Below are 144,179 nucleotides of genomic sequence, written 5' to 3' on the forward strand. Positions count from 1 at the left end.
CCCCCGCCCACTTATCCTCAACTAAAAAGTTCAAAATTGGAGCTAAAGGAGATAAACATTTAGAAGTCAATATTTCCAAGTTCTTATAAATTTATTTATTTCTAAACTTGCCAATAGCGAAGCAATGATGCGCCGTTGATTTGATTGTCCGGATAAAATTTCGTTAATGGGATAAACTTTCGCGAGGATTTAATTTCACGATTGGGCCTACCCGCGAAATTTAAAAATTTTGCAGGGACTTACTTTCGCGGGTGGCAATATTTTCACGATTTTGTGACTTAACTGTCAAATCGTGCATTTTTGTTGTTGAAATACACATTATTAGCACTTCTTTGATGCCAGTAAACATTCAAAAAGTATTTGTTTGACAAATTTTGAGTTTTGTTTAGAAATATTTCGCGGATGAGGCCTTTCCAAATTTCCATTGAGACTTAATTTCGCGGATGACACCCAAATCCACGAAATCAGCAAAATTTAATCCCCGCAAAAGTTTATTCCATTAAGCCACGGGTTTTTAGCTAAGCATTATTTTTTCTGCTGGGATAATACTTGGAGAAGAGTAGGATAAACCAAATAAAATGGTTCAATAGTGTGTATGTAATAAATATTGTTATATTTGGAAAAAATCTGTTTCGCGTTTGAAAAAAGTTCAAAAGGAACGGTCGCCCCAGCCAATGAAATTACGACAAAGTCCAAAAAATATTATTTTCAGTTATAACACTGTGAAAATTTCTCCGATCTTGTTCAAATTTACGCAGGAATTGTGATTTAGTATCCTTTACTGAATTCTCATAGTGATATGTTTGTAAAAAATCTGTGTCGGGTTTGAAAAATCAAAAGGAATGGTCGCCAGCCGCGACGAAATTACGACAAAGTCCAAAACGATCATTTTCAGCCATAATACTGTGAAAATTTCTCCGATCTTGTTCAAATTTACACAGGAATTGTGTTTTAGTATCCTTTACTGAATTCTCATAGTGATAAGTTTGTAAAAAATCTGTGTCGGGTTTGAAAAATCAAAAGGAATGGTCGCCAACCGCGACGAAATTACGACAAAGTCCAAAACGATCATTTTCAGCCATAATACTGTGAAAATTTCTCCGATCTTGTTCAAATTTACACAGGAATTGTGTTTTAGTATCCTTTACTGAATTCTCATAGTGATATGTTTGTAAAAAATCTGTGTCGGGTTTGAAAAATCAAAAGGAACGGTCGCTAGCCGCGACGAAATTACGACAAGGTCCAAAAACGATCATTTTCAGCCATAATTACTGTGAAAATTTCTCCAATCTTGTTTAAATTTACACAGGAATTGTGTTTTAGTATCCTTTACTGAATTCTCATAGTGGTATGTTTGTAAAAAATCTGTGTCGGGTTTGAAAAATCAAAAGGAATGGTCGCCAGCCGCGACGAAATTACGACAAAGTCCAAAACGATCATTTTCAGCCATAATACTGTGAAAATTTCTCCGATCTTGTTCAAATTTACACAGGAATTGTGTTTTAGTATCCTTTACTGAATTCTCATAGTGATATGTTTGTAAAAAATCTGTGTCGGGTTTGAAAAATCAAAAGGAATGGTCGCCAAAAATGATTATTTTCAGCCATAACACTGTCTGACTGTGAAAATTTCTCCAATCTTGTTAAAATTTACACAGGAACTGTGTTTCAGCATAGTTTGCAGAAGGGTATGAACCCCCCTAGGTTTATTTCATCCCCCCCTATATACCCATCCCCCCCTTTTGTAATGAAATCTTATCCCCCCCCTTTTTTTTACAGAAAATCCGTTTCGAAGGAAACTCACTTTCCCACCTACCAGCAAAATTATCAACAAGAAAGAGTATGAAGTATTATAGTCACAAGCCAACAATGACAGAATATAACTAGCGTTTTTCATTAATCTTGATCATTTTAAAATCTAATCTAAAATGTGTGTGTTCTGTTGAAAGTTTTTCAGGTCCCCCCCTTTTTTATTTGATCCCCCCCTACATTCCCATCCCCCCTAGTTTTTTCGGCAGATCTCGGTACCCCCCCCTACAAAGGCCCTCCAGAAAGTTGGCATCCCCCCCTATTAAAAAGGGGGGGTGCAAACTATGTTCAGTATCCTATATTGAATTCTCATAGTGATATGTTTGTAAAAAATCTGTGTCGGGTTTGAAAAGTGAAAAGGAACGGTCGCCAGCAGATGATGAATACGACAATAACAAAGTCCAAAACAGGATCAATTTCAGCCATCATAACACCACAAAAAATACTGTGTATCAATTGTCAATGGCTGTGTGTTTGAAAGTTTCATTGTCAAGTTTGAAAATCCAAAAGGGACAACCACCAATTATATTATATCATCATGAAAAATGACCAAAAGTCCAAAATAGATCATTTTTACAGCATAAAATCATGAGTCGATAAGAAAATAACTACTACTACTACTACCTGACTACGATTTGGTTGATACTTTCAGCTTTTGGCTATCGTTTAGTAGCAAAAGAGATCTTTTTGGCTTTCGTTTAGCAAAGGAGATATTTCACGTGGTAACCTGATTGACTTTTAGATTTTTCAAGCATATGTACAACAAAATTCCCACATCTCGCATGCGCAGATCTAGAGAAAGGATGCTCCACTCGCTTCGCGCGCTTCGCGCGCTCAACGCTCGTTCCGCAAAAATCCGAGAAATGATCAATCAAATCACTCCTGAAACAGAGCTAATCATATCAAATGTGATTACTCGCGATGATAAACAAGGAATTCAATCTGAAGTAAATGGTATTAATTGTGTTCTTCATGATTTTTGTGAAAAATATAATCTGTATCTTGTTAACCATGACAACATCACTCGGAAAATGTTGTCCAAAAAGAAATTGCACCTAAATGGCACTGGAGTTTCACGTTTTGCTCAAAATTTGAAAGAATTTATATTGGATAGTTATTGTTGAGATGAAATTGATGACCAGAATGATGATGTTCTTGAACCTGACTTGGACGACCTTAGGAATGGTAATTTGAATGGTTGGAAATCTTTGCAAAATTTGAAATTTAAAAACTCATCTAATTTTATTTTCTCCTATCTTAATATTAACTCAATTCGAAATAAGTTCTCTGATCTTCAGGTTCTTGTGGAAAAAACTTTTGATGTAATTACCATAGCAGAATCAAAACTCGATGAGTCTTTTCCTAGTTCTGACTTTAATCTACAGGGCTACCAATTTCCCCCTTTTCGTATAGACTGTACATCAAACAGTGGAGGCCTCTTAACATTTGTGAAAAGTGGCATTCCTACACGTCACTTGACCAATTTTAAGCTAGACCCTGCTCTACATATTCTTCCTTTAGAAATAAGACTTAGGAAAGACAAATTATTGGTATTTAATATTTATAGGCCAGATAGAATTAACATAGATTTATTTTTTAATACTTTATCCAATGCTATACACTTTTATGAAGTAGACTATCACAATAGTCGAACGTGCGCAACGCACTGGGCTCAACTTCAGTGGCTTCAAATTATTCATAGGCCCAATTGTAGACCCCCAGATATTTACCCAATGAACAAATGTGCCAAATTTCAACCAAATCCGACCATTTTGGAGACCTGTAGGCTGCTTCAAAGCTTTAGCCTCGTTTTGGCAAAAAACTCGTCCCCAGGCCCCAAAAATCTAAATTTTTGAAAAATGCAAAAAGCACCCCCAGATATTCACCCAAGGAACAAGTGTGCAAAATTTTAGCCAAATCGAACAATTTTTGAAGTCTCCAAGCTGCCCCAAAGTTTTAGCCTCGTTTTGGCGAAAAACTCGTCCCCAGGCCCCAAAAATCATAATTTTCAAAAAATGAAAAAATCACCACCAGATATTCACCCGAGGAACAAGTGTGCCAAATTTCAGTCAAATCCGACCTTTTTTGAAGTGTCCAGGCTGCCCCAAAGTTTTAGCCTCGTTTTGGCGAAAAACTCGTCCCCAGGCCCCAAAAATCAAAATTTTCAAAAAATGAAAAAAACACCCCCAGATATTCACCCAAGGAACAAGTGTGCCAAATTTCAGCCAAATCCGACCTTTTTGAAGTGTCCAGGCTGCCCCAAAGTTTTAGCCTCGTTTTGGCGAAAAACTCGTCCCCAGGCCCCAAAAATCAAAATTTTCAAAAAATGAAAAAAACACCCCCAGATATTCACCCAAGGAACAAGTGTGCCAAATTTCAGCCAAATCCGACCTTTTTTGAAGTGTCCAGGCTGCCCCAAAGTTTTAGCCTCGTTTTGGCGAAAAACTCGTCCCCAGGCCCCAAAAATCAAAATTTTCAAAAAATGAAAAAAACACCCCCAGATATTCACCCAAGGAACAAGTGTGCCAAATTTCAGCCAAATCCGACCTTTTTTGAAGTGTCCAGCCTGCCCTAAAGTTTTCGGACGGACATACATACATACATACAGACATACATACATACACCATAGCACACGAAAAGTCCATAGTGAGGACCTCATTCGCAACCCGTTAAAGTGAGGACCTACACAAAAAAGTCTATATCTTTAAATTAATGCAACCCACGGTAATAAAATTTTAGGTGGGGTTAGAGTAGACACTAATACGTAAAACAGCCCTAATAACACACCCCTATCTTTTAATTCAAAAATCCGTTATACCAAGGACCTGTGTCTATTTTTTCGTTTATAAGTACCCGTTAAAGTGAGGACTTCCCGGATTTCAGAAAATTCGTGTGTACAAACATGCAATCTGAGGACTTGAGTAAATGTTAATTATTAGTGACAGTCTGATTTGGTGTATAATGGAGGGTTGAGCACGAGTTTGTTGCGATGTAGTCAGAAGTAATTTTTAGAGATTTTAAATCAAACTTCTTAAAGGATATTTGTGGGGTTTTTCCACTAGTCAGGAAGCATTTTCATCCTCAGGGCATAAGTCACTGTCTGGTAAAGAATAAACATCAATCTTTAGAGATTTCTCTTTCATAATACGGCAGGGACATTATGCTTCAATAAACTTAAAAAAAAATCTTTTGTGCGAATTAATCAGACATTAATCTGAAATTGCACCGCTAAGGCTCGATGAGAGAGGAGGTGCTCTGCAAGGGTCTAAAATTTAAGGAAATACGAAATTTATGGTAAACTTCAAAAAGTTTGTCCTTAACAAGGCAAATATTATCGAAAAATTACACCAGGCGAGCCATAATGATAGATTTTTAGACAATTCTTTCCTGGGTCGGTTTTTAAAGACCTTAATTTTGGCCGCACACGGTCGTTTCTAGCAAAAAGCAAATTCAGGTTTTTAAAAAAAAAATTTTTGGACGTCAAAAATGACATTTTTTGTTACGTTTTATTTTTGAGCCGTCTGTAAGTGATCTGGAAAAAATGGACGTGTAAATACAGACTTAAGGCGCTATCGGATTGAGGCTTTAAATCATTTAACAATTTGTAGTTGATTGAGTCAATGAATTTGTCGTACTTTGTTATAAAATTCGTAAATCACACCTCACAACTCTCATAGGAGCTAAATTTTCTCGTCTCAATAACTTTACTTATTGGTCAGCCAAGGGGACCCTTCAAATCCCTTCCGCGATTTTTTTCCCTCTGGTGGTCGTCGTCGTTAAGACTACTAAGTTTAAATCCTATTTCGGATTATTTTCGGAAAACAAGTTATCGGGAAAACTTTCATTAATAGAAATTAAAAATTAGAATAGAATAGAATTAAAACATCATTAATAGATCTGATACTAACAAATGAAGAACACCAAGTCAATGACATCCAATACCTAGCTCCTCTAGACAAGAGTGACCACAGTGTGCTTTCTTTTTTATGTGAATGCTTTTTCGACCCGAAAGTCTTAACCGAGAGGTTTAATTATAATAAAGCAGATTTTACAGATTTTACAGATTTTATTTAAAGTCGGCAAAAATCGGCCAAAAGTACCCAAAAAGGCGATTTCGGGCTATCGAGTTCACCCCGAACGCGTGAATTCTGAGCCAACTAGAAATGGTATAAACTCCAAATTTGGCAGGGAACTTTCCCTCGTCACCCTGAAGACTCCCTCAAAATTTGAGCTCGATTGGCACGCGTTCGGGATGAACCCGATAGCCCGAAATCACCTTTTTGGGTATTTTTGGCCGACTTTTAAGACGAAATGAAAGGTTGCCACGGGTCAGGGCACACTTTGGGAAGGCCCAGGAACAATTTAGAACCCAGTGGAGTGGATGCAGCGTTCGGGCGGGCCCAAAGTCCGGGGTCTGGTAAAGTCAGTTTGACGACTTACAGGTGCTTCTGGGTAATTTTTTCCTCGTCTGAACAGAAAAACATTTTATGGAAAAAAGAGGAAAAATTGCAATAAATCAGCAAGTCCAAAAGGCTATCAGAGATCAACGGTACGGTACGAACAGAGAAGAAATATGTAGAACCGAGTATGTCAATGCACGTAATCAGACCAACAGAAAGATAACACAAGTCAAAAAAAATCTCGAAAAACGAACATAAGGACATGTTGACTTAAAAACTATTACAACTTTAACCAACCACAAGCTTTCTTGATCATTCAAAATTAATGGTATTTTACTAAAATTTAGATAAAATTCTTGGGTTTCAAACATTACAGAACCTCAGGTGAAAATTCAATATTTTCAGTTCCTCAATTTGTAGTGTGTCAAAGTTACAATGCAAAATCAAGGAAATTTTCAATCTGAATTTCGATCAAAACTGAGGTCCTCACTTTGCAAAAAATCTGTATTTAATCTTTTATGGCTACTTTCATTTAGATTCGCGTTGCCATCATCTTTTCTAAGATGATTTTATCATGCTAGGAACATCTTACATGTTGACTTAAAAACAATTACAACTTTAACCAACCATAAATCATCTTGATCATTCAAAATTCATGGTATTTTACTAAAATTTTGGTAAAGTTCTTGTGTTTCAAATATTACAGAAGCTCTAAAAATCGTAAATATATTCTGGATGTAATTATTGACATTTTAATCATCATTACTTATTCCTGTTTGAAAGATGTAGGTAAAAATACAAAATGACTTCAGGTCCTCACTTTGTAGTGTGTCAAAGTTACAATGCAAAATCAAGGAAATTTTCAATTTGAATTTCGATCAAAAGTGAGGTCCTCACTTTGCAAAAAAGGTGTGTTTTAATCTTTTAAAGCATAACTTTCAGTTAGATTGGCAATGCCATTGTCATTCTAATATAATTTTATCACGCTAGGAACATCTTAAATGTTGACTTAAAAACAATTACAACTTTAACCAACCACAAGCCATCTTGATAATTTAAGATTAATAGTATTTCACTAAAATTTAGATAGAATTCTTGCGTTTCAAACATTACAGCAGCTCTGAAAGTCAGAAATTTATTCACCATGTATACCTTAAGTAAAAATGCAAAATAATTTCAGGTCCTCACTTTGTAGTGTGTCAAAAAAACAATGCAAAGTCAATGAAATTTTCGATCTGAATTTTGATCAAAATTAAGGTCCTTTGCAAAAAATGTGTGTTTAATCTTTTATGGCTACTTTCATTTAGATTCGCGTTCCCATTGTCTTTTCTAAGATAATTTTATCATGCTAGGAACATCTTACATGTTGACTTAAAAACAATTACAAATTTAACCAACCATAAATCATCTTGATCATTCAAAATTCATGGTAATTTACTAAAATTTTGGTAAAGTTCTTGTGTTTCAAATATTACAGAAGCTCTAAAAATCGTAAATATATTCTGGATGTAAGTATTGACATTTTAATCATTATTAATTATTCCTGTTTGAAAGATGTAGGTAAAAAGACAAAATGACTTCAGGTCCTCACTTTGTAGTGTGTCAAAATTACAATGCAAAATCAAGGATATTTTCAATCTGAATTTCGATCAAATCTGAGGTCCCCACTTTGCAAAAAATGTGTGTTTAATCGTTTATAGATACTTTCATTTAGATTCGCTTTGCCATTGTCTTTTCTAAGATAATTTTATCATGCTAGGAACATCTTACACGTTGACTTAAAAACAATTACAAATTTAACCAACCATAAATCATCTTGATCATTTAAAATTCATGGTATTTTACTAAAATTTAGGTAAAGTTCTTGTGTTTCAAATATTACAGAAGCTCTAAAAATCGTAAATATATTCTGGATGTAATTATTGACATTTTAATCATCATTACTTATTCCTGTTTGAAAGATGTCGGTAAAAATACAAAATGACTTCAGGTCCTCACTTTGCAGTGTGTCAAAGTTACAATGCAAAATCAAGGAAATTTTCAATTTGAATTTCGATCAAAACTGAGGTCCTCACTTTGCAAAAAATGTGTGTTTAATCTTTTAAAGCTACTTTCATTTAGATTAGCAATGCTTCAAAAGTGTTTTCGTTAAGCTGAAAAAGCTTAAAATCGATTCTAAATACCACTTGAATGCTTCATGTGTTTTCCTTCAGCAGGAAAAGCTTCAAATCGATTCCAAATTCCATCTGAAGGATTGAAAACTGTCTTCATTCAGCAGAAAAAGCTTTAAAATGTCATCCCAAGTCTTCTAAAGTGCTTTCATTCGGCAAAACAAGCTTAAAATTGATTCTAAAAACCACCCGACTGCTTCAAAAGTGTTTTCATTCTGCAGAAAACGCTTAAAATTCATTTCAAATTAGAACGAAAAGCATTCGTCGTGGACACACGAACGGTCAGTCATTCGTCACGAACGGTCTATCCGTTCGTCACGAATGCTTTTCGAGCGACTTTCTTTTAAAGCGTTCGTCACTAACGCTTTCTAGATTTCGACTCATTCGTGACGAACGCTTTAATAGGGAGGCGTTTGTCACGAATGCTTTATGATTTATGACGAATGCCTAAGCGTTCACGACGAATGCCTAAGCGTTCACGACGCACGCTTTGCTTTTAAACGAATGTCTAAGCGTTCATGACGAATGCTTGTGCATTTTTCACGAACGCTTTTCAAATAGGGTCAAATCCAAACCGTTCGTGACGAATGGTTTGGTTCAAAGGCGTTCGTGGCGAATGACAAAAAGAGGTAGACTATGTTTAAAGCGTTCGTCACAGTTGCTTTGTTGTTTGTTACAAATTATATAATCAGGAGCTCCAGCACAAAGTCATTTGCCTGGAAGCGAAATAAATATTTCATAATTTGTTTTATCACACGAGCCTTTCACTAGTTAGATCTCGATAAAGCGAACAGGGAATATAATTTTGTTGGAATTAAACATCCCTTTATCACAGAAACGAAGAAACAAAAATTTACTTGAATTTCAAACTACAATCATCCACTAAATATTTGAGACAAAGGGGAGTTCCCGGTGTAATTTTGAACACCACAATTGATCTTTAATACAGTTGGAAAGTAGAGTTTTAACACGAGACTTAGGACTTAGGACCTTAGGATCTCAGGATTTAAAAGCTCAAATTTGCTCGAATGAGGCTTGGAATATAGCCTAGAAGCCATCAAACCCCTCTAAAATCGAGATATTCAATGGAAGAAAGTCGAAGTGCTAAAATAGCAATTCTCGCCCGAACTTTAAATTCTGAAAAACGTTAAAATACACTAAAATCTCATATTTCGAGGGTGATTGTAGGGACAATAGAATTTCAAACCTCACTTGTATAAACCAGGAAGTTCTCTTTTAGACTCATCGCGTCCAGCACCTCAATTTATCCCTACTGATAGTCAACTTTTGACTTGTCACTGAAACAGGAGTGTACTGAATGTAATTTGTAATTAAAGGGAGTTTTGAATTGAAAAGGGTTAAAGTATCTAGCGGTGAATCAAATCCAAACCATTCTTTGCATAACTCTGAATTTTAATACACTCAAAAAATATAATCTTAATTCTTATTACTTGGACAAATGTTTCTTGATTTTTATTACTGTATGATGGCAATTCGTTACGAAAAAAAATGCCCTCGGGAGTTTGGAGTGATTAGGGCTTCTGTTCCTTACCTACATTACACCCCCTTCTCACCGACCCTCTGAGACCCCTTGGCCGAAATATCGTTCCCAGTGGAAAATTAGACTCTAATTTTTGTCCCCGTTGAAAATAATCAAATAAAAAAATCCTTGCTTAAACTTGTGTGCTATTTTTCTCTATCCCCACTGAATTTTCTGACAAATATATATTTTCTGGGAATGTTGAAAATGTCTGTAAGGGCAAAATATTCATTAAAGATGTGTTTTTTCTTGACAGATTATAAGTCGTAACAACACTCAATGAAAACAAGGAACATTGGCTCTATATAGACTTCTACTTTCTGAAATATGTACATGTTAGTATCATCCCCATCAAGTTTTTGTCCGTTATTTTTACCCCCTTCCCACCCCAGGCTGAAAAATTCTACCAGATCTGTGAGAAGGGGTGTTACATTTGCTTGATTCCAGATTCTTTTTAGGTGTGATCAAAGTTTCAGCCTGATTTGTAATTGGATGAAAATTTGCGTGACTCATTTTATGTTTTTTATATTTAAAAAATATTACAATGAACAAATTTAGGCGATTTTCTTGATCGTAACGAGAACATGGTATGATGTATATGGGGGGATAAGAGAGGGCTGCCGATCGGGGACTAATTTGTTTAGTCTCTTTTTTCAGCATGATATACAATATTTAGATTTAAAAAATTTGAGACAGTGCTTGTAAGTACAAATTACTGGTTTGAGAAAAAAAAACATTGGTATGGTTAGAAGTTTTATATCGTGTTAAGTTATCAAGGTGAAGTACTACATTGTAGGATTCATTATCTCCCAGTTTGAATATTTCGATATTTCGGTTAGCGTCTCTTCGACTTTTAAGTTGCCGTGTCGAGCTTTTATTTAGGTCAAAGGAGGTTGTTGTTGTTCTTGAGGGGGTATTACAAAAAGTGATGATTCTTAACTTCATCTCTAAAAGGTTAAAAGGTCTTCTTAATCGACTTTCTACAACCGAAAAGTATAAAATATCAATTCTATCATGCGTCGATCTGACATGAAAAGCGAGATTAAAATCATGCATCTTGTGATGTTTTTCTTAAACGAGCCGATCTATCAATTTGTACGTATTTTTCCGTCCGACATTAAGTGTCGTAACAAACTATACACTCTTATCTTTTTCCTTAGAAAGACAAATCGTTGAAGCACCAAGGCAAGAAGCATAGTCATGAGTCAATCGTTCTCGTTTGAAGATAGAGTAAAGAGTATAAAGAGATTTTTTTTAAAGACAAGCCGAAGATACGTTTCAGCAAGATGAGATACGAGCACTGCAAAAAATTTGTCTCGCAAATGAACTGAATACAGACTTGAGCAGTATTTCGGCTGTTATTTTCTTAGTATGATTGAACCCCCGGTGGGGGGGGGTACTTCGGCAAAAATATGGGCGCTGGGTATGACACGTGCCTTAAGGGCTGGGTCACCCTCCCAAAGTCTCTCTAAGGTTTACCAAGATCACGGCTTTGGGGGATCTCTTTTTTGTGACACTGTAATGTCTTCTTTCGAGAGTAGAAAATGTTGCAAGAGCTTGTCAATCAATTAATTTCGAGCAACTTCGAAACTTATAAAATTAGTTTTGTTGATATTTTTACCTAGCTGTTTCCTTTTACCCCTCTGTTTAATAAATATGTATTTTAAAAACGTTCTCTTTAATAAAGCCCTCTTTATTCCAGTTTATATTTGGGCTGAAACTTTGAAGAAACTAGTGTAAGTCGGGTGTAAGTTAAGTTAACTATATACATATAAAGGCTTTAAAAAAAACTGAAAAAAGAAAGTTTTAAAAAATTTGCAAGCGATACATACATCTCTTGATTGACTCCCTCCCTCACGTATGCTTTTTGAAGAACCCTTTTTGTTACGTATGGAAGTAAGTAATTAGGAGATTCCAACCCGTTCTTACTTCTACCGACGAAGCTTTCCGCGATATTTTTATCCCCAACCAAAACTTGCATTTCATTCCATTTTTAACCTCCCACGACCTTTTTGCACTTTTATATAATTTCATCAAAATGAGGTGAAATGAGTGGTTCTCCCTCTGGGTAGAAACACTTATTTCCAAAACTACTAAAGTAATAAATTTTTGAATGTTCTAAGGTGAGCCAATTTTTCCCGTCGAAGCTTTAGCCTAGGCTTCTATTATTCTCAAACGCAAAAAGCTTCTTACAGGAAGTATATCTATAGGGTCTGTGAATCAGCTATTGTTTTTCCTCCACTAAATTAAACCCTAAGATTTTTCACCCGAAAAGTAAGGGACTTGCGAAAAGGTACTATGTAGAATTTTTCTTATTTAATACAAACTGTTATTTATTTGCAAACTTTCTGTTTTATAAGCTTTTTTGATTGTTTTAAGACAACCAAATACTACTTTAGGCGTACAGACTCGCAGACTTTCACTGGCAGAAACTTTCGCGATTTTCACAAATTCTTGAAAATTCTTGACAAAATAAAAAAATCTGTAAAACGTCTAACTTAAAATAAAATGTAAGATTTATGGCACTTTTTAGCCTGTTAAAGTCTCATAAGTCAAAAGACATAAGTTTCAATCCAGTTCTAGAAGTATATGCTCGCGAAAGTAAATGTTGTAAATTTCGTGATTCTTCGAAAACTTTGCACGCCTCAACAAGTACGCAAGTACTCAATTGCAATCCTTCATTTTCCACAATAAAACTGAAAATCAGAGAAAGATAGTGAAGCACGTTTCTAAGAGCGTGGGAAATTTATATCACGTAATAAACATTGGAATGTCTTCTTTTTCTTTTGAATGTTGCAAAAAAGGAGAAAAAAATGTTGCTCAGTGGCGGCTTATTTGATCTTCATAAATGACACTGCATTGTCTTCTTTTTCTTTGCAAAGAGCAGAACTGGGAGTGAGCGCAATGAAATACGCTACAAAGTGTACTTCGATAAATGATGAGCTTGACATGGGTAAATGTATCAAATTCAAATAAAAAATGATAATCAAGCATCATCTGATTATGGTCATTTCTCCCCAACATGTTGCTAAATAGAGAAACCAAGAGAAAAGGAGTGAGCCTATAAAAGTCATTTTCCACTAAATAAAGACAAAGTACTGAGACATGTAAAAAAGGGAAACATTTCTTTCTTTAAAACTTTATTTATAAGTAGATACCTGTATTTGACTCGCCCGTGGTGATGACGATCTTTAATATGTTCGAGACGGGAGTTATTAAAGTCAGCGCTTATTTATGAAAATCAAATTTAAGAAATCTTTCGGCCTTTTTATCGATTATCTTTCCAAGATTCGAACTCGTATGTCGCATACTCCATTTTGTTTTTGAGATACTGCCCATAATGGTTAAGCTTAAATACTGCTGTGGTGAAGTGTCTATCTTGATTTGAAAATTGTCACTCGATTTGTCTTTTGAAATTCACTAACCATGTCAAACGAAAACGGCGTAAATTAACCCACATTTAAGGTAATTTTGAACAATATTTTTGAGCTGCCGTAACTAATTAACGATTTAGACCTTTACAAAATGTAATTAACAAATTCAATTGCCCATTCTATAGTATAGTATAGTAAGTATAGATTAATAAAATATCGAAATATGCGTAGTGGGAACTGATAATTTCTACAATCTTTCAGTACTTACTTTAAAATCTATACTTTCGATAGACCTAACAAGTTCTTTTTGATACCAAAAATTTGTACTCGTAATGACTGCCTTGAATTTAGAAAGTTCTTTTATTTATTTCATAAATCTTCACTGAAAAAGAAAGCAAATGCATATTATAAAAAGCCTCTTCTGATCAGGATGGTATCGGGGGAGGTATACTCGCTTCCCTTTTTACACCTTCCAACCAAGGGCCAGATCTAAAGTAAAGAGTGGTTAAATTTAAAGACTTATGGATTGAACTGAGATTGAACTATACAAGTAAACTTTAGTAAGTAATAATGTTGGAAAGCATCCACCGAGAGGGCCCTTTTTCAATTATCTACAGTTGTTGCTCACTTTTCGATACGCTCCATTACTTGAGTAAAATCCAACACACCCCTGTGTCACAGACCCGGTGGGAAAATATCCTCGAATTTCAGCCCCACTGGGAGAATGACTTTGATTTCCCCAACTCGAAATTCAATATTTAAAAGTTGCACTCCAAAACCATCCCCACGGACTTTTTACCTTGGAACAACAGAATTCGGGCGCTTTTTTCAAGTGTCAGCCGGAAGGCATCAAGGCATCAAAAGCGTTTTCGTTGAGCAGAAAAAGTTTAAAATCGATTCAAAATGCGATTACAAGGCTTCAAAAATGTTTTCCTTCAGTAGAAAACACTTAAAATGAATTTTAAAGCTTCAAAAGTGTTTTCATTCAGCAGAAAATACTTAAAATCGATTCTAAATACCACCTGAATGCTTAAGATGTGTTTTGCTTCAGCAGGAAAAGCTTCAAATCGATTCCAAATTCCATCTGAAGGATTGAAAACTGTCATCATTCAGCAGAAAAAGCTTTAAAATGTCATCCCAAGTCTTCTAAAAGTGCTTTCATTCGGCAAAACAAGCTTAAAATTGATTCTAAATACCATTCGCCTGCTTCAAAAGTGTTTTCATTCAGCAGAAAACGCTTAAAATTGATTTCAAATACCATCTGAAGGCTTCAAAAGCGTTTTCGTTGAGCAGAAAAAGTTTAAAATCGATTCAAAATGCGATTACAAGGCTTCAAAAATCTTTTCCTTCAGTAGAAAACACTTAAAATGAATTTTAAAGCTTCAAAAGTGTTTTCTTTCAGCAGAAAATACTTAAAATCGATTCTAAATACCACCTGAATGCTTAAGATGTGTTTTCCTTCAGCAGGAAAAGCTTTAAATCGATTCCAAATTCCATCTAAAAGATTGAAAACTGTCTTCATTCAGAAGAAAAAGCTTTAAAATGACATCCCGATTCTTCAAAAGTGTTTTCGGTCAGCAAAAATAGCTTAAAATTGATTCTAAGTACCACCCCACTGTTTCAAAAGTGTTTTCATTCTGCAGAAAACGCTTAAAATTCATTTCAAATACCACCTGAAGGCTTCAAAAGTGTTTTCGCTCAGCAGAAAAAGTTTAAGATCTATTCTAAATGCGATCTTATGGCTTCAAAAGCGTTTTCGTTGAGCAGAAAAAGTTTAAAATCGATTCAAAATGCTATCATAAGGCTTGAAAAATGTTTTCATTCAGCAACAAACCTTAAAATTGATTCTAAATACCATCTGAATGCTTTAAGATGTGTTTTCCTTCAGCAGGAATAGCTTTAAATCGATCCAAATTCCATCTAAAGGAATGAAAACTGTCTTCATTCAGCAGAAAAAGCTTAAAATTGATTCTAAATACCACCCGACTGCTTCAAAAGTGTTTTCATTCTGCAGAAGACGCTTAAAATTCATTTCAAATACCATCTGAAGGCATCAAAAGCGTTTTGTTCAGCAGAAAAAGCACAAAATCTATTCTAAATGCGATCTTAAAGCTTCAAGAGCGTTTTGGTTGAGCAGAAAAAGGTTAAAATCGATTCAAAATGCGATCATAAGGCTTGAAAAATGTTTTCATTCAGCAAAAAAGCTTAAAATTGATTCTAAATATCACCTGACTGCTTCAAAAGTGTTTTCATTCTGCAGAAAACGCTTAAAATTCATTTCAAATACCATCTGAAGGCATCAAAAGCGTTTTGTTCAGCAGAAAAAGTACAAAATCTATTCTAAATACGAATTTATGGCATCAAAAGCGTTTAGTTGAGCAGAATAAGGTTAAAATCGATTCAGAATGCGATCATAAGGCTTTAGAAATGTTTTCATTCAGCAGAAGAAACTTATAATCAAATCCAAATACCACCCAAAGGCTTCAAAAGTGTTTTCATTTAACAAAAACCGCTTAAAATTGATTTCAAATACCATCGGAAGGCTTCAAAAGCGTTTTCGTTGAGCAGAAAAAGTTTAAAATCGATTCAAAATGCGATCATAAGGCTTGAAAAATGTTTTCCTTCAGTAGAAAACACTTAAAATGAATTTTAAAGCTTCGAAAGTGTTTTCGTTTAGCAAAAAAAGCTTAAAATCGATTCTAAATACCACCTGAATGCTTCAAGATGTGTTTTCCTTCAGCAGGAAAAGCTTCAAATCGATTCCAAATTCCATCTGAAGGATTGAAAACTGTCATCATTCAGCAGAAAAAGCTTTAAAATGTCAACCCAAGTCTTCTAAAAGTGCTTTCATTCGGCAAAACAAGCTTAAAATTGATTCTAAATACCATTCGCCTGCTTCAAAATTGTTTTCATTCAGCAGAAAACCCTTAAGGCTTCAAAAGCGTTTTCGTTCAGCAGAAAAAGCTTAAAATCTATTTTAAAATGTCATCCCGAGTCTTCGAAAGTGGTAGATTTTCATTAAAATCGATAATTCTCAAAAAAAATTTTGTGTCCCTACAATGTTTCTGTGTCACTTTTTGCACCAAGCTCATCAAAGCCCGTATAACTTTAAAGAAATCGATTTCGGGATCGAACAAGTCATAAAAAAGGCCAAATATTTCAATCTTAACATAAAGATCTCAACAAAAAGATGGGATTCCGGATTTCCACAACGTACCGAAAATACCGGAAATGTAGATTTTTTCAAGAAGACGAATTAATACAAAATAGGATTGAAATATCTAAAGAGCTAAACGTAATATCATCAAAGCCTAAAGAAAGCCAAAAATTGATCATGAGGTCTAGAATCAACAAAAGGTATGGACTGATACTATAGACTCAGTATATTATCGTGAAGACGGGATAATCCCGGAATGGCCGGAATATTTCGGAAAGTTCGAAAGACAAAAAAAACCTTTGGATCTCTAGCTCGTAAAAGTTAATAGAAAGCAATTTTGATATAATATTAAAAAAGTCCAACAATGTTTGTGTGTGACTTTTTGAGCCGAGAATGGTTTATTTTCATTAAAATCGAGAATTCTCAACAATTCTCTTGTGTCCCTGCAATGTTTGTGTGTCACCTTTTGCACCAAGCTCATCCAAGCCTGTAGAACTTAAAGAAATCGATTTTGGTATCGAACAAGTGATTCCAAAAGGCTGACAATGTACATTTTTATCTATTTTATCTACCGTTTTTTCAGACCAATTCGTCAACTGTGACCCTGGGAAATATATTGTTTCTACTCAATAAAAAAAGAAAATTATAAACAGCTGTTATCAAGTTAGCATTGCGACTCCGAGGACTTATGACACACCTTTTAACATGAACCTGCATTCCGAGGACTTATGATACACACCTTTGACACAAACCTGCATTCTGAAGACTCGTGACACACTTTTGACTTTAACCTGCATTCAGAGGACCTATGACACACCTTTGACATAAACCTGCATTCCGAGGACTTGATAACACATCGCTTGTTCAAGCCAACAATGTGAGGACGTCCTCACAAAGAAGGACTGGGCAAGCGAAATCATTAATTTTGATATATTATTTACTAAGGATTAATTAGAATTATAGATCAACTATTTTGAGTTAAATATGATTAAAAAGGAGTCTTCTACCTAAAAATTAGCAAAAATAAGAATTGACACAATTTGTGTCCAAACCAGCATACTAAGGACCTAACCTAAAAGTTAAAGTATCAACAAAAATTGTCTTATTTACCCCTAAAATGAGGTTTAAATTCATTTTTAAAAAAGTTACAAAGTGAGGACCTGATCTCAGGTCCTCACTTTGCGGGAGGTCCTCACTTTAACGGTTACAACACACACAGGTCCTTGGTATGTAGGATTCGCTAACACATACATACATACATACATACATACATACATACATACATACATACATACATACATACAGACATTCTCAGATTATAGCTCAACTGAAGTTGAGAATATCATAGTCATTGGTCCAATGCTATACACTTTTATGAAGTAGACTATCACAATATCATAGTCATTGGTGATTTTAACCTTGAGCCTACTGACCCCAAGGTAGCACGTTTCCTCGAATTGAATGACATGTCAAATGTCATGAAATCAAAAACTTGTTTTAAATCCGAAAGAGGTACGTGTATCGACCTTATCTTGACAAACTCAAAAAACAGCATCAAAAATACGGGAACAGTAGAAACGGGGTTAAGTGATTACCATAGACTAATTTATACAATGCTAAAGTTAAAGTATACTAAATTACCACCAACAATTATCAAGTATCGCAAATATAAAAACTTCAACGAGGATCTCTTTCTATATGAGCTAGATTATTGTGTCTCTAGAAATAACATTGAAAATTATGATGAATTTGAAAATATTTTCAACAATATTTTGAATAGGCATGTACCTTTGAAGACCAAATATCTTCGCGCTAATAATAAACCTCATGTTACCAAAGATCTCAGGAAAGCAATCATGAAGCGCTCTCATCTCAAAGAATTAGCAAATAAATCTCAAAATTCTGAGGATGAGGCAAGTTATAAACGCCAGAGAAATTTGGTCGTCAAACTTAACAAGAAAGCAAAGAAAACTTTCTTCAGCAATAACACCGGCAAATCTAAACAAACACTTCTGGGATGCTATTAAAAAACAAAATTTTCAGATAAAAACTGCCAAAGCTGAAGGAGGGATTCAATTGCTTGAAAACAACGCTTTACATACATCAAATGAAAGCGTTGCCGATATTTTCAACTCTTATTTCAATAGGGTTACTGAGACACTCGAAATCCCAACTTGGATAGTCAAAACTCAAATCAGAGTTCCGGTAAAAATTTTATAAAACCATTTGAAAAACATCCAAGTATCAAAGAAATAATTTCTCAAAGGAACACTGACGAGGTTTTTGATTTTTCCAGAGTTGAAGAGACTGACGTTCTCAAAGTTATTTCAAGCCTAAATAAATCTAAATCTGTAAGTGGGACTTATACCAACTCGTGTGCTTAAAATTGCAGCAAACGTCTGTGCTCCATTCTTAACTTCATGTTTTAATAAGTGCCTGGATGGGACATTTCCAGACAGGCTTAAGCTTGCTGATATCACTCCTGTTCTCAAAAAAGGCTCACTTACTGATAAGTCAATTATAGACCAATAAGCTTACTCCCAGTTGTTTCTAAAATCTTTGAGCGTTTAATAGTAAATCAATTAAACGCCCATCTCGAACCACATTTTTCAAAACTCTTGTGTGGTTTTCGAAAAGGTCATAGCACTCAACATGCCATTTTGAACATGTTGAGGAATTGGCAGAGTGCTATAGCAAATGACCAAAAAGTGGGAGCAATCTTATTGACTTATCTAAAGCCTTTGACTGTTTACCTCACAACTTACTTTTGGCAAAACTCTCGGCATACGGGCTCAGTGAGAGTGCCGTCCAATTAATGCACAGCTATTTAAGCAATAGGAAGCACAGAGTTCGTATAGGTTCTCATTTAAGTTCATGGCTCGATATTTTATTAGGAGTACCCCAAGGGTCTATCCTTGGGCCATTACTTTTTAATATATTCATAAACGATCTATTTTATATCATAGATGAAATTTTAAATTTTGCAGATGAAATACTTTATCTTCTTCTGGATCAAACTTAGATGAAGTTAACGCAAACCTTTTACACCAACTAAGCATTGTTCTTGATTGGTTTAAGCATAACTCAATGGTTGCAAATCCCTCCAAGTTTCAACTTATTTACCCCGGTACTTTTAACGCCGATGTTTCTTTTCCTGTTGGTAAAAACAACATTAAGAACGTCGATGTCGTGAAACTTCTGGGTATAAGAATCGATGCAAAATTATCTTTTATTCCTCACGTAACCGAATTATGTAAAAAATCTAACCAAAAACTAAGGGCATTGAGAAGGGTGAGACATTTTTTATCAGAAGATCAAGCAAAACTTCTTATAAACTCCTATATTCTCTCACCATTTAACTATTGCCCATTAGTCTCGATGTTTTGCGGTAAAGGGGGTAGCAGCCTTATTGAGAAATGCCACCACAGAGCACTATGTGCTTTGAAAAACAAAACCATCTCGGAATATGACGACTTATTAACTGACTGTAATGCGGTGAGTATTCATACACGAAACCTAAAACTTCTCCTCATGGAAGTATTTAAATCTACACATGGCCTTGGACCACGTATCATGCATGGCATATTCACGGCATTGCAGTCACGTTATAAGCTTCGTTCTGGTCATACTCTTTCTCTTCCTCTATATAAAAAATACAATAGTGCATTTGGTGTTAACACATTTGACTTTAGAGCAGTTTCAACCTGGAACAAACTACCATCCTCTATTAAGTCGCTTGAAAATTTAGATTCCTTTAAAAATGCTCTAAAAAATGTCTTACCTATCTGCACTTGTAAAAATTGTACATAGTTTTTTTTTCTCAGTTCTTTTTTTTTTTCAATATATATATTTTTAATGTTTTTATGACAGTTGGATTTGATTAGAAACTTACTTGTAATTTTCTAGATACCACCCAACTTAAAATAAAGAATAAATAAAAAAAAATAAAATATAGCCGGGATAGGATAGGTATTATACTTGAAAGTTTAAATGTTTTTTTTATGTATTTACATATTATATATTTTCACTCAATGAGTCTTATAGAATATTTCAGCACTTTATACAAGTACATTATGGTGTGCACAATGGGCCAGCCATTCCATTTCCTGTATGGAAATTTTTTGGAACAGCCCAATATTGTAAATTGAAAGTTTATGTTTGCAAATAGAGTTGTTGTGTTTCGTTAATTATACTTGTCCACTTGATTTTATGAAGATATTTGGATAACGAATCCATGTCCGGAAGCTTGAACTTCTTCTTGAAGTCACGCAAAACGTCTTTTGAACGGTCGATTTGATCATATTCCCTTTCCAGTACTAAAGGATAAAAAATGGAACAAATAAAACGATTGGTACTGGTGACAGGTTTAAGAACCGAAGTTAATGTACTTTGAGTGCGAAGGGAGGGGAGGGTACTTATGCTTTGAGTGCGAAGGGAGGGAGGGGGGTACTTATGCAAATGGAGAATACACCCCTGTGTCACGGACCCACTGGGAACACAGCCCCACTGGAAAATTTGGCAAAAATTTTGTCCTCGTTGGGAAAATACCCTGGAATTTTAGCCCCACTGGGAAATTGACTTTCATTTTATCCCCATTCAAAATTCAACGAGTAAAAATTGCAAAGTCATCCCCACTAGATTTTTAACCTTGAAACAATATAATTTCTATCCCCATTGGGGAGTCTGCTAAATGACGCGCCTTACGCGCCCACGCGCCCTCATTTAACGCGCCTTCGCACCTTACGCGCCCTGGTAATTTGACGCGCCCTTAAAATTTGACGCGCCCTGATAATTTGACGCGCCCTAAAAATTTGACGCGCCTTAAAATATCGACGCGCCCTGATAATTTGACGCGCCCTAAAAATTTGACGCACCCAGATAATTTGACGCGCCCTAAAAATTTCACGCGCCCTAAAATATCGACGCGCCCTAAAAAATCGACGCGCCCTGATAATTTGACACTACCTAAGTAACTGACAGTAATGAGAAGAATTACTTCGACTTTATTGATTTATCCTCCATATTCAAACGTCTTGCTTACGATCGAGGATACGATGGAGGATACAAACCTTTTTCCCGAGTATTTTATTACCAAGCCATACTGTAATTCGTGTTTTCAGTACATGATTTTTTTCTACGTCACTGCAGTAATCAAATTATTATTTCAAATCACTCTTTTCCAAATTGAGATGTACATTTAACAAAGACAGCGACAATGGAAAACGTTTCGAAAATTCCCAAGTCAAAGATGATTACAAAAAGTTGGGTTTTCTGTGAAGGGACAAATTTGTGCATTTCCCCTGTAAATTGAATAGAAATAACGTGTAGCATGCACAAATTCTATGAAATAGACTAATAAAGCGTACATAAAGTGTACAGCCGATAAATGGAACGGGTCGACTTTAGGCTAATCTTAAGAAATGATCATTTTGCTAACGCCGACATTCTTTTATGTACCAACCATGTATAATTAGACCGGTCCCATTATTCCGTCGGTCAAAACCGTCGAAAACTTAAGGCACATCAAAACCCTAGGGCGTGTCGAAATCTTAGGGCGCGTCAAATTTTCAAGGCGCGTCGAAATTCTAGGGCGCGTCGAAATCATAGGGCGCGTCAAATTTTGAAGGCGCGTCGAAATCATAGAGCGCGTCAAATTTTGAAGGCGCGTCGAAATTCTAGGGCGCGTCGAAATAATAGGGCGCGTCAAATTTTCAAGGCGCGAAGGCGCGTTAGAAATATGAGGGCGCGTGGGCGCATAAGGCGCGTCATTTAGCAGACTCCCCCATTGGGCTTTCAATAAAATGTTTTATCCCCACTGAGGGAAAAACTTCCACCGAGGCCGTGAGACAGGGGTGTGAGAATACGGGTATGAACCGCCCTTGAGGTCTTAAGGGTGCCTTTTTGGACCTTCAAAATCCCTTTAAGGGTCGTAAAAATATAATACCCCCTATGGATTAAAAAAGTACCAAATACTACAATATTTATTCCTAATGAGACTAAATTTAAGGAAAAAAGTACCGGTAAGGGTTCCAAAATTCATAAAACTTCGATTTTTGAGCTTAAAATTTGGGTAGTGTAAACCAATTCGTCTTTTGTTTGCCATATCCTTCAGCTAAGGGTTCAATTCTGGCATATTATTTAGAGTTGAAGATGTAATCCAGAGCATTTAAATATTTGAGAAAAATAATTTCAAAAATTGTTAAAAAAATAACCGTAGAATAAACATTTGTAAATTACATGCCTTCAACAGTACGAGTTCCGCAGAAACTATCAAAGGATTTTGATGGGATTGAAAAGAAATTATTAAGTTGGCACTTTTGATACTAAGATTGGAGTCTGGACATTTTCCATACGTTCAAAATTTCACATTTTTTCAATTTTCAAAATTTAGGAAAATAATTGGCACTTTCAATGCTCCCATTAAATTAGAAGTTCACTGTAAAGGCCGGTGCAAATGAATCCAACATTTGATCCAACATTATTGTTGGATCAAATGTTGGGTTCATTTGTGCAAGTCATAAAATTGCAACTTTTTAAGAAAATTGTTGGAAATCATGTTGGATGAAGTTTGATCGCTATCAAACTTTTCATCCAACATTTTTTATGAGATTGACGTCACTTTTATGTTGGTTTCAATGTTGGATGCATTTGCGTAATCATGTCGGATGAAAATGTTTGACGTTTTTGCACAAATGACTTTTCATGCAAATTTTCGAATTTTTCCACGTGACTTTTCGTCCAACATTTTGTCTATCAATGAATTGGAAATGTTGGATTGAATGTTGGATTCATTTGCGCCGGCCTTAATATAAAAAATTGAAAACAAGCTAGGTTGATGGGTTACTGATGGACACTTGAGAATGCAAATAAACAGCTGGCAAATCACTTACCGTCTAGATGTTGGTTCAACTGTTGTACTTGTTCTTCTATCTCATGTTCTATTTTCTCCACTTCAAGTAAAAGTTTGAAACGGCCTACGATCGCCGCTTGATCCAATCCCTCGAATGAGAGTGGTGGTAATTTACCGAACGTAGCCAAAGGTCTATATTCATTGTCGCTATTATTATTTTCAGTTTTCATTTCATTTTCAAGAGTCTGATGCGAGTCTTCGTTCTCGGTTTTGATTTTTAATTCGTCGGTATTACTAACGAGTGTTGCCGATGACTCGTCGCCTTGTTCGTCGGCCGTTTCCGTATCCGCTTCTGATTGGTCGTTCAAATCCGCAGTACACACTGATTGGCTGAGACCAACGGTACTACGATCTGATTGGCTGTTCGTATCGGTACTGTGATTTGATTCGTCCATTTCAATATCTTGAATACGTGTTTGGTCAGAATTCTTCTTAGTTCCAATTTCACTTAAAGTCTCTATGCGTCCACTTTGACCCTTTTCAGACTCGATAGTTTGCAAGGAATCTTCTGATTCTACGATTTTGTTATCTCCACAAGGTAAGACTTCATTTCTATCAGTAGATAATATAGTTAATGTTTCCTTATCTCCTGAATCCAGAGTTGCGGTAACTCCCAAATTCTGAGCCACATTATCTCCTGAAGGTTGAATCGCCTTATCTCCTCCCGCTTCCTGGGATCCACTACGTTGAATCTGAGATGTGCTGACACATGGAGGAGTCTGGTTTTCAACAGTTTTGTATTGTTCATTAGAAGAATCCATTTCTCGGAGAAGTTTCACTAATTGTTCGTTATCCAGATGATTGTATGATTTGTCAGCATCCTCAAAAGCGTTGTTTGAACTGTGAAAAAAGAGAGAATGGGAAATCACTGTAGGTTGTTTAATAGCTAAAAAGTATTTGAAGTTTAGTCATCCTTAAAATGGTGGTTCGGGAGACACGCTTTAAAAGTAAGCAATAACCATTATTATTGCTTATTATATTAGTTTGAGTAAAGAAAACGATTTAAATTTCAAACTCAAAGTTTCATGCCATCCAGGTTGGCAATCTTCAGTGAAAATTGCTTATTGTGATTATACGATTGATCAGAGTCCTCCAGACATGATATGTACGGAAATTTCAAAATCAATTGCCGTATAGGTAGAACTACGCTTACGTTATTTGTTTGTACCCAGTATCAAAATTCATTGCCGTAGAAGGTCTGTTGTCATTTGAGATTTTTCAAACCGACCGCTGCGACGAAGTGCGGATGTGATAGGGGAGACGACGAGAGTTGTGTTGTTATTTATAAATCATACTTCATCGCAGAGGTCTCCGTACGGGAATGCGCACAGAGTGTACTACGCTTACATTAAACGTGAGATACCCTCTGGTAGAACAGAGACGGAGGAAGAGGTAACCAGAGAATCACAAGTAGAGAGGGATGGAAACAAAATGTCTTTTACAATGAAGAGTAAGCAAGAAGAAGGGCTTTTAAATCAAAGACAGAGGTAAGGACTTTAAAGAAAATTTGCTGTATAAATTTGTAACAAATCTTGCGGAAGGTAATCTAAGAAGAAAGTCCTAGGCAGTCTGAGGAAAGGTTTTTGCTGAGAAGTTTGTTTTGAGTCAACTTTTTGCAAGGATTTCAAGCATAGTGTACCTGTATTTCCTATTTCCAGGGGTTAAAATAAAAAGGTTCTCTTATCTTCCAAAGGGGCTGATTTCTCCAGGGGTTATTTGCTTATTTTAAAGTAATTTTTTTACTTGAAAAGGTTAGTCCACCCCTCGCCTGTATGAATATTAAAGGAACAGCCTCTTAATGATCTAGCTATCCAATAAACAGCAAACAAACTTCCGAAGGTCTCAGCGAAAATTGCCGTATACTAGCATAAAAACGATCTCAGATGTTTTTCATAATTCTATTTAAGGTTTAAAGGCAGGGTTTCACCTAAAATTTTGAAACTCCAGAAATCAATAAATAGTGAGAGTACATCTTCTTCATAAAAGCATCTTCTTCTTGATTGACTTGTCCTTATTTACAATGCCTTACAAAAAAATGAAAATATTAATATAATATTAAATCACATACTACGAAAATCTGCTAAAATGGCTAAACATTATCTACATTAAAGGAAGAATTTTTGGCGGGAATTTAATTTGGTGGACTATGAGTTTCAAGGTTCAAAATCAGTGTGAAAATGTTGACCTAATTAGTAGTGAAAAATCGAACAAAATATAAGAAAACTTAAATTTGGCGGGAACTTAATTTGGCGGATGGTGGAAAATATAAATTTTGGCGGGAACTTAATTTCGGCAAAATCCGCCAAATTTTCTTCACACCAAAATTTCTTACTTTAAGATATTAAAAATCGCTACTTTAAAAATGCTTCATAAAAGGAGGGAAAATGCTCCTTTTTTTAGATATTTAAAAGTAATATTTAAACAATAAACAAACTTAAACATACTATCTTCAATTTTCGATGTGCCCGGAGAAGGTTAACTGGCTTTCCTAATGACAATAACAAGGTGTACAGAATTAGAGTCTGAAAAAATAAGAGCACGTTGCAATATCCCATATCGATTCTTAAGGATTACTTAGCCTCAACCAAAGCTGATCTTTATGAAAGTAATTTATCTTCTTGTATTAGTAAAATTACCTTATCGAGGAAAACTTCGTCGAGGAAAATTTTCGTCGGGGAAAAATGTTGCTGGTAGTTGGTAAACGCATTAAGGCAAAATCATCCATTCTGCGCATACAACGCTCTTCTCTAAAAGGATATGGCGAATGTGACGATCTGACCTATTTGTTCAACAAATTCAATCAAAAACGCGTTGCGTTTTGCTTTAAAATGAAAGTGAAAGTGACCGCGTTCTTATTATTATGTTTTTAATAGGCACTTTATTTTGGTGCGATTGTTTCAATTTTGCAAATCACCGCACTTCAAATCTCATTTAATATTCATCCCAAATATGGATGAAAAAGATAAAAGCGATGCCCCAACCTCTTACGGAGCAATGACCTTTAGAGCATAAATACGTGTCATGCGCAAAGTATCAGAATCTACTCGGAAATTACTTTGATGTACTCGTGCGTTCAAACAAACATGAAAAAGTTCTCTGGCACCCAAATGAAGAAATTTTCATCCGACACGCTAAAGCTCTCATGGGCATTTTAAACATCTGGTAGGTTTAGATTACCGAATTTCGCAAGACCGCGTCAAGGATTTTGCAGCGGGAGCCCTGGTAACCCAGTCCTCGCTTTTAGCATTTGGTAGGTTCAACCGGAATACTTTAGGTTTGCGCGCAAAGGTAGTTGAACCCGACGGGGGATGCGGCACTTGAAAGGCCAACTATCATCTCTCTCCAATAGGAAATTGGACCGCTCTTTTAGAGCTTAAGCGTGGGCGGCCGCCAACCACCATCGGAATTACCAGATAAATTGTAAAGGTTCCGTGAATTAAGGAATCTTTTTGAGCTACTTCAAGACTGCACAAAAGTTGAACGAAAAAAAAAAGAAATCTAGATCTCAAAATATTTCTTGAGCTACTTCAAGACTGCAGAGAAGTTGAACGAGAAAAATATGAAATCCAATCTTTGAAATTTTTCCTGAGCAACTTCAAGACTGTACCAAAGTTAAAGTGAAATTAAAATCAGTCCTCTGCATGATGGAACATCATAATACTGGCATCAAACTTCTCAAGAACCCTGTTCGGTAAGAATCTTTGAGGAACACGCGCGTTTGGAAACAACCAATATTCACCAAGACACGCATCAGGGTGTTTCCCTCTCCATCCAGCGTACCCTTCACCATTGAACCCCAACTTTGAACATTCGACATCTGCAGGATCACGATCAATAGTAATAAATTCTCTTTGCTCGTTTAAGTGGAGACTAAGCCACCCTGCAATGGAATCTTGCGGTTTTGCAGGGTCACTGATCACGGCTTCGTAGTTGTATTTGTCACCTTTCGTCTTGAATTTTTCATACTTCTCACCTGAAAGAAATGAAAAAGATATACTGTTGCCACTCCCTAATTCGATCTTCGAATTAAAGAGCGTTTTTATACCACTTTCCAACTAAGGGGACCAATGTTTTAGTTCGAATTATAGAAAGATTCGAATTACAGCGGGTTCGAATTAGGGAGAGATTACTATAAACCTTATCCGACCTTTTATATACAAGCCTTTACACAATATTTTTGGGGGTCAAAAGTCAAAATATAGAAATCATTAAAAAATGACATATCTCCTCGTACGGATGGTTTTTGTTATAATCAACCAGATTAATTTCAATCACCCTTATTTAAAAGTTGGATATGGCATTGGTTAATTTTGAAACATATTCAATTGACATCGGTTGAAAGAAAACGAAAAACGAAAAATAAATGAAAATACTGCAGGTTGGTCTTTAGTTCTGAAGTTTTTCCAAGCTTCAAATCAAATTAAAAACCTTTTCATGAGTGATGTTTTGTTGTTATAAAAATTACAATGGCAAGTCTATTCCTTAATGTTTATAACGTCAACAGCGTTAACCATGAAAAGTTTAAAAAATTGAATTTCGCTTTCTCAACTTTTAACTAACATTTTGATGTGTCATTTATAGAATTTGTGTTATGCTTCGATGAACCTGGATGAACAAACAAGTTTCTTTCAGAGAGTGCACATAAACGACCTCATAGGAATCGATAAAATCTAATGTTAAATTGTTTTAATATAAGCGTTATGGACATGTTTTTTTTTGCCTGTACCAAAATCAGGTTTTCGAAAATCGTGAAAATCACTTTATTTTAATTATTTCGTCATTCGCATGATGAATTTTCCCAAAATTTTGATATGTATTGAAATTTGCGAAGGGCTTTAAAATGAGCTATTTGAAATTTAAAAATTCGGAGTATTTCAGGATTAATTAATCATGGAGTGTTTTGGATCATATCTCACTCAATGACTCATTATTCGGTCCTGAGGAGCTTTCTATGCATTCCTGAGGTAGCCTAAAATCATAAAATAGCCTGAGGAGTAATTTTTTCAAAGGTCGGAGTGAGTTATGATCAAAACAAACAAAGGACTTTTTTAATCATTTTTCACTCATTTTAACAATTCCCGTTTTCTTTAGTTCGTTCCTTTCTTATCAACTAAACAAAAATCTCAAATCACTTCCCCGATAGATAGACTTGTCAGGAAAATATATACGATTAGAATTAGCACTTAGATTTCAAAAATGATCAATTTGATCCCATTTTCCTCCGGTTTTTTTCCAAAAAAAAGAGGTCGATGTGAAAATTCAATCCTTTAGCTACACCCTGATATAAGTTTCGTATATAAATTGGACAAGACAAAGGCCAAATATAGAGCCGACTTTATAAATCCGAAATAGACTATGATTTTTTTCATCCTGAAATACTCCAGATTCAACAAGCGATATCTTAAGTTCCATAAAAGCTATTAATATTGGACAAAAAGTATCGGACAGAGCTACTAATCTATTTTCTTACTTTTGAATAACGATAAAAAAGGGTTCAGCTGTCTCTGTTAGTGCCGATTTGAACCGGGTTGGTTGAAAATCGGCATTTTGGTACAGTAAAAAAAAACATGTCCTTATACGTTTTTGTGGTGCACCCGGTATATAATAGAAAAGCTTGTAAAACTTCCTACCCGACCATTCTGTTCCTTTACGAACCAAAACCATCAGCCTGTTGACTTTCCCTCCTCCCAACATGTTGCTCATCCATCGGTTACCGAGATAGAAATCTCCAACACTGTCAGAAAACCCTAAACGCAATCAAAATATTACTCTCTTATGATAATGTTATACAGTTGACGCTCTCTAATTCAACGTTCTACTATTCGATATGCTCCCTTATTCGATAATATTTAAAGTCCCCGTCAACAAGAAACTCTCATAAACGACGCTCTACAATCCGATACGCTCCCTTATTCGATAATATTTAAAGTCCCCGTCAACAAGAAACTCTCATAAACGACGCTCAACTATTCGATATGCTCCCTTATTCGATAAATTTTAAAGTCCCCGTCAACAAGAAACTCTCATAAACGACGTTCTACTATTCGATAGGCTCCCTTATTCGATAATATTTAAAGTCCCCGTCAACAAGAAACTCTCATAAACGACGCTCTACTATTCGATATGCTCCCTTATTCGATAATATTTAAAGTCCCCGTCAACAAGAAACTCTCATAAACGACGCTCTACAATCCGATACGCTCCCTTATTCGATAATATTTAAAGTCCCCGTCAACAAGAAACTCTCATAAACGACGCTCAACTATTCGATATGCTCCCTTATTCGATAAATTTTAAAGTCCCCGTCAACAAGAAACTCTCATAAACGACGTTCTACTATTCGATAGGCTCCCTTATTCGATAATATTTAAAGTCCCCGTCAACAAGAAACTCTCATAAACGACGCTCTACTATTCGATATGCTCCCTTATTCGATAATATTTAAAGTCCCCGTCAACAAGAAACTCTCATAAACGACGCTCTACTATTCGATATGCTCCCTTATTCGATAAAATTTAAAGTCCCCGTCAACAAGAAACTCTCATAAACGACGCACCCTTATTCGATAAGCTCCTTTATTCGATGAAAATCCAATTCCTCTTGAAAACCGAATTACTCTCGGGTACCTAATAGCCGTCCCCCCCGCTAATTAATTTTTCGAAAATTTTCCACCCAGGACATTCTTATTCCAACCCCCCCGCTTATTAATTTTTGGGAAAATGTTTTTGAAAGATCCCTTTTTTGTCTTAATTCTGCTGTATTAGCCTCCTTTTCAAACATTTTCCACCCAGGACATTTTTATTCCAACCCCCCCGCTTATTAAATTTTGAGATTTTTTCCAACCCCCCTGCTTATTCCAACCCCCCCGGCTATTAGGTACCCGAGAGTAGAGAGCGTCAACCGCAGTTTGAACGCAAATAAATTGAATTTACACGGAATTCAAGTTATAGAAAATTTATTAACTTAGGGAGTCTTCAACTTTGAATACGTTTTGGAAGTAGTACGATAGATGAGATACAGTACGCAGTAGTTTCGTTATGCAAACGTCATGATTATCACTTCTCTCATTTGACCGAAAATCAATCCCACAATCCTTTTCGTCTTAATTCAGAAGATTCGAAAGTCGTGAAAGTTATTACTTTTTCTTTGTAATTGAGTGTTATTCGCGTGCAAGCATAATTAACGCAAAGGTTGATGGGATTGGATTTCAGTCAAAAAGAAAAATCGATGTCTATTTTCAGATTCGCCACGGTATGCTATTAAAGAGAAAATAACTTAGGAAATCTTGTTTGGATACACCTAATAACCCTAAACGGCAAGATCGATTTTTGTGTTTTCGATACCGTCATCAAAAGAATTTTCCTTGTAAATTCATTGCTATTCTCGAAAGCTGACCGCAACGCTATGGGTTGGTAAGTGTATCAGCATATTAGATTCATATAACAGACGTTCCGACGACCATAACAGGCTAGATCATAAAATAGGGAAGAAACCAAACGACCTAGTCAATCCTTCCATGAAAGGAAAAACACTTTTGACGTCAGAGGCAAACTTCAATCATATTTGAGCCATTGTAGCAATTTTGGCTCAAAGTTCAAGATTAAAGTGATTAGGAAAATTGCAATCAAAAAGTTTAAAAATGTTTTAAATGTTCTTAAGTTTTGTAAGTTCTACTCGTAACAGACCTCCCAACAAAATCGTTCATTCGTTCCCTTACCTGTTTTAAATTGAGCCCATGTCTTCTTATTGAAAGGGTACTGTTGAGGGTTCATTCGTTTCTGAAAAATTGTCCATGCTTTTCCGAGAATGTTGGCGCAACGTACATTCAATATTTGACCTACGAAAAAATGACTTTGTACAACAAATAAATTAAGAGACTATTTAACGCTTTTTCCTCTCCTCCTTTGTTATTGACACTCGTTAAAAATATTCTTCGTAGTAATAAGTCTTCACGTCCTAGGTGTACAAACTTTCGCGAACAGAAACTTTTTGGAAAAGTTGAAACGTTTGGTTTAATGAAAGAAATGAAAGAAAGGTTTTGCTCGTTTTCGCAAAAAGTCAATATCTTTAAAAATTCTTTTTAGTGCCATTCGCGAACGTTTATGTTCGCGAAAAATTCTTGGCAAAATAGAAAATCTGTTAAACTTCTAATGATGAAAAGGTGTCTTAATCCGCAAAAAAAGTATATGCTCACCAAAAATGTTTTTTTTCCTTGAATTTGCTAGAGTTTATGTTGTAAATTTCACGATTTTTCAGCCTCGCGAAATTTTGTACGCCTAAAGCAGTTCATTTTTGTAAGAATTTAAATCTTCGAGAAAATAGTCCCATTAATATAGTCACATTATTGGCCCAAATTCTGAATGAAGGAGAATGCAACTAACCTCCAGCTTCGTGTAGTCGAATTTGAAAATCACCTTCACCAAGAGACGATCCAAGGTCTTCAGATGTCGTTTTGGGTGACAACAAACCTTGCTTCACAACATCATCACAAGATGTCAACTCGAAACAAAATTGTGTTGTTCCATCACTGGAAATTTTGTAATCACCAACAGATCTTGCGCCGGCCTCCCACCAGCCCTCACAACTTGTGACTTGATACATCTTAGAGTAATATTGCACTCTCGGGATCAACTTCAATTTCTCTCCTTCCGCTTTTAAGACTTGATAATTTTTACTGTAAAAACGGCATTCGTAGATATCACGACTCGGCTGCCATATTTGATCGTACGATTTACACGACTCGTTAGCTCTACACATTTCCTGACAACATGTATCGTAATCCACTTCTAAATGGTATTCGGCCTCCCATGATGTCGGGCGGCCAAGCAATGCGATTATTGAATAATGCGTGGCTTCAAGTATGAACAGATGAAGCGCCAAAGTGAACGAAAATAAGACAATGGTGAACGGGCTCATCTTATTGTGGTCACAAGAAAACAATCCAAATCACGGATATATTATACACCACCATAAACCAAATATTCCAATGTTCAAAAAAATTCTTGAGAAATCAAACTTTAGTAAATAGACCCCGCGCTGTTAATTCACTAAACAACCAGTTTCAGCTTCGTACTCGGAAAGAGGTTACTCTGTTTGTTAAAAATGTCATGATGAATATTTATTGATTGATTCAAATTAAAATTCAGTTTGGAATTTCGAAAATTTCGTTGAATCGAGTATCGACACATATAATCTTGAATTAGAATCCATGTTAACGAATGTATTGTCAAAATTCTAATATTTAAGCATAAATTCCTTAAAATGTCGTAAACATCTGCTTGAGAATTTTAATTATTGAAAAATGTCTGAAATAGGACAAAATGATTCGAAAATCTATTTTAGCATCAGAAAATGTAAGCAACTAAGCAAGTCACGGTTGGGATTGTGAATATTTAGAGACCCAGATATTGAAGATCTACATTAAAAGAACTTTCAAAACACATTCCATGAAGGCCGATAGAAAAAATACCGTGATCCGATTCTCATAAATATTGGTTAACGGGAAAGCTTTTCGCGAAGTTTTTGTATTTGTAATTTCAGCAACCAAAACTTGAGAAATTGAAGTAAAGTGAAAAAAATCATGCAAAAATCGGTTTTCAAATTTTTACAGGAGCGGGATTTTCGCGCAAAATATATAAAACCGCACAAAACAATCGACAAATTAAAAAAACCAATGCACCGAGACCACTTCAACTGAAAAAGTGAGCTGTTTCAATGCAGAAACCTTATTCAGGCGAGCAGGTTTGCAAAAGATAAAAAACTGAAGCATACCTGAAAGTCAAAAACCGTTTCCGTATGTTCTGCATAAGATCTCTGATGTTGTATAAATCTGTAACCATGGCATTAGATGCTACCATTATGCTGCTTAGCAACTCCTCATCTTCTTTATCGACATGGCGGACTGACATTAATGATTCTTTCAAAGCTGAGTCTGCCATCTTAGATTCACCGAACGGGTCATTAACAGGTGGTATTTTACCGAACCGTTGAAAAGTATAATCATTCTATAAAAAAACGTTAACATTAAATATACTTCTAAAAAAGGTCTACAGTATTTAAAAACTAATTTTGCACTTGCAAAAGATAGGTTGAGATGTATTATTTCTGCTTTAAAATCTTTGAAATATTTTCCCTACATATTTTAATTTTAGTAAAATTTTAAAACTTAATTACCTTGTACTTGAAGGCAGGCCGGAGAGCTGAAGAAAAAAACAAGTGAAAAACAATGAGTAAGTAAGCGCATACAATTATAGAAGTAGAACCTTCAATTAACGGAAACTCTAAAAAACAAACACTTTTGATAACAGACAAAAAATCACCGGCCGTTTTCTAGTCACATTCTTGTAAAAAATTTCCAATAAGTGGACACTCCTATAGCGGACAAATTCGAAAACATTATGTCCCAGAGAGCATAGTTCGGACCCCCCTTTCTTAAGGGGGGGGGGGATGACACCTTCCAAAAAAGTGAATAAGGGGGGGGTGTGGTACAGAAATTTTCATTAAAAAAGGGGGACAGCAAGAAGGGGGATCGTTTAAGAAGGGGGGACTTACATTATATTGTAGATTATTTTCCAGCACTGTTATAAAATTTGGTCTGCATGAAAGGAAGTTTTTCTGTTTGAGTAGTCAGAGTCAACAAGAAGCAAAAAAGAAGAAGAAGAAAGGGATTATCGGATCGCACTATACACTATATATGGGGATAGACATTTTAAAGGTTGGGGGAGGGATGCCAAGAAGGGGGGATCATTTAACAAGGGGGGTCAGACCCCTTTCCGCAGTATGGAGAGACAGTAAGTGATGAGCTGAATCAAAGTGCGTTTCTTATTAACAAGGGTATCGAAAGAAATGCTACATGGAGAGACTCCAGTGATGGAAGTGATGCTTTACCTTTAGGGTTTGAACACACGTGACATAAGTAGAACAATGGGACGTTCTTTTGTGTAAGGTACCCAACACACTCGCCATGTTGCCATGTAAAGCATTGTTCACACTACATAAGAAAAAAGATTAGACGATGAATGATTTTTACAGAATCTTATATAAAACATTCACTATAAGTGTGCAATATGTAGAAACCACTCTCGAGGGAATTACTCTAATTCTGTTGACATGGTTTTCACGTGGCAGCAAGAAGACTGCACACTAAAATCGAATGGTCATTTGATAGTGCTACTCTATCACGATGCAAAATAATGCGCCACAAACAATTGACATGACGGGAAACGAGACAGGAGAATGGTTTAATTGATCAAATTGATGGCACCGCACTATGGTCTACTCATTAAAGATTATTTTGCTTCTTTCCCGGACATAATAGCTCTATCTAGTGTGTTATAGGTATACAAAAAGTGTAATATATAGGATCTGTGGTGAATTTGAGTTAAGATATCTAGAAAACTTCAGATTCCAACCTTAGCTCTAGTTAAGACAGCTGACTTTCTGCCCTGAATATTCGAACTGTTCGAGTAGGCATAAAAGTAGACGAAGTAGAAAGTTGGCAGGTTAAAAATCATTGCTTGAAATAGATTGAAAGGACTTTTTGTATCGACGTCAAATAAAGCATCGCGTTGACTTTAGACTGCCGAATTTAATTCAATATTAAAATTGACAGGGTGAGAAGTGGGCACCTGTAGCTCTAACTCAGGGCTTAGTTTAAAAACTCAAAAATAGAGAGAGCATTTTATGGTCCTGAGAGGTACAATTGATTCAGTCATTAGATGTTGTCAATAAATCCCATTTAAGGGTCACGAGTTGAAGTGACTTACTTGTATCATGAATCCAGTGTCACACTCGTCCTGACAGATGCATTTCACACAGTCATCAAATGTTATGAATTCACTTTCACTTTCGCTTTCGTCATCACTTTGATCCGTTATGTCAATATGAGATGACGTACCGCTGATATCCTGGAATAAAAAATCGTAACATATCTCTTACTAAAACATATTCTTTTTTATGATATCGAAAGGCGATGCATCTTCATGCTGACTTATAAGCAGAATCAACAAGAATTTCTTTAAATTTGTGCTCTCGTGGCGTTGAAATGGGAGAAAGTTTTGTGTAAGAAAATGCTGTGGTACGTCAAATGTTGTCCTTTTATGATAATGGAATCTCCAAATAGATGAAGAACAGTTTGCAAGTATTCAATTTCAAATAAAAAATATCCTTAATGCTGCTAGATCAGAATCCCCTTTTCTTGAGAAGGATTTTGAAGCTTCTTCCTCCCTAGCTGAAGTAAAACAATACGCCATCTTTAATAAATAGACTACTTTTCGTTGCCGGCAATTTGATCGCACCATGCAGGTTGTTTGTTTTGATTGAACGAATTGCCGATAACACAACGTGGTCTGCCAGCAAAGATGGCGCATCATTTTGCTTGAAAGTCCATGGCTTGGGAAAAACAGAGTAGCTACATTAGAGTTCTATATTATAAGTCATTTGTTTCTATTTCATGAAGTTTGGGGACACCACCTTTACTTACTTCTTGCTTATGTGTAGAATGTTCGCCACTGGGTGTGGTCGGTAAACTTAAAGATGAATTGTGATGATAATGATGATGATGATGGTTTGAATCCGTTGATGACACCGATACTAGAAAAGTGAAAGAAAAAGAATTCATAATGCTGCTTTTACAAATTTTAGATGAGACTCAGCTTTTCTTGCTTTTTTGGCATTTTGAGCCTTAAATTAGTCTATCCTGTTCTTTTATATAAATAGGGTGAAATTGCGTCCATTATTGGGGTAAGTACTCTTAGGTGCCAAATAAACGGGGGGGGGGGGGTTCGAATAAACGGGGGGGTTGGAAAATTTTCGAAATTTTAATAAACGGGGGGGACCTAATTGCCGGGGGGGTTGGAAATTGTACTTCTGAAAACCCAAAAATAAGGTAAATATAGGCTAAAATCAGGCTTTTTGGAGCAAAATAAGGGGACTTCTTTTTGCCAACTGAAAATATTCTTAAAAATCAATAAACGGGGGGGTCCTAATAAGGTCCGGGGGGGTTGGAAAATTTTCGAAAAATTAACAAGCGGGGGGGCCCGTTTATTTGGCACCTAAGAGTAGAAGCTCCGTTAAACGTTTAGTAAAACGAAGAGGGTACAAACAACTTAAACGAATGAAAACGCCTTGTATGAGTGAAGTCACACCTCAGCGAAAAACAGAACATGCTGGGAGCACTGACCTTTATATACCCTGGACAAAGCTTCTCAATCCCAGCCAAGCAAAATCTTTGATCGGAGAAAATTGGTACCCTAATGTCGGCACTACTCGATAGCGGTGTAAATGCATCGAGAGCGCTAGGTCTACTTTTTCTCAAATTCTTTTGATGATGTAGCGGCGTTAGACGTTAATTTTAACATTGCAATGGCTTCTCCTTGGGTACCAATTCTAAAAAAACTCCAATCAAAGATGGCAGATATTGTTTGGTCCAGGGTTATATAAAGGTCAGTGGCTGGGAGACTTGCAGATCGGTTTGAACGGAATCCACGTCCCATTGTAAAGTGCGCTAATTCAAAGTGGCGCAAAGTTCTGCAGTTTTTGGTGAACATTTACAAAATATCTTCACGAGAAAACAGAACATTAACTGAAAATTGGGGAAGAAAGAATTTGAGAGCTACGTTTCTCTCTTTCGGTCCCAGTTCGGTTTCAAGGAGCCAACGTCAAATAGTGTACATATCTATCAACCCTTAACAATGCGGTCGGTCTTTGAGGGGTCTGGGTAATACATTTACAAGGAAATGACGTCTAAATTCTTTGACTTATGAGAATGTCAATGCAATGAATTCAGACACTTTGACGTCATTCATTCCTGTCAAACTCGAACTCAGTCTTCTCCACTGACCTTTATATACCCTGGACCAAGCTTCTCAATCCAAGCCAAGCAAAATCTTTAGTCAGAGTTTTTTGAAAATTGGTACCCTAATGGCGGGACTACTCGATAGCGGTGTAAATGCATCGAGAGCGCTAGGTCTACTTTTCCTCAAATTCTTTTGATGATGTAGCGGCGTTAGACGTTAATTTTCAACATTGCAATGGCTTCTCCTCGGGTACCAATTCCAAAGAAACTCCAATCAAAGATAGTAGATATTGCTTGGTCTAGGGTTATATAAGGTCAGTGGTCTTCTCGCGCTTTAAGGGTTGATAGAAGTATAATGAACGAAACTTACCAGAAGATCTACTTCGCTTGATTGGAGGTTTGGCGGTGTGGAAGTACTTGAAGTGATATTCCAGCAAGTGTTGTTTACGGAACGATTTATTACAACCCGTCAAATTGCACGTGAACTCAGGTGTGGTTAAGTTGGGATCGCTCTTTCGCGAACGCATCTCTGCAAAGGAAGAAAGAAAAAAATGGCAGTTATAAGTCTTTCCAATTTATGTTATGTTTAATTCCCAAAGGAAAGTCCTCTTTGTCGCTGGGAAACTCATTTAATAATAACAATAATAATAAGACATATTTATAGTGGCCGGCCATGGAATAATTTTCAAACTTTTAGGCAGTTTGAAAATTGTCTCACCCAGGGGCCACTTTTGGGGAAGGGGACAAGAACGGTAAGAGTAACAAGAACAAGAACGAGAAAAAAGAACAGGATAAGAAATATAACAACACCGTTTGATTAGTCGAGGAAGTGCTTTTTAATTGAATTTCTGTGGCTAGAATTTGCCAAAAAAGTGACCCTTATACGATGCAGAATTCCAAAATTTCCTTAATACCCTTCTATTGCACCCTACAAACAGTGGACGATTTCCCAAACCTTTTTGCGTCTTCTTCAGTTTTATCTAAGAATATAAATCATTTCTTACGTTTTTCTGAATCTCTTCGCGTTCTCTGGAGGAAAAGAAAGAAAATCATCATAAATGAAAGCTAAAGACAGATATTTTAAAAAGCACAAAAAATTGAGGCATGGTAATTGACATTAAAAAATGAAGCTGAGAGAAATAAGCCAAATTTTGTATCGGATCGTTTTAGCATAATGAAAGTTACAAAAGTGACAGTTGGAAAGTGTATGATAAATTAAATACTAAATAGGTTGGAAAGCTTTCTTACCCTTGTTTCAATGACTTTAGGGGTTTTTGTTTGGTCCATTGAATTTCTGTTCGTCGTCCTCTTTTCGTTCGAATGTTTTGGTGCTGTTTGAAGAAAGAAGAAATCAGGGCGTCAATCGAAAGAAATCAGGGCGTCAATCAAAAGAAATCAGGGCGTCAATCGAAGGTTTAACTGGAAATAGTCACAACAGGCAAAAAGATTGCGACTACAATATTATAATTTGAAAAAAAACTCGAAATTCAAAATGACACTACAATTTAGCAGCGTTAACCCGTTATGATATTACTGCGAATGATGTCCGAAACATCGACCAATATGAAATCTTCATTAGGCAAATACCACGTAAGATTTCTCATGCTTTATTGCGACGGAGAAATTGGTTCGTTTTATAAGAGTCGAAACGTCAAAAATAAATGAAACGTCAAAAACAACAATGACCCTATATGTGGACGTTTTTTATTCTTAACATTACCAATACCCATTCGTTTGAGTTCCTATCATACCAAAACAACTGTTAAAGAAATCCATTCCGCTTAATCCATGGTTTTCAAAGCAAAAAAGATTGCGAAAACAAAGTGAATGAACTTTTGAACGTACCCCATCTACGAAAAGCTTATGTTACTTACTGATTGAAATTGGGCTTTCTTTCGGTGTTTTGGTTGTTGTGTCCGGTGTCTTCAGTGGAGATGGTAAAAGCGTTGGTTGAATAGTCAGTGGCCTGTGCGTGAAGTCTGATAAACATTGTGTTGGAAGTTTCGAGGATCTCGGTGGATAACTATGCTGCTTGGTCGGGCTTTGTTTTTGTTTAGAATGTATTCGATTTGTTGGACTTGTTTGTTGATGTTTTGATGTTGGTACAACGTGTTGGATGAGAAGGGAAGTTTGCTGCTGTTGTTGTTGGGAATGTTTTGTTGAAGATGGTTTTTGGTGATGTGAGAAATCTGTTGAATGTTGTTGTTGTTGGATTGAGTTGTCGAGGAGGTTGGATGGTGAAGAAGGAAGAGGAGTGGCTAAAGGTGGTGATTGGAGTTGCTCCAAGCTGAAAAGAAGAATGTGTTTAAACAAGATATATCTCCCATAATTAAAGTAAATAAGTATCTGATGACTGTCGGCTGAGAGTGAGGTTCTATTGACGCTAGTCCTTGGAGATCGAATGCTGAGGTGGAGCACCACGCCTCCTCTCAGCTACCAGTACTTTACCGCTTAGCTCAGAGTAACCGTTCTATGCAACTCATTCGCGGTGACCAGAGACGGAACCAATAACCTTTGGATTGTAAGGCGAATATTCTACGGACTGAGCTACCCAGTCAATTGTTACAATACCAGTAACAAGACTCGAAAGGACAAAATCTACTTCAGAAATTCCGAAATCGATTCATAGATATGTCGAAATGACCAATCGCTGACGCAAATCGTTGCTTAGAACAAACAAAGAACAAACTATATCTACAAAAAAAGAAGAAAATTTGATGTCAATCAACTTAGCTAAGAATCTATTTTTGCACTGTTTTGCAGGTACTAATAGTAGTTCAACCACAATTTTCAAGGCAAATTTCTTACTTCAGGAAAAAGAATAGTTGAAAGTCAATACCTTGCTAACAAAGTTGGTGCTCCTTCTATTAGTCTCGGTCGCTTGTTGTCGTGTCCTTGTGATTTCAACATTTCCATTTTCTTCTTATATTTTAACCGGCCTGTTATGAAGTCTAAGCTTTTTCGTTTAGGAGGTGTTTGGTTTGGTTTTGGTGGAGATTTGATTGATTGCAGGGCGATTCCTGTCAAATCTATCTCCTCTTTGCGATGTCTTTCGTACTCGAGCTCCATGTTCTGTTTCTGGATTTGAATAGTTTGCGCTTTCTTTTGTATCTTAGACGCCACTATTTGTGTTAGACTAGGAGCCAGCTTTCCTGCTTGAGAACTGCAGCTGTAAGTTGTTGATTTTGATGATAGTTTGCTTGGAGATTCTTTACGAAAAGATAATTTTGTAGTTAGTTTGCTCGGGGATTCTTTTGTTTCTAGCCTAGATGAAGGTGGTTCAACTGGCGAAATCTTGTTTTGTTTTGTTGAGAGAGAGGTAGAGATTGAGGCTCCCTGGCTGGAAGAGATCTGCTCGGACGGTGAAAGTTCTGTTAAATCGATAGTTGAATCTCGAAATTGATTACGTTTTGGTTTTGCTAGACTAGGAACTTGAGATTCAGGTTCTTTCTTTTTCTGAATGTTAGGTTGATTTGTTGACTGGGTCTGTACTTTAGATGCTGTTTGACATTTCTGGTCTGTATTTTGTACTGCTTCAGCTTCTTTCATGAGTCTTCTTTTCTCTTTCTCAGCTTTCCATTTCTGTTTGAAAAGTTCGTATTTTTGTTCGAAATTTTTAACGCTTCCTTTTTCTGTCGTTGATGATGCAGTAGCGACCAAAGAGCTTTTCTCACTTCGCTTTCTTGTTGTAGATGTTGTTGGAACAGTCACTGAGTCTGCTGCACCAGTTGGTTGCTTTAGTGTGTCTGTGTCAGATGATTTCTGAGAACCACTGGAACGTCTCTTAGATTCACCTTTCCTCTGACTTTCCACACCTCTGATAATCTCTATATCCGCATGTTTATCGTCTATATAAGTGATCTCAACTTTATCTTTCGAATATCGAGATTCTGTACCTTGTGAAAGATGTTCTACCGTTGGATTGGAAATGGTTGTAGATTGCGAAAGCTTAACAATGTCTTCCTTGTCGTCTACTTTAGATGAAAGACTTGCAGTGATCATATCTGAATCGCTCACTCTTGATTGCTCTTGAGGATTCCCTTTACTCTTTTTGAGAACTTCATCGTCAGTTTTGGAAGATGTACGTCTCTCGGAGCGTTTTGGTTCTTCATTGCTTTTGAAGACGTTCACCGACTTTTCTTCAGTCTCTTTCCCGACGGTCGTTGCTTTTTGTTCTTTGTCTTTACGGCTGTTGACTTTTAATTCGAAAGTGATTGTATCATCTCCGAACGACTTCGTAGATCTCTTACGTATCGATCGTCGGACGGCCGGTTCGTCTCTCTTGACGGCAGCCGAACTTGTTGTAGAACTATCTGAAGGTTTTCTCAAAGGAGTAACGACATCTTTTTCTTCACCACTCTCCGGTTGAGAGGCAAGGTTTTCGTTTTTTGGACTCGAAATTTGTTTTAGTGTATTCTCGGAGGTTTGGGGAAGAGTTGAAATCAAGTTATCAGAATCCGGTGAAGTCTCAGTGTCATTTTTCCTAGTCGAATGATTTATTGTTTGTAGAACAGTCTCTTTCTTTTGTAAAGTTTCTCCTTGGGATTTTCCAGACGGTGCAGTAGTTGTGTCTTGGACAAACTGAGATGTCTTATCTCTCGTGGAAGCCCATTGTTTCAATGGAAGGTCTTCATTCATACCCTTCTCTTTAAGAAGGTTTTGATCCAACATTGAGCTACTTTCTGTCAACACTTTTGATGCGAGGACTTCTTCTACTGAAAGTTTCTCAGGGCTTATCAAACCTAACGGATCGGCCGGCACTCCTTCAGGTTGAGAGATTATTGCCCGAGGTAGAGATTCTCTTTCCTCAGACTTCGAATCGAGTGATTGATGAGGAGTCTCTGATGGATTTGCGTTTGATTGTTCGATGTTGTGTTCAGGAAGGAGAATTGGTTCTTCTGATAAAAGTTCTGTAGCTTCATCGACAGTATCAGCGTCCTGTAACCAACAAAAAGAGCAGTAGATGATTTAAAAGAGGAATAGATGAAGTCACAGGATATCATTTCCCTTTACATACTAGTGTGACACATAAAAGAATGTTCAGTTTTGAAGTCAGCCATATTATTTTCTATATTACATTTTTCGAGAACGTTCGAATTTCAAAATATTTGAGCCGCGCTATTGACTAAAGGTCTTGTTAGACGGTAACATTTTTGTGTAACATTTGCTAACATTTCTAAAAATAGAAAATTTCAAAAATGTGCTCAAGAAATGTTAACATATGTTACACGCAAACATTTTGTGTGTAACATTTGATTTTTTTTATTAAAAAAGAGAGAAAAAGAGAGAAAAAGAGAGAAAAATCGGCGAAAAAACACGTGCGCACTTGAAGTATCCTTTTAAATTCCCTTTAAATGGCGGCATCCTTTGATTCAAAATGTTAACCATCGAGAGCAAATCATTTTTTTTTTGATTTGCTATCTGCGCGTAACATTCGTTAACATTTGAATGTTTCTGAATGTTAATCGATGTTACACAGTAACATTTTGTACAACATTTGCTATTTTTAGAAAATGTTACACAAAAATGTTACCGAATGTTATCGTCTAACAAGACCTTAAGAGAATAATATATCAATATAATGATAATAATATGTCACAGATACTGGTGAAGGTGTAATATTCCGATTTCTTAAGAACTTTGAATTCGGTGTTACAGTGTTGTCGGTTTTGGTCAGTTTTTCTTGCTTTGGTGTTGTTTTGACGGATTGTCCCTTGGCATTCCTGATTCTCAAAGATTTCGTTGGCAATGTGGGTGAATCCTTTGGTTGTTCAATTTTTGTCTTTTTGACATCTTTTGGTTCTTTGACGGTTTTGGGTGTATTTGATTTTAAAGTATCCTTTCCATGTCGAGGTGTCTTTACAGCTTTGGACATGTTGTCTGGTGGTCTTGTTATGGAGGATGGCGATGGTTGATTGTTGGATTTTCTGTAAAAAAAAAAGGAAATCGTAAGAATAAAGGTATATACAGTATATGGCCCCCAAAACGGAGACGGCCCCCAAAACGGAGACGGCCCCCAAAACGGAGGTTTTCATTGAAATGAAGATTCTGACTTGTAGATTTATCAGAATTAAACGATTTTTGTTTATTTTGAAAGAATGATGGTTATACTTAAAAATGAGTATGTTTTTGCTGGTTTGAGACAGATTCAAAATAACATATTTGCGTCTAAAGGAAATATTTTAGCACCAAAATTAGATAAAAATTGCATATAACTCACTCTAGCTCCTTGGATATTGAAAATAAGTTATGAAAACGGGGTATAGGTAACTTGCTACACCTAATGCCGTTCAGAAAATGCAAATACATCTGTGACTTTAGAGGCTGGGTAAAAGATATAGCATCTTGAAGGTCAACCAGTATTTTGGAGCCCTAGAATCAGCATTGACAAAACCGAAAATTCTAAATATGAGAAAAAGCAAAAAATCTTGGAATTCTACTCCTACCACCTTGAGTTAATAGTTTATAACAAAAAATTAACATTATATATAAGATTTTTCGTTGAATCAGCAAAAACGGCAAATTCTGTCATTTTTTTGCAAAATATAGGAGAAAAATATCTTTAAAGCTTAATATTTTCAGTTTCAGTTAAGCTTTTTTTCTAAAATTTTCACAGCTTATTCCATACATAAATGGAACTATTTTCAAAAGAGATTTGTTTTCAAAAACTTGATTAAGACGTTGTTAAATCAAAATTGTCATTTTGAAAATTTCTAAATTTTCAGTTTGGACTTTGCAATATCGAAAATCTTGAAATATTTCATAAAAATCATAAATTTTACATCCATCGGGTCGTAAATTTAAGGGAAAACACAAATATGTTCATAGTTTTTCCCCCTATTACCACTGGGCTTAATAATTTGATTTTAACTACACCTCCATTTTGGGGGCCCCAAACCTGCATTTTGACAACCAGGGATATACTGTAAAAATTTTATCAAATAAATTTATGCCCAAAACCCTCTAAATCATATTTCAAAACTATGGCAGTCTGTGCCACTAACCCGATCGGGAAGATTCTTCCGAAATGGGAAGAAACTTCCCGAACAGGAAGAACTTAGGCGAATTTTTTCTTCCTGATTGGGAAGATTCTTCCTCTTTGGGAAGATAAAAAATGACTGAATCTTCGGCGAAACTGTACGATGACCGGCGAAAGTTGAAACATTTTGGAGCTGATAAAGCATCAAATTTTAAGATTTTTCACCGAAAGAAAAATAAACTTTACCGTGGAAATTTGGTTTAATTTTGAAAAAACTGCGTTAACTTCCCAAACGGGAAGTTTCAACCCGATCGAAAAGTCCTAGGTAAGTAAAATAGCGGGAAGATCTTCCCGTTCGGGAGTCAAGTTAATTTCCCGTTCGGGAAGCTTCTTCCCATTTCGGAAGAATCTTCCCATTTTGGAAGAATCTTCCCGATCGAGTTAGTGGCACAGACTGTATGGTCAAAATTTTGTATTCATATCTTAAAGATATCTCGAGAAATCGCTAAAATTTCAAACCTCCGTTTTGGGGGCCATTAGAAAAAAGCTACCTATCTTTAAGCGATTGAAAAATATTGTTGAAATTGAAAATTTTGAAAAAGAACTTCCAGGAAATAAAGTAGAGATGTTAAAGGTTTTCATGCAGCAAAAATTTTTGTAAAATCTCTTTTCCTCTAGATTTGAGAGAAACTTCAAATTTGATCGCCGTTTTGGGGGCCACATACTGCATACTCTTTCTAATTCGATCTTCAAAGGACTTCAATTTTCTTTGAATTATTGAAAAGTTGGCGTTGTGCTGAGAAGAGTCTGTTAAAAGACTTTAAAGTACCTTTCATTGATATCCTTGCTTCTTCTTCTCTTTCCACGAACCTCTGTCACATAATCAGACATTGCTGCAGGAAGTTTTCGTTTCTCCCGCCCACGACCACCACCCGATGAGGAGGGTGTTTCTTTGAGTAATTGCAATGATTGTGTATTCTCACTGGTGCTTTTCTCATCCTTCGATTTTGGAGGCGAAAGGATGAACCTCCTGGCAGCAATACTTTCGAACTGTCGATACATTTTCTGTAGAATGAAACAACAAAAATATAACATACCAAATCAAAATTTCGTCCCCAGTGGTAAAAATACAATTTCAGCCCACTGGGAAATAGACTTGGATTTCATCCCAATTAGAAATTTAGTGAAAAATATTGCTCTTTAGTGTGTGTATATGATAAGACTAGAAGGTCGTAAGTAAGTCTAATCTCGAGAATTTCAATTTAATTCTGGCGCAATTCTTTACGGATAGGGATGATAAAAAGGTCGGAATTACTGATTAAGACTAAACTCCTTTGCTTTACAACCAGAGAACAAAGATTTTTTCTTTAATAAATGATTCTGACCTTTCCATTATTCCTGTCACTAAAGAAGGGTGAGAATTTAGATTTCGGTTGTCGACATTAACCAAACTAACTGCCCTCCACTGCAAAAACGCTCTCACATTGAAAAGGGTTTTAGCGGGAAATTGGCTTTCTTTATTTTAAATACAACTTGAGAATGCTGTGCGTCAAAAAATAATTTTTCATGTAAATTGTGTCTTTCAATTCGAACCTCTTTAGCTTGAACATGTTTTCTAGTCCCTTCAGTTAACAATGCCTTATAGAATATGTCTCCATAACTCGAACAAATTCGCTTTCCCCGTGTGCGTCCGAGTTATGGACACTCCATGCATAAGCAGTTTAATGAAGTAACAATCATGTTTTCCGAGAAACTTTCACCTGTTCACAAGTATACAGAACATAGTGGCCCAATCTCAGATATTGTTTATGTAGCAAGTTTTGTAGTCAACTAGGATGTTCTTTATTCCACGTTGGTATTGGAAACTTGCAATTATATGAAATTCTGAGCTTTTATCCAGAACCCCTTGGAAACATCCGGCAGCCACAACCGACTGTTTGTTTTAGAATTCAACTCCAATGACAAACATCTGATGTTTTCCGGGTGGCTCTGTTACCGCTGATTGGGGGCGATGGCGGAAACATACTTTAGCACCTGTCTCCTATTTGTTGTTTGTCGAAACTTGTTTTCTATCCAACAAGCTGACCTGATAATCAAAACTACATAGAAAGTGAAGTCTTTTGATTGAACAGACCTATACGGTCACTGACTGGTATTATTAAACATCTGTGCATCCTATTACAACACAAAGATTATTGTAAACAAGTACAATATTTCAAGCATAATGTTAGGGTTCAGTTAAGTATCAATATAGTAATTTTCCTGTTTTTGAAGGTAATAGAGAAGATTAAAAGCGAAAAAAAAGAAATTCCTGAGCTTCCCTGAATTTTCCTGAAGAAACTTATACCTTCCATTCCCAGTCTTTTTCTAGAATGGACTAAAATGGAAGTTGCACAATAACGAACAAAAAAGTAAAGTCTACTGTTTTCTAAAATATTTCGTTCTCTTTCAGAACTTCATCAGATTGTTATAAGGAACTTCAGTTCAACAGTCTACATGATGAAGTTCTGAAAGATGACTGAAGCCATATTCACATGCTACTGTTCCGTCTCGCTCCGGTATGATTTTCGTTACGGATCGAATGTGTTCATATTGGTTTCGAAACGTTTTGGAGCAATAAAACGGAGCAGTTCCGTTCCGATGAAAAAAGTAGATCGAAGCCGTTTCGATCTGTTTTGCTTTGTAACGTCTTCTTTTTTAGCGTTTCGAATTTTGATGTTAACACTTGTTTGGGAACCGTTTCGCTTCGTTTCGGAACGGAACCGTGACCTGAGTATGGTCTAAATATCGTAGAATATAGATTTGATTTTTTTTTCTGCTCGTTAGAATGGAATACTGTATGGTCAATTACATACCTCTGTATCTGGTTTCAATGAATTTTTGCTGATCTGCTTCTTGAACCCGTCGAAAAATGTTATCTCAACACTTGCTAAAAGAATAAAGAATAAGGTTGGGTCACATTGAAAATATACCTTTATCAAAGATAAAAAGGTTGGACATAAGAGCCGTAAGACAAAGATTTTCGCTGACTGATTTTTCACCAGTATACAAAACAGATCATGTATTATTTATTAGTATAAATAAATCAGCAGCAAATATTAATAAGCCTTGTAGCCAAATCTGACAGGAAGTCTTTTCAGGTTGTTTTAGTTTTGCAACTTTCTCTACACTACTGAAATACACTGCAAAGGAAGGACAACAAAGCAAGGCTCGAAATAACGATTTCAAGTGGGTCGGACAAAAATGTCCAATCAGAGTTGCTTTGGCTTGAAAATTATCATTTTCAGGTCGGACATGAAGCTATTTGGGTCGGACAATGCTCAATGTCTGACTATTATTTCGAGCCTGCAAAGTAAGAAAGTTCACAAAGGGTGTACAAGACTAAAATACTAACTTTCATTGGTAAGTTTAGAAATGGTAGCAGGATAGATTTTCCCAGCTGGACCCCATTTTGCAATAACACGATCACCTAAACGCCATTCCTATGAAGAAAAAGAGAAATGAGAGAAAATTAATCCAGTACTTAAATATTTTTGTCACTATTGACACGAAGTCTCATCAAGAGAAAGCCTTTCAGCGAAGCCACTTTTACTCTCGGGTACCTAATAGCCGGGGGGATTGTAATGAGTGGGGGGGGGGTTGGAATAAGCAGGCGGGGTTGGAAAAAATCTCAAAACTTAATAAGCGGGGGGTTTAGAATAAAAATGTCCTGGGTGGAAAATTTTTTTAAAAGGAGGCTAATAAAGCTGAATTAGGACAAAGAGGGAACTTTCAAAAACATTTTCCCAAAAATTAATAAGCGGGGGGGGGGAATGTCCTGGGTGGAAAATTTTTGAAAAATTAATTAGCAGGGGGACGGCTATTAGGTACCCAAGAGTACTTACCTTTTTTTAATTAGGAAGAATTTCATAAGATCACACAACTGTTTGGCCAAAATTAAAGTAATTTATCTTGACAAAATGGAGTAAAGTTTTCTTCTCAGAATGATAAATTGCATTGTTATTCTATTTTTGATCAGGGTTGTTTATCACTAAAATAAATTGTTTGTATCTTTTCAGGTTGGTAAACTTTGAAAAACTAAGAAATATGAAACTCAAAGGCCAATTTTACGGACTTGTTTAACTCTAAGAGCAGAGCCTGTAGCTTATAGATCGTTTAAAAAAATTGAGAGACAATTCGATTGCTTTATTTTCAAGAGATAATGTACCTTTTCTTTTTTACTTTTATCAGGTACAGGAACTCGAATGCGAGGACTGCTAGCGGGTAGCCATACATCAAAACGTGATCCCCACCCATCAAAATGGACAAGCAACTCTCTTTGCTTTGCATTTATTTTGACTACTCTCGCACCATACCTAAAAATCACAAGAAAGAACTTATAAGATCAATCAACATAACTAATATACAGTGTTGCAACTAGGTTTTGTGAATATGGACGGAAACCTTTAGATGGTCATTTGAACCAAAAACCCTGGCAAGACGGAAATGATATATTTGTATCTCAACTGGACGGATATCCGTCTACAGACGGAAAAGTTGCAACACTGTATATAAGAGCAGTTTTAAAAGAAGGGACATCGACAACCATTGCAACATTCTGTTGAAGAATAACAATTTTATGCAAAATAAAAAAGAAAACTGTAAAACCAATAGATATCAAGTTTAAATAGCTCAGCATAAAGGAAAACACCACAATCACAAAAATGCAAACACTCAAAATACCCAAAAATATACATCAATGTAATCATATTTACAAAATATCTTGAACTTACCAATCTCCATGTGAATCTTTAGCTTCGAATTTAGACCCGATAGCAAAAGAATGTTTTCCACTTCTTAAACTTGGAGCTAGTTCAGCTGCTTTTGGTTTCTGCTTGCCATTCCCTCCCATGATTTTTAAAATGTATAAATATTAGACCATGGCTTGTATTTTCTTTACCTTTAAAATTTAATATAAAGATTTTATAATACTGTTGGAGATTTGATAGTTCAAAGAAAAGTTATAGCATAAGTAGAAAAAAAGCGACCTAAAAGCGACCTAAAAGGTCGAGCAGCAATTGGTACCTGATTTTTTACTGTGGCTAGGGGGGACTAACCATGTTAGGGGTCACCTAATTTTTCCAGATGGACCTGGGGGCTAGATTCTATGTTTGGTGATTGAATTATAAGCAGCCTACCAGACCATAGGTTGGCACTTTCTTATCTTATATTTTAATCTAAGCAATGCTCAAAAACTGACAATTTGGTATCTAATATATTATCTGCAGTGCCGTAGCAACTGGGGGGGGGGGCTATGCCCCTAATAATTAAAAAAAAATGGTTATTTTGAAAAATGCAAAGTTTTTTTTTTTTAATTTGTCATAATTGTCTTATAAGTGCATGTTTTGAGTGCATTCTCAAGCAATCTAGAGCTCAAATTTTCAAAATTTTCACTAAATTTCAGCCCCCCTAATATGAAAATGCTTCCTACGGCACTGATCTGCAAAAATTCTTTAATCCTGTTGCATTTACTTAGATAAAAAATCTGTCTGGCTAGGGATCTGCACCCTGACTTACAAAACCTTGATAATCTAGTATGAACCTTCAGTAGTTACCTTATCTTGTCACTAAACTTCAGCCCCCCTAATATGAAAATGCTTCCTACGGCACTGATCTGCAAAAATTCTTTAATCCTGTTGCATTTACTTAGATAAAAAATCTGTCTGGCTAGGGATCTGCACCCTGACTTACAAAACCTTGATAATCTAGTATGAACCTTCAGTAGTTACCTTATCTCTTATTTCTTAGGGCATTTATTCTATTTAGCAATAAACTAAACTAACTGTTGTATATATTTGTTTGAATGTTTGAAAAGGATTTTCGAAAAAATTTGACATGTCATTGGCTTAGGGCGCTTAGGGGTCACCTAAAATATTTGGCAACCAGGGGTTACCTAAATCTTAGGGGTCACCTGAATTCTTAGGGGGCACCTAAAACCTGCTGCCAAGCCATGAAAAAAGAAATTTTGGCGGGAAATTATTTTGGCGGATTCTGGCCAAATCTGCCAAATTTTCTCTCCGCTAAAATTCATTCCTTTAAGGTAGATAGCTTTAATAAGTGGGTTAACAGATGTACTGAAACAGAGTAGACTAAAAATGTTGAATAATGTACAAAATGTGAAACATATCTTTTGAGTAAATCGAGATACAAACCTAAAATTTGGGCTGAATGTATTTTACTAAATCCTCTTTCATGTGCTAAAATGGTGCAGAGTTAAATTTAAGGAAAAGCAGTTTTGCACTACAAAATGCCAGTGGTGGGTACCGCAGAATGCCAGTTATTTTGACTGCTTTCTTGAAAAATCTATTGCTTAAAAAGCAATTTTGATTTTTTTTCGCGTTTGCCTGTTTGTCTAAGTTGCTTGTATAGAAAGTATGAAAATTTATTTTAGTCATAGCCCAAACCAAGTCATAGTAAGTTTAAGGTTATTTAAATTTAACTAAGAATTGGGATTAAGTCAAATGTCTGTAAATGTACTTATTATCTTGCACTTCAGTTATGTTTTATTTTTCAGCTAGATAAAAAGCAATAAAGAACAGTTCCAACATTAGTAGAAGAGTATTGACAGCATGAGTTAGTACACCCAATGGCAAATTTGCATTGCGTATAAAACCTAAAACTCCCCCAACGCCAGCTACATTAAAAAGGCGGTTGACAAACCCGAATAATGCAGCAGAGGCACAAGTTGCCCAAAAACGAATGAGAATAAGGGAGGAACAACTAAAAGATGCTGTTAACTGGTGCAAAGAACACAACTACCGTGGATATTCAGCAATTAAATCAAAAATTTTTCCCCTTGTGAAAGACCGTCGTACAATTGACAAAGGGCTAGATGGCAAAATCTTAACGGGGGAAGAGAAAAATTACTGTAGCATATTAATGCCATCAGAGGAAGAAATGCTTGTTGAATATGTGAAGAATAGGAACAGGGCCTATCAAGGAGTTAATAGAGCATCACTAACGGAATTAATCATCGAAATCTTGAAGATCCGAGATCATTTGAACAAAAAAGTCAAGGGTGGAAGAAAATTCAAGGCATTATCAAAACCTGCGAAAGATGCAATTGATAAAGGAAGGTAATATTAAATGGGAATTTCTCAGCCTTCCAACTAAAGAGGATAAATTAATTGGAAAATGGTTCGCAGTATGCTACAAGGGCAAAAACGGTGAAGCTCTATATATTTCCAAAGTTTTGGCTCGTTTCCTTTTCGACAAAGATGGGCAAGTTGATAAAATTAGGATGAGGTCATTAAAGACAAAAATAGGATCTGGTACAATCCTGGAGGGCATACCAGCCCACCTCCCACCTGATGATGAAGATTATGATTTGGAAGACATTATTGCTGGTCCCCTAGCAGTCAATCCACTTAAAGGATCTTAGAAATTTGATGTGCCAAAATATGACCAAGTCAAACGTGTATTTTTAATGGTCAAAAACAAGGACAGAAAAAAAATGTGATTTGACTGTATTTCAATCGATCTTCATGTATATATTATTTTCATTTTTTAAAATATTCTTGTGTTATTGCAATTGATTCAATAAGTCAATAAGAGAGGTTTAGAGTTGTTGAAATTAAATAAAAACTTTTTCTTTGACCAAATATTCTTTGTGTACCGCAAAATGCTAGTCTACAATATCATCTAAAAGTGGTATAATATTTTTTTTACAGCTTCCCTTAAGAAAAAATTAAATGTGCAGCAACTGTGCAGACAATGTGCAAGTGAGCAATCTAGTGTGCAAGTAAATATTTAAGTGTGCAAGTAAATATTTAACTGTGCAAAAAGAATGCACACTTCAGACATTTGTATTTAAGTGTGCAATTTTAGTGTGCAAAAAAAGTTAAATGTGCAACTTTACTGTGCGTAAAGAGTTGAATGTGCAATTTTACTGTGCACAAAATCAGGTGTGCAATTTTACTGTGCACAACATCAGGTGTGCATTTTTAGTGTGCACATAAAAAAATTAATGTGCAATTTCTCTAGTGTGCACAAATTTTTCAAACTGAAGTGTGCATTTTTTATGTGCACAAATAAAGACTTAGAAAATTTTCCAAAAGAGCCACAAATTGTCTCTCTGTATAAGCAAAATTCTGTCCTAAATGTTTTTTTTTTCTAGAAACTCTATTTGGTAGGTCAGTCTGTAGTGCAATAAATAAACCTATCATCATCTTATGGTTGCTTTGTGACACGTTAAAAAACTTTGAAAATGTCAAACTTCAACGTTACCAAAGAGCTCCACAAACAATAACCTTCCAAAACGACCAACCATTTTGTATTCTACTTTGATTTCCGATTTTAGAAGTTATGCGCGCGCAGAAAGTTTTCTGATGGCGTATTGGCGGCCGCCCACAGTGCGCCTTTTTTTATGTCGATGTCTTCAGTCGGGTTCAGCTGCCGTGAAGCGTAAAAATTGAAAAAAATCGAGAAACACTCACTGAAAACCGGGATTTTTCATCTGGTTTCTTGGCGAGTTCCACAAACGAAACCTTTCAAGAGTCCAGAAGCAAATTCGATTTTCCCTACTGCAAGAGCCTCAAACGTTTAAAGTGACGTCAAAGAATCTAATGTTCGGAGCCCATGGCGTTCTAAATCTAAGCCCAAAACCTAAGTTATAAACATTCGAAAAAGTCGCAAAGTGAAATAGACGTTAATTGCAGAAAAAACGCAGGCGACATCTAGCATAGGCTACGAAACAACGTTTACCGCATGAACTAATAGTAACGATTTTAAGCGATTTAAGCATGGTATGTTTGTGCCGTGAGGGACGAAGGGAGTTTTTCGCGAGCTGTTCGGGAAGTTACTGGTTAAATTCTCTTCTAGGAATGGCTCTGCAATAGATGGTGTTTTTTTCCGCAAGAGTTGGAGATTTGGCCCAAACCCGTATAACTTGCCGACTGAATCATGCAGCTAGACCCAACAGTTGCTACACTGTGATTATAATATTAAATACCAACGCATTTAATTAGCTCCTTCCCATGTACTATGCTCTCAAGTCACATAGTGATGTAATTTACAACCTTTCAAAATCAAAATTGGTTCTAATTGAACGTTCGCTACATATTTTTTTATATAGTCATCAAGCTTGCTAAGGCTCGAGCCCTCAAATAATAATTTGTTTTCTTTAAGTTAAAACTTGTTAGATAATCTGACAATAACAAGCCATAACTCTTGACCTAAAGAGCATAAAAATATGGTATACTATCAAGGGCGCCAAAAGAAATTTTTCAGAAAAAGAGCTACATGGCTAAAGCGTCCCCCGGGCTGACTCAAAAATTGGAGTTGATTCTAAAAAAAATTTGTACATGGTATGTAGTACTCTATTGTTGTCTTTAAGAAAAAGTACATTCTCCAATATCTTGGGTTGAAACAGTTTGACACCGTAAATTAAAAAAATAGTTCATGTATACCTTTTAGCCACTTTGCCATCTTGTATACTGTAATATACTTTAACATAACGTAACATAGTATGCCAAATTCAATTTAATCGTTGTTATTTATTATTAATTTTCCTAGAAAGAATATAAAAGTGAATTAAAATTAATCAAACAGTACTTTCTATACAGCGATAATCCAAAGTATATAATTTCAGTCTAAAATGTTCGATCAACAAGACATGATTTGTTTAGAATTAAGAATAGACAACAAATATTTAAACACGTTTCAGGGCACTCGAACTCTCGAGTTTTCGGAAAATAATAAAAAAATGCATAATATTAGAAAACATAGACAATTATTATTTATTCAATTAAATGTATTTATTACTTATTAAAGTTATCATTCAGCGTATATAGCATGCACAATATACATTACAGTACAACTTTTCAAACTATAACAAACTAAAACTATAATTGCTATAATAAATACGATTTCGAAATAATTCGATTTACACTTTTTGTATAGAAAGAAATCATAGAATTTTTGACTTGATCTCCACAAGCAATGGTACTCCGAAATGTAGCAGCAATCTTTCCTCGATTCGAGCATCCGAACTGTAAAATAAAAAAAGACAAATATAATTAAGTAAGTAGATACAAAATACTAAACTAAATACTAGCACTAAAAGCGAGGCTCCCACGAGTGAGTAGAGTGTTTCTATTTAGATCGTAAGACAGTTACATCAATATGCCAAAAACATTTTGTTCAACCACCTTCACTTCAAGATAGGCCCCACCATAGAATGAACTTCCTTTTATAGGATGAACCATATTCATGTGGCTTTCAGCCTTGCACTCCATCTCAGAGATAGATCGTAAGATGAAAATTTAAGTAATAGAGTATAAAATAATTGGATTTAAGGCCACTTACGATTCTTTACATCCATTTGAGTCATTTTGTCATCTAGTAATTGTTTTCCAATAAGGTATCTGTAAAAAATTAAATAATTCATTTATTAGCAAATATTTTATAAGAACAATGGTGCTAAATATTGCCAAAAATTGAGAACAATAAAAGAGCAATCATGAGCCTGGGATGACAGAATTTTAAGCAAATCAAGGGTTGAATTATTAAAAATAGGGTATTAAGCTGACAAAGTTTCTTTATAGAGAAAAAGAGAGTAATGTGTTACGTATCTTTTTGAAATCATCTTTGTGACATCCAAGATAATATACATCATTATTGTATAATCGACTTGAGATAATGAAATTAATTATATATTATTCTGAAAGGTATAAAATGATCGTTTTAAAGAATCGCTTTGGGAAAATACAAAAATAACACCCGTGTCACAGACCCACTAGAAAATTGCACTCCAAAACCATCCCCACTGTATTTTTAAACCTTAGAACAATATAATTTCTATCCCCATCGGGACTTCATTGGGACTTTAATAGGAATTTTTATCCCACTGAAGAAAAAAGTTTTTCTGGGGCTGTGAGACAGGGGTGTAGAATAATAATAACATACATTACAGAAGTCTTGGGGCTTATTGTTGCGAGTGATAGGAAGAGTATCATATATTAACATAAGACGTTAAAAGCTCAGCTGTTAGCTAGGTTAAGGAGTTATGGGGTTAAGTAGTATACAAGTCTAGGATCTAATAAAAACTAACCTGAAAATATATTGAAATTCTGATAGCCTTATCACTAACAGATCAGTTTATTATATACTTAACTTAGGTATTGTATACTTAACGATGAACGGCTGTCTAACCAAACCTGTGTTAACCATGCACAGGAGACTATAAAAAATAATCATACACAATTATAATGAAAAAATCAATTAATTACCTGTGTAAACCATGCACAGGAGACTATATGAAAATTAAATAATATCAAGTGGCCTTGTTTTTATATAAGGAGTTCATATTGATCGTTGCTTTTCTTATCCCCATCCTATCGAAATTCAAATGTAATTCAACATTGATGAGAAAACAAACAGAGTCAAACTTTTTTGAAAACAAAGCCTTTAATCATCCCTATAGGACATTAAGATATAAAGATAGCCATATAGTTTGACCCGAATGTCTAGACACTTCAACTAAACAGTATCGAGGTTCATCCTGATTAAATAATCTACATTCTATCATTTTCAATTTGACAATACTGTAACAAGTGAATACTAAAGATTTTTTAACTGAGAGTGTATGCAGCTGTCATCTTACCTAAATGCTGAGGAACTATTGTAATCTAAGCAAAAATTATGTATCATAATTTGCCAACGGGCACATACACTATATAAAAGTTAAAATAACTATTATCCTTATAGTACGTCAAACAATGCTCAAGATAAACCACTTTTTATTATATGAATAATTTTTAATCTTTCATTACTAAATTGTTCTATTGTTAACCGGTTACTTTTTCAAAGCAGGCTACACGGTATTTTGCGCAATGCAATTGGTTCTTTTCGCATGACGACGGGCCTACACTGCCCAGAGTTACCCGTCATTAGTAGAAAAATTCATTGTGACGTCACTTTTTCAAAGGAAAATGAACAATGCGTTGACATCATTTTTCTCATTTTTTGTTTCTGACGTCAGAAAATAAAACAATTTTTGATCTCTTGTTTTTTTTCGCTTTATTTCGCAATTTTTCCTGGATAAAGCGCTAAAAATCAATCGAAGCTGAAGGAAACGGTTAACAAATACAATAATGATCGGTTTTTTTGGGCTGTACTGAAAATATTTCTCAGTACAGCCCTCACTAACCGGTCATTATTGTATTAATTTAGTACATTAATAACCTGAGAGACAATCAAAATTTCCAAAACAGCAATTTTTCAATCAGACAATCAGATTCAATGGAATTTCGAGCAAAAATAAAGAATTTAAAATGAACAACATAATATGAAGACCAATCTAATCACATTCTAAAATATTGGGGAAATGAGCAATATATGAGCCCATACATACACATTGTTCCATGATTGTATCAATGTCTATGACTTGTAAAATTTTTGATTGCTCAACATGAGTGATTAAGTTCATTGCTAATTCATCAGGCCTTAAACATGTGTTAAACTGTGTTAAACTTGTAGAAGGCAAAATATTATAGAAGTAACCAAAAGCAACATAATATTCATCATCATCAGTATTAAAACAAGCAAATCTTTCAATATTAAAATACTGTTTTGTGGACAAGCATACAGTTGTGCTGTGGCGTTTGATTTCTCTGGTTGATCTTGTTGATCGAATAGTAAACCCATGACACTTAATGGATGAAAACATTGATACAGATTCGATAACTGCAGAAGGATGAAGAGCGATGAATAGGTCAAGCTCTAGGGGTGAAGGAGTGAATTTTCTAAATGATCCAAGACCAGTAATATCACGAGTTATAACAAATTTTGCCCCTTGGTACACATTATGACAACTTTTGATGAATTTTTCTTCTTTAGAGCCTCCTTGAATTGTTTCTTCACACAAAACTGGCAAAAGATTGGCAGCAGAAACAGCACTGGCCAACTGAAAGCAAATGTTCTGAGTACCGTGAATAAGGCTCAGGATATAACCATTTTTGTCTTCGTAGTAAAACAAACTATATACATACAGTGGTCCAAGTTCTTTAACATTTTGTGGAAGGTGTAAAAGAGAGTGAATGTTCATGGTTTGATAACGTAGTGGGTAGATGTCGGAGAATTTGTAAACAAAAATATGTAGATATTTGTTAGCAAGTTTGATGTCTGAATCAGTCATTCCTGAATTGAGTAGCAAGCTGATAGAATGGGCAAATAAATAAAAGTGTTGAAATTGATTGTCCGGGAGCACACCAAGCAAGACAGGATAAAAATAATATAAAACAAATGATCGGAATTCTGAAGCTTTCCAGTACCCAAGATTTTTATGAATTGATCTTGGTGGTCTTGAAATTTGATTTGGTGGTTTCATGGCCAATAACCTTTCTTCAGCTTTGAACAAATTATGAAAAATAGAAAAAGGTTCCTTTTTATGTGTTGGATCAAACCAAAGTGTCATCATTAATCTAGTTACACCAAGGAGACAACCATGCATGTAGTCAATACAGGTACCTTTTATTATATCAAAATAAGGAAGAATCATTAATGATGATGGACCTTTGACACCAGAAACAGGGGTTTTTGATTCAGAGCTAAGCACTTCTTTTGCCTTTTCTAAAGTCCCAGATGATGTTCTAGATGGTCCAGTAGGATTTTCAGTCTGAAAAGGAAAACAACGAACTGTTCCACGTTTTTTACCAGTTTTATCTGTCTGTTCAGACTTCCCCTGTTGAAGACACTTGTGGCAACCAAAAAAGGAGTTAAACTGCTGAAAATTTAACACAGAAGCTTTTGCTGGTAAATCAAATGTTGCTCCAAGGACCATTACACGCATTAAAACAGATTCATTTATTTGGACTCCATTCAATGTCAAGTCATTCAAGCTTTCAAGTTGTGGGGGGAGGAAACTCAACATGTTTGGGTGAGAATTTCCATAAAACAAACCACTAATCAAAATATTTTCCCGCTTTTTTCTGTCAGAAAAAGGAAGTTCATTGATGGAATGTAGAACAGGCCATAACGAGGACTTGGAACTTTTGAATACAGGTATGCCATCTGTGTTAAGAATGAGAGAGATGTTATGAGGATTATCCAAAAAGCCGCCTGCAACAGATTGTTCCTTGTAAAGGGTGCCATCATAAATGTCTCTTGTAGATTTGGCAGTACGGTTAAAACGGTGGTGTAGTTTATCCAACATACCATTCCGATTAAAAATACTTTTGAGTTGTTGTTGAAGATCAAACTGCACAAAATACGCAACTTCCATAGACTCAGAAGTATGTTGGGGGCATTCAAGATTAGGACAGTGCATGCAACCTGTTTCCACTTTCAGCATACAGATTTTACAAAAATGATGAATAACAACTTTTGGTGATATGGATGAGAAAATCTTCTTGAAGTGATAGAGTGAGCGTGGAAAAATATTACCTGGTGGAAGAAGTAAGCTCAACATCTTAATAAGCATAGACAAACAAGAGCCAGAGAGTTTGAATTTCTGACAAAAAACCATTATCATGACTAACGCAGAACCCAAATTAGTTGTTGAACCATTGTATAAGGGCTCCTGGAAATCTTTCATTGGATTATCATCATTTACTTGTGGGTCTGTAGAAGAAATGATCAAATTTCATTGAATGCCAAGTCTGGATGAACTTGTTGGAATATAAACAAATAAAACATTTTACACAACATTCTTTAATGTCGTTATTGTCATTATCTTAAAAATCAAATGAAATTGGTGGTCAATGTCGGGTGTTCCTATTTCAAATGGATTTTGTCTTATGAAACCAAAGATTGATAAATCTTTCCTGGACAGACGTAACATTTACAAAATGTTTTATTTGTTTATATTCCAACAAGTATTTGGATGGATCTGGGCAAAACTTCAAAGTGACAAATTACATAAGGTGAAAATAAAAAAACTACTCTTGGGTACCTAATAGCCAGGGGTTTTGGAGTAAGCAGGGGGCTTGGAAAAAATCCCCCCCGCTATTAGGTACCCGAGAGTAGGTGTTATTCATTTTTAATATTTGTTTGGGGAGAATGCGACATTCTTTTGAATAACTATTACTCCAGCAGAATTTTTTAATTGATAATGTCATATAATTGATTACAAACACAATTTATCCTGTCTGTACTGGCTGGAGTAGTTTGTTATTCAATAAACCGTTGCATTCTCCCAAATGACTAATGAGGCTGAGGTGTGTCCATACAAACAGACAATGTAATTCAGCTTGAAGCAGCAAAGAGTAATTAGCTTACCATTACAATAAAAGTCTTCAAAGATGTCATCATCCTCGTTGTCATCAGCAAAAAAAGATAAAGGATCTTGATACTTGTTGTCTAAAGATTCGGCCAATTCACCATCCTCTGAGGTACCGATAGAAGCAAAATCTAAAAAGTCGATTATATACCGTATAACTTCATGTAATGCCGACACACCTTGTCTAATTCCTGGACTGGTCCCTGCATGGTTGGGCCAGGTTTTTGAAGAGAGAAATCCAGGATTTTGTTTTCTTTTCATCATCAAAGTTTTGGGTAAAAGTGTAATTCTCACTACTTAATGAAAATCACTGTTCGAGCTTGGACCTGACACATGTTTAGGCAAAAAATATGTTTTGCTATTTTAGCCCGAACATCATGACCAAGAAATGTTCAGAAAAGGGTCGTTGACAGAGTACACTGGTACACTTTTGCTAAACCCCAACGTCCACTGCGTGTACGTAAGTACTATAATAGTATGGATGCGCCCCTAAACTTTACATAGCCTTTTGAGTTCAGAAAGGTACACAAGCAAAGTATTAAAGACCAACTCTAATGTAATAAATAATAAAAATATACCCTCTGAGTTCAGATAAAATGTAGCTACCCAAGTAAAAAAATTAAAATATTATAAAATAGTTCCTCCTATTCTCATCTTCTAGTCTTAAAAGTACCCAGGCAAAAGACCCAAAAGATTTTTATACTTTCCTATATACAGTCTTTGGCTTTTCCTGGACATATCCATGATAGATCTCAATCACAATCCGCACATTATTGTTACAGTTAAAAAATGAAATCGTTGAAAGTCAGAAAAACGAAAGTGAAACTTGTGTAAAAGGGTCACGACACGAAAAACCTCTCTCTGATTCAGCCAGCCACTGTGCCGTATAAAATCACACGCTTATTTTATAAGAATAACTTCTTATTAGAATATCAGGGTCAGATTTCGAAGTTAGAATAAACAGGCATATTGTTTAGAACAATAGAAAAAATGAGTATAATGTTCCCCCTAAGCCAAAGTACTCTATACTTATAAAAAAAGCTCGTGTACAACCTTAAATTATGAAAGGCTGAGAAGGAGAGACTAAAAAAAGCACAGAATGAAACTCTTTTTCTTATAAATAAAATATATTGAACTGGATTGCATTACATACCGTGAAGAAGTCTTTCAATAGAAAATTCATCTGTTGGTTCAGGATCATCGTCACTATCAATTTCATTAGTTTGACTGTAATCACTCTCTACTTCAGACAATACCATGTCAGCTTCCTCAACCTTCTCATCTGCGACAGGGGTGTTTTTAGTATTTTGCCCAACTAATTTACACTCACTAAATAAATCACCATCGTCGTCTGAGTCAGTCTCACAAAAGTTCATCGCATCGTAAGGATCTATGGGTTTCAAACTACCATTAGATACAGGAATCGACTCGTAAAGTAAGTCACAGCATGAATCCATTTCCATCATTTCACTTTCTCCTCCATCAGACCAAGACGCCATCTTGAAAGGCCAAGTCAAAAATAAAATCGAACGGGATCTGGGACCTAACAAAACCCCGCCTTTATTTACGTATCCAAGGTTGCGACCAAATATGGCGGCCAACATTGGAACGGCTTCATCTCAAAAAAAATTCGAAAGTAAAAGCCCCGCCACTTTTCTCGGTTTGGTTTTCCTGGTGGCATACGCGTTCTTTTAGATCCAATCAGGCAATTGTTTTTCAAAATGGAAAGAGTTCAGAGGAATCGAAAAGAAAACCCAAAATTCAAACAAAGTGATGAAATCGGTAAGAGTATTATTCAGTGATATACCCATCTAATTTTGTCTCGAAAAATCCTACTATCTCTTGTGATTAGTCTATTCTGAAGGAAGAAGAAGAAGAAATGTGGAAAAAGGAAAAGTAATAGGATCGGGATAATCAATTTTAAGATTTTAATATCTTTTCAAATCCTTTTTTTTTAATTTTTAAAAGAAAAATACACACGCTTTTTTAAAATAAGAATATCTTCTATAAGAATATCAGGGTGAAAATTTCTTCCGGAAAGAGCCCAATTTGATAAGAATACAGTTACAGTCACTTGTATTTGGTCAACTTTGATGCAGAAATAAAAAACGTGTATGCTAACATAAAAAAACATATCAAAAGTTATATACAAAAAATACCAAAATGTAGTATCCAGACAAAAAATTCAGAAATTTTATAGCACACTGAGAATTGTAAATCCCATCTTGAATCTTTCCAGAATTAACCAATTTCATGTTGCAAAAGTCAGCACTTTTAAAATTACCCCCCTGCTGTGAAAGGTCAACTTCACTCTATAATTTTACTCTTTTCAGGTTCTGACGATGGGCCACTCGTAACCATCATTTTTACAGAGCCAGAGGCTGATGGCAACCACCTTACGTTGACTCTTCCGTACAACAAATTCAAGCCTTTGGACGAAAAGGGTCAAAGTATCCCAATGTCAGGGATAAAAGTTGGTCGACGTGGTTTTTTCTGGTATCCACATCACAAGAAATACTACGAAGCTTGCGTGACAGCTGTTGCCAAAAAACGAAAAGGTAATTGTTCAGTCCAATAATTTTGATTGGTATTTGTGACTACCATTATACTTTTGAATCCAAGACGGTGCTAATGGACCAGATAAACTTCCATCTCTTCTTTGTATTTTCATCTTCAATCAAAGCCTCAGCACCTGTCAAGAGATAAATTCGTCATTCGTTTAATTAAAAGTGACATCTTAACTGCTAAGGACTTAACTTTACGCCCAGGTGGTATTTACATTTGGTAAGATTTTCAATCTAGAGGGTCTATTCATGGTGGCCACAGAATTATTTTTTTCAAATTCCAGGACTTTCAAGGACTTTCAAGGACAAATTTCGACTTTTTCCAGGACTTTAGATCATCAAATTCCAGGATATTTCAGGACAAAATAGCATTAAACAGAAAAAATCAAGGATTTTCCAGGATAAAAAAATAAAATATTACTATCTCAGCAAGGAAAATATCAAATGAATGCAACTACATAGTCAAGATTTTTCCAATTTTAGAATGCGAAACGAAAAAGTCGATTGAAAAAAAAATATATTCAAAGAATTTAGAATATCCAGGACATTCCAGGACATTTTGAAAAATTACAAGAAATCCCAGGAGTTTCAAGGACTTTCCAGGAGAAAACATTAATTCCAGGATATTCCAGGAATTTCCAGGAGCGTGGCCACCATGTCTATTGAGAAAGACTAGACTGAAGAATGAAAAATATTTCATCTTTCAGGGGCCCGGGAGTGCCAGGCGGAACAAAAAGAAGATTGTACCTTAGATGGAATTGATAAAGGTATTGATTCTATCATCTTAGAAAACTTTTTATTGTTTGTAGCTCTTTGGCACTAGCTTAACCTTTCAAATTAAAATCTCAATCTTTTATTCCCTTGCTAAGGAGCAATGCACAAATACAATGTAATTCTATAAACTTATTTTCAACTATCTTTTTCTTTTTCAACTCAAGAAAACGTACTTACACAACCGAAGACTAAAAAAGCAAAGAAGAAGAGAGCCTCTACAGAAGAAGGTAATGCCTAGAATGACACAGAAAAACACATCTTGCTTAAAATTGGAATTAAGTTTTGCTTGTTTGTAACGAGTTTAAAAAGTCATATTTCTTTAATTTCTAAATTAGAACTTTTCAGCTTTTAAATTAGTAAAAGCGCTTTCAAATCGAAACAGCCAAGTAAGCAAGAATATCACTTTCAATTCCTAGTAATGAAGACTGACACGAAAATGGAAGTCAAAAAGACTAAAAAGCAAGATCCTGAAATAGGTATACCACACAAAAGTTTAGTTAGTAATATATTGAAATATCAAATTAACAAACCTGTGCATACAGTCCTAAATCTTATAGAGTCTCTGATCCAAAATAATTTCAAACCCCAATTGAAAAATTCAAAGTCTCTCTACCCTATTTATGCTATTTTTTAGTGAAAGCAGACAAGGCAGCAAAAAAGGCAATAAAAAAGACAGATGAAATACTCTCGTCTATTATCATCAACAAAAGTGGCGGTAAGCAGAATGTGTTAAAACAGTGAAGTTTCAAAATATCTTGGGTTTATCTATGTCTGGGTTAGGCTACTACTTGAGCAGTTTAGTTCTTGGTCATGGCTAGAGCTTAAAAATTCAATCTTAAAGCTAAAGAGAATTTAAGATCATCATTTCAGAAATTTGAACAATACTTTACTTTCTATCTAAATCTTAGACAAATCTTTTGAGCTTAACGAGAATATCCTTGACAACTGGGTCCAAAACTTTGATGGTAAGACATTTCTCTTTGAGTTAGAGGCATAAACCAGTAATTATTTATCAGCAACCATGTTGCTGTTGCCCTACCAATTAAATTAAAAATTTCAATGCAAAACTTTCAGGATATATAATATTGTGGTTTTGGTGATTTTTTTTCAAAATATTATTCATAAAAAATGGGCATAAGATAAATGCAGTTGCAATTTTGACATATTGTTTACCTTTAAACTGTTTTTAGAATTAATGGGATCTAAAGGCAATGAGCTAAAAAGCACTGACACGGCAAAAGATACACCTGTAGGTAAGGCACCACCAGGAAACTTAGAATGATTAAATGATGGCGAAACCTTCTTTAAACATAAGCAGTCTTTTAGAAAGATCTTCCTTGACTTTGGATTCAACCTTGACAGAACAGCAAAAATTATGAACTAAGTTTTCTCTACATTTATTTTAAAATAAACAAACAGTTACTCAGAATTTTTCATTTTCAAGATTTTGAGATGGTTACACAGATGGACAAGGTTCACGAGGTATCAAAAATTGGAAAAACCGAAGCCACATTAACAAGCAAACCATGTGAGTATAATTTAAGTAAAAAGAAATTGAACTCAACTGTATTGATATAATGTTCAATTGGTTTTTGTCATTCCCAACAAATACTGAAAGTTATTGACCAAAACTTGTGGAATCAGAATCAAATTTCAAGATTTGGGATATAGGCTATTTCTACCCTCACCTGTTAGCCCTGTTAGCTAATGCATATACCTTGTATCTGATTTTAGGGCAATCATCGATTCACGAAGAATCTAGCAACAACATGGTAGAGGCAATGGGCACCTCCTTTTTAGAAAAAGAGGGTTTAAAATCTTTCACCACATTGATGAAAAAGCCCAGTAAGTAAATTGCAATATACAAACAAAAAATGTTTTAAAAATTGAGCAAGAGATATAAAATTTAGAGTTTAGCTAGAAACCAGAATGTTGCGTATAACAGGGCCCCAACCAAATCATACCGCTATTACTTTTAGGTCAAAAAATAAAACAAGAATACGCCGACAAGAACAGAATTCAACAAAATCTGATGGACTTGCCTACAAAGAAGGACAATTTGAAAACCCTAACAACATTGGATAAGTCAAGTGAGTCTGCTTTTCACATACATTGCTGATTAAAAGTTACAAATTTAGAGATTAGTTTTCAAGAAACCTTTAAAAAGTAATGGTGATCTCTAACCTAGTTCCAAAACTCAATTCAATTAGGTTAAACTTAATAGCTGATGTTTTTAATGATAGTGCTAGTGTATTAAAATGGTGCCTAGTCAATTTATACTTTGAATTAAAATTGAATTTTCAACTTTTTTCTTTCAGCAAAAAGTCCAGTATTCGACCAGCAAAAACGTTAGCTATATTTTAATTTGAATTAATTCCTAACCTACCCGTATGATTTCAGAAGCATAAATTTTTTTTGAAGGGTTTTGTTTGCTTCATGCAAATAAGTACGAGAAAGCAATACAATTGTTGCATATTGCCAACAGAAAATATCTGACATTTTTTCTTTCTCTAAAGCCAAATCTGCATTTTAAAAATTAGGTCCCTGAACATAAAAGCAAAAAAACCATAGTTATAAAAATTGTCCTACCTGTTTCAATTCAGGCTTTCAACCAAGCAGCAAGATGTCTTTGGGTGCTGGAAATAAAGAAGGTGAGATATATTTCTAATTGAGGCTGCGTGAGACTTTTGAGTTAATTTAGTATCATAATAAATAAGTGTTTAACGTTAGCTATATTTTAATTTGAATTAATTCCTAACCTACCCGTATGATTTCAGAAGCTTAAAAATTTTTTGAAGGGTTTTGTTCGCTTCATGCAAATTAGTATGAGAAAGCAATACAATTGTTGCATATTGCCAACAGAAAATATCTGACATTTTTTCTTTCTTCTCTAAAGCCAAATCTGTATTTAAAAATTAGGTCCCTGAACATAAAAGCAAAAAAACCATAGCAATAAAAATTGTCCTACCTGTTTCAATTCAGGCTTTCAACCAAGCAGCAAGATGTCTCTGGGTGCTGGAAATAAAGAAGGTGAGATATATTTCTAATTGAGGCTGCGTGAGACTTTCGAGTTAATTTAGTATCATAATAAATAAGTGCTTAGTCGATTAAGTTGTTGTCTTCCTTTATTTATTTCATTACAATGTTAGAATCAGTGAGTAACACAGAAACCTCTCTTAGGTGGCTCTTGTACAAATTGCAGAAAGATGCAAAGACAGCTTCAATTAGCAAACGAAAAGCTTAAAGAATACGGTGAGATTATAAACTTTCCAATTCTGCTCTAAAACAAAATTGTTTGGAAACCAAAAACTGAGCCTGTGTATGCTCATAACATAACATTTATATAGAAAAAAACATGTAGCCTGTGAATAAATAGGACATGGGGAAATCTGTGACCATTTTACTCTTTAAAGACCCTAGATACCTCCACACAACACCCAGCCTTGTTGTTCACCATAACCTCTTTTCTCTTAGAGTCAACTTTCAGTAATTTGGGCAGGCTAGTTCCTGATTTAGTGACAGTCACGCAACAAATCAGCCATTCCTTCCCAAATGGCAAAAAAACCACAGTAAGTTGAATTTGCCACTATATACTCACATCTTATTAATAACTCAATTAAAATGCACTTGTAAATAATAATTAAAAAAAACACCGTTATCAAATTAGGAAATTCAGCTCATACCCTGTCAAGAAAAAAGCTTTAATGAAAGCAAGTTTTATAAGGACTTGTAAGAATAAGAATATCCTTTTCTCATAGATTATTCCTGAGAGTATGACCCTTGACCAGCATGAGGAAGTGCTTCCTGGAACAGACCAAGTGAGTAGTGTATCTATTAAAGTTGGTTAAGTGATAAATTTAGGAGAGAAATTTTCATAAAGTGAGAATATCTAAAATAAACTTTCTTTACGAAAACAACGAGGCTGAAAAATTCTTAAAGTGGAGCCTGTAATGGCTGAGTTCAAAGTATACTTAGGATTAAATTGGTGGAAAATTAGAGTTTTAACCCTACATACATCTGTTTTTAAAGGGTTAAAAACAGCACCAGCAGCAAGAAAAAATTACTTGAATGTGTATATAAGAAACTGAAAACTTTGTTATTTTCTATATAGATGAACTCAACTCCTGTAATGACAGACAGAAGTATGAACTTTGAGAGTAGTCCAATAACAACCGACAGAAAACAAAAAAAAACATTAGACGTCAGCACCGGTTATCTTAGCAATTCAGATATGCAGGTAGGTACCAGTAAAAGTTCATTTCTCACGAAAATATTAGATCCTCCTTAAGTACCTTGATTTGATTAAAAAATTTTAAAACCTTTGGATTTGTGAAATTCGCAAAATATAATACTTGCGAAAAATTTAAGATCATGATATTTGCCTGAACCCCTACGAAAATGAAAGATATTTGGTCAAAAAGGGGCTGATTTGTGAAATTTTAATTTTTATATCTCTCGCGAAAATAAGTTCCCGCAAAAATTAATCCCCTTAAGGTATCTCAAACACTTACCGGAACCATGCACTCAGTCTAACTACAGTTTTATTTTCATAATTTTACAAACCTTTAGCAAGAAATGATACTCCCAATGACTAACCATGTTAAGTTGACGGTGGCAGAAATAAAGGTGTTGAAAAGGAAGAGCGACAAATATCAAAAATGGACCACCGTTTTCAATACCATCGTCAAGAAATACTTTGACGAGAAAACTTTGAGGAAGTAAGAAAACAATTTCTTCTTTGTAAAAAATAGACTCTTCCAGTTTAACTCTGTTACAAGTCAAACAAGGAAACATTTATTCTTGTTTTTTGTCACATTGGGCCATTCCAGAAAATTTTTGTTACCTGGCTTCAGACGATATGCCTCTATTAATATTTTCTAGCTTCGGAATTAGTAAAACAAAGAAAGCGCTAAATGTTCCACTTAAAACTTTAAGGTCGTCAGCACAAGGCAAGGAAAACAAAAAGACTAGAAAGTCAAAGCCAGCATTGAATGAAAAAATTGTTGCTGATCTTTTAGGTAAGTAGAATAAGACTTCTTTATCTTTCTTCATATTACCATACTTATTTTGGCAAAATTGGAGAGCGAACTCAAAATTTGCCAAATTTAGTTCCCACTGAAATTATTTTTTAGGTCATTTGCCAAATTAAGTTCTTGCCAAAATCAAAAAATTCCTGGTTTGCCAAAATAAGTTCTCGCCAAAAGAGAAAAATTAGAATCGGTCGTTTGTCAAAATTAGTTCTCACCAAAAAAAGTTCCCTGAAGGTTAAAGGGAATAGCGCTATACTTATAGTAGGGGTCAGAGTTGCTGGTACTTCCATGGTATACTCTGAAATACATGCTGATGTCAGCCTGAAAGCTGATTGGCTTAACCGACAGTTTTACGTGGTTTGAGAGTATAGCTAAAACTTTGTTATGTTTTCAACAGTAAACGAAAGTGAATGAAGACAAAATGTAAACAAAAAGATTGCAAAGAAGTTTTCGAATAAATTCACAATAGAATGTCTTCATTTTAAAAATAGAAACACTCGATTTCATTCAAAAGAAAAAGACATTCTTTTTTTCTTTCAGTTTTATGTAAGTCTTTTTGTGTTGTTGTTGAACATTATAGTAAATTATATTCACTTTTTTGAATATATTTTTTGGAATAAAGTCACTTTTGGTTTTTGTTATGATCCAGCACTCCTAAATACTCCTCCGTATGGGTGTTTGTGCCAATGCTAGATCAGCATTTCATAAATATACCATGCGTCGTTCCCTTTAACTTTCTTGATACATTCAGGGAAAAAATTGAATTTGGCGAAATTTGATTTCTGTCGGTATATAGTGGAAAAATTAAAAATATTTAGTCAAGAACTTATATTTGCGGAGACATCATTCAAAAAGTACCAGAAAGTTCTTAACTCTGAGAGAGGATGCTTGGTAACGCATACAGGCATGCATGGGGGAAAAGGGATAATCTACGTACACTTTATAAAGCTGTTTTTCTAATTAATTTATCCACCTTTTTTAATATGAAAGTTTTTGAAGTGTACACTTTATGAGCTTTGAGAAACATACAGCAAAGAACGATTTTTCCTTGCTCTCGCAAACAGTACAAATAGAAATGAAGAAGTTTATAACTAACCTGATTTGGTTTTGATTTTTTAGAATTGGGCAAGAACAAGTATGGATTGGAAGAATCTAAGGTGACTGAACAGTTGAATGCCAAGTGTGGTGGTGCTCGTCGAAGATATAGTAAGTTATTGCTAAAGATCACCAGGATAATTACAGATATTTCAGCATAGTGTAGATTCCCTGTTTCGAAGCCTTCGTGAAAAGTGATCAAAAGAAATATTTCGAAGTCTCGTGGCCGATTTGTTTACCGATTATCACTCTATCATATATGTGAAATAAATAAAGCGGGTACATGGAAGTTCATTTGTCTGTTGTATAAATTCACGCGGGCCGAGCGACCATCTCTTTCACCGATTGTTTTATAAATAAGAATGATTATCGTTGCCGTAAAAATCGTAACACGAGGGCGTGCGAAATGGGCGGCGAAAAGATGGAAGATGGATGAACGGGCGGTAAAGATGTGGTTTTTCACGGCGGTAACTGTTTGAGTTTATATTACTTCTTTTTTATCAGGGTTAAAACGCGAGAAAATGAGAGCCAATGGCGAAGTCCCTCCCCCATCATCGGATGAGAGCGACCATGAAGATGACGAATGAGTGTTTTTTACTTACATTTTTCAACTCTTGTGATAATTCATACTTTTTTATTACTTTCACACTTTCATAGGCATTCTTAGAAATTAGAAAAAGACTTTATGTTCCTATTGGTATTATCCAATTAAATAAAATTATTGATAGTCTCCGTTATTGAGTTTTCTGGCTATTTGTGTAAATTTTCTTCATCATAAACTAAGACATAGGGTAGGAAGCCATGGCCAGCCACTTGAATAAATTACAATAATAAATGAAATTTGGCCAAGATTGTAAGGGTGCAGATCATTGAATATCTGAAATATTTGGCAAAAGTGAAAACAACTGAACAAGTGTGCGAAATAAGTGTGCGAGATAAGTGTGCAAGATAAGTGTGCCAGCCTCAAGTTTAATGTGTCAGGTAGTGTGCAACCTCAGGTTTAATGTGCCAAGTAGTGTGCAAAGTAGTGTGCGGGAAAGTGTGCTACACACTAACTCGCACACTTTTCTGCACATTTGATTTAATGTGCAGCACAGTGCCCAAATGTGCAATTTTAATGTGCAACACAATGTGCAGTAGTGTGCAAGTTAAATGTGCAAGACTGTGCAAGGAAGTGTGCAAAGTAGTGTGCAACATAGTGAGCAAAGTAGTGTGCATTCAAACGATTGCACATTTGTAGTTTTAACTGTGCTGCACACTGTGCAACACATTCAAAAATTTTCTTAAGGGTTATGTAATCAAATTTCTTTTTACTCAAACCTTTTTTTACTCTACTATAGCAACTAGAAAAAAGCTACTTTGCAGACTTATATTCTAAACACAAAGTTCAAGGCTTGAGATTCTTAAAAAATCACACAATTTTGGAAAAGAAAATTTCAAAGAAAAAGCCATTAATTTTTTTATACTCATAATTTTGTACAATATACAGTTTGAATCAAAGCCCTATTCCTATCTTATAGGCATATAAAAACTTCAAAAAATTTGATCTTAAAAGTACCAAGGCAGCCTGTATGCATGAAAGATTAAACATTGGCATTCTGCGGTACCAGGGCATTCTGCGGTACATACACCTGTATATTGTTCAAATATAAAAGTTAATCATCTACCGTAACTTGGTCTAATGTCGACATCCCTCCTCTAATTCCGACACCATTTTTATCAGCTGAAATTGATAGAAAGATTGAAACTGTTTTTTTTTGCTTAGTGGTCAGAGAGGAATAATTCTTTTTCAATCAGTGATTCAAGCTTTCATGTTATTCCTGCTGTCTCTAAAGAAGGGTGTCGGAATTAGACGAGGGAGGTCGATATTAGACCAACTTACGGTATTTTCCAATTAAGTTCCAATTATTAAAAAGAATGATTTGAATCTTACATAATAGACCTTTTTTCAAAGAGGACGCTCTGTTGAATAATTATGTAGTCCAGCCATAAAAACAATGATAGAGCCATGCATAATTACTGTATCATGCATATTGTAATAATTATGCATGGTTTTATCATTGTTTTTCTGCTGGACTACATAATTATTCAACAGGGTGGCCTCTTTGAAAAAAGGTCTTATATATATGGTCTTCTTTTTATTCTTTATCCCGTTCCCTTTTCTCGTGGTCTTCTCCTATTCGAAGAAGAATTTTTCTGGATTGTTTTTTGTACTGTTATACAACTTTGTGAATCAAACTGGTATTTGGAACTTTGAATTTGTCTAATGAAAATATTTAACAATGGATGATGATAAACCAGGAAAGGTAAATAAAATTAAATTCTACTATTCCTATGTAAATACATGGCCCGAACATGGTCAGAACGAAATGTTCGGGCCGATTCAATAATACCGTAAGTTGGTCTAATCTCGACATCCGTCTTCTAATTTCGACACCCTTCTTTAGAGATAGGAATAATATGAAAGTCGAAATCGGTGATTGAAAAAAAGATTTATCCTCCCTTACCATAAGCAAATGAAATAATTTTGACCTTTTTTTAATTTTCAGCTCTAGAAAAGGGTGTCGAATTTAGAGGAGGGATGTCGACATTAGACCAAGTTACGGTACTTTTTTGTGGCCCGAGCATGGTCCGAACAGGCCCGAACATGTTCGGGCCACGACCCACGGCATGGCCCGAACATGTTCGGGCCTCTTGATTAATACTTTTTTTAAATGGCCCACGCGGGCCCGCGCAGTTTCGAACCATGTTCGGGCCAGATTTTCGAAAACTTGCTACGATCGCGCGTGTAATTTCAGGACCCAATATTTATATTTTAAATTCCCTATTTTAGCAAACAAATTTAAAAATCTTCATCTTTATTCAAATATATATTGTTCAAATATAAAAGTTAATCATCTATTTTCCAATTAAGTTAGGAAAATTATTAAAAAGAATGATTTGAATCTTACATAATATGGTCTTCTTTTTATTCTTTATCCCGTTCCCTTTTCTCGTGGTCTTCTCCTATTCGAAGCAGATTTTTTCTGGATCGTTTTTTGTACTGTTATACAATAACTTTGTGAATCAAACTGGTATTTGGAACTTTGAATTTCTCTAATGTAAATATTTAACAATGGATGATGATAAACCAGGAAAGGTAAATAAAATCCGTATCAATTGTAAATACATGGCCCGAACATGGTCCGAACAAAATGTTCGGGCCGATTCAATAATACTTTTTTGTAGCCCGAGCATGGTCCGAACAGGCCCGAACATGTTCGGGCCATGCCGTGGGTCGTTTCGGGCCATGCCGTGGCGTGGGTTGTAAACACCGCTGTGACCGCCCGCGTCGTGCATGTATGTATCTTTTTAACAACCGCAAATCGCTGTGACAGTCAGTGGGGCGTAAACTTCTGAAGGCGCTTGAAAATTATACATCCGAGCCTCTTCCGCGAAAAATTCTACAACAAGAGAATCTTGTTGTGCGCCCGAAACTCAAAAACTGATACGGTGCCCTATTCATAAAAACAATCATATCACTCAACTTTGTTGTACCTATGTGGTTCCTAGTCCTTTTCTTTTAGACGAACAACGCAAACAACACATTCACAATCTGATCTCTTGTCTCTCAGGTTACCTGGTCGCTGGTGGCAGCAGCACTTCTAATTATAGGACCCTGCCGACGCACCGGACTGTCCGGTGTATTTGTCCGGTGGTAAAAAGTATCCTTTCACTACACCGGACGCAATAAGTCCGGTGTCAGTCCGGTGTTGCATACATGGAATTTTGGACGCTGGACATTTATAAAACAAAAAATTAAAGGAATAGTGTATTGCTACAGTTGAACTCGACAGCAAAGAAACTTGCTCATGTTTTTCCCGCAAAAAGTAAAACTACCCGAGCTGACCCGAGTGAGTATTTCCCGTCAAGGGCGCGAGAAAACCGAACAAGATCCTAGTCTTGCTCAAAAAACGAGCTAGAAGAAAATGGCGACTGGAAAATTTTTATTGAGAAAAACTGCAATCTTTACGAGATCTTCATTGATCATTTTGTGGCTGAGCAGTGTTAATATTAACTGAAATAGGTCATATTATTATTGAACTATCATTATGGAAAGTTTCAATGTTTATTTTTCTATGATGCTGAAGATATAAGAAGATATTTAATATCAAGGTTGAATTCTTTTGCTAACCAATTTATACAGAACTATCTCTTCTCTTGCTTCTTTCAGTTAAATAACAATGTAGTCAATTTTGAACACTCAAGAGGAGAAAGAGATTTCTATTTTCTCTCGAAAGTGTGCATATGGATCTGAGAAGTGAAATGAAACTCATCAACAAGACAAGAAAGACTTGTTCATCTCTCGAAAGTGTGCATATATGGATCTGAGAAGTGAATGAAACTCATCAAGACAAGAAAGCCTTGTTCAAAGAAGATTTTCATGGTTTGTACTTCAAAATATGGGACATTTTTGTTCATCCAATGACTTGAAAAATCAACTCAGGAGACTGTAGTCTACATAATTGGAGCTAAACCTTAGCTCAGGTTAATTCCAAGTCGAATGAAGTACATCCCGCCACCGCACCGAGGCGGCTATGAAATAGTATATTTCGGCTGCCGGTTATTCTTTCCTTCGCCTATATATATCCTACCGTCAAGCCCCTTTCAGCGCAGTTCAGCTCAGTCTCAATTGATCACACTTCAATCGTTCATCATCTGAATAACGAACAACGACCACCATTTCAGCCATTTTGTCGCTATATCTGCTACACGTGTCAACAACCAGCGTTGAATCCAACGGCTCGCCCAAACTTTACAATTCCATCAACAGTGCCAGTTTCTTCAGTAGGCGATGAAACCAATATCCTGGTAACAGTATCCGAAAGCATCCAGCGAGCTGGCTTCGTCCATCCAAATAACGAACGAACTACAACCTCTTCACCCGCTACCGCCTCAAACGCCCTCACAGGAGCGATCAACAACAATAATGGTAGCCTCGCTACGAGTAAAAACGTCCATCAACTCTCACTGCCACCCCTCCTTTACTTTTCGGTATGAATCTTTGTATTGTTTTCTCTTTTCGTCTGGATTTAGATAGTCTTAAAAGGCTGGTAAAGTTATTGAGGCAAGTTTTATCAGTATTCACCTGAATATGTGGCACTTTAAATCCAATCTTTGACTTGATTTTTTGCTTCTTCTGCTGGCTTTTGTTGTTCCTTTTGCTTTTTGTTTTGAGGAGTCGTGTCTGTCTTGAATCAAGATAATTTCTGGCACTAGAATTTCGTTCAAGGCTTAAAAGATTTTCCTGCATTCTGAGTGATTTGTGGCTGGAGTGACACTTGTCATCGTTTCTGGAGTTGTGATTGTCGGTCGTTGTGCTGCTTCATTTAGCCTTTTGAGAGTTGGGGATAGGGGCCTGTTATCCAGTGTTATGGTTATGTACTTTTTATTCAGAATTGTTATAAATTAACCGGTCAATGAGCTATGAAACGATTGTCAAGTTGTTTTGGGGTTTGATATGATGGGACAAGTTCTTTGAGAAAGATGTCAGATTTAATGATTGTTTTGATTTTGACACGTACGTGGTATATACAAGCCTGGTACGATTGAATATTTGTATCTGCTTTCTCAAAGTTGAAATGACAAATTGGTGTTGTTACTCGCGACTTGAAGAATAAGGGTAGTGATCCAGTTTTTGCTTTTCGTCTTTATAGCCTTTTCGTCTTTTGCTTTAATAAGATCAAATTAAATGCTTGTTATAGTGGATTTTTGACTGGATTGATGTGTCATTTTGCATGTGTTTTGATTTTTGAGATGTTGTCATAAACTTTTGCAGTTCCAAAATCACCCAAACATTTTCTGCAACTCTCCTTGTTTTATTATTGATTTAAACGACAGCAAGTCAAAAAGGAGGCCGTTCTCTAACTATCATTTCTTCCATTGTTCTGGGGACTGGTAGGTTTTTATTTAAAAAATTTTCATTGGCCTGAATTTATTATTCTTAACATTTAACTAATATCCTACATTTGAGGTAACAACATTTGACCTTTTTAAGCAAGGGTAGTACCAGCAATGCCAGACATTCAGGATAAATTTATTAATTCTTTGCTAATGTTTTGAAATTAATCATTTTATAGTGTTGTGTGAAATTTGATTGATCGATATTCGTTGACTACTATCCGAAGTGTCTATCCTTTTGGGACAATAGGTTGAAACTTTATAATAAGGGATAAGAAGACAAGTTTGACTGGCAGGTTCACTGCTCCAATTTGCAGCCAAATGTTTTGTGACTAAATGCTAAAACAGGTTTTTTTGGAAATACTTGATAAGTCAAATTATTTTCGCTATAGGAGTTGACAGAGCAAAGGGCTTCACAAAATGACTTAGTCATCCAGTATCTTAAATGGAATCACAACCTAACTGTAATGGTATGGAGTACTTTGAAATTTTAGTGCTGTCCTTTCGAGACAAATACTTGCAGAATTTGTATTAAATGCTTGTGGCTCCTGAGTAGCTCAACAATGATTGTTGTTCCAACTTGATAGAGTCAGTGGCTAGACAAGGACAGTAATGAATTTCAATAGATTTCTCGAGCATGGATACTTTTGAATAATCAAAGGACCAAGTTCAAGTCATTTATGAAAATATTATAAGTTAATGGCTAACAGATGATATGTTTTGAACCGTTCGTAATCTCCAAGTTTAGTTTGCAGCGTACATTCACTACAAACCAAATCTTAATTAGGATGTCTTATTTCCGTTTCATGTCACATCTCTGCAAGAGACTTGAATCACATTGTACAGATCTCGAATCAACAGCTTAAATTCAGATCTTTTAAAGCTCTCTTAAAACTCAAATTTAGTTCTTCAATTTTCCACATGATTGTATTTAGTTTCCTAGCTGATTTTGTTAATGCTGATGCTTTTTGAATATTTTCTCTCTTTCTATTTTGTTGCCGTCATATTTTCCGAATTTTTTTTTTTTAAATCTTTGTTTATAACTCTTCCTACTCCTTTTTTTTTTAATTTACAGACTACAATTTCTAAGACACATTTCTTCGTAGAGATTCCTTTTCACAATAATATATGGAAATTCATGGATGGCAAACTTATATCTTGAAGGAAAGTCCATACCCTGCTCAAGCTCCTTCCTCTTGAACACTGTTTAAATACCCTAAGTTTTTGCATGGGTGGAGCCTCCGCTGCCCTCTCCGCATGTGTGTCTGACTCGATGATACACATTATGGGTAGACGGTCTAGGGATTGCTATCTTAGGTATCTCAAATCTCTGACCAAGATATTTCTAAGTTTAATTCTAACTTGGCCAAGGTAAAATTTTTACATCACTATTTGCAACCTACCTAATGTCATTATGTGTCTAGAATTTCCTCAGATTAATTTCTTTACCCTCCTTTTAATGTTATTCTTTGGATTTGGGTGACGTTGGGGTGTAGGGTTACTCCGTAACCGTTGCATGTCAGTAGTCAGTTACTTAGATTATTCCCCTAAGGTCAAGGATCCAGTTAGATCTGGATTAGGTTCGCACACTGTAGTCCCAACGGTGTTAAGGTTCGCCAGGGCAACCTCCCTGTTTATTTTTTAGCCTCCGTCTTATACGGGGCGTATAAGTCTCCGTCATCAAAACGGGGCTTATCAACCTCCGTCATCAAAACGGGGCTAGGCGACACCTGTCATCAAAACAGGCTAAGTAAGACCCCCGTCATATATAAATACGGGTTACACAGGACACCCGTCGTCAAAACGGGTTAGGCTCTCAGTTATATATATATATCTTGATGCATCCCCAATGTCATCCCAAGTTCTATTATACATTTTCGGCATTCTTGTTTACGTTTCGAAATATACCGTTTCCATTACTGCACACTTATGTCTCTATTCTATTTCCTCTGTTGCTCATATCCTTTGGTACCTAGATCAGTGTATTTCGACCACTTTCAAAAACTTCTCATCTTGCCTCCTTAGTCTGCCTTTTTTGTGTTTTTATTCCTAGGGCCTTATACTTTAATTGCATCTGAGACGTGGGAATTAACTTCAGAATACTTCGATATAATCATGGAACATGGAACGTGGATATTATTTTCTCGATAAAAGCACTGTATCATGAGATTTTGCACGAACCAAATAAAATGAAGTGAAAAGTAACTCTACGATGAACGAAAGACTCTGGTTCTGAGCATCATATTGTACTGATTTGGAATTTTATGAAATAATGTTGAGGAAGTAGCAGTAGGACACATTGATTTGATTAAATTTAAAATCCTGTGACTATCATTGAAAATTAAGATCAAACCATCGATCAAGGGACTTTGTCTTCTTGTGCTTCTGGCATGGTTCGACTCTGAAGCTACATATCTCTGCACCCTTTTTGAAAATCCTCGTACATGCTATGATTTGGGAACAGTTGAACGTATTTTTCATGTACCAGTTTGTTTCGTGATGGATGGACATAGCTGCATTTTTTACAGTGGTATGGATATGCTGCTGTAAGAAGAACTGTTTACATTTTATTTATGTAGTTAACTTGAGTGAATGTGAAATATTGTGACTGATGTTGTATGAAGTGACTATAAATACATATACTCAATGATAAAATTTTAAGATATTAAAAACATCTTCTGCTAAAAAAAGGAAGTATTTTATATTCATATTCACCAACAGTTTTCCCTATGAAGTGCTACTGTGTGAAAAATTCTGAGGGTGCTTTAATTGAGAATTTTTTTTTGAATGGAAAGAAATATTTTGGAAGGCAATTTCAAAGAGGAGGTCATATTATTATTCAAATACTTTTGCATCACTCTTGATAAAAGTGAAGCCATAAAAGAATTTGTAAATACTTTAAATAGTTTTCAAAATCCAAATGTATATACAGGAATTTTGTAATGTGATGTTATTTTTTTCAAAAAATGTTTTATGCTTTATTTACTATTTGTTATTTTCTTCATCTGCTCTTGATAAAACACAAAGAACACAGGAAAACAAAAAAGAACTGTTTATATCTTCTCATCTCACAATCTCTTTGTGTATAGAAAAACTCTTGTGTAGTATTTACATTTGTGAATCAATTTTGGCATAGCAAAACAGAAAATTTCCTTCATATAAGTATGATACAAGACAGAAGAAATTACACGAAAGATTTTTCATTCCCCTCCCAACTTTTTTATGTTGCAAAGTATTTTTCGGTTTGTTTAGATTACGAAAACGAAAGTGAAAATCCCGTTCGACCAATCAAATTGTAAACTTTTATCGCGCTCGACCAATCAAATTCCAGACACGTGACCATAATATTTTGATTTGCGTAGCAATACACTATTCCTTTAAGAAGCACCAGACACGGACTGGTCATGTCCCGTGTTTTGATTGTCCGGTGGAAAAAAATGTCCTTCTCCGACACCGGACATTCGACTTCCTTAAGTCCGGTGTAGAGATTGTCCGGTGGAAAAAAAATTATCATTTTTACACCAGACTTTTGCGTGTCCGGTGTTCGTTAAGTCCGGTGCGTCGGCAGGGTCCTCTAATTATGCGATTTTTGCTTTTTTATGTGGTGTAAGTTTGACTTTGAATAGACAGTTACATCAATATGCCTTCTTACCTGTCTTTAAAAATATAAATAAAAGTAATCACGGAAAAGGACGCAAAAAAAAAAGACATAAGTGTGAGAACAGAGTAATCAAACTCGTTAGAAAAAGTACCATTAGAAGTCATAAAAAATCAACCTGAATAAATGCAATCGAAATTCCAGAGAACTTCATAATTCCCCAAACAACATTACATTACTATGTCAAACTCCCATCACATAAATTTTACAATTACGTCAGAGTAGACTACGCTCGCCACCGAAGAGGTTTATTTGGAAAGGGTAATTATATTTTATTGTTCGCTTCTTTTTTAAAGATTTGCCAAGTTGGAAAAGTATGAATTTCTTTGTACATATTTTACCTACCCCAAATATTTGGGACGCTGAGTTTTAAACGAATGGTCAAGTTGAAACGAACGATAAATGTATCAAGGTTTGTTTTATTTACCCCCTGGTGACTTAACAAAAGAGACTTAACTCGATGTTACAATCCAATTATTGAAAGTTTGTCTCGGCCTTTTTATAATGAGACATACGTTCTCTGATTACGCAATTTTTGCGAAGCGAATATACATGAGCGAAGCAGTTTTGCTATAGTGTGCATGTACCTTTAAATTCTATATACCCAGGGGAGCGCAAGACGAAAACGAAAATTCAGTTCCCATCTGTTAAATGTGGGTTGAGTATTCAGATTCCGGTTGTTTTCGTCCAGGTAAGAGGCGTTACAATATCGGTTTGGTAGATTGTATTTAGGATGGCTTCGTCGAGAAAAAGAACCACTCTACGGCGGCGAAAATTTCCGAGTCAGGGAAACTTCCATAAAAGACATTCCGTCGTTCCCGTACATTTTTAGCTTCTTTACTCCCGCTCCATATCAGAAAGCTGATTGGTTCGGAAACCCAGAGCGCGGTCTAAGCGCGCCCCATATCAGAAAGCTGATTGGTTCGGAAAACCAGCGCGCGGTCGAAGCGTTCAAAAAACTCAAACTCTCTCTCTGCTCTCGTGGTGCCCCCTTTTAAGAAGTCGCTGCATTGACTCGAGCATTGAAAAAACAGACACTTTCGAACCTTCGAATCTTTCCAATTTCGAATGTTTACTTTTTTGTGAGAAATAAAAATGAAACGTTGAATGTTTTGAAAAAGTTGAAGAGGTGTAAGATGTTGGTTGAAAAGAAGAAGCTGAAACTGTAGCAAAGAGAAAGAACAGAGGAAAGAAGATGGGAATTTTTATTGTTTCATTGACAAGACAGACTCAACAGAGTCATTTCTAGAAAAGGAAAGCTGAAAAATGACCTGCATACGTGGTGAAAAAACCTTTTTTGCAAAGCAGCGAATATAACTATAAGAGAGTGAGCAAGAACATGATGAACTTGGCCTTTTTGCATGCTTTGAAATGAGTCGAACATATTCAAGTTATGGATAATCTTGAAGAATTTATCCCTCCTCTTATTCAGTGGAAAAGAGAACTGATTGTTTGTCGTTGTTCTTGAAATCTTGACTTGGCTGCTCGAAAATATGTGGGTTCTGGTTGCTTGCTGTTATAAATATGCATTTGAATTTGATGGCCAGGATAAAGTAACTATTGAGGAAACATATGATTGTAAAAAGGATTTTAGAAATTGCTGGAAACGAAAATGACTTGTAAAATATCGAAATGTGTCCATGAACAAATCTTGACAGTTATCATCAAAACATGATATTATGGATATTTATGATGTACTTTTAACTGTTTTAAATTTCTGTGCTACAGCTGATAAAATTATTCTAATGTGAAGAGTTTGCTCCTAAATCAATGGTAAGACTGTCAAACATTTGTCTCCAGCAGATTTAAGATTAAAAACCCTATAGGGCTTCCCCACTTTAGAAAATACAGCCATTTTAAAAATGTTGAGGTTTTTTGCTCGATTGTTGAATCAAACCCTGGTCGAAGGAATTGTAGGAATCTTCTTAAATTTTAGTTCTTTTTCTCTGGTTTTTCTTTATATTTATCTTTAGGATTTTATACCACTAATAGTTTTATTATAATTATAGAACCTAAACTTTTAAATTTTTGTGTATAAATAATGATATAACTTGATACAATATTTCTAACTCGTAACTGGGTATGGTTATTAAAGATTAAATTCCTCAGTACAGTATTTCACATCCCTGTCTCAATAGACCGACTGGTGTTTAAACCGGATAGTGCTTGACCCGGAGGATTCTTTTGTTTTGATTGGGTTTTGGTTGTATGCAAGGGACTCTAAAACAAAGACTAGATTTGATATCAACATGTAAAAATCTTCGAAACCATGAATACTATCATCGAGTCACCAATCATTTACTGAGGAAAGTCTGTCTACCCTGGAATTCTAACAAATAAAAAACTATTTATGGCTGGGGGGATTCGAATGTTTGTTTTTATTGAAACATTCGAAATTCGAAAGATTCGAAAGTTCGATTTTCGAACACGAGGAATTTAAAACCGGAAGTAAAATGAGTCAAAATAAAAACCAAATTGAGAATAATTGGCCCAGAGCTTTAGCTATCTGGGCCTTACACTAGCATTCTGCCCGGCGTCAGTGTGTAACAATTTACTAGGCGATACGCGTTTTATTTTCTTTGCGAAGCATACAGGCTAGAAAAATTCTCCTTAATATTTTTGCGTCTGTTTAGTTATCTCCCTTATATGACGGGTATGGCTCCGAATGAGCGAAGCGAAGTTCTCTGGTTAGGTTAGAAAAATTCTCCTTAATATTTTTGCGTCTGTTTATTTACCTCCCTTATATGACGGGTATGGTTTCGAATGAGCGAAGCGAAATTCTCTTGTCCCGCTCAGTTCTTTTTGATCTGACTTCTGGACTGAAAAAGACCGAAAAGTTTCTTCCACATATCCTATCCTAATTGATCTGACTTCTGGACATCAAAGATATTTACTTTACAAAGTCTCACAATCTTGCTGGACATAAAAGATATTTACATTAAAAAGTCTCCGGACTTTACCATCACATCTGACATCAAAGATATTAAAATCAGGTAATTTTTGTCATCATTATTTAGACCATGTGTTTGCATCATTTCCAGCCCCAAAGCAAAATGTGATCCTCCATATGATTTTTAATACATAGAAATCTTTCCGGCAAGCATCAAAAAATGATTCGCTACATTATTGCACGCAGGCAGCACTTGAGTATTATTGTCCGCTTATTTACGGATTTCTTCCCGCAAGATAACGGTTGATAAAATCTAGCGCATATTTTTTTTTGTTGTGCTTAGCGGGAAGTTTGTCGGCAATCAGTCTGCCAGGTTTTTACGGCACGGAAGGGTGTACAAAGTCAGCAAATTGCTTCATGGAAATTTGTCGGCTATGAGCAGTGGTCAAAATAAGCTTTTTTCTCCTGGTCGGTTGTTTAGTGGATCACTCGCGTTGAAGTGTCACCCGAAGGGCGAATCATGGTTCGCCCTGAGGACCAAATAATTTTTTTCACCGAATTTTTTGCCGAATTTGTCAAAATTGGTTCTCTTGAAAGAGCAAAAAGATAAAGTAAGAGAATCAAAATGTTAATTTTTGAAAAATATGTTGAAATCTAAGTTTACTACATTATTTTCAAGAATTATACCTCGAAAATATTTAAAGTAGTTTGCTCAAATGCAAGAATAGAGGAAATTCTGGATAGAAATAAATATGGAAACTCAAGGTAACCGAATCACCATTAAGCGAACAGTATATTGGTCGGTTATTTTCTCAAAATCCAAAATTTTTGGGTCGGTGATTTTTTATTTCTGGTCGGGTCGGTTTTAACCGATAACCGACCACTATTTCGATCACTGTATGAGTCCGCAATGCTTTTTTGGAAGCGGTTTGTTTGTATAATTTACGGTGCGTGATCCAACGATTCACAATGCACGATCCGCGATCGATGCATAATTTCATTGGGTTGGTTTATTCGGGGAAACTTTTTTTTTAAGAAAAAGCAAAACTGACAAGATATTCAAAGCCCGTGCGAAAATGTTTGTTTTGATTTCTAAATGATTGTTGAGGCTAGAATTAATACACCGGCAAACTCCGTAAATTTGGCACTTGATTGCCGGCAAAATCGACACTGGATAATTGCTGGCTTGAATTTAGTGTCTTTGTTTTGACATCGCTTGGAGGGTCACAAATATAATATGAATATGTTGCGGGTGGTCGGTCGGTCAGCACTGAAAAACATTAAAAAAATTTGCTCTGAACATGGGTTTCTCCAGGACAACAAGAATCATTGAGTGCACAATCTGCAGTACGATTCAAATTGTGCGGTCAGTCGGCGGTCGGCACTGAAAAACGCCAGAAAAATGGGCTCTGTACGAGTACAATTCAAATTGTTAGATTTAATAAAATTTTTCTTTGTTTTCTTTTTCAGACTGTATAATCCATTGATAAAGAGATTGGCTGAAGAAATTCAAGTTTATTGGATATTGGCTGAAGCATTTCTACTCGATTGTACCACCATATTCTAGGTAATATTTAACAGGCCATTTTTTAAAGAGGGCTGGGACATGTTGAATGTTTAAGTAGTCCAGGCATAAATTAAGTAGTCCAGGAATAAATTACGTAATTTACCTAAAAGCAGATGATCAGCCGCGCACTGAGTTTTTATCTGTACAGCTGTTACCTATAGTATTTGCGCGGCAAGCTAGAATGTACCTAATGATTGCATGTGTACTTTCTAGCTTGCCACACTTGTATGTGTACTTTCTAGCTTGCCGCACTTGCATGTGTACTTTCTGGTACTTTCTAGCTTGTCGCACAGACAACAGCCACAGCTGTGCAGATAAAAACTGAAAAAAGCTGATCATCTGAGTCCTACGTCATAAATAATGGTGTCGACTTTGAAAAATGCTCTATTGGACCGATTGAGATGTTGCATTAGGCAGGCATCAAAAAATTGTTCTATTCGAGTCACCCGCCCGCATCATATTTTCCGCTGATTTTCCGGTGCGGAGACGCAGGAAAAAATCCAAGAAAAGCAATTTGTTCTTTTAAGGTCAGAAGTTAAATTTTGAAAGATAATTTCAGTCAATTAAGTTCTGTGAAATGCATTTGCAATTTGACTTATTTCTTTACAATTTTCCTTTTTCAGGGATTGTTTCTGAAATCACCATTGGTTCAAGTACATACAATCGATTTGCACAGCACAAGTTTACTAACTTGCACAGCACAAGTTTACTAACTTGCATTACGAGTTTACTAACTTGCATTACGAGTTTACTAACTTGCATTACGAGTTTACTAATTGCATTACGAGTTTACTAATTGCATTACGAGTTTACTAATTGCATTACGAGTTTACTAATGGCATTACGCGTTAACTGATTACATTACGTGTTTTCAAAGTTTATAAGGATAAACTCAGATAAACCCTAGCTTTTTACTTAGAAATATTTCAACAATAACAACAACAGTGCCCAGAGTGTTAAAGAAAATATATTAAAGTGTTTACACATTGTCTCTTTCATTCTTGTTATCTCCCTGGCTTCCTAAATGATAACTATTGAGAATCATCGCATTTCGATCGGCATTTTTAACATGACTAGTCAAATAAATTTGCGCTCTATATACCGAAACATGAAGATCGGTTCTATGGTGACGAGTCATAGTTTTTCTCGATTTCTGAAACTCTCTCCCTTTATGACTGCTGTCTTTTTCTGTTACATTTTATTGCTTCAGTCTGGAGATGTTGAATCGAACCCAGGGCCTTTACATATTCGGAAAATAGTGAAAGCTTCAACTCATCAAGGTAATGCGATGATTTATGGTCAGACTGCAGGTTCTCAATGTATGTTTATGTCTATTTCGTCGATTGTCTTCTCGAATATAAAAGCTCTGCATTACTGGTCTCAAAATGACCTTGATCTCATACTTAAAACCGGAAATGATCTTTACGGAAGTTTTGGATACATCAATGATTATTTAGAACTGACTGATTTACCAGGACAAATTCAGATCTCAAACAATCTGATTCAATTTGAAAAAACGTCAGTAGTTGTATCTATTATGTCCAAAGAAAGTCAGAATTTCATAGACATTCCAGCTGGTTACAATAGTGGGATATTTTTGTGTGGCTCAAGTGGCATAGCTTTCATGTTTCACAATTCGTCTTATTATTTATTTGATTCGCATAGTCGCAATAGCACACCGTTATGCAAACGTCATAATCATTACTTTTAACACTTGACCGAAAATCAATCCCACAATCCTTTTCGTCTTAATTAAAAAGTCGTGAAAGTCATTACTTTTTCTTTGTAGTTGAGTGTAATTTGCATGCAGGCGTAGTTAACGCGAAGGGTGATGGGATTGAATTTCGGTCAAACAGAAAAATCAATGTCTATTTTTAGATTCACTGCGGTATGCTATTCAGAAGGAATGTGTGGGGGAAATAATGGGACTTCAATCTTACTTGTATTCAACACAAAGTTCGATCTCGAAAACTATTTGAAAGCGTTTCATCTCGATCAATTCTCAAATGAGGAAGTTGCGACGGAAGTTCAATATATTAAAGTTATTCTCAGTCAAGATTCAGCTGATAGCCTAAAAACACATTTTCGTAATTTAGTAGGCCCCTCTAGAAAGCGTGTATTAGATGACAATCGTGCTAGAGTAAACAAATCTCGCTCTAATCGTACTCCTCAAAAAAAGTCAGAACAAAATGAAGAGAATCGAATTAAAATGTCCATCTCCCGCTCAAAGCTTACACCAGAACAAAGGGCAGAACACAATGAGAAAAATTGCTTCCAAAAAAAAGCTTCTCGGTTAAATCAAACTCCAGAAAAAAGGGAAAGCATAGCGGTAAAGAGAAGATTGTTTCGATCTAAACTAAATCCTGAAGAAAGAAAAACTGCACAGAAAAATCAGCAGAGACGGAGATCTATAACTAAGCGAGCAAGAAATACTAGCAGTCAAACTCGAATAAAAAAATTTAAAAATCAGATACGGCAAGGCCCATTTTACATTTGTGTTATATGTAATAGACTCCTTTATAAAGTATCAGTGATCCTTTTCGATGAAAAAAAGTATCAAGGGACCAGCGTTGAAATATTTCTTTTCCGTGTTGATAGTTTTGATGACAAAGAGTATATTTGCAAAACCTGTCATAAACAGCTAATTAAAAACAAGGTCCCTTGTCAAGCGGTTGCAAATGATCTACAAGTTACAAATTTGCCAGAAAGGTTTTCAGATATAAGAAGACTAGAAAAGGTCATCATTGCAAAACGTCTGTTGTTTAAAAGAATTACTATAATGAGTAAAGGACAGGCCCCGAAAATGAAAGGTGCCATTTGCAACGTACCGATAAAAGCAGATGACATTTGCAATATTTTACCCCGTGGAATGGACAATAATGGTGTGGTTAGAGTCGCTTTAAAAAAGAAAATGACTTTCAAGTCAAATGTTTACTTTGAACCTGTAAGACCACTTTTTGTTAGAGATGTATTGGAATTCCTAAAAAATAACAATCCACTGTATGCGGATATTGAAATTAACGTCAACACTATCCCAGATTTTTTGGTTAACTCTGTCAACGAAGATACTCATGATAAAGAGCATAGTGACATTTCTTTTGACATTGAAGCTGTACCGCAAAATAATCAAATTAACCTTGAAGAGATTGAAAACCCTTTAGATCGTTTTCGTATACCGGCATCTGAAACAGTTTTTGTACCAGAACTTGCGCATCATGTTGTGGACGACTCGAACATTACTATAGCACCAGGAGAAAACAAAGAGCCGTTGCCGATAATATGTGATAAAGATTGTGAAATGCTTGCTCATCCACATTTATTTCCAACCGGAGTTTTCGGATATAACTATGACCGAGAGGTCAAGCTAAGTCCATGTAGGTATTTTAACCAGAGATTCCTGAACTATACACAAAAATTTTCTTCTGACACTGACTATATTTTTTATGCCCAGTCTTTATTGCAGCATTTAAATTTGAATAATAGCATTAATACAGCTTTGAAAAAAGTTCAAACTGAAGGACTGACAGCCGGTCGCTTATCCCAAAACTTTAAAGAAACTATTTCTCACCTTGTTGCCAATGACTGCGCCTTTAGTTTTATGAATAACTTAAAAGCTACTCCGGCTTATTGGAAAAGGTTTCTTTACGAAGTGCTTGCGATGGTAAAGCAACTAGGTTTACCGACGTATTTTATGACATTGTCCTGTGCTGATCTGAGATGGCATGACATAGTTGACGTAATCCAAAAAATGAAGGGAATAGAAATGACTGAAAATCAAATAAACGAACTAAGTTATATAGAACGAACAAACATTTTACAGTCAAATCCGGTCGCCGTGGCACGTCATTTCCAATATCGAGTCGAATGTTTTTTCAAAGATATATTGAAAAAAGGAGCACTGGGAGGACAACTAAAGCACTATGCTATAAGAATAGAATTCCAAGGACGTGGTAGTGCACATGCTCACTGTCTCCTATGGGTTGAAAGTGCTCCTTCACTATGCGAGGAAAATATTGACGAATATAGAAATTATATTGATAATACGGTGAAATGCGACTTGCCAGAAAATAAAAACAGTGAACTTTATAGTTTGGTCACATCTTATCAAAACCATAGACACTCAAAATCATGTCGCAAGTATAAATTCAATACTTTCTATCTTTTTGCTTGCAACTTGCGAATTTAGTGACCTGCCTCGATCGCTTCGCAACTTTTATACATATACGGCTTGTCATATCAACATGGAATCGTTGATATCTGGACTGTATTTTCTGGTCACTTTGACATAGCTTCCACCATCGACCATCGACCACTGACCAAGTCTATCCAGTCCTGTCCAGTCTACCAAAAATCAGTCAGTTCTTCATTGGGAGAGGATAATTACAAGGTCTCAAAAGAAGGTTGTCTACTGCTCATTCCGACATCGACTTATAACCTGACTGAAATTCGAGCCGTTACTAGTAGCAACCCTGCGGGGCCCAAGGCGCCGAGTATGCTTCCGACACAGTGACAAGCCGTTACTAGCAACCCTGACCCTACCTAACTGTTAGTTAATCAATTCCAAATAACAAAACCCCCGGAAAATTTAAAATGTCGGAATGAGCAATAGACAATAATTATCCTTTTCCTTCTTTTTTCATTGGCGAAGCGAGCGGGTGCGCCCACAAACCGGGTTAATTATCGGATTACAGGAGGCGGTACGAATTCGAAATTCATAATGGTGACAGTCAACTTCACACGTGAGGCAGAATGAAGAGAAGAGGCGTCCGATTCTGAATTACAGACAGAACAGAAGGTAAATAATTATCAATCATTTTCCAATTCGTAGCCTTGTTAGTGTTTGTGATGAGTTTTTTCAATATAATTTCTTTTTCATGAATTCCATGAGAAAATTAACATCTAGGTCAAAATTTCAAATTCAGAAAAAACACAAGTTTTCATTTTCTCTTGAATATAAATATGTTGAAGTGTGAGAATCCAGAAAATCTTTCTTTAAAGTTGATTTTTCACGCTTCTGTGCTGGGGTGAAGCCTTTAATACAAAAAAATACAAAATTGCTTGAAAAAACCAAGAACATTGCCAGAAACTTTTTTTATCCAAATATGATTGTATCAGTACATAAATCTGTGATAGAATATTGACAACCATTATAGAAAACATATCAATAATCAAAATCTGCTTTGCTTAACTCCTATTTGTTTTTTTCTGGCTGTTATGCATGCCTACCCGACTGTCCGTTAGTCACACTGATAAGAAGAAAAGTTCCAATGAAAGGCAAGGGAAGCTGCATGTTTCTTTTATTTTTGTCTTAAAAACAGAAGTACTATGACCATAAAATAAGTGCAAAATTTTAGCCCTAAAGGTTGAGTGGGTTAGCTCACAAGAGGCTCATCAAAAAGTGTCCGTTAGTCCACGAAACTCATTCTACCCGAGATGAAATTTTCATAAGATCACTTTTTCAAAATGGTTGGTTTCTAACACCTTATTGCAAACAAATTGAGGCTAAACTTACCAAAATGAAGTATTTTTTCACTAAAAGTTGTTTTCTGTTAGTAAAACATGGCAATTGTCCGTTAGTCACGAAATAGATTTAAAATTCAGAGTTCGGAGAGTATAATAGACGGCACTCGCTTAAAAAACCATGTATTTTGTTCTTATTAAAGCTATTGTGACTATATTTACCCATTTTACCCATAGATATATGTTAAATGGTCAATCTTTTCTTTGTGTGTGCATTTTACATTTTCGTGACTAACGGACTAGTTGTCATAATAGGGAGAATAATCCTTTTCCAAAGTAAATAAATAAAATACCCTTACCCTATTTGTCTGTCTTTGTCCTGATTCAAACAAAGAAACAATGCATGCAGTGCAAAAAACACCCATAAAAACTCAACAGATCTTCATATTTCAAAATTTTCAAATTTTCGGGATCTATGAACTTGACAGGAACGGTACCACACAGAGAAAAATGAGATTTCTTCTATTCTTTTAGGCTTTTTTCATTCTATTGATATAACATTTCACCCCTAAAGCACCAAATATAGGAATGGTTGGATTGCCTCGTCAGAATCATTAAAAAACCGTTTTGTCCGTTAGTCACGTTTTTAAATGTCCGTTAGTCACAGCATTTTTTTGCCCAATTTTTGTCATATTTTCTTACTTTGAACAATTTTTTTTCAAAATTAATTTTGAAACATAAAATTCAACCTTTCCTCTAGTGAATTTAAGCAAAAAACCCAAACTGTAGCTTTAGGAACAGCACTTTACAGCTGATTGTAAAAGTGTCCCATTTTAGATGTTAATTTTTGTGTCCGTTAGTCACGGGCCTATTAATTGCAATTTCTGACCAAGTGAAAGTCAAGAGAAAAAGTTTTATATGGTTCTTGAAACTTTGACCCCCACTGATAGTTACCACACCAAAAGAAGTTTTATTCCTATTTTCAAGCTGGACTTCTAGCCTGCTAAACAGTGGAAATGTCCGTTAGTCACATATGGAATTCATGTTTTGGTAATAATATCTGCTGATTATAAAAAAAATCTTGAAGATGATAATATTTTTTTATATTTCTTCTGAATACAGTATATATACAGACACAGCACAGGGCTGATCACCAGTGTAAGAAGTCACAAGTGACGTCACAACGTTAATCTTTAAATCTAAAGAAGAAGATGAAGGAAACACTTGGTATGTATGGACCAGACATAATTATTCTAATTAATCCAACAGTATTTTTAATCGAACTTTATTGTCCAATTAATGTTCCGTTGTCAAACTTTAATCATGGAATACTCCAGACCAGCCAACTTGAGATATTCAAACACTCATAGAAGTTAAAGGGCCGATTCGCTCTTTTTCATTAAAATTCAACTCCAGTCAAAATTTAGATTTTATGTGAGTGTTTTTTGAATATTTCTTTGAAGCAGTTTGTCAAATCTCTAGGATGTTGCAGACCTGCCAACTTGAGATATTGCACGAGATAACAATTTTGAAGCGAAATCTATAATGTTTGCCCGGTTTTTCCGATATTGAAAATCAGGAAATTTTTTTCAAAAAAACGTACTAAATTGGGGAAACTTTTTTTTGAAAATCAGGAAGATCGAAAAATTGGAAAATCGGGGAAACATTTTCGCAAAATCAGAAAAAAATTTTCCTGAAATTCTGAAAACTGGGGACATGTTTTCCAAAAAATTGATAAAACTGAAATTTTTCTCAAATTAGCAAAAATGTGTTAGAAATCAAACTCTGCAAAAATTGCATGAGACAGTTTGGAAATGTGCGAGACGCACGTCCGATGCATGAGAGTTGCCACCTGTGATGTTGAACGAGCAAGGGCCCTCTTGGGAAAGATTTTCCCTCCAGATATTTTTGTGTTTGAGATTGACAACTTTTGGATTGCAAATTCTCCTAATGTCTGACTTTTATGGCAGGTAATGCCTCCTTTTCTTTTGTCATAATTTAAATTCAGGATGTTGCCGTTCCTTGGTGGAGGTCCTATAATTTAACCTGTGTTTGTTCGTTAGCAATTTTTCTTGAGATTGGCTTGTTAGTTTTTTGAGCAAATTTGGTCCAAAAAAAGGCTAAAACAGGATTTTTGGACTTTGTGAAAAATTGGATCAATTAAAAAAATTGGATTAATAAGCATACACCGATGTTCTTATTAGCCAAATTACTTAAGTTTTAAATGAAATTTTGACAAAAGTTGCACAACTCGGGTTACCTAAGGCACTCCCCAATGGCCGTATGAAGCTCCACGCATTAACGTAAATGTTTTTAGGTTCTTTCGAAGCGTTTCGATATAATAGAAAATGAGATGGGGCATGGTCATATGGTCCCACGTCAGGTCAAATTATGCGTAAACTTTAGGGGCTTATATTTTAGGGAGACCTCTTTTATACCAAAAGATACCTATATTTTCTTGCTCAGAATTTTCTAGTGATTTTAATGATATAACAGCACCATGACCGCATAATTAGATTAAAAGCTAAAGTGCACGAAAATAAGAAATCAAATCTGTCTTTGATGAATTTCTATCAAATTTTAGAAATAATTTAGTATCATTGTGATGAGAATTTTTCAGACTGCAAGTTAGTGTAAAATTTGTTACTGGATACTGAAAGTTTAAAAAAGTAATGGATCAAAAAATGAAAAACATAAAACCACTTTTATAAACACAGCATGTAGAAACCAGCCCTCTTTGCATGGCGAGCCATTTTTTTCTGAACTTTCTGTAACAACCAAATTAAAGTTTAAACTTCCGGTAATCAAAGAAGCACTTTTTCCAGTCATCCCATTTCTCTGGTCCATATAAACTCCTATAACTTTGCTTTCATTATTTTGACTGTCGTTGTGAGATAATTTGACAAAGCAAGTTTTTTAAAGTTACTACGAAGGTAGAGCCAATGACTTTCTCCAAACTATTAACATTTTAGTTAAAATTAAAAATTTATTACAACGTGAAATACTCAATCAAATCGACCAAAACACATATTCCAAATTCTATTTTTTAGCCTGAAAACTCAGCCCCAATCCTCGAGAAGGCAGAATCAGAAGAGCAGGTCAGTGATTTTACTAACAGTATTTTTTACAAAAATTTGATCCCAAATATGTTGTTGTACACATCATCAAGGTACTCATTCAATGACACTTTTGAAAGAAACTTCAATACAGTAGATGACTACAAGGACAATTCATTTCTATGCTGGAAGGACAAATATCTTCTCAAGGAATGAAATTTGACACAAGAATAACACTATTATTGAATGTATTATTCAAATGAATCATTGCACTGTTTTACAAGCAAAAGATATGAAAAACTAATAAATCCGATTTTTAACAAAGTCCAAAAAACGCTTTTTTTGGGCCCTAATAAGCTCAAATTTGTTTTCGAAAATGGGGCTCCGTCAGGCACCGTCACATTTTGGTAATCACCATTTTGCACCTTTGTACCAAAAGTCACAAAATTTCTATGATTAAATTCCGAGAAAAGTTGGTAACAGACGAACGGTGGCCAAACACAGGTTATTTTATAGGACACCTCCAGGTAGGTCCAAAAATGAAATAAAATATAAAAGTGTTACCCAGAAAGAGCATTGCATCACAGAGTATAAGAAATTGTGTACTTCTACATTTTAGGCATCCTTACATCCTTGACCTTGCTTGATATTTTTATCTATTTTGTAGCCTGTTGTAGCGACAGCTTTGTAGCTTGCAATGGAATTCAATAATATTACCGGGAAAAAATTAAAACATTTGATTTTCCTTCTTCAAAACAACAGTTGAGAAAGAAAAACATTTGATCCTTTTTTCATTCAAAATCCTCAGAGGAATAATAGAGAACTGTCTTTGAAGTCAAGTGTGTTGTCTGGATTTGCATTACTAGCCATCCCTTCTTGTTTGTTTGGCACAACGTCGAAACACAAAAGTTGAAGTCCTGGGCGGGAAAATAGAACGTTTCAAGGGTTTCCTCGGAGGTTCACGCATGACCAGAAGTATCAAATCAAAGATTCAACTCGCCGTCGCCATTCTCGTTGTGATTTTGGAAACTCTATTAAGGTCAGATGGCGATGTGATCCGAAAAAGTTGATCTTTTGGCCATCACAGATTTTTGCTTAAAAATAAGATAAAAAGAAGTTCTTTGTTTGTATTCAACAGATTCAACAGCAACAACTGCAACAGCAACAACGTCAACAAATGTAACAGTCAAACAACTCTTTGCAACAACAACATATAATTATATTCTTGAAGTCATTTCTATTCATTATCAAATTTGTAAGTGTAAGTAACAAGTTCGACAAAGGAATGAGAAGGAGATTTTCGGACCAGCTGCAAGAAGAAACTATAAAAGATCATGAAGAGAAGTAAGATAACCGTATATATTTAACCTTTGCAAATACCCTCTAATTCAGATTATTTTAGCTTAGCTACTCCTTGAACCCATCTGAAAATTGGCTAGGTGATAATGCTAAAATTTTGTCAAGGCTTATGCATTTATCACAGATTTTACCTTAGTGTATTTTTCATAAGATTTTTGAGTTGTGAGTTAACTTGACTATCTCTCGTTCAATTAACAAACTTTGGAATGAAGCCATACTATCATAATTAGATATGCATATGATTGTTTTCTTTTGCTGGTTTTATTTACCATTGGGTCAGAAGCTAACTTTCTTGATTTTGGGACTTGCATTGGATTGTATTATCTTATTCTCAACTTCAGTTGAGCTAGAATCTGAGAATGTCTGTCTGTCTGTCAGTGTGTGTGTGTGTGTCTGTCACCAAAACTTTGGGGCAGGCTGGAGACTTCAAAAATGGTCCGATTGGGCTGAAATTTTGCACACTGATCCTTGGGCAAATCCCTGGGGTGTTTTTTCCTTTTTTTCAAAATTTTAATTTTTGGGGCCTGGGGACGAGTTTTTCGCCAAAACGAGGCTAAAACTTTGGGGCAGGCTGGAGACTTCAAAAATGGTCCGATTTGGCTGAAATTTTGCACACTTGATCCTTGGGCAAATCCCTGGGGGTGTTTTTTTCATTTTTCAAAATTTTTAATTTTCGGGGCCTGGGGACGAGTTTTTCGCCAAAACGAGGCTAAAACTTTGGGGCAGGCTTGAGACTTCAAAAATGGTCCGATTGGACTGAAATTTTGCACACTTGATCCTTGGGCAAATCCCTAGGGGTGTTTTTTTCATTTTTTCAAAGTTTTGATTTTTGGGGCCTGGGGATGAGTTTTTTGCCAAAACGAGGCTAAAACCCAAAATGCTATAATTTTTCTTAAGCCATTAAGTTTACAATTGGGCCTACGAATGATTTCAAAGATACTGAAGTTGAGCCAGTGCGGTTAGCACGTTCAACAGTTTTATTAGAATCTTTTTTTTCTCTACAGGTTAATAAGCTATTCCAATTGGAAATATAAAGAAGTCGTTCTTTCGAGCCAGTTCTTGTTTCGTCATAAGTATGAACCATCACTTCACCAGGAGCTGCCAGGAGCTTTTGAGAAGAAAAAGGTAAAACATAATTTAACATGACTTTAACAGAAATAGCTCCTTTGTGCAACCAGCAGTAGATCATTCAGGTTATCAATAACTAAAAAAGATGGTTTTATTGTTTTCAATTTTTTTTCTCACAGCTACTTATTGCAATATGATTTACAAATTTAATAAAATCTTCAAACATTTTATTCCCAAGTTTTGAAGAATCCCTTTCATCTGTTTCAGCTTTATATGTAATGTAGTCAAGGAGATGCATAATCTATCCAGCGTTAACACAGTAAGTTCTTTGTCTTTTTGGTTAGGTATTTTTTGCTTAATTTTAAAATCCATTTTACGCTCATTCAAAAACATTTTAGAATTTTACAGCTTGTTTTTATCGTGATTACAAAGAGTATAAGATTAGGCATACAGTAATTTAATAAGTAGTTATTGAATACACAAAACATTCACTGGTAACATTGTACGAGAATTTATCTCTTTCCTTTTAATATCTACGCCTTAACAAGGTTACTACCAATCCTTTATTGAACGGTAGTCATATTGTTATTTTCGATGTTTCTAACCACTGTAGTAAAGCTAGAGATGAAAGGCTCATTTTATTGATCACTTTACATTTTCATTGGCTTTATTCACAGTATTGCAATTTTGGAAAATTTAAATCCTGACTAGGAAACTGAGGGAAGCATTTGCTTTGGGGTCGCAATCAGTAAGATTTCGACTTGAGGCTGGTTGATATTTTTTTAAGAACAGTTGTATTTAAATTGATTTTAAAAGAAATTGCATTTTATTTTTCGCCAAAACGAGGTTAAAACTGTGGGGCAGCCTGGAGACTTTAAAAATTGTCAGATTTGGTTAAAATTTTGGACACATTTGTTCCTTGTTTGAATATCTGGGGGTCTACAGCCGGGCCTGTAGATAATTTGAAGCTACTGAAGTTGAGCCCAGTGTGTTGGGCACGTTCGTCTAATACATATAATGACCAGTTAGTGAGGGCTGTGCCGATAAATATTGCCTGAGGTCCTTGAACGAGGTCAATATTTCTCAGTACAGCCCGAAAACGATCATTATTGTACTTGTTAACAGTTTTCTTTAGCTTCAATCTATTTTTTGCACCTCATCCAGAAAATATAGCGAAAAAACAGACGAAAAGTGACCAAAAATTGTTTTAATTTCTGACGTCGAGAATTAAAAATTAGACAAATGATGTCAACGCACTGATCATTTATTTTTTGAAAAACTGATGTCACAATGAATTTTCCTAACGACAAGCAACTCTGTGCAGTGTAGGCCCATCGTCATGCGAAAAGAACCAATTGCAATTGCGCAAAAAGCTGTAGCCCGCTTCAAAAAAGTAACCGGTTAACTATATGTTATAAAGAATTATGAGAAATTCTTTTGCTAGGCTTCAAACTGACCAATTTATGTAAAAATATTTTCGAAATTATTTCCAAATAATGTTGTACTTCAAAATTAAGGCTTTTTAGCAGTTTTAGCCCTTGTCTTCAGTGACTTGCTTTCTTCACAATAATAACTGACCTGTGTAAAGTTTTATTTTTTAAGGTTTTTTAACATTTCGCTTGGTTTTCCAGGTACCTTTCATCTTTCATTTGGGGACATTATGAGGTTGAATGGTTTTTGATCCATTTTCGACTCCTTTCGAAATATCAAGGCTGCTAACACGTACCAATGTCTCCTGGTATCAAAAGATCATTATCTTATTGCATCCTGGTCAGAGAGCACCTTGCACAAGTTGTACCCTTCATACAAATCTTTCAGGTAATTAATTGTCATTACATCCATTTTTAGAATATTGTGTCATTTGTAATTGTTGAGAACTTGTCGGTACCTGGCGTTGTGAGCAAGTCAAGCTGTTGCTGAACACACTTTAGTGCCTTCACCATAGTCAAAATTTCGGTTGTGAGATTTGAGTTCCTTACAGTCACTTTTAACAAAAAGCTGTCGTTATACCTTGTAGCATGCTGTGTAGTAATTATCTTTTTTATCATAAAAAGACGTTATGAACTTTAAAAAAACGTTAACGAAATGTTGTGTTACCCTTTTTTACAAAAGTGCCTAGTTTTAATTGATAATTAACCTATGTGTTTTTATTTTTTTTATTTCTCTGCCAAAATATTCAAAATTCATAGGTCAAAAGCCACTACAGTATGTGGCCCCCAAAACGGCGATCAAATTTGAAATTTCTCTCAAATCTAGAGGAAAAGAGATTTAACAAAAATTTTTGCTGCATGAAAACCTTAACATCTCTACTTTATTTCCTGGAAGTTCTTTTTCAAAATTTTCAATTTCAACAATATTTTTCAATCGCTTAAAGATAGGTAGCTCCCCAAAACGGAGGTTTGAAATTTTAGCGATTTCTCGAGATATCTTTAAGATATGAATACAAAATTTTGACCATAGTTTTGAAATATGATTTAGAGGGTTTTGGGCATAAATTTATTTGATAAAATCTTTACAGTATACCCCTGGTTGTCAAAATGCAGGTTTGGGGCCCCGAAAACGGAGGTGTAGTTAAAATCAAATTATTAAGCCCAGTGGTAATAGGGGGGAAAACTATGAACATTTTTGTTTTCCCTTAACTTTACGACCCCCCGATGGATGTAAAATGATTTTTATGAAACTGAAAATTTAAAAATTTTCAAAATGACAATTTTGATCTAACAACTTCTTAATCAAGTTTTTGAAAACAAATCTCTTTTGAAAAAAGTTCCATTCATGTGTGGAATAAGCTGTGAAAATTTTAGAAAAAAAGCTTAACTGAAACGGAAAATATTAAGCTTTAAAGATATATTTTTCTCCTATATTTTGCAAAAAAATGACAGAATAGACGATATCAGCTTTCCGAATTCTCCCCGAATGATTACCCATGATGCATTGCGCAAAAAACTTCACGGACAATATTGACTTACTGAATTTTTTTGCGCAATGCATCATGGGTAATCATTCGGGGAGAATTTCGTTAAGCCGATATCGACTATTTGCCGTTTTTGCTGATTCAGTGAAAACTTTTATATAATGTTAATTTTTTGTTGTAAACTATTAACTCAAGGTGATAGGAATAGAATTCCAAGATTTTTTGCTTTTTCTCATATTTAGAACTTTCGGTTGTGTCAATGCTGATTCTAGGGCTCCAAAATACTGGTTGACCTTCAAGATGCTATCTCTTTTACCCAGCCTCTAAAGTCACAGATGTATTTGCATTTTCTGAACGGCATTAGGTGTAAAAAGTTTCCTATACCTTGTTTTCATAACTTATTTTCAATATCCAAGGAGCTAGAGTGAGCTATATGCAATTTTTATCTAATTTTGGTGTTAAAATATATCCTTTAGACGCAAATATGTTATTTTGAATCTGTCTGAAACCAGCAAAAACATGCTCATTTTTAAGTATAACCATCATTCTTTCAAAATAAACAAAAATCGTTTAATTCTGATAAATCTACAAGTCAGAATCTTCATTTTAATGAAAACCTCCGTTTTGGGGGCCGTGTCATTGATTTGCTGTGTAGATCAATCAAAAAAACATATTTCATACTATGGAAAACTTTGTTGGAAAGATAACAGGTTGGGTGTAATTATAGACATGGCAAGAGATTCTTCAGAAAAAAGCGTAGCAGCGGAACTCTTTAAATTTGAAAAACAAAAGGACAATTTCATTATAACTTTACGAATTCAAACAACAATGAATGACTTAGACTTGCAGCAAAATAATTATCGATTTAGATGTTTTAACGAAAAAAGAACTTTTGTTTTTACCGCCTTTTAAATGTCTTTTTATGTTCTGACAAACTGTCTTGTGATTCTTATGTTTTATTTTGAATTATTTCTTTTCTGCCCCCCCCAGCAGTTTGCGTGAATGGGCATTTTTCGGTTGCGTGAATGCATGAATGCATGAAAATTGAAAATAAAATGCGTGAATGCGTGAATTGAAAAAACTTGCGTGAACATAAAGATCCACTTTTTGATTGCGTGAATGTGTGAATCTGGGCTATTTTGTGTGTAAATGCGTGAATTTTCCCTTTTTTCCACCGATTATAGGAAGTTTTCCCAATTTTCTGATGTTTCCTTGATTTTTCCCAAAAATTTTCCGATTTTCTGAAAAATCAGGTTATTGCGTGAAACTCAAGGTGAATGCGTGAATTTCGAAAAAAAATTGCGTGAATTTCGAAAAAAATTACGTGATTGCGTGAATTGAGGGTCTGCTGGGGGAGACTATTTTCCTATTTTCTGTAACAGATTTTGTTTTAGTTAATAGATCTTGTTTTGTTTTGTAAAGAACTAGAATGTTTTAAATCAAATTAGGTCGTCAATTACATTCGAAAATTTAAAACAAAAGAAAAGAAAAACATTAAAGCGGGCAAGCCAAGGCAGAAATAATAATCGCCAGATTAATATTGGGCTTTAATTTCAAAACGGCTGAATGAGGAAACCAGGATCTATCAATCAAAAGGAAATTATCGAGAACAAAAACATAACATTACATGCGAAAATGAAAGTTACACACAGAACGACATAAGAATGTTAGATTTTCAAAGCAGCTAGATTTTTTTCATAAAAAGAATTGAGCATTTGTTGTGAAATGGTACTATGAATTGCAGCAGTTTGCAAGGATCAAATTCCAAATTGGAAAAAATCAAAAATTTAAATAATGTAAATTTTGGTTGACTAAATCATTTTTTCCTTTTTTATGTAAATAAACAATCTTCTTTTGAGAAAATTGAACAGCTTCTTGATTCTGACTGATTCCGAGAATGCTGAACTTCCCCAAACGAGTTAGCGCAAGCAATGAATTTACATTTCTTTTCTGCTTTCGCTTGCTCAACACGGCTTTTAATCATCATGTCTTCTTTTTCATTTTAGATTCGCTTTGGAACTTTAATCTTTGGTCCAGAGGCAATGTTTTAAGTTCCAGTTCCAGTAAGTATTTTCACTAAAATTTTTTTCTATACCCACATTTGGGTTCAAAGGTTTTACTGACTTGAGCTAATATATCGTTACTCTTAGGTGCCAAATAAACGGGGGGGTTCGAATAAACGAGGGGGTTGGAAAAAATTTTCAAATCAAATAAACGGGGGGGACCTAATTACTGGCGGGGGGGTTGGAAAATTGACTTTTAAAAACCCTAAAAAGGGTCAAAATGGACTAAATTTAGGCTTTTTAGAGTAAAACAAGAAACTTTCCTTTTGGGAGCTGGGAATTTTTTTCAAAAATTAATAAACGGGGGGGGTCCTAATAACGTCCGGGGGGTTGGAAAAAAATCGAAAAATTAACAAGCGGGGGGGGCCGTTTATTTGGCACCTAAGAGTACGTTCGTTTGCATGGAAAGATGGACTCATTCAATAATTTTTATTATTTTGTGATTTTCAGATAAATGTTGGGTATATCTTGCTATATCTTGGATAATGTGACCTTGGTTGAATGGCTGACTCGTATGCAGGCAATTGGTATTTTGGTATAATTTTTCCTATATCCTACAATCTCAAATCACTATTTTTCACTTTCGATCTTTCGGGACCCTGCTATTCCTAAATAAAGGTGGTTCCTGTGATCAACAGGTTCCCTCGAGAAGAGGTCATTTTTCTATCATAAGTACATAAAAACATAGTTTTAATAATTGTTGGAGAACATTGTAGTGACAATTTCAGGGACTTGCGCGTTTTTCCTTCCAATTCTTTTTTTTGCTTATGTATTTTGATCGCAGCTTCTTTCCTTCCTTCCTATAACTTGATTGTTTGGAAATGAACCTTGTAAACCAACACTAAATTGTAGTAATTGTTGGAGGACATCGTAGTGAGAATATCTCATCATTTTACTTACTTTTCTCCTCTTCGTCTTTCGCTGTTTCTTCTTGCAGCTGGTCCGAAAATCTCCTCTTCTCATCCCTTTGTCGGACTAGTCTAATCCAATCCATATCAAAAGTCACTGACCACCTTGCCTCCACTGCAGATTGGTTTATAAAATTGCTTGGATCAACGGATTAGAATAGGTGGATTAAGAACTCATAGAAAACACTCCTCGTTAGGTTATCAAACTTTTTTACGAGTTTGCTAGCAATTGAAACTTGATAAGTTGTAAAAAAGTTGTAAAAAATCATTACTTTCAACATTTTCATTGGTCATTACGTATCACGTGGTACATTTTAAATAAGAAAATGCACTTTTTTAGCCCTTTCTATCCAATGCAGAAATTAGCCAAATAATTTGAAATTTATTCTCCTAATTTTAAATACAGTCTTCTTTCACCAGTATGCAACCCATTCGTGACCCATCGATAGTTTCTTAGTTATAGACCATACGTTAATTTTCACTTATCTGAAGATTGCCATTGACAAAAGATTAAAAATTTACATTAAAACTGGTCTAGCGTTTGTTGATGCTAAAACTTAAGTGCAGGATTTAAAATATTTGCAAAATCATCAAAATTGATCGAATCGTAGGACAAATTCGTTTTCGAAACTGTATAAATTGGAAAATTGTTCTTATAAAAACAATGAAAAAACTAAACGAGGAGTGCGCAGAGTCATTTACAGATTTTTCTTGTAACAATGAGAAGACAATGGATCTCTCTTGGGAGCAACGAGAGAAGTTAATCCACCTATTCTAATCCGTTGCTTGGATCGTATTCAATTGAATTCTCTTTTTAATTATCATCTCTTTAATCACTCTTTATGTTTATATATATAAAAACATCTAAAGAATAAATATTTACGGTTTTCGTTTTTGACTAAAAATATACGCTACTGAAAAAATAAAATCAATTAACAATAAGCCAAAAAACTGTATAGCCCTATATGTTGGAAGAGCAATGACGGCTGAGGAGACAAACTGACACCTATAAAAATGTTGAATAGCCAATAAGACCTAACGTGAAATGAACCTAGGAGTTAGGGACTAGAGGTCTTACAAGTGTAAAAACAATGTAGGACTTTAATGAAAGAAGTTACTTACCTCTTAACTTACTCTTAGTTGGTTGATGGTTTCTTGTTTGTTTTCAACCATATTGTTTGAAGCCACTGTAACGAAATTAGATATTTAAGATAACACTTTGAAGAGAAGAAACAGATGGAATATTCCATCAGAAAATGCACATTTGACGAAAGCATATTTTTTGGCCTTTTAGCTTCATAAAGTAAGTTCAGACCCAGTAGCTCCGTGATGTGATCCAAGATTAAAGGTACATATCTTAGAAAGCCAATTTCAGAGCTTTTAGGAGCTATAAAGAATGAAAAATTCAAAATTCCCATTTAGTTGCTGAAGATGGAAAAAATGGAATGTTCCATCCAAAACAAGCTCAAAGTTCTTTTTAAAAATAAATTTGTGGTAGACTAGATGGAAATAGGTTGTTACAAAAGATTTTTGAGCGAATTTCTCTCAGTTATGATGTTGAAATTTCATTCCTGTTAAAATATTATTCTAAAAGATCTTCCAATTTTCATCAAATGACTTTATTCATTAAAATTATTCCCATTACAAATGTCTTTCCAATAGAATATTAAATTTATTATGATTGAATACCTTAAGTGGATAAATTTTGGCGTGGATTTAATTTGGCGATTGGCCAAAATACGATTTTTGGCGGAGATTTAATTTGGCGAATTGGAATTTTTTTCACACTGAAATGGGTGAAAATTACTCAAAAATATAAAAAAAAGCTGTGATTTTTCACATGATTATCTTTTTGTTAAATTTGGTGGGGATTTAATTTGGCGAATTGCCGAATTTGGAAATTTTGGCGAGGATTTAATTTGGCGAATTTTGGCAAAATTCGCCAAATTTAATCCCCGCCAAAATTTATCCACTTAAGGTAATTCGTTAAAAAGTGCTAGGCAAAAGAAAAAAAGACAGCATACTTATCGAGCACGAAAACCTTTATCACAAAATATTCCACTCATTATTTTTCCAATTCTCTGAGATTGAAGCAATCCATAGACACGGGGGTTGGGTGAGACATGGGTTTCTTCTCGTTACTTCTTGTTCCTCGTTATAGTAACAACCAATCTTTTTTGCGACTTTACAGCGTCATCTACTTGCTTAATTTGATGAAAGAAGTTACTTACTCTTAATTGATTGATAGTTTCATGTTCATTTTGTTCCATATTTGAAGCCATTTTAAACAAATAAATTTATATCAGATAACACTTTGAAGAGAAGAAAAGGATGTTACTTCTTGTTCCTCGTTATAATAACAACCAATCTTTTCTGTGACTTTACATGTCAATGAAACTCAATTTAATAAAAGAAGTTTACTTACTCTTAATTGGTTGATGATTTCAGTTTTCTCCATAGTCACCGCGGTGCCATAGTTAGTTGCCATTTTAATTTTTAAGATAACACTTTGAACTTTAAAAAAGATGTTACTTCTTGTTCCTCGTTATAATAACAACCAATCTTTTCTGTGACTTTACATTGTCACCTACTTGGTCAATTTGATGAAAGAAGTTACTTACCTCTTAATTGGTTGATGATTTCAATTTCTTCTCCATAGTCACCGGTGCCATAGTTAGTTGCCATTTTAATTTTTAAGATAACACTTTGAACTGAAAAAAAGATGTTACTTCTTGTTCCTCGTTATAATAACAACCAATCTTTTCTGTGACTTTACAGTGTCACCTACTTACTCAATTTAATGAAAGAAGTTTACTTACCTCTTAGTTGGTTGATGATTTCAGTTTTCTCCATAGTCACCGTTGCCATAGTTAGTTGCCATTTTAATTTTTAAGATAACACTTTGAAGGGGAAAAAAGATGTTACTTCCTCGTTATAATAACAACCAATCATTTCTGTGATTTTACAGTGCCATCTGCTTACTCAATTTAATGAAAGAAGTTACTTACTCTCAATTGGTTGATTATTTCAATTTCTTCTCCATAGTCACCGGTGCCATAGTTAGTTGCCATTTTAATTTTTAAGATAACACTTTGAACTGACTTAATTTCTTCAGTAACTTCAAAATTATCAATATTTAAAAACATTTGGTAAGGTAAGTTCAGACATCCTTTTGGTATTATCGCTCCGCTCGCTTGTTGTCCCGCATTCTCATTCTCAGAAGTTGGCAACTATGCAATAAAAACACACATGTGTATTGTTAAATTGGCTCGCCTCGACCACCATAGACAAGAAAGTAAAATTTTAGGACAAAATCATTTATGGAAAAAAAAACGAAAAACGAAATTTCAGCTTACAGCAGATGATGTCCGTTGAACTTGTTGTTGTTGTTGCAACATCAATTGCTGCAATTGCTGTTGTTGCTGCATCTGTTGAATACAAACAAAGAACTTAAGATCCACTTTTTCATCACAACAACTAAAACAAGATAAAAACAAGGAAGCCTCAAGTTCAAAATGATCTCTGGAAGAGAAAATACATCGGCTCGTATTAGGATCGCTTTACATTTCTCATTTGAACATCTCAATTTTGTCAGGCCTTAAAGAGCAGTTCGGGAATCTTTGTCGTTGCTTAGAATATATAAATAACGAAATACTAGCATTTACATTAAGAATCAAGTTCATAACGGTTCACACGATGAATCAGAATCAAAAAAAAAAGTTATCTCAATAAAGTTCACTCACCATTTCAGCTATCTGTCGCCTTAGCTGATCATTGTTTTTTCTCTCTTCTTTCAGTTCCTCTTCTTGTCTCTGTTGTTGATCTCTGGAAGAGAAAATACATCGGCCCCGAATTAGGATCGCTTTACATTTCTCATTTGAACATCTCAATTTCTTCAGACCTTAAAGAGCAGTTCGGGAATCTTTAGTCTGAGAAAGTTAGTGTGTGGTCTTACAATGACGAGGGATTTATTGGGAAATGTTGGCAGTGGTTAAAGTAAAGACAGAGCTTTAAAGGTCTTTGCGATGATAAAAGGAAATATTTTTAGTAAAACTTGAGAAAAACTGGTCATCGTTGTATTTGTTAAAAATCTTTTCATTAAGTCCTACTCATCTTTGTGCTTTATCAGCTCAGCATTATGCTAGTAGATCTTTATAACTTTGGTAAGTCTGACAATATCGTTGAATATCGCAGATTCACCAGAACCGTTATATTCTCCACAACACACTGATCATTTTCGATGATCAAGGATTCACTTCAGTGAAAATGATAGTCATAGCATTCTCTACAAGATCTTCATCTTTTTCTTCTTCATTTTCATCTTCATTTTTAGATTTTTTTAAAATATTTTTTTATTTCAAATTATTCCACTCACTAATATCTTTCCAACGATACCACATTTATAAAGATTGTAGAATTCCCTCGAAAGTTATAGGTAAAAGAAAAAAGAGTGCACACTAATCGTGAATAGACCTCACAGTCACACACATTATTCCAACGAGCACAAAACTGCACCCCAAATTCAACCAATATCAAAAGTCACCGACCACCTTGCCTTCACTGCAGATTAGTTTATGAAATTGTTTTAGAAAGTGTTTGAAGCATGTATCATGATCGATTGAAGTAACTTCTTTGCATTAAGTACAACTTCTTATCAAATCCCCCCTTTTAAAAGCCAAATTACTTTATTCAGAACAAACCTGATTTTTTCTTTATACTCTTGTTCATCATTACCATACATATCGTCTAATATACTAAAAATAAAGGAAACCATAGAAACGTTATTGTCCGTAACTTCTTTGCACAAATTACTTTATTCAGAACAAACCTGATTTTTTCTTTATATTCCTCTTCGTCATTGTACATTTCGTCTATTAAACTAAAAATAAAGGAAACCATAGAATCGTTACTGTCCGTAACTTCTTTGCACAAATTACTTTATTCAGAACAAACCTGATTTTTTCTTTATATTCGTCTTCATCTTTGTACATTTCTTCTAATAAACTAAAAATAAAGGAAACCATAGAAACGTTACTGTCCGTAACTTCTTTGCACAAGTTACTTTATTCAGAACAAACCTGATTTTTTCTTTATATTCGTCTTCATCTTTGTACATTTCTTCTAATAAACTAAAAATAAAGGAAACCATAGAAACGTTACTGTCCGTAACTTCTTTGCACAAGTTACTTTATTCAGAACAAACCTGATTTTTTCTTTATATTCGTCTTCATCTTTGTACATTTCTTCTAATAAACTAAAAATAAAGGAAACCATAGAAACGTTACTGTCCGTAACTTCTTTGCACAAATTACTTTATTCAGAACAAACCTGATTTTTTCTTTATATTCCTCTTCGTCATTGTACATTTCGTCTATTAAACTAAAAATAAAGGAAACCATAGAATCGTTACTGTCCGTAACTTCTTTGCACAAATTACTTTATTCAGAACAAACCTGATTTTTTCTTTATATTCGTCTTCATCTTTGTACATTTCTTCTAATAAACTAAAAATAAAGGAAACCATAGAAACGTTACTGTCCGTAACTTCTTTGCACAAATTACTTTATTCAGAACAAACCTGATTTTTTCTTTATATTCCTCTTCGTCATTGTACATTTCGTCTATTAAACTAAAAATAAAGGAAACCATAGAATCGTTACTGTCCGTAACTTCTTTGCACAAATTACTTTATTCAGAAAAAACCTGATTTTTTCTTTATATTCGTCTTCATCTTTGTACATTTCTTCTAATAAACTAAAAATAAAGGAAACCATAGAATCGTTACTGTCCGTAACTTCTTTGCACAAATTACTTTATTTAGAACAAACCTGATTTTTTCTTTATATTCGTCTTCATCTTTGTACATTTCGTCTAATAAACTAAAAATAAAGGAAACCATCATTCATCAGTTTGTTTTGCTACCTTGTTGGCTAGTCGTTCTATAATGACAAGAAGAAACAACAATCACATGGTAATGAGAATTCCAAGGACTTACTTCTTATTTTTGGCAATTTGTTGCTCTTATTTTTTCTTTATATGCTTGTTCATCGTTATACATATCGTCTAATAAACTAAAAATAAAGGAAACCATAGAATCGTTACTGTCCGTAACTTCTTTGCACAAATTACTTTATTTAGAACAAACCTGATTTTTTCTTTGTACTCTTGTTCGTCGTCATACAGATGGTGAAGTAAGTTATTTTTGGCAATTTCATCGTTTTGTTTTGCTACCTTGTTCGCTAGTCGTTCTACAATGACAAGAAGAAACAACAATCACATGGTAATGAGAATTCCAAGGACTTACTTCTTATTTTTGGCAATTTCTTGCTCTTATTTCGAATAAGATAAATATGTTCCTCTGGAAGAGAAAATACATCGCTCGTATTAGGATCGCTTTACATTTCTCATTTGAACATCTAAATTTTGTCAGGGCTTGAAGAGCAGTTCGGCAATCTTTAGTCTGAGAAAGTTAGTGAGTGGTCTTACAATGACGAGGGATTTATTGGCAGTGGTTAAAATAAAGACAGAGCTTTAGGGGTCTTTGTAATGACAAAGGGAATTATTTTCAGTAAAACCTGCGAAGAACCTTCATTGTTGTATTTGTTAAAAAAACTTCTCATTAAGTAATCTTTGCGCTTTTTCGGTAAAACACATGCTGATTTTTTTAAATCCAAATTTCTGAAAGTTAAGGCAACTATGAACGTCAAGTAAAGACTGATTTTAAATGAATTTCAATTAGATAGAAGCCACTGATTGCTTATACCAACAGATGATTTAGCAAGTTTTGCATTTAGATTATTTGGTCAGACGAACATGCAGAAAAAAAATCCTACTACTGGATTTTTTTAATTAAATTTACAATCACAAAAGACCAATAAATTATAACTTCAATTTTTATTAAGTCAATGGTCTTGGTCGTATAAGTATATTCGTCTCGTCTCTTCCACCAGAGACGTCCATCCTTCTTTGTCTTTCGTACATTTTCCGTTAATCTTTTCAAGACTTTTTTAATAACCTTTTGCCACTCGTATTCATTGAGACAATCCGCTCGCGCAAAGCCATTTTCGATTGAAAAATCCCTTGCCGCTGTATAGTCTTTTGATACAACGTGACCTTTTGATTTTGACGCTGCAGCCTTCACAAGTTCTTTCGATACGCACACAAAGCAGAGAAAGTGTACATCGAGATGATAAAGTTCTTATAAGGTCCGGGGGGGGTGTCCACATCATTTTGAAGCTTCAAATCTGCTTCTTTGAGCTTTAGTGATTTCGGAGTCTAAAAGTAAGAGAAATCTTTGCAATTACCAATGAGCAGGTCATTTATTGTATTGCATTTATTGATGGGTTTGATATAACAATAACAACAAGCAAACTTTTCTACCTTTCAGGCAGAAAATCATCTTTTTGATTGTCTTCTAGATTTCAAACTTTATACTTGCAGTCCTAGCTGGAAGGCACAATATCCGGAGGATTCCTTCCAATTCCTCCTCCAGCTTTTTGACGGTCTTGGTTTTTTGTGCTCTTTTCTCTTTTAGAGACAGAAATCTAAACAAAAATAAAACGCTGTGCTGACAAATACTTGATAAAAAAAAATTTGAAAATAAGGTTTCTACCATCTTCAACTTTCCAGTTCAAAAACAGCTTTGTTCAGAGGGGAAATATGATTTTGCATGATACATTTTTTCTCTTCGTTTGTCATCCCATCGATCATATCTTCCAGCTGTGTCATCATTCCGTTCAGAACTTCCGTTCTGTTTTTGGAACTGAAAGAAGTAGGTATTATGAGATATAGAAACAAACGTCTATAGTAGGTGTGTGTATATAAGCTTTTTTTACTTTATATCATCAGAACTTGACATAAATTGACTTTATATTAGGGAAAATAGTATGAAAATGCCTTCTGATAGAGATCTCTGTTCCTCCTCCAGCTTTTTGACGAGTTGAGTTTTTTGTAACCTTTTCTCTTTTAGATATTTTTTCATATCGTTTATGAAATCTAAACAAAGATAAAACGCTGTGCTGACAAATACTTGATCAGAAAAACTGAAAATAAGGCTTCAATGATTTCAATCGATCTTGTTTTTCCTGGAAACAATCAGACGTTTGACATTTATTGATAAGGATTACACAATAAATTGAAGTTGAGATAAGAATTGTTTGATACTCAAAGTTTCACGCAACTTTTCGTCACGATCTTCAGTCAAAAATTCTATACAAAAGAAAAAAAAAAAAAAAAAAAGTTTTTGTATAGAATTTTTGACTGAAGATCGTGACGAAAAGTTGCGTAAAACTTTGAGTATCAAACAATTCTTATCTCAACTTCAATTTATTGTGTAAAATGCTTCCTCCGGGTCAAGCACTCTCTTGCTGAAGAAGATATAAGCAACTTAAGAAGATTGATAAGGATTACCATATTTAAAATCATAACTTTGACTCGAACGCGAGTATGCCGATAATGTCTAATGAGAGAATACACCATGTGGGAGAGTAGTGAAAATATTCAAAATTCCCCCTTGAGGTTGGAGGGCGTATCTACAACATCTTTGCATTTGGGTAATTTAGGGTGTCAGGAGGTTGACTGATGTTTGACAAAAGGCTATCCTTTGGTAAAAGTCATATAAAAATATTTTTTCTCTCAACTCCTCTTAAATAATTTATATACCAAAATATGTACCTCGGTTAAACTTGCAATATCCTGCCGGATTTTTTTTTCTTTTTCCGCTAGCGTCGCTAGCGTTGATTTTTGATTTTCAGTCTAAAAGTAAGAGAAATCTTTGCAATTACCAATGAGTAGGTAATTTATTGTATTGCATTTATTGATGGGTTTGATATAACAAAAACGACAAGCAAACTTTTTCACCTTTCAGGCAAAAAATCATATTTTTGATTGGCGTCTAGATTTCAAACTTTTACTTACATTTTGACGAGCTGGAAGCCCCAATATCTGGAGGATTCCCTGCAGTTCCTCCTCCAGATTTTCGACCTTCTTGATTTGTGCCTGCTTTTTCATGAGCAGGCTCTTTATCATCTTTTAAAAAAAACCTAAACAAAGATAAAACGCTGTGCTGACAAAGACTTGATAAAAAAAACTGAAAATAAGGTTTCTACCATCTTCAACTTTCCAGTTCAAAAACAGCTTTGTTCAGAGAGGAAATATGATTTTGCATGATACCTTCTTTCTCTTCTTTCGTCATCCCATCATCCGTCATCATATCTTCCAACTTTGTGAACTTTGTGAAGTTAAACACTTCCGAGAATACACCATGTGGGAGGGTAGTGAAAATATTCAAAATCCCCCTTGAGGTTGGAGGGCGTATCTACAACATCTTTGCATTTGGGTAATTTAGGGTGTCAGGAGGTTGACTGATGTTTGACAAAAGGTTATCCTCTGGTAAAAGTCATATAAAAATATTTTTTCTCTCAACTCCTCTTAAATAATTTATATACCAAAATATGTACCTCGGTTAAACTTGCAATATCCTGCCGGATTTTTTTTTCTTTTTCCGCTAGCGTCGCTAGCGTTGATTTTTGATTTTCAGTCTAAAAGTAAGAGAAATCTTTGCAATTACCAATGAGTAGGTAATTTATTGTATTGCATTTATTGATGGGTTTGATATAACAAAAACGACAAGCAAACTTTTTCACCTTTCAGGCAGAAAATCATATTTTTGATTGGCGTCTAGATTTCAAACTTTTACTTACATTTTGACGAGCTGGAAGCCCCAATATCTGGAGGATTCCCTGCAGTTCCTCCTCCAGATTTTCGACCTTCTTGATTTGTGTCTGCTTTTTCATCAGCAGGCTCTTTATCATCTTTTAAAAAAAACCTAAACAAAGATAAAACGCTGTGCTGACAAAGACTTGATAAAAAAAAACTGAAAATAAGGTTTCTACCATCTTCAACTTTCCAGTTCAAAAACAGCTTTGTTCAGAGAGGAAATATGATTTTGCATGATACCTTCTTTCTCTTCTTTCGTCATCCCATCATCCGTCATCATATCTTCCAACTTTGTGAACTTTGTGAAGTTAAACACTTCCGAGAATACACCATGTGGGAGGGTAGTGAAAATATTCAAAATCCCCCTTGAGGTTGGAGGGCGTATCTACAACATCTTTGCATTTGGGTAATTTAGGGTGTCAGGAGGTTGACTGATGTTTGACAAAAGGTTATCCTCTGGTAAAAGTCATATAAAAATATTTTTTCTCTCAACTCCTCTTAAATAATTTATATACCAAAATATGTACCTCGGTTAAACTTGCAATATCCTGCCGGATTTTTTTTTCTTTTTCCGCTAGCGTCGCTAGCGTTGATTTTTGATTTTCAGTCTAAAAGTAAGAGAAATCTTTGCAATTACCAATGAGTAGGTAATTTATTGTATTGCATTTATTGATGGGTTTGATATAACAAAAACGACAAGCAAACTTTTTCACCTTTCAGGCAGAAAATCATATTTTTGATTGGCGTCTAGATTTCAAACTTTGTACTTACATTCCGACGAGCTGGAAGCCCCAATATCTGGAGGATTCCCTCCAGTTCCTCCTCCAGATTTTCGACCTTCTTGATTTGTGCCTGCTTTTTCATCAGCAGGCTCTTTATCATCTTTTTAAAAAAATCTAAACAAAGATAAAACGCTGTGCTGACAAAGACTTGATAAAAAAAACTGAAAATAAGGTTTCTACCATCTTCAACTTTCCAGTTCAAAAACAGCTTTGTTCAGAGAGGAAATATGATTTTGCATGATACCTTCTTTCTCTTCTTTCGTCATCCCATCATCCGTCATCATATCTTCCAACTTTGTGAACTTTGTGAAGTTAAACACTTCCGAGAATACACCATGTGGGAGGGTAGTGAAAATATTCAAAATCCCCCTTGAGGTTGGAGGGCGTATCTACAACACCTTTGCATTTGGGTACTTTAGGGTGTCAGGAGGTTGACTGATGTTTAACAAAAGGTTATCCTCTGGTAAAAATCATATAAAAATATTTTTTCCCTTAACTCCTCTTAAATAATTTATATACCAAAATATGTACCCCGTTCAAAATTGCAATATCGTGTCGGATTTGTTTTTCTTTTTCCGTTAGCGTTGATTTTGATTTTTGATTTTCAGTCTAAAAGTAAGAGAAATCTTTGCAATTACCAATGAGTAGGTCATTTATTGTATTGCATTTATTGATGGGTTTGATATAACAAAAACGACAAGCAAACTTTTTCACCTTTCAGGCAGAAAATCATATTTTTGATTGGCGTCTAGACTTCAAACTTTATACTTACATTCCGACGAGCTGGAAGCTCCAATATCTGGAGGATTCCCTCCAGTTCCTCCTCCAGGTTTTCGACCTTCTTGATTTGTGCCTGCTTTTTCATCAGCAGGCTCTTTATCATCGTGTTCAAAAAATCTAAACAAAGATAAAACGCTGTGCTGACAAAGACTTGATAAAAAAAACTGAAAATAAGGTTTCTACCATCTTCAACTTTCCAGTTCAAAAACAGCTTTGTTCAGAGAGGAAATATGATTTTGCATGATACCTTTTTTCTCTTCGCTCGTCATCCCATCATCCGTCATCATATCTTCCAACTTTGTGAAGTTAAACACTTCCGTTCTGTTTCTGGAACTGAAAAGAACTAGGTATTATGAGATATAGAAACAAACGTATATAGTAGGTGTGTGTATATAAGCTTTTTTTACTTTATATCATCAGAACTTGACATAAATTGACTTTATATTAGGGAAAATAATATGAAAATGCCTTGTGATAGAGATCTCTGTTCAACCTCCAGCTTTTAGATATTTTTTCATATCGTTTATAAAATCTAAACAAAGATAAAACGCTGTGCTGACAAATACTTGATCAAAAAAATTGAAAATAAGGTTTCTACCACCTTCAACTTTCCAGTTCAAAAACAGCTTTGTTCAGAGAGGAAATATGATTTTGCATGATACCTTCTTTCTCTTCTTTCGTCATCCCATCATCCGTCATCATATCTTCCAACTTTGTGAACTTTTTGAAGTTAAACACTTCCGTTCTGTTTCTGGAACTGAAAGAAGTAGGTATTATGAGATATAGAAACAAACGTCTATAGTAGGTGTGTGTATATAAGCTTTTTTTACTTTATATCATCAGAACTTGACATAAATTGACTTTATATTAGGGAAAATAGTATGAAAATGCATTCTGATAGAGATCCCTGTTTCTCTTCCAGCTTTTTGACGGTCATTTGTTTTTGGGATCTTTTCTCTTTTAGATATTTTTTCATATCGTTTATGAAATCTAAACAAAGATAAAACGCTGTGCTGACAAATACTTGATCAAAAAAACTGAAAATAAGGCTTCAATGATTTCAATCGACTTGTTTTTCCTGGAAACAATCAGACGTTTGACATTTATTGATAAGGATTACCATATTTAAAATCATAACTTTGACTCGAACGCGAGTATGCCGATAATGTCTAATGAGAGAATACACCATGTGGGAGAGTAGTGAAAATATTCAAAATTCCCCCTTGAGGTTGGAGGGCGTATCTACAACATCTTTGCATTTGGGTAATTTAGGGTGTCAGGAGGTTGACTGATGTTTGACAAAAGGCTATCCTTTGGTAAAAGTCATATAAAAATATTTTTTCTCTCAACTCCTCTTAAATAATTTATATACCAAAATATGTACCTCGGTTAAACTTGCAATATCCTGCCGGATTTTTTTTTCTTTTTCCGCTAGCGTCGCTAGCGTTGATTTTTGATTTTCAGTCTAAAAGTAAGAGAAATCTTTGCAATTACCAATGAGTAGGTAATTTATTGTATTGCATTTATTGATGGGTTTGATATAACAAAAACGACAAGCAAACTTTTTCACCTTTCAGGCAAAAATCATATTTTTGATTGGCGTCTAGATTTCAAACTTTTACTTACATTTTGACGAGCTGGAAGCCCCAATATCTGGAGGATTCCCTGCAGTTCCTCCTCCAGATTTTCGACCTTCTTGATTTGTGCCTGCTTTTTTGAGGCAGGCTCTTTATCATCTTTAAAAAAAACCTAAACAAAGATAAAACGCTGTTGCTGACAAAGACTTGATAAAAAAAACTGAAAATAAGGTTTCTACCATCTTCAACTTTCCAGTTCAAAAACAGCTTTGTTCAGAGAGGAAATATGATTTTGCATGATACCTTCTTTCTCTTCTTTCGTCATCCCATCATCCGTCATCATATCTTCCAACTTTGTGAACTTTGTGAAGTTAAACACTTCCGAGAATACACCATTGGGAGGGTAGTGAAAATATTCAAAATCCCCCTTGAGGTTGGAGGGCGTATCTACAACATCTTTGCATTTGGGTAATTTAGGGTGTCAGGAGGTTGACTGATGTTTGACAAAAGGTTATCCTCTGGAAAAGTCATATAAAAATATTTTTCTCTCAACTCCTCTTAATAATTTATATACCAAAATATGTACCTCGGTTTTTTAACTGCAATATCCTGCCGGATTTTTTTTCTTCTTTTCCGCTAGCGTCGCTAGCGTTGATTTTTGATTTTCAGTCTAAAAGTAAGAGAGAAATCTTTGCAATTACAATGAGTAGGTAATTTATTGATTGCATTTATTGATGGGTTTGATATAACAAAAACGACAAGCAAACTTTTTCACCTTTCAGGCCGAAAATCATATTTTTGATTGGCGTCTAGATTTCAAACTTTTACTTACATTTTGACGAGCTGGAAGCCCAATATCTGGAGGATTCCCTGCAGTTCCTCCTCCAGATTTTCGACCTTCTTGATTTTGTGCCTGCTTTTCATCAGGCAGGCTCTTTATCATGTTAAAAAAACCCCTACTAAACAAAGATAAAACGCTGTGCTGACAAAAGACTTGATAAAAAAAACTGAAAATAGGTTTCTACCATCTTCAACTTTCCAGTTCAAAAACAGCTTTGTTTCAGAGGAAATATGATTTTGCATGATACCTTCTTTCTCTTCTTTCGTCATCCCATCATCCGTCATCATATCTTCCAACTTGTGTGAACTTTGTGAAGTTAAACACTTCCGAGAATACACATGGGGAGGGTAGTGAACAATATTCAAAATCCCCCTTGAGGTTGGAGGGCGTATCTACAACACCTTTGCATTGGGTACTTTAGGGTGTCAGGAGGTTGACTGATGTTTAACAAAGGTTATCCTCTGGTAAAAATCTATAAAAATATTTTTTCCCTTAACTCCTCTTAAATAATTTATATTCCAAAATATGTACCCCGTTCAAAATTGCAATATCGTGTCGGATTTGTTTTTCTTTTTCCGTTAGTGTTGATTTTGATTTTTGATTTTCAGTCTAAAAGTAAGAGAAATCTTTGCAATTACCAATGAATAGGTCATTTATTGTATTGCATTTATTGATGGGTTTGACATAACAAAAACGACAAGCAAACTTTTTCACCTTTCAGGCAGAAAATCATATTTTTGATTGGCGTCTAGACTTCAAACTTTATACTTACATTCCGACGAGCTGGAAGCTCCAATATCTGGAGGATTCCCTCGTTTTCTCCTCCAGGTTTTCGACCTTCTTGATTTGTGCCTGCTTTTTCATCAGCAGGCTCTTTATCATCGTGTTCAAAAAATCTAAACAAAGATAAAACGCTGTGCTGACAAAGACTTGATGAAAAAAACTGAAAATAAGGTTTCTACCATCTTCAACTTTCCAGTTCAAAAACAGCTTTGTTCAGAGAGGAAATATGATTTTGCATGATACCTTTTTTCTCTTCGCTCGTCATCCCATAGTGAACGATCATATCTTCCAACTTTGTGAAGTTAAACACTTCCTTTCTGTTTCTGGAACTGAAAAGAAGTAGGTATTATGAGATATAGAAACAAACGTATATAGTAGGTGTGTGTATATAAGCTTTTTTTACTTTATATCATCAGAACTTGACATAAATTGACTTTATATTAGGGAAAATAGTATGAAAATGCCTTGTGATAGAGATCTCTGTTCCACCTCCAGCTTTTAGATATTTTTTCATATCGTTTATAAAATCTAAACAAAGATAAAACGCTGTGCTGACAAATACTTGATCAAAAAAATTGAAATAAGGTTTACCACCTTCAACTTTCCAGTTCAAAAACAGCTTTGTTCAGAGAGGAAATATGATTTTGCATGATACCTTCTTTCTCTCTCTTTCGTCATCCCATCATCCGTCATCATAAGCTTCCAACTTTGTGAACTTTTTGAAGTTAAACACTTCCGTTCTGTTTCTGGAACTGAAAGAAGTAGGTATTATGAGATATAGAAACAAACGTCTATAGTAGGTGTGTGTATATAAGCTTTTTTTACTTTATATCATCAGAACTTGACATAAATTGACTTTATATTAGGGAAAATAGTATGAAAATGCCTTCTGATAGAGATCCCTGTTTCTCCTCCAGCTTTTTGACGGTCATTTGTTTTTGGGATCTTTTCTCTTTTAGATATTTTTTCATATCGTTTATGAAATCTAAACAAAGATAAAACGCTGTGCTGACAAATACTTGATCAAAAAAACTGAAAATAAGGCTTCAATGATTTCAATCGATCTTGTTTTTCCTGGAAACAATCAGACGTTTGACATTTATTGATAAGGATTACCATATTTAAAATCATAACTTTGACTCGAACGCGAGTATGCCGATAATGTCTAATGAGAGAATACACCATGTGGGAGGGTAGTGAAAATATTCAAAATCCCCCTTGAGGTTGGAGGGCGTATCTACAACATCTTTGCATTTGGGTAATTTAGGGTGTCAGGAGGTTGACTGATGTTTGACAAAAGGCTATCCTTTGGTAAAAGTCATATAAAAATATTTTTTCCCTTAACTCCTCTTAAATAATTTATATACCAAAATATGTACCTCGGTTAAACTTGCAATATCCTGCCGGATTTTTTTTTCTTTTTCCGCTAGCGTCGCTAGCGTTGATTTTTGATTTTCAGTCTAAAAGTAAGAGAAATCTTTGCAATTACCAATGAGTAGGTAATTTATTGTATTGCATTTATTGATGGGTTTGATATAACAAAAACGACAAGCAAACTTTTTCACCTTTCAGGCAGAAAATCATATTTTTGATTGGCGTCTAGATTTCAAACTTTTACTTACATTTTGACGAGCTGGAAGCCCCAATATCTGGAGGATTCCCTGCAGTTCCTCCTCCAGATTTTCGACCTTCTTGATTTGTGCCTGCTTTTTCATCAGCAGGCTCTTTATCATCTTTAAAAAAAACCTAAACAAAGATAAAACGCTGTGCTGACAAAGACTTGATAAAAAAAACTGAAAATAAGGTTTCTACCATCTTCAACTTTCCAGTTCAAAAACAGCTTTGTTCAGAGAGGAAATATGATTTTGCATGATACCTTCTTTCTCTTCTTTCGTCATCCCATCATCCGTCATCATATCTTCCAACTTTGTGAACTTTGTGAAGTTAAACACTTCCGAGAATACACCATGTGGGAGGGTAGTGAAAATATTCAAAATCCCCCTTGAGGTTGGAGGGCGTATCTACAACATCTTTGCATTTGGGTAATTTAGGGTGTCAGGAGGTTGACTGATGTTTGACAAAAGGTTATCCTCTGGTAAAAGTCATATAAAAATATTTTTTCTCTCAACTCCTCTTAAATAATTTATATACCAAAATATGTACCTCGGTTAAACTTGCAATATCCTGCCGGATTTTTTTTTCTTTTTCCGCTAGCGTCGCTAGCGTTGATTTTTGATTTTCAGTCTAAAAGTAAGAGAAATCTTTGCAATTACCAATGAGTAGGTAATTTATTGTATTGCATTTATTGATGGGTTTGATATAACAAAAACGACAAGCAAACTTTTTCACCTTTCAGGCAGAAAATCATATTTTTGATTGGCGTCTAGATTTCAAACTTTTACTTACATTTTGACGAGCTGGAAGCCCCAATATCTGGAGGATTCCCTGCAGTTCCTCCTCCAGATTTTCGACCTTCTTGATTTGTGCCTGCTTTTTCATCAGCAGGCTCTTTATCATGTTTTAAAAAAAACCTAAACAAAGATAAAACGCTGTGCTGACAAAGACTTGATAAAAAAAACTGAAAATAAGGTTTCTACCATCTTCAACTTTCCAGTTCAAAAACAGCTTTGTTCAGAGAGGAAATATGATTTTGCATGATACCTTCTTTCTCTTCTTTCGTCATCCCATCATCCGTCATCATATCTTCCAACTTTGTGAACTTTGTGAAGTTAAACACTTCCGAGAATACACCATGTGGGAGGGTAGTGAAAATATTCAAAATCCCCCTTGAGGTTGGAGGGCGTATCTACAACATCTTTGCATTTGGGTAATTTAGGGTGTCAGGAGGTTGACTGATGTTTGACAAAAGGTTATCCTCTGGTAAAAGTCATATAAAAATATTTTTTCTCTCAACTCCTCTTAAATAATTTATATACCAAAATATGTACCTCGGTTAAACTTGCAATATCCTGCCGGATTTTTTTTTCTTTTTCCGCTAGCGTCGCTAGCGTTGATTTTTGATTTTCAGTCTAAAAGTAAGAGAAATCTTTGCAATTACCAATGAGTAGGTAATTTATTGTATTGCATTTATTGATGGGTTTGATATAACAAAACGACAAGCAAACTTTTTCACCTTTCAGGCAGAAAATCATATTTTTGATTGGCGTCTAGATTTCAAACTTTTACTTACATTTTGACGAGCTGGAAGCCCCAATATCTGGAGGATTCCCTCCAGTTCCTCCTCCAGATTTTCGACCTTCTTGATTTGTGCCTGCTTTTTCATCAGCAGGCTCTTTATCATCTTTTAAAAAAAATCTAAACAAAGATAAAACGCTGTGCTGACAAAGACTTGATAAAAAAAACTGAAAATAAGGTTTCTACCATCAACGACTTAATAAAATAGATAGACCAAGAACTTCATACAATGGCTCTTAGAAATCTTTTGTTTTCTATTCATTTTGTATTCTTTCAACTTGCCGTCTTTCCACCGTCCGCGTAAGTCATATTACAAAGAAATTAGACTTTTTACAAGCATCTCTAAATGGTGTAAAATCAATTATATCGAATTTCTACTGACCATAAACATAATTTTCGATTTTTTTGCTTACGTCAGGTCGCATTTTTAATCATCTTTCTCACAAGATATTTTTCAATATTTTTCGACAACACTGTTGCGCTTTACAGCGCATTTTCTTTAAGAACATAAACATTTTTGAAAGACTCTAACTAAGAAAATAAACGTGCGTTCATGGTGCGTTCTTAAGATAGAAAACACAAACACCATCCAAATACAAATGTTATAATTTTAACAATGTTTACTAATTCTTAAGCCTAAAAGTTTGACTTGAAATTAAGAACATATTCACAAAATTTAGGTCATGTGATCAATATCAACCAATAGCTTATCTTAAAAAATGCTTATGCACGCGGAATGACATTTTAATGATGCAAAAAATCATTAATTTTTTTATCATTCTTACGCGGATCATTTCAATAGGATACTGGTCTATCCATTTTATTAGGTCGTTGCTACCATCTTCAACTTTCCAGTTCAAAAACAGCTTTGTTCAGAGAGGAAATATGATTTTGCATGATACCTTCTTTTTCTTCGTTCATCATTTCTTCTTTTGTCATCAATTCTTCCAGCTCTTTCCACAATTGTTGCATTTTTCCACATTTTTCTTCTTTGTCCATCCCGCATATCTTCTCCATGGAGAATCATCCCTTTCAGAAAATCTAAACAAAAATAAAACGCTGTGCTGACAAATATTTGAAAAAGCTGTAACTACAAAGGAGGACCTAAAACTTGTAAAAGTTGGGAATAAGCGTTTGCTTTTTGTTAATATTTGATAATCGCGTTTAGGATATACATTAAAGGAAGAAAATTTTTCAATTATTTTCCACCCTTAAGGGGTTCTCGTACGACATGCACATGCTTCGTACCTAAGCTTTCAATTTAAAGGGTACGATTACATAAATAGACTTAAAATTAAAATAATTTATTCATATATAAACAATATTACAAATTTTTGGTACGACCTGCGTCGCTGAACATTTACTTAAAATTTAAAATACATCCTTCTTAAACGAAATAATTGAAATAATTATCCTCAATTAAAATCAAAATAAAATCATTCAATTATTTTTACAATTTTTACATTTTTACATTTGAAATAAATTATAATAATTTTTTTTTTTAATATCCAATCGTAAGGTGTGGTTTTTGTTTACAGTTGATCGCGATGAAGAAGAATACCAGGAAATATTAAAAAAATGTAGTGAGCAAATAAGTTTGAAGAATTCACACTGTTGTCAAAGTTAACTCATTAAAATGAGGGTTTTTAAGCATTATTTTGGGAAAAATATTGTTTTGATATTTTTCAGGATACTCAAAATACCATTGCATATGAAAATGATCCAAAAAAAGATGCAAAACTAAATTAATGGCATGGTAGACTAAGTATTGACACTATTTCACTTTCTGGAAAGCGTGGCTAAATGATAAGTAAGCGTAAGTGGCTCTTTTTCTCTTTTTTTAATGCGACTGCAGTGGTAAGAAATATGGACAAGAGGCGATTGAATTTGTCAGAGACAACCTATACCTGGCTGTACCTGGAAAAATACAATATCCTTAAAATCAGGTTGTTCCCTTCCCTGTAACATTTATTAAAGCTTAAAATATTACTACCAGTTCGACTAGACCAGGAACATGTTTATGTTTAATGATCGATCAAAACTTACATATAAACTTCATATTGTCATTGTGAGAGAGAACCTATACCTGGAAACAACATTCAATTGAATACAACAGGCCAGAAAGCAAATTTTGGTCAAAAAAGTACCTTTTCTTGTAATATGGTCATGGTGTCAACTTTTCCCTCCAGTATGTCAGCAGCCTTTCGATGATGACCAATTTAAACCCAGTCATCGGTAGGTTCCTTCTTCTTAGCTCTTCCCGCAACTCCAGCACTTAAAAGTTAATAAATTAAATCTAAAAAATATCAAACAAAAATTAATAAAAAATAAATTAAACGGACATACCAGGCCCGTAGCCACCACCATCTTTATCATTATTATTTTCTTTTTTTCTTTTGCAGTCCTCATGTTCTTCCACCTCCCCCATCTCGTTCTCCATCCAGTACGCCAGCAACCTTTCGATGATTGCCACCTTCAACCCACTCATCGGAAGGTTCCTTCTTCTAAGCTCCTCCCTTAACTCCAGCACTTTCATCTCTTTGATCCTACCCTCGGTCAAGGGTAAGTGCCCGTCATTGGTTTTGTGGCGTTTCAATCTTTTTCCAATATGACGAGCCTTTCCTTGACCTCTTTTTCTCTTCTCATTATATAATCTCCTTGGGCGGCCTCTATTGGGGAGGAGAGCAGGATCAGATGATGGTCATTAGGACAGAATTAATGCTCTAGACATTATTATTATACGTACAAAAAGAAAAAGAGTTAAAAAATTAAATAATTTATTTCAAATATCTTCGACTTAAGACACAAAATAAAGAAAAATTAAATGAGAATTAACTAGCCCCTATTTATTTCAATATTTCTCGAAAGATATTCCAAACAAGGGAGCCACCAAAACTTAGCGGTTGCAAACGATAAACTTTGAGACAACGATGAGTATAAAGTAATAAGAAAAAGTTTAAAAAAGCAAAAGTTTAATAGTTTAGTTGTTTTCTAGTATGACATGATCGTAGCCTACGTACCTAAGCTTCCATTTTAATTTAAAAAGTACGATTATATAAATAAACTTAAAATCAAAATAATTTATTCATATATAAACAAAATTTTTTGGCGCGACACGCGTAGCCGAATATTTACTTACTAAAAGTTTAAATAATCCTTCTTAAACGAAGTAATAAAAAATAAACAGAGAAAAATTTTTATATACAATTCAATAAAAAAATGAAAATGAAAAATAAAAACGATTCAATAAAAAAATGAAAATGAAAAATTGAAAATGAAAAATAAAAACGATTCAATAAAAAAATGAAAATGAAAAATTGAAAATGAAAAATAAAAACGAAGAAGAAAAAAGTAGCTTTTGATAGAATTCAATAAAGAAACCACAGCAAAATAACTTGCAAAACAAGAGGGAAAGCGAAGTAAATCGAAGCAAAGCGAAAAAGAAGCGGCCAAACTGGATTTTGAACGGATTATACTTGAAAGATTATTAAAACAGTCACCATTGTCATTTTTTCGGAGATTAACGAGAAAGAACAAAGGCAAAGAAAAAAAAGAAGTAACCCAGGGTATGTCAAATTAAAAAGTTAATAAATTAAATCTAGAAAAAATCAAACAAAAAATAATAAAAAATAAATTAAACGGACATACCAGGCCCGTAGCCACCACCATCTTTATCATTATTATTTTCTTTTTTTCTTTTGCAGTCCTCATGTTCTTCCACCTCCCCCATCTCGTTCTCCATCCAGTACGCCAGCAACCTTTCGATGATAGCCACCTTCAACCCACTCATCGGAAGGTTCCTTCTTCTAAGCTCCTCCCTTAACTCCAGCACTTTCATCTCTTTGATCCTACCCTCGGTCAAGGGTAAGTGCCAGTCATTGGTTTTGTGGCGTTTCAATCTTTTTCCAATATGACGAGCCTTTCCTTGACCTCTTTTTCTCTTCTCATTATATAATCTCCTTGGGCGGCCTCTATTGGGGAGGAGAGCAGGATCAGATGATGGTCATTAGGACAGAATTAATGCTCTAGACATTATTTTTATACGTACAAAAAGAAAAAGAGTTAAAAGATTAAATGAGAATTAACTAGCCCCTATTTATTTCAATATTTCTCGAAAGATATCCCAAACAAGGGACCCACCAAAACTTAGCGCTTGCAAACGATAAACTTTGAGACAACGATGAGTATAAAGTAATAAGAAAAAGTTTAAAAAAGCAAAAGTTTAATAGTTTAGCTGTTTTCGACCCTTTAGATTTTCTGGTATGACATGATCGTAGCCTACGTACCTAAGCTTCCATTTTAATTTAAAAAGTACGATTATATAAATAGACTTAAAATCAAAATAATTTATTCATATATAAACAAAATTTTTTGGCGCGACACGCGTAGCCGAATGTTTACATACTAAAAGTTTAAATAATCCTTCCGAAAATCTCCTCTCCTCGTCCATTTGTTGGACTAGTCCAATTCAATCCATATCAAAAGTCACTGACCACCTTGCCTTCACTGCAGATTGATTTATAAAATTGCTTTAGAAAGCGTTTGAAGCATGAATCATGTTCAATTGAAGTAACTTCTTTGCATCAAATGTAGAATGTACCTTCTTCTCAAATCTCCCCTTTTAAAAACCAAATTTCTACTTACTACTTTCAGAACAAACCTTATTTCAGCTTTCATTTCTTCTCTTTTCTTCCTCGTTCATCTCGTTTTCTCTCCAGTAGGTCAGCAACCTTTCGATGATGACCAACTTAAGCCCAGTCATCCCTCGGTCAAGGGTAAGTGCCTATCATTGATCAAACTTTTGTGGCCCTTCGTTCGTTTGCCAATATGATGAGCATTTCCTTAACCTTGCGATAATCTCCAACTTCAACCCAGTCATCGGTTGGTTTCTCCGTCTGAGCTCTTCCCTCAGCTCCACCACTTTCATTTTCTTGATCCGTTCTTCAGTCAAGGGTAAGTGCATATCATTGGTCAAACTCTTGTGGGTCTTTGTTAGTGTGTCGATATAATAACCCTCCTGTTCTCTCCAGTAGTTGAGCAATATTACGATAAGCTCTGCTTTCAACCCACTGCTTGGTAAATTTCGTCTTCTTAGTTTTTCCCTCACCTTCACATATTTGATTTGTTTGATCCGTTTTTCAGTCAAGTGTAACGAATTAATTCTACTTCCTCCACAATAGCAACCTCTACTTTTTCTACATCTACTTTGTGACGTGGTCGATGAAACATCCGAGGGTTCGGTCACCGATCGGGTAGCGGCCAGCGGGTCAACTGTACAACCGTGGCTAAAATAATAAGATACTTAAGTCTGTTTTACAAAAAAAATGGCGCGAGAAGGGAGAGACAGGAGAACTCTGTATTTTCTTGCACTTCCTTTGTAAATTTAAAAATTTCACTCAAAAATTTGAGGTACACAACCCTACGTCTGAGACCAATTTCTTCACTGTTAATAAGTTTTCAAGCCTTAAAGGTTACAAAAAGAAAGAGTATATGTTTGGCTCACTTTTCCCTAACCCTAATCCTAGCCCTTCAAAACCAAATTTCTGAACTCTTTCAATGCAGTATCTAGCTTAAAGAAATGAGGATGTTAGGTAGTTGTGTGATACTTATTTCATATCGCTCTGAGATATTTGTCTTTTTCTCTCGTGAAAAAGTGAAAATAATAAAATCCTTCAAGCAAAAAAAAAACATCTATACAGATTGTGCTGGTCTTTCCTTCATTTTTAGTGGTACCTCTTCGGTTTGTTCGTTTGAAAGGAAATAACAATGTGATTATAATATGTAAGCGAAACCCAATCATTTATCTTTTTCATCTCCATTCTGTGATTTTGGAGAAAAAAATATACTTGTACCATTGAAAGTGTTAACTTCATTGCCAAGAAGGTTAATATGTGAAAACCAATTAATACCACCACATCAGACAGGATGGGTGTTTTATGAAAAATGGTCTTTTGACACAGGAACCACCTTTGGGGTTTCGTTTGGAAGGGAACCTCTATAAGTAATTAGGATGATTTTGTGAGAAATTTACTTTGAAAACTTTGCAAAAAACGTCTCGAAGCCAAATGGAACAAATATTAGACACTGAATAGACTTGCACTCGTTTGAATTTTTTTTCTCATTGCTCAAAGTCAGCTACGGTTCCCGAACAGATTTTCCGAACGTCTTCGTTCTATGTCGGCCACTTGTGTTTGCATCCCTATAATTTAGATTTCATTTTCATTTTTTTATTGAATTGTATATAAAAATTTTTCTCTATTTATTTTTTATTACTTCGTTTAAGAAGGATTATTTAAACTTCAAGTATGTAAATATTCACACAGTTAATATTATGCATAAAAATTTATTTGACGATATTGATACAATTTATTTTGTAACATAGGATGAGTTTTCTGATTTTAGTGAGAAAAGAATCGTTGTACACAGTCATGCTAACTTCAATTCTTGCAACATTGTATCGACGGATAAAACTAGAGTAACTTCAAACGTTTACAAAAATGTCAGAAGTAACTTTAGGGATACTTTGATTTTGAATAAACGGTTTTTAATCCAAAATTTGTCGAGTTATAAACCGGCTGTGAATATTTGGGGGATCTCATCGAGTCTCAAAAACAAAGGAGGATTTTAGAATATGGCGTAAGTTTTAATAGCTGAGCTTAATATAATTGCTTCTCTTGAATCTCTGGGTACGTTTCCCTGTCGGTCAGTAAGGACAGCAATCCTCCAGTTGGCGAATCACTTTTCCGAAAGTTTTGAACGTCTTCCCGGGGTGGGCAGCTGGGCAAAAGGACCGACGGGTATGTGCGGGTCCTAAGGGTACCTTTTCCAATATTGCACTGTAAGAATCGGAAAAACTAGAGATGCACTTTAAGGGTAGAAATTTCAGAAAATTCTTGAAAAATCTAGATATTTTGACCATTTTTTGCACGAAAGGGGTCGAAAACTTGAGGGAAAATGCACTCTAAGGGTATAATTTTCACTGATTTTTGCTTCACTGTTAGCGTGCAATTTTAAAAGCCAATTTTTGGCCTGCACATACCGTCAGTCCGCAAACCCCCTCTGACATCAGCTAATTTTCAATTTTTTAAAAAACTTTTCTTCCCTTCTTGATGAGTTCTATCATTAGTCCAAATTTCATAACGTTTTGAGTATTAGTTCTTGAGATATTCAACTTTTTTAAATTATGACGTCATGAATAATGACGTCATAATTAGCTTTTGTTTAAAGGGACATTACAGTACTTGCGAAATTTGTAAACAAACTGTATGCAGCAGATACAAAATCAAAACAAATGTCACATGTCAAAATAAAAAATCAAACCAAATATGGCTAATTTTGATTGTTCAATTGTTTTACAAGTTTGTTTTGGACACGTGATTTTAATTGTTCTCTTTAATGACACGTGGTTCGTGCAATGTTTACATTTTACTACTTTTATGTCCCTTTAAGGGCTGGAGTTGGGGGCGAAAACGAAGATTAGATAAAAAGCTACATATCTTTAATTGTATCTTGCGATCGGTTTGTCTGTTTACTTTTAGATTTGTCTTGTGGCACCTAGACAATAATGCCTTGAAATTAACTCAATTAGATTTTGTAAATTTTGGTGATGACGTCATCATTTGGGCCCTTTTTGGTACTAGAACCCGGACACCTATATCTTGTGATTGGCTTGTCTGTTCCCTTTCAAATTTGGCATTTGACACCTTGACAATAATGCCTTGGATATAATTTAATCAGTTTTTGTCAATTTAGTCAATTTACCAATCGCGAGATATAGATGTCCGAAAAGTAAACCTAGAAATGAAGTTATCTCCTAAGTCAGCAACATAAGACACTGCCGTGTCTGTCGAATGTTTATTCCTGAAACCGGATTGAAACTCGCTGATGATGTTGTTCTTTTCAAGAAATTCAGAAACTTGGAAATGGACTATTTTTTCAAAACCTTTCATTGGGATTGGAATGATTGAAATTGGTCTATAGTTGTTAACGTCATCAGCATCCCCCTTCTTGAAAAGGGGTGTGACTCGTTTTCTCTTCCAACATTTTGGAACAACGCCCGTTTTAAGAGAGAGATTATAAATGTGGGTTAAATAGTAAGCCAAGATTGGAGAACCTGCTTTGAGTGATTTTACACAGATATCGTCCAACCCCGTTGCTTTTCCAGGATTTAACCCATTTATAATCTTAGAAACGGTTGAGAGTGAAACAGAGTGAAAGAAAAATTCATCCTGAATAGGTTTGGGAGAAATATGAGAAGTATCAGAAAAAGGAAAGGGAGTGGCTAGTTTAGAACCAACGGTTGAGAAGAATTTGTTAAAGGTTTCAGCGATTTGTTTTTTGTCACTGATCTCTTTTCCCTCATCAGTGAGAAAATGAGGAGTTGTGTTTGATTTTTTGTCATTGGGAATGAGTGAATTGAGAGTCTTCCAAAGCTTTTTGGAGTCGTCTTTATTCTCATCGATTACGTTCTGAAAATACTGTTTCTTGAACCTATTTTTCAGGTTAATCACAAAATTTCTTTGTTGCTTGAAATTTTGCCAATCATTTTCGCTTTTAGATCTCGAAGCAACTTTTTTTAGATAGTCTCTCCGCTTAATTGATGTAAGGAGCTCCTCGGTGACCCATTGAGGATTGGACTCCCGTATTCTCTTTTTAGTAACAGGCGCGAGAGTGTCCAAGATTTGAAGGACATTTTCATTGAATGCTTCAGCAGCAGCATCAACACTTGTTGCATTCACTACATTTGACCAATCAAGGTTTCCAAGCCTCTCTAAAAACACTTCTTGACTAAAGTTTTTGAAAGATCTACTCTTTATGAACTTAGGATGACGTTCAACTTTAAGTTCACCTCTTTTGATGCTAATGAAACAATGGTCACTGAGACCAATGTCATGAACTTGGCAGTCTAAAGCATGATCGCTATTTGACAGAATCAGATCAATCAAAGTGGATGATGTTTCAGTGATCCTAGTAGGAACTTCAACGAATTGGAAGAGACCCCTGGCTTTACATAGATCATTGATAATACCAGAGAATCTATTTTTTTGTAACATATTACAATTGAAATCACCAAGGATGAAAATCTCAGAATCTTTTGGTAATTTGTCGATACATGACATTAAAAAAGATTTATATCGTTCAACGACATCAAGATTCTGTCCTCTGACAGGTGGACGATACACGGCACAAACATAAACAGACTTGGACTTTTTCCTTTTAATCTCCACCCAAATAGTCTCGTTCGATTTCTTTGAGACATGCGAGAGTCTCTTCGTCGTAAGGTGGTTACCAGCAAAGATAATGACCCCTCCGCCATGACTAGTTCGATATTGCCTGAGCAAACTTGAGTTCTACTAAAGAGCCTTATTTCATCGGGCGAGCTTAGAATTTCTTTGATACATTTTATAAAAGAAATCAAAAGACTTTAACGACCAATTACCGACAGATTAAACTCCTGACTTTTCTTTGTACCTCCATGGTCTAGTACTCGTTAATTCAATTTAAGCACTCGCTACGCTTCTCGTTACTTCTCGTTAATACTTTTCGTTATTACTTCTTGTTAATCTTTGTTAACTCTCGTTACTTCGCGTTATTGCTTCTCGTTACCTCTCTTTATTACTTCTTGTCACTTCTCGTCACTTCTCGTTACTTCTTGTTACTTCTCGTTAATACTTCTCGTTACTTCTTGTTACTCTTTGTTACTTCTCGTTACTTCTCTTTATTACTTCTTGTTACTTCTTGTTACTCTTTGTTAATTCTCGTTACTTCTCGTTATTACTTCTTGTCACTTCTTGTTACTTCTTGTTACTTCTTTGTTAATTCTCGTTATTTCGCGTTACTTCTCGTTACTTCTCGTTGTTACTTCTCGTTACTTCTCGTTGTTACCTCGTTACTTCTCGTTATTACTTCTCGTTACTTCTCGTTGTTACCTCGTTACTTCTCGTTCCTCTTTTTGGTAACAAGTAACAACCTTTTCTTTAAACTTTACTTTTTTAGCAAAAAATCCACTAAAGCTGTTTGAGTTTTGCGCATTTCAACTAAACATTCATTTGATAATAATAATAATTATGTTTTACAGATTTCCAGGCCACCGTGCAAGCACATGGGCCTCTATAAATCGCTCATACATTGGTTTGGTTTATTACAAAGGGTAACTTCAAACAGATATGCGACAATAGTGACAATTTCAATCATACTCAAACATTTTCTCTTTCCAAGCTAGACCGAGGTTTTCTTTAAACTCTTGTATTGTAGATGATTTAACTACTTTTTCAGGTAGGCTATTCCATTGATAAGTGAATAAAATATAATACACCCCTGTCTCTGTAACCCGGTAGGGTTTAAGAACTTAGTTCACACACAATGGCAGATCGTTTATGTATACTAGAAATAGTAGTGGTCCCAATACTGTCCCTTGGGGAACACCAGATAATACCATGGCTTTGTCTGAGCTCTTGCTGTTAACAACTACAGTTTGCGTTCTGTTTGCAAGGTAATTTCTAATCCAGGAGAGAGTATTACCTCTTATTCCGTAGTGATCAAGCTTAATGCACAGTTTGTTATGGTCTACCTTGTCAAATACTTTGGAAAAGTCAAGCAAGATGGAATCGATTTGACTTCCCTCATTAAGCGATTTTATTATTATTATTATTATACAGTATACAAGTTCACAGGCCCGAGGTGGGCCTCTACGAACCGGTTTGATTACAATTCTAATTTGTTAAATATCTAAGTTTGTGTCTTTTCCACGCTTCATTAAGGTTTTGTTTAAACAAGTGAATGGAGGTCGACTCGACGACAAATCATGGCAATGCATTCCATGTAGGGATTGTTCTATAGTAGAATGACTTTGTTTGCGCTCCTCGAAGACCATCAGCAGCAAAGTTTGGAACGAATTCGTGATCGTGAAATCTGGCTGGACGAGTTCTTTTAACTAGCTTGTCCCGAGTTGTTTTTGGATCATAAAAATGGATATGCTTATACATTTGGACCATATCGCAGAAAAGTCTTCTAAACTCAAGAGATGGAAGCTTGAGTCTTTGTAAACGCTCCTCATAGTGGAGATTACGATACTGCGGAATCAGTCTTGTTGCTCGTCTTTGGACCCCTTCAATCAGATTAACGCTGCGGCGTAATTTCGGCTGCCATACTGATTGTGCATATTCTAGATGCGGTCTGACAAAGGTCGTATACAATGTGCAAAATGCCGAAGGACTCAGGTCACTGAAGCTTCTTTGGATGACTCCTAAGATAGAATTCGCTTTATTGACTTGTCTAGAGATATGTTCCTCAAAAGATAATTCAGAGTCAATCAAGATGCCTAGGTCTTTTTCTTCAAAAACATGTTCAAGTTCGTTACCTCCAAGTTGGTATCTGTGTGCATGCTTAATATTAGCAAATTTACCTATAGTCAAGACATGGCATTTGTCAGGATGAAACTTTAGTAACCAATCTCGGGACCACTTTTCCAATTCACAGATATCTTTTTGAACAACTAGAGAGTCTCTAATAGAATTGATTATTTTCACTATCTTCGTATCGTCGGCAAAGAGAAATGCATCGGAGACTACCTTTTCTGGCAAATCGTTTATGTAGATAACAAAGAGCAGAGGCCCAAGTACGCTTCCTTGAGGAATTCCACTTATGACATGGTCAGTAGTTGATTTAGCTGAGTTAACCTTGACTAGTTGCTTGCGGTCTGATAAAAATGCTATAATCCATTTTAACAGGTTTCCGCTGATCCCGTAACATTCTAGTTTCTTTATCAACCTCCTGTGAGGAACTGTATCAAACGCTTTTGCAAAATCAAAGTAGACACAGTCAACTACTTTTCCTTCTGACATTGATTCGCAGCAAAGGTCGATATAATATAGTAGTTGCGTAACTGTTGATCTTTTGCCAATGAAGCCATATTGCTTGTCTGAGAGAAGATTCTCTCGAACAAGGTGATCAATCATTACTTTACGTAATACTGACTCCATCATTTTGCATATTATCGATGTCAGGCTGACAGGTCTGTAGTTTATTGCCAGATTGTGTGCACCCTTATTTTTGTATATTGGTGTGACATGTGCCATCTTCCAGTCTTCGGGCAGAACGCTCTCTTTTAATGTCTTGTTCATAATGATCTTCAATGGTTCTGCTACAAAGTCAATCAGTTCTTTCAGCATTGACGGATGTAGCTCATCAGGTCCGAACGATTTATTTGCATCTAGCTGTTTGATCTGTTTTATTACTGTTTCTTGGGAAACTTCAAGAATATTAATCATCGATTCTGTTTTCTTCTCAAATGGAGGTAGTTCTCCCTCAGGTTCATGTGTGAATACACTGCAAAATTGCTTCTGCAGAATATTGGCTTTCTCCACATCTTCATGCTTCAACGATTTCTTGTCATCTTCGGACTCCAGTAGAGATGCCACGCGGCTAGTTGATTTCAGTTGATTTCTAACGTGTGACCAGAAACGCTTTGGGTTATTCTTTGCTGATCTACTGATGTTGCGTTCATAACTTCTACGCACTCGCCTGATCATGCTGTTGACTCGGTTACGTGATGAAACATATTGTGTTCTATTGAAGACTTTTTCCGCGTCTGAAGAATTGACCCACTTCCTATGCAGTCGCTTCTTAGTTCTGATTTCTTTACGGATTTCTTCTCCCAACGGAACAATTCCTTTACACTTCCAATAAGAATTTCCAACTTCTTTTAAAGGCACGAATCTGTTTCTCAAATCGGTAAGATCCCCTTTGAAATGTTCCCAGAGCTCACATACGGTCTTATCGTTCGATTTTGCGATGAAATTTTGAGTCCATTTTTCGGCCTCAAGAAAGTATCGCATCTCCTGGAAATCAGCTGAACTGTAAGGCATATTTCTGGCAACTTGGCTTCTGTTCGGCACGACATTTGAAGTCGAAGACGAGTACACTGTGGTCACCCAGTCCTAGTGGACTGAGGTATTTGAGGTTATTGATTTGGTTATATTCGCTGGTTAGGATGAGGTCTACTAGAGACGGCTCGTCCATTCCTCTACATCTTGTTGGTTCTTTTACATGTTGGTAAAGAAATGAATCGCGTAGTGCATCTAGGAATTTTTCTTCTTTACTATCCTCAATGTGGGGTGAGGTCCAGCTTTCCCAATTTATCGTCGGTAGGTTGAAATCTCCAACACATTTGTGAGAGTACATGCAAACACAAGTTTTTCTTGTTTTGCCAGACGAATCTCAATAATACAAGTTTCTTCAAAATCAACTGGACTCTTGATGTCAGCAACAAGATGGTCAATGGTTGAGTGTGCCAGTATGACGATTCCTCGACCTTTTTTGTTATCAATATTAGTGGAGCTAACGACTTTATATTCTTTCATTTCGTATTCGTGCATTGTCCATACTTTACCATGTATTGGTTTAACTTCACAAATTGTAATTAAGTGCGGCTTTTCATCGATTTGTATTCTGTTCAACTCTCGTTTCTTTACTTGCGTAAATTGATCTGCATTGGTGTATAGGATTCTTAATTCAGGAATTGTTCTTATGGTGGGTTTTCTTTCGTTGATATTCGGTGCCTGTTTGTTTTGATTTGTTTTTATTGTTGTTTTGTGATTCTCAGCTTCTTTACTTCGAAACCGTTTTTTGAATCTCCTCTTACTCGATAAATTTCTGATTGAGATTGCTTTTCGGAGTTTAGTTTCTTTGCTTTATCTGATAGTTCTTTATATTTTCTCCTTTGTGTGGGTGTCAGGTCTTCAGTGACACTGATTCCTTTGTAGTTTTGAAGTCCTTTAAGACTTGTCAAGTTTCCAATAACACTCCACTTTTCCGTTCCGTCTTTGAGTGAGATTAACAAGGGGCGCTTCTTATTTTCCTTTGATACTCCCAACCTTCTAACAAGCTGTATGTCAGCTCGTGCATGAGTATCCTTGATGAAGTCCGATGCCCAAGCTTTGTCCTCTTCATCGTTCTTTTCTGGTAGAGAGAGAGAGAGAGAGAGAGAGAGAGAGAGAGATGTACCATCCCACATGGGGAATTGGCCCAACCCCAGGACAGCATTCACTATCTTAGGATAGGGAAATCATCGCGCTTATCAAACTCTGCCGATCCTATGTTCGCGACACACAGAACCGATGGTGTATAGCAACGATACTCGATCAGGACGGGAGAACCATGCGTTCTCGCAAGTCTGACCCTATGAATTTCGTCACCACACCACACCACATTTTCTGGTAGACCATGAACAATAACATTTGGTGCACGCTTTCTTTTATCATCTTCTTCTGCACCCTTCTCACGCCATGCATCTTTAATGACTTCCTTCAGTGATTCTTGATTTGGGGTGACAAGATTGGTGACGTTGGAAGAGGTCACAGATGCGTATGTTTTCTCTGTAAGTAATTTGCATTCTGTTGTGATTGTTTCTTGGATCATCTCTTTAATGGATGGTTTTAGTGATTCGAGTTTTTCTTCGAATTTTTGTTCAACATACTAAGTTTTTCTTTTAGAGTTGTAAGCTCTTTCTCTTGAGATACCATTGTAACTCTGTCAACCTCGTTCTGTTTCAGAATCCCCTTACACGCTTCTAGCTCTCTTCTTAGGCTCTCAGCCTCCTGTTCAAGTTTGAGGGATGATTGGGGTCGTCTAGCTGGGATGAGGGTGCGGAGTGCTGGTTTAACTTCGACGCAGTTTTGGCAAGTGTAACGGTAGTGGGTACTTTTGGACTTGTCAATAAATTGTTGAATTTGGTATGCTGGAAGCATTGTACATCTATAGTGAACGCTTCGATTGCATTTAACACAAGTCAGCCGTTCTTTATCTTGATCAATAGAGCAAATATCAATAGTGCATTGTTGTGGTGTACAGACCAGCAGCCGATCAGCTCCGTCGTCTGGCTTGGATGACATCGTGGCACAGCTCCCAAGCGGGAAAAACCCGAAATATTAGTGAATTTTAATGAAATTTGTTGATTTTTCGTCGAGATTCTGCAGCAAAATTTTGAGTTCCACAAAAGCCGCAAGGTCATTAATGGTGAGTAAAAGCTGAGATTCACATGAACGATTTTTCCGAAAGCCATGTTGCGTATCAGTTAGTATGTTGTTTTTATCAAGGTGGGAGATGATATTACTGTGAGGAATATGCTCAAATATCTTGCATGATACTGATGTTAGGCTTATAGGCCTGTAGTTTTCAGCTTTGGCTCGGTCTGTTTTCCCTGGTTTGAAGACTGGGGCAACCAAGGCATGACGCCAGTCCTTTGGAGTCATTGAATGCAGCATGGATGCCTGCATTACCAATGTTATTCCAGGTGCAATTTCATTACCAAGCTCCTTTAGGAATTTAGAGGAGACATTGTCTGGACCAGATGCTTTGTTTGGGTTGAGATTTTTCAAAAGTTTCTTGACTCCTGCTATATTGATAGTTATGTCTGGCATAGTTATGCAACGTTGACCAATGAGTGGAGGGATGCGTCCATCTGGTTTGGAGAAAACACTGGAGAATTGATGGTTCAGTATGTCTGCTTTCTTTTTGTTATCAATGTGGATGTGACCCTTATCATTTAGAGGGGCAACACCTTCATTGTCACACTTACGAGATTTTATAAATGTAAACAAGTTTTTGGGATTGTTGTTCTCTCCGGGATCAACACATTTCACTACATAATTGTTAAATGCTGCTCTACAGGTTTTCCTTGATTTGACGGTGAGTACTTTAAATTTGTTCCAGTCTTCTTGTCTATTTGTTCGTTTAGCACGTTTATAAGTTTTTTTTCCTTCTGCAAAGTCTTTTGCATTTGGTTGTGATCCATGGTTGCGTATATCGAGGTGAAGTTGTTTTTGAAGGAACAAAACTCATTGAAGAAACGACAAGCATTTTGAAACTAGACCATAGTAGATCAATTGGTGTGGTTGTATCGTTGTTTGCCATGAAGTTTGTCATTTCGGAGTTAACATGGTCTTTTATCGTGTTTAGGTCTGCCCTTTTCCATAGGTATACCTTCCTTTTAATAGATTTTGATCTCTTTGGATGACAGGCAATATCAACCATCACAGCTGTTTCGTGATCACTGAGACCAGGATGAGGGATGCAGTTGTTTACAAATGATGGTCGATTAGTAGCAATAATGTCAAGTATATTATTAACTCGGGTTGGGAACAAAACAATTTGCTCAAGGCAGCATTCGGTAAAGGTTTTTAAAAACGATTCATTGATATCTTTCTTGTAATTATGATCAATGATGGCATTGTTTACCCAGTCAATATCCGGAAGGTTGGTATCACCACCAATCCATAGAGGGCAGTTTTTAAAGGAAGAGTTTAGAGATTTGATTTCTTCACAGATGAATGTTGTTTCACCAATTTTCGATTTTGGAGGTCTGTAGCATGCTGCTATGATGACTGGTCTCTGGTGTGTTTGAACCTTGATTGCAATAAATTCACATTTTTTGGATTTCTTCACTTCCTCAATGACCAGGTCTTTCTTTGCAATGATTATCACACCGCCTTTTGCATCGTCTCGATCACGTCTATAACATTTGTATGTTGGTGGAATGAATTCAGAGTCCTTGATGCTACTGTCAAGATGAGTTTCGCTACCAATAACAATATCAACATTGTCCCCAAACAGAGCCTGTTCTATTTGCTCTTTTTTTCCCCAAACACTTTGAAAGTTTATGCACATCAGTTTAAGTTGTGTTGGAGTTCTTTTAGGAATACCTCTTTGTGGAGATAGGTTAGAGTCAGTTGATGAATCAAGTGAGCTATCAAAAAGTGATGGGTTGATGTTTTTCACTCCACAGTTGCAGCATTCCCATTCCAGATCATTGTTTGTCTGATAGATATCATACATTACTATACACTGTTCATTTGGATGCAGTATGCATGGAACCAGCGATTACAAGTGTCACAGGCAATTGCATTTTGTCCCCATCTGACAGCTGAAGAACATTCACCACAGAGAAATTTGACAGGTGGGCCAGGATTGATCTTGATTTGACCACTCAAGACAAGTTAGTAGCAAGTCTATCAAGTGAGCAGTTGATTTTATGTAGGATGAGTTTGTTGAGTAAGCGTGGAATATGGAAAATAGAACTTCTTGGTTGAAGCGTGTCGGAGGGCAAAAGCTCACATCAGTTACATTAACAAAGTGAGGGTACAATCTTGGTCTTGGCCACAAAGTGGTGTACAAAAGAATGATCAATAATTTGAGCAATTTCATGATGAAATCAGAATAAGAATAATAGATACCTGATTATCAGCTACACTTTAGCTCCAAGCTAAGAGTGCAGCCGTTCCAAGGTGATTAACAAAATGCCTGAGCTGACCAAGACACGGGACCCTGCTGCTCGAGGGACGTATTAATAGGAAGAAAGTTATACCTGTGATGTCCAGGGCTAACCTGGTGTGTAAAAGCTGAGGGGTCTTGTTTCCTCCTTGAATGCTGTCTTTATCTTTGTTGCTTTGCCATCACGAGTGGCACTTTGTTTTGATATTGTTGTTGGGTTGGTTGACACCAGATTACAGCAGTTGTCTTCGCCAATGTAGATTTTTGAGATGACTTTTTAATAATTCTTTCTTTCTTATTATTATCTGAAAAAGATAACCCGAGTAACCATTACCCTGGGTTTACAATTTGGCCCTTTTTAATCTCGAGCGCTTATCACCCTGGGTTTACAACGAAGTTTCTCTTATCCCGAGTAACCGTCACCCTGGGTTTACAATAATTGGACCTTTCTTAATCACGAGCGCCTATCACCCTGGGTTTGCAACGGCCTTCTATTATCATGAGAACCCATCACCCTGTTTTAAAAAAGTGTTTACAATTGGGCCTTCCACTTTCACACGTACACTGAAGTTGAGCCCAGTGCTTTAGCACGTTACAGTGGATAATTCTTTAGTTCTAATTTGCGAATTACAGTATACTTAAAAAAGAGCATGTTTTTGATGGTTTGAGACGGCTTCAAAATAACATATTTGCGTCTGAAGGACATATTTCAACACCAGAATTAGATAAAAATTGCATATAACTCACTCTAGCTCCTTGGATAGTGAAAATAAGTTATGAAAATGGGGTATAGGAAACTTTCTATACCTAATGCCTTTCAGAAAATGCAGATACATCTGTGACTTTAGAGGATGGGTAAAAGATATAGCATCTTAAATGTCAACCAGTATTTTGGGGTCCTAGAACCAGCATTGATAAAACCGAAAATCCTAAATATGAGAACATGAGAAACAGCAAAAAATATTGGAATTGCATTCCTATCACCTTGAGTTAATAGTTTATAACAAAAAATTAATATTACATATAAAATTTTTCGCTGAATCAGCAATAACGGCAAATTCTGTCATTTTTTTGCAAAATGTAGGAGAAAAATACCTTTAAAGCTTAATATTTTAAGTTTCAGTTTAAGTTAAGCTGTTTTTCTAAAATTTTCACAGCTTATTCCATACATGAGTGGAACTATTTTCAAAAGAGATTGGTTTTCAGAAACTTGATTAAGACGTTGTTAAATCAAAATTGTAGTTTTGAAAATTTCTAAATTTTCAGTTTGACTTTGCATCATCGAATTTCTTGAAATATTTTATAAAAATCATAAACTTTACATCCATCGGGTCGTAAATTTAAGGGAAAACACAAATATGTTCATAGTTTTTCTCCCTATTACCACTGGGCTTAATAATTTGATTTTAACCACACATACGTTTTGGGGGCCCCAGAGGTCCGTTTTGACAACCAGGGGTCCGTTTTGACAACCAGGGGTCCGTTTTGACAACCAGGGGTCCGTTTTGACAACCAGTGGTCCGTTTTGACAACCAGGGGTCCGTTTTGACAACCAGGGGTCCGTTTTGACAACCAGGGGTCCGTTTTGACAACCAGGGGTCCGTTTTGACAACCAGGGGTCCGTTTTGACAACCAGGGGTCCGTTTTGACAACCAGGGGTCCGTTTGACAATCAGGGGTCCGTTTTGACAACCAGGGGTCCGTTTTGACAACCAGGGGTCCGTTTTGACAACCAGGGGTCCGTTTTGACAACCAGGGGCCCCAAACCTGCATTTTGACAACCAGGGGTATACTGTAAAAATTTTATCAAAAAAATTTGTTCCCAAAACCCTTTAAATCATATTTCAAAACTATGGTCAAAATTTTGTATTCATATCTTAAAGATATCTCGAGAAATCGCTAAAATTGCAAACCTCCGTTATGGAGGCCATTAGAAAAAAGCTACCTATCTTTAAGCGATTGAAAAATATTGCTGAAATTTAAAATTTTGAAAAATAACTTCTGGGAAATAAAGTAGAAATGTTAAAGTTTTTAATGCAGCAAAAACTTTTGTAAAATCTCTTTTCCTCTAGATTTGAGAGAAATTTCAAATTTGATCGCCGTTTTGGGGGCCACATACTGTAGGCAGTACCTATCCCATCACCTTTCTTTGAGAAAAGGGCAATAGCATGGTTGCTCGACCAAGATTGGAGAGACAAATCAAAAAGGCAACCCAAAAGGGTTGGGAAAGACTTTACAAAAAATAATGCGAGCTAATTTACAGGTCCACTATTGTGACTTAAAGTGTGTTTTGTGATGTGAAATTAGGGAAAGGGACTCAAGATTTTTTTAGTCCGTCTATTTACCTTTGGATCAAATTCTACTCTAATAAAGAAAAAAAGACATTTGTAAGTGCTTGAGAGAAGGTAGCACTTTTTTATTAAAAGTCATTATTAAAAGGATAGTGGATGGACTATAACCACAAAAAAATTGCCACTAGACTGACTTGAGGTGGAGCTGTTTTATACCCAGTGTCACCATGCTACTATTTGGGAGCTAAAGCGGTACTCACTGTGTCAAAACTGATCGTTTTAAAAAACATGGGTGTAGTTTTCTAAAATTTAAGAAAATTTAGCGCCGCAAGCGATTTTTGGAAGTCTTTATGGTATATATAAAAAAAAAAACAGTTCGGAAAAATTTTAAAGTCACCGAAATTCCGGAGCATTTTTAGGCTACTTACCGTCGCCGGTAGCATTTCAAATAACGGAATACCGTACTTTTTTTCTTAAAATACCGAAATACCGGACAGAAAAAAGACCGATACCGTGTCACCGTGAACTTTGAACCCCCCCTAAAAAAGGATGATATTTGACCAGAGCCTAACTAAACACACCCCTCACAGCCCCGGTGAAACCTTTCCCCACAGTAGGGACAAAATTTTCTATTGAAAAGTCTATGGGGATAAAGATTCTATTGTTCCTAAGTCGAAAAATCTGGTTTTGGAGTGCAAGTTTTTTGCATTGTAATTTGAATGGAGTTGAAATCAAAGTCAATTCCCCAGTGGGGATGAAATTGTAGGGTATTATTTTCACCGGGAACAAGATTTTGGTCGAAATATGGGGTCTGTCACACAGAGGTGTCTAAAAATTTATAAAATTTGAACGGGTTTAGATTTTGGAGAACTTTTTGACCGGGTTTGCCGATTCTCCACCGGGGACAAAATTTAGCTTGAATTTAGGCATTTTTTTAACCGGGCTTCTCACCGCGCTGATGTAACCGTGCCACTGACCTAGGGGTGTTATAATAAACATAAAAAAAAGAAATATTTAAAGCGCTTACAAATAGAACAATATTTCTATTTATACAAGGGCGCCAAAAATCCTTGCCCCCCTGCACGTTTGGCTAAAAGTCCATCCACACGTCAATTATCTCGCCACTTACATACACAAGAAGGTCCATGGTTTGCACCGACAGCAGAAAATTTTGATTTTGGGCTCCTGATTTCTTTCAAACATAGCTCTTTTCCGGACTGATTCTGCCCAGAAATGAGGCTTTCAATGCCTGTATCATACAAAATTTACAAGTAAAGCTTTTTTTTGCATATACAATATCTTTAAATTAAATGAAAAGTTAAATGGTAGCTTTACATTTTTCACTTTCTATGCAAAAAAAAAGTGGGGGAAAGTTAATTATAAAATCTTTCTTTACTATTTTATCAATATATACTTACTCATGAAGCCATATACTAAAAATTAGCGTCCAAAAACAATTCTACTGGTCACAAGGGCTTTTCAAACATTGTTCACTTTTCTCCAAAATCAGTGTTTTTCCGTCTGCCATCTTGAATCAGTGTTTTTATTTGAAAAGTGCTGACTCACACCGTGATCATAACATTACATCATTATATATCAACGGAAAGCTTAGACTCTCTACTTTCTTTTTCTTTATTTTTCAACGATCAGAAAGCAAGCCAATTGAAGATATTGCGCGAGAAAGACATGCCTATCAAATTGCGTATATGTACTGCATTCGGAACGTCTCAAGGACGTATATGTACGGCATTCGGGTCCAAAAGGTTAAGATCAATGAAGTATAAGCCCGAAGGGCTAGAAGTCAATCCCTTTGGTAGGATTTGAAGTCAACAAATCCTACCAAAGTTGCGCGGCCTTGAGCGACCCGCCTGGTTTTTACACAAGTGACAGATTGAAACTAAAATTTACCGGTTAATTTTGAAAAATATATCACTCGAAAACAAAGAAATTGCTAGATTCAATCCGTCATCAAAAATACCGCGCATATTCTAAGGCTTCTATTTTTCTTGCCTGAGAAAGGTTAGAGATTGACCTCTAGCCCTTCGGGCTTGAAACTCAATGGTTAAGATGGATGAAGAAAGCTGTAGAGAATTCATTTTTTGAGAATTTAGTATTCCTTACGATGAAGGTTTAGTAATGATGATCAATGTTTTTTCTCGTGGTCAACCCATTCCTTCACCAATAACTCGGGCCTTGCCGCTCTCTCCGCAACGAGATTTTGGTAGTTGAAAATAAGAGAATTTGTTTGCTAATTATTAAGGATTTCTTAAAATCGTTCGATTAAGGAACGCGGGATCCAATTTCGAGCAAGGATCAAACAAAAGATCTGACATTAAAACCTTTGAGCCATCAATTAATTTTATTTATTTCCAATCTTTACCATGTCGGCAAAAAACTTTTCAATAATTGATGGATCTACTTTAAATCTTGATTTGGTACTCTGAAGTTTTCATTTCTTAGCCATTGGTCCCTTGGTCCCAATGAAGTATAAGCCCGAAGGGCTAGAAGTCAATCTCCTTGGTAGGATTTGAAGCCAACAAATCCTACCAAAGTTGCGCGGCCTTGAGCGGATCGCCTGGTTTTTACACGAATGACAGATTGAAACTAAAATTTACCGCTAAATTTCGAAAAAATATCAATCGTAAACAAAGGAATTGCTAGATTCAATCTGTCGTCAAAAATGCGGCGCATTTTTTAAGGCTTCACTTTTTCTTGCCTGAGAAAGGTTAGAGATTGAACTCTACCCCTTCGGGCTTTAAACTCAATGATTGGTCCTCATCGTTCTCTTTGATTTGTTTAATTTTGTAAACATGAGTCTCGTTGATAAGGACACATTTATATGTGCCACTCTCAAGAGTATTTCTAAGTTGAAGCCATCACTTTGCAAAAGAAGGATATACACGCATTTGTTTTTACTTTATGAGAATATTTATGGTGAAATCGCATTTTAAAAGAATCAATGGCTGCAAATATGTTAATGTGACGGCCGCTGGTCTTTGTTTTGATATGTTTCAATTTTATGTTACGTCATTAGTCACTTGGGATTGCGTCTCTTATTGTCTTCAGTGTATTCGATTTTATTGCGTCTTTTGTATATCATCTTAGTATTGTTTATATTGTATATAAATAGGTCATTAGGGAATTGTAGAATTTTGAGGCGTAGGAATTAAATTGTAAACGTATTTTCTACATTTATGTAACAGTAGTAATGTTGTGTATGTGATGTGAAGTCCAATTTTTGGTGTGCTTGTTTTGGTGTCGTGGAAAACTTTTTTAGTTAGTATCTATTTTGGTTTGTATTTAGTCAGTAAACTTTTATTTCTATCCTATCTATGTTCTAATGTGTTTGCTTGTTTAGCCCTAGGTTAAGATAGCTTTAGGACAAAGTTTTTCGTTTGTATCTCTAAGAGTTTGTATTTTTTGTGTTTTAGCGTTTGGAATAGCAATCCAACCAGTGAAAATTATCGCACACCTTTTGTATACTCACAACGTCCCCTGTGGTCGTTACAGTTGATGAGAGGTGTGTGTGTGTCTCTTTCCTGGTATGACAGCAAACTCGGAGAACATTTTCAACTCAAATTGAGTTGAAGGTCTTGGATAGCTAAAAATTGATCGATTTTAAGTCTTACATGTCTTTGAATGGTTAAATCAGGTCTTGGATGGTTAAATGCTTCCGCGCAGCAAAACATCAGATCAAAAAATCAGGTCTTGGATAGCTAGATTTTGCGTTAAAAAAGTTTTGGAGGTTTTTGATCACTATTAAAGGTCTTTGATCGCTTACGGAAAAGAAATTTGCCACGCCACGCTTATACAATTTTTGAATTTTACATGGCCGTGACCTTCTTTGTTGAAGGATTAAGGATTTTTATAAGCTCTTTTGAGTTTCTTTCGAATCCGAGATAATAGTTATGGTAAAATTTTTGCTAAACGGAGTTAGAATTCCAGTTCCCACATTTCATAATTTCGACAGTGAACTTAGATTTTCTAAAACGGTCTTAAGTGTCTATTGTGCTTGGAGTTACGCTATCATGTGGCTTCCTGTAACTTAGAAAAAAATTGGTTTCAGAGTTAATCTTTCTCCATGGGGCTGTCCTGGTAATGTAAGTTATGATAGTAGCGACAGGGCAAAGATCTAATCCGAGGTCCAATATGTTACTGGTTCAGGGATCTTCCCTCTGAAGTTCTTAGGTTTATAGTCCAGGAGACAAATCGTACATCTCCTTAAATAAGCACTTTTGCTTAACCCAAGGTTCTACAGGATAAACTATATATTTTTGGAATCCTCAACTATCCTAGTTTAGGAAATGATCGGTCCCCAAAGCTAACTCCTGGTCAATTTTTCATACTGGGCCCGAGATTAGGGGGTACTTTTTACCCTTTTTAAGGATTTGTTAAGGAAAATATCTTTCCACGTATATAATTTGCTATATCTCATGAATAAATTGACCAATTGATAGATTGGTAAACATCACTGGCAAAAATATTTTGCAAAAAACTATTTTTGAGGGTTCTGGGGGGTAATAGGGAAAATTTGGGTATTTTCACTGAATTTTGGCACTTTATATGACTGGGACCTACAAAAACAACTTTTAATGAGGCACAAACTTTGTGTTATGATAAAATTTGATGCGATACACCAGAAAAATTTCTTGTCAACTGTATTTAGTATCATTTTCGACGCTTCAGGGGGTAAAATGCCCATTTTGTTGAATTTTTATATGATTTGAGCAATTTTCACTGCTTATCTCGCCTAAAATATCTTCAAAAATAGTTTTAACTTGATCTTTTTGTAATATACTAAGGAAAATTACAATGCTGACTTGAAACTATCACATTTAGAGTGCAACTTGACAAAACATAAGGGGTAAAATTGTCCGTTTTGTGGATCTTTATCGATTTTTATTGATTTTTGGGCCCATTGAACCCATAAAACAGTATTAAGGTGTTTATATTCGATTTCTAACTACTGAAAACATTAATACTTTCCGATAGACAATAGAGGAAAGCAATCTGTGGTTTTCATTATCTGGCATCAGAGATACAGGTGGTAAATCAGGGGTAATCTAGTTCACAATCGCCTGAGTTTGGATGTCATGATAAATTGTTACCAGTTTTATTCTTTTTGGAGCAACTAGGAATGATTTATCCAATTTCTCCTCCAAAACAGATGCTGTGAATTTTGGAATATTTGACACTCTCGTGCTCCGACGTTCGACATTTTTTATCAATAAATTCTCACTACTTGTCTTAGAGTATCAAACTATTAAGATATTTGTCGATATAAGAGCTCACAACATGGAAAATATTTCAATATGTTTTGCCGTCATGGAATATTTTCTTTTTTGTAACGCTCCTGAGGCACGGCCCAATCTTAATTTGTTTTGTAACAGCCTATTTCCATCTAGTCTACCACAAATCGATTTTTAAAATTAGAACTTTGAGCTTGTTTTGGATGGAACATTCCATTATTTCCATCTTCAGCAACTAAATGGGAATTTGGAATTTCTCATTCGTTATAGCTCCTAAAAGCTCTGAAATTGTTTTTTTACCTTTAATCTCAGATCACGTCACGGAGCTACTGGGTCTTGAGCTTACTTAGTGAAGCTAAAAGGCCAAAAAATATGCTCCCGTCAAATGTGCATTTTCTGATATTATATTTCATCTTTTTCTTCTCTTCAGAATATTATCTTAACAACTTAACTAAAATGGCTAGCAACAATGTTGAAACAATTGACACAATCAAGAAATTGATAGTAAGTAACCTCTTTCATTAAATTGAGCAAGTAGGTGACGCTGTAAAGTCGCAAAAAAGTTGTTTGTTTTTCCATCACTATTTCCTTGATCTCCAATATATATTGGTGGGCTCATACAATCACATACAACCAATTCGATTGACTTCAAAATATGTCAATTTTGCTCTGATTGCCAATTATTTTGCATTCGATTGGCAAAAATTTGGTATTTGTGGCATAACTTGAGCACCATCAATGCCAAATAAAAAAGATGTGGTGAATCTGGCATTCTTGGCACTTTTGGAACTTACCTCCATACAAAACATTGTTCCCACGAGACCTGTGTTCTTTTCGCGGCTTTTCGCGGCTTTTCGAACGCCAATTTTGCCACTTTTGGCAAAGATTTTGAAAAATAAAAGACTTTCCAATTCTAAAGCAAAACAATGCCGATCGGCAATTTGATTGGTTAAAAAAAATCACCCGCGCGTATAAACACTTTGCGCCCTACAAACGCCGTCAGAAAACTGCTAGTGGTGTAAGACTTTTCCACAAAACTGCGATCTTTTGACATTGAAATTGTATATTTGGCAAAGTTGGTGATTATGGCAAATTTTGAAGTCAATCGAATTGGCTGATATTTCATGGAGTCTTTTGTTGGTAATCTGATAACGGTGATCGTTGTTAGGCTTATTTGCATAATGGAAACCACCTCTGATCATCCGACGTAGGAATCGACGATAAAGAGTTGGCTTGAATCTAAATTCCAATTGTGGCATGAACAGATTAAGCGACTACGTATATAGCAATTCAAGAAGATGGATACGAGTTTTTAAGGAAATATTGAAATTTTGAAGAAGATTGGTCATTTTTGCGATTTTTTTGGTTGCCTGTTGAATCCGGTAATTAATTTTGATGTCGCTGGTATTAAGGTTTTGACGTTTTTGATACCATTGTTCCTCAATTTAATGATGGATTCCTGTTCGGTACAGTTAAATATAATAGAATCGGTTTTCAACACGTTTATTGATAGTCCGAATCGAGCAAACGTTTGATTTTAAATAATTGGTTGAACTTTGCAAGTCTAGTTGGCTGATGAGATCGTCCGTGTATCTGCATAAATTCGGTTTTCAACGCGCAACACCATTCTTATAAAAAAAGCGTGTAATAATTTCTTTATAGTTCATCAGATTTGATTTAAGATCTTTATGGAAGAACTCCAAAGTAAAAGTTAATCTGAAAATATTTTTGTTGCGTTTTTCCCTTTGACTCCCAAGTCAGTTTCTCTGAAAAACAGTTCTTTTCGGCTGTTTTGTTTTGATTTTTCTCACGCCGCCGACCCAGTCTCTCATATGTGAACGCGGTCATAGTTTGCACATGTAAAATATTACAGCAATTATTTCGATGCTCTCGACCAAAACACTGATATTTTTTTTGGGTCAGCAATAAAGGATAGATTTTAAGCATATTTTATCCATTGT

At 35.4% G+C, this 144,179-nt stretch overlaps 5 protein-coding genes and 3 long non-coding RNA genes across 8 annotated transcripts; 3 read left to right on the forward strand and 5 right to left on the reverse strand.

Moving 5' to 3' along the window:
• Positions 1 to 20,428: 20,428 nt before the first annotated feature.
• On the reverse strand, positions 20,429 to 49,073 carry LOC136819637 (serine-rich adhesin for platelets-like). The gene is made up of 18 exons (XM_067075876.1): positions 48,907 to 49,073; positions 48,342 to 48,489; positions 47,529 to 47,616; positions 46,990 to 47,063; positions 44,964 to 45,199; positions 42,812 to 43,082; positions 39,995 to 42,093; positions 39,030 to 39,442; positions 38,404 to 38,486; positions 38,160 to 38,184; positions 37,526 to 37,684; positions 35,842 to 35,951; positions 35,126 to 35,266; positions 34,248 to 34,350; positions 33,534 to 33,559; positions 33,132 to 33,364; positions 23,341 to 24,200; positions 20,429 to 20,766 (listed from the first exon to the last, which is right to left on the reverse strand). The coding sequence occupies exons 1-18, from the start codon at positions 49,023 to 49,025 to the stop codon at positions 20,603 to 20,605; spliced, it is 5,352 nt and encodes a 1,783-aa protein (XP_066931977.1). The 5' UTR covers positions 49,026 to 49,073; the 3' UTR covers positions 20,429 to 20,602.
• LOC136819564 (uncharacterized) lies at positions 25,449 to 32,684 on the reverse strand. Its single transcript, XM_067075799.1, has 4 exons — positions 31,742 to 32,684; positions 31,078 to 31,197; positions 28,991 to 29,107; positions 25,449 to 27,333 (listed from the first exon to the last, which is right to left on the reverse strand). The coding sequence occupies exons 1-4, from the start codon at positions 32,274 to 32,276 to the stop codon at positions 26,990 to 26,992; spliced, it is 1,116 nt and encodes a 371-aa protein (XP_066931900.1). The 5' UTR covers positions 32,277 to 32,684; the 3' UTR covers positions 25,449 to 26,989.
• Positions 49,074 to 53,959: 4,886 nt separating the features above from the next.
• LOC136819541 (uncharacterized) lies at positions 53,960 to 60,014 on the reverse strand. The gene is made up of 3 exons (XM_067075776.1): positions 59,390 to 60,014; positions 54,479 to 58,732; positions 53,960 to 54,162 (listed from the first exon to the last, which is right to left on the reverse strand). The coding sequence occupies exons 1-2, from the start codon at positions 59,652 to 59,654 to the stop codon at positions 56,472 to 56,474; spliced, it is 2,526 nt and encodes an 841-aa protein (XP_066931877.1). The 5' UTR covers positions 59,655 to 60,014; the 3' UTR covers positions 53,960 to 54,162; positions 54,479 to 56,471.
• A 12,663-nt stretch (positions 60,015 to 72,677) lies between these two features.
• LOC136819526 (uncharacterized) lies at positions 72,678 to 77,996 on the forward strand. Its single transcript, XR_010848449.1, has 2 exons — positions 72,678 to 73,887; positions 75,186 to 77,996. It is a non-coding gene; the product is annotated as an uncharacterized lncRNA (long non-coding RNA).
• A 3,240-nt stretch (positions 77,997 to 81,236) lies between these two features.
• On the forward strand, positions 81,237 to 83,890 carry LOC136819594 (uncharacterized). Its single transcript, XR_010848458.1, has 3 exons — positions 81,237 to 81,444; positions 82,812 to 82,908; positions 83,532 to 83,890. It is a non-coding gene; the product is annotated as an uncharacterized lncRNA (long non-coding RNA).
• Positions 83,891 to 89,500: 5,610 nt separating this feature from the next.
• LOC136819584 (uncharacterized) lies at positions 89,501 to 100,032 on the forward strand. The gene is made up of 8 exons (XR_010848455.1): positions 89,501 to 89,595; positions 91,419 to 91,466; positions 92,563 to 92,768; positions 93,788 to 93,908; positions 94,119 to 94,170; positions 95,483 to 95,669; positions 98,772 to 98,828; positions 99,279 to 100,032. It is a non-coding gene; the product is annotated as an uncharacterized lncRNA (long non-coding RNA).
• Positions 100,033 to 102,723: 2,691 nt separating this feature from the next.
• On the reverse strand, positions 102,724 to 118,428 carry LOC136819551 (uncharacterized). Its single transcript, XM_067075786.1, has 21 exons — positions 118,314 to 118,428; positions 117,407 to 117,517; positions 115,839 to 115,949; positions 114,872 to 114,968; positions 114,460 to 114,545; positions 114,206 to 114,329; positions 111,008 to 111,132; positions 110,225 to 110,335; positions 109,438 to 109,548; positions 108,908 to 108,982; positions 107,863 to 107,944; positions 107,359 to 107,498; positions 105,882 to 105,984; positions 105,565 to 105,615; positions 105,190 to 105,240; positions 104,940 to 104,990; positions 104,690 to 104,740; positions 104,437 to 104,490; positions 103,480 to 103,561; positions 103,093 to 103,164; positions 102,724 to 102,966 (listed from the first exon to the last, which is right to left on the reverse strand). The coding sequence occupies exons 1-21, from the start codon at positions 118,426 to 118,428 to the stop codon at positions 102,724 to 102,726; spliced, it is 2,046 nt and encodes a 681-aa protein (XP_066931887.1).
• A 14,724-nt stretch (positions 118,429 to 133,152) lies between these two features.
• Positions 133,153 to 134,345, reverse strand: LOC136819553 (uncharacterized). The gene has a single exon (XM_067075787.1). It carries the CDS (start codon positions 134,242 to 134,244, stop codon positions 133,153 to 133,155), a length of 1,092 nt encoding a protein of 363 aa, XP_066931888.1. The 5' UTR covers positions 134,245 to 134,345.
• Positions 134,346 to 144,179: the final 9,834 nt, after the last annotated feature.

This window comes from Clytia hemisphaerica, unplaced genomic scaffold (assembly GCF_902728285.1).
Source record: "Clytia hemisphaerica strain Z4C2 unplaced genomic scaffold, Clytia hemisphaerica genome assembly, whole genome shotgun sequence".
NCBI lineage: Eukaryota > Metazoa > Cnidaria > Hydrozoa > Leptothecata > Clytiidae > Clytia > Clytia hemisphaerica.

Excerpts from the sequence above, each read along its gene's own strand:
- LOC136819564 (XM_067075799.1), bottom strand. The coding sequence starts at position 32,276 with ATGAGCCCGTTCACCATTGTCTTATTTTCGTTCACTTTGGCGCTTCAT. Across the intron at positions 31,198-31,741 it reads TCGACTACACGAAGCTGGAG|GTCAAATATTGAATGTACGT; the intron begins GTTAGTTGCATT and ends ATTTTTTCGTAG. Across the intron at positions 29,108-31,077 it reads ATGGGCTCAATTTAAAACAG|GGTTTTCTGACAGTGTTGGA; the intron begins GTAAGGGAACGA and ends GATTGCGTTTAG.
- LOC136819637 (XM_067075876.1), bottom strand. The coding sequence starts at position 49,025 with ATGGGAGGGAATGGCAAGCAGAAACCAAAAGCAGCTGAACTAGCTCCA. Across the intron at positions 43,083-44,963 it reads AGCAAGGATATCAATGAAAG|AAAATCCAACAATCAACCAT; the intron begins GTACTTTAAAGT and ends TTTTTTTTACAG. Across the intron at positions 42,094-42,811 it reads TGACCAAAACCGACAACACT|GACGCTGATACTGTCGATGA; the intron begins GTAACACCGAAT and ends TGTTGGTTACAG.
- LOC136819541 (XM_067075776.1), bottom strand. The coding sequence starts at position 59,654 with ATGATGAAAAGAAAACAAAATCCTGGATTTCTCTCTTCAAAAACCTGG. Across the intron at positions 58,733-59,389 it reads TGAAGACTTTTATTGTAATG|ACCCACAAGTAAATGATGAT; the intron begins GTAAGCTAATTA and ends TTTCTTCTACAG.
- LOC136819551 (XM_067075786.1), bottom strand. The coding sequence starts at position 118,428 with ATGGAGAAGATATGCGGGATGGACAAAGAAGAAAAATGTGGAAAAATG. Across the intron at positions 117,518-118,313 it reads GATGAACGAAGAAAAAGAAG|ATGATAAAGAGCCTGCTGAT; the intron begins GTATCATGCAAA and ends TTTTTTTAAAAG. Across the intron at positions 110,336-111,007 it reads AGCTTCCAGCTCGTCGGAAT|ATGATAAAGAGCCTGCTGAT; the intron begins GTAAGTATAAAG and ends TTTTTTAAAAAG.
- LOC136819553 (XM_067075787.1), bottom strand. The coding sequence starts at position 134,244 with ATGTATGATATCTATCAGACAAACAATGATCTGGAATGGGAATGCTGC.